At 39.5% G+C, this 121,896-nt stretch overlaps 5 protein-coding genes across 10 annotated transcripts; all 5 read left to right on the top strand.

The window, feature by feature from the left end:
- The first annotated feature begins 3,083 nt into the window (after nucleotides 1-3,083).
- LOC136691777 (membrane-spanning 4-domains subfamily A member 4A-like) lies at nucleotides 3,084-41,493 on the top strand. 4 transcript variants are annotated; one of them, XM_066664553.1, is made up of 8 exons: nucleotides 3,084-3,370; nucleotides 5,558-5,738; nucleotides 6,126-6,239; nucleotides 6,333-6,389; nucleotides 7,901-8,029; nucleotides 8,261-8,374; nucleotides 8,892-8,978; nucleotides 40,876-41,493. In XM_066664553.1, exons 2-8 carry the CDS (start codon nucleotides 5,583-5,585, stop codon nucleotides 40,987-40,989), a joined length of 771 nt encoding a protein of 256 aa, XP_066520650.1. In that variant the 5' UTR covers nucleotides 3,084-3,370; nucleotides 5,558-5,582; the 3' UTR covers nucleotides 40,990-41,493. The 4 variants fall into 4 exon arrangements, with proteins under 4 accessions (XP_066520650.1, XP_066520646.1, XP_066520647.1 ...); XM_066664549.1 differs by lacking the exon at nucleotides 40,876-41,493 and adding an exon at nucleotides 10,289-12,954; XM_066664550.1 differs by lacking the exons at nucleotides 3,084-3,370; nucleotides 40,876-41,493 and adding exons at nucleotides 3,707-3,758; nucleotides 10,289-12,954.
- Nucleotides 41,494-52,359: 10,866 nt separating this feature from the next.
- On the top strand, nucleotides 52,360-63,393 carry LOC136691778 (membrane-spanning 4-domains subfamily A member 12-like). Of its 2 annotated transcripts, XM_066664554.1 has the most exons (9): nucleotides 52,360-52,797; nucleotides 54,177-55,068; nucleotides 55,405-57,127; nucleotides 57,515-57,628; nucleotides 57,723-57,779; nucleotides 59,320-59,448; nucleotides 59,681-59,794; nucleotides 60,358-60,444; nucleotides 61,734-63,393. In XM_066664554.1, exons 3-9 carry the CDS (start codon nucleotides 57,002-57,004, stop codon nucleotides 61,845-61,847), a joined length of 741 nt encoding a protein of 246 aa, XP_066520651.1. In that variant the 5' UTR covers nucleotides 52,360-52,797; nucleotides 54,177-55,068; nucleotides 55,405-57,001; the 3' UTR covers nucleotides 61,848-63,393. The 2 variants fall into 2 exon arrangements, with proteins under 2 accessions (XP_066520651.1, XP_066520652.1); XM_066664555.1 differs by lacking the exon at nucleotides 52,360-52,797 and having other exon boundaries at nucleotides 55,051-55,068; nucleotides 56,967-57,127.
- Nucleotides 63,394-84,139: 20,746 nt separating this feature from the next.
- LOC136692260 (membrane-spanning 4-domains subfamily A member 4A-like) lies at nucleotides 84,140-94,754 on the top strand. Of its 2 annotated transcripts, XM_066665504.1 has the most exons (9): nucleotides 84,189-84,261; nucleotides 84,519-84,572; nucleotides 85,222-85,411; nucleotides 85,979-86,092; nucleotides 86,187-86,243; nucleotides 87,761-87,889; nucleotides 88,122-88,235; nucleotides 89,467-89,553; nucleotides 94,191-94,754. In XM_066665504.1, the coding sequence occupies exons 3-9, from the start codon at nucleotides 85,247-85,249 to the stop codon at nucleotides 94,302-94,304; spliced, it is 780 nt and encodes a 259-aa protein (XP_066521601.1). In that variant the 5' UTR covers nucleotides 84,189-84,261; nucleotides 84,519-84,572; nucleotides 85,222-85,246; the 3' UTR covers nucleotides 94,305-94,754. The 2 variants fall into 2 exon arrangements, with proteins under 2 accessions (XP_066521600.1, XP_066521601.1); XM_066665503.1 differs by lacking the exon at nucleotides 84,519-84,572 and having other exon boundaries at nucleotides 84,140-84,261; nucleotides 94,191-94,753.
- An 824-nt stretch (nucleotides 94,755-95,578) lies between these two features.
- Nucleotides 95,579-101,259, top strand: LOC136692841 (membrane-spanning 4-domains subfamily A member 5-like). Its single transcript, XM_066666546.1, has 8 exons — nucleotides 95,579-95,694; nucleotides 96,689-96,869; nucleotides 97,792-97,905; nucleotides 97,997-98,053; nucleotides 98,617-98,745; nucleotides 98,973-99,086; nucleotides 99,716-99,802; nucleotides 100,640-101,259. The coding sequence occupies exons 2-8, from the start codon at nucleotides 96,714-96,716 to the stop codon at nucleotides 100,751-100,753; spliced, it is 771 nt and encodes a 256-aa protein (XP_066522643.1). The 5' UTR covers nucleotides 95,579-95,694; nucleotides 96,689-96,713; the 3' UTR covers nucleotides 100,754-101,259.
- Nucleotides 101,260-102,304: 1,045 nt separating this feature from the next.
- LOC136692889 (membrane-spanning 4-domains subfamily A member 5-like) lies at nucleotides 102,305-115,975 on the top strand. Its single transcript, XM_066666613.1, has 8 exons — nucleotides 102,305-102,452; nucleotides 103,527-103,718; nucleotides 104,310-104,420; nucleotides 104,511-104,567; nucleotides 113,402-113,530; nucleotides 113,774-113,872; nucleotides 114,415-114,501; nucleotides 115,339-115,975. The coding sequence occupies exons 2-8, from the start codon at nucleotides 103,560-103,562 to the stop codon at nucleotides 115,450-115,452; spliced, it is 756 nt and encodes a 251-aa protein (XP_066522710.1). The 5' UTR covers nucleotides 102,305-102,452; nucleotides 103,527-103,559; the 3' UTR covers nucleotides 115,453-115,975.
- The last annotated feature ends 5,921 nt before the right edge of the window (nucleotides 115,976-121,896 follow it).

Below are 121,896 nucleotides of genomic sequence, written 5' to 3'. Positions count from 1 at the left end.
TATCCCCACGGCAAGCAAGTTCAAGTTGTAGCTCCCTAGAAAGCCCTCAGCGGAACATTGTTTTCAAGGCTTGGTTGCTCCACCCACTCCCGGCGGCAATGGTGCGGAATTCCCTTGCATATGCGGCTACTGTACGTTTACCTTGCTGAATCTCATATAGGCGTGTGCCAGGGTCCTTGCTGTCAGCTGGGTGGTCAAAGCCTTAAACAGAGTGACAAATGCTGAAATCGATTGGAGAGAGGAATCCCCACTGTCCCAGAGTGCCGTTCTCCAAGCCCCGGCTTCTCCATTGAGGAGGGACAGCATGAAATGGACATGCTGTTCCTCGGTGACAAACTGAGAGGTATTGTAATTAAAATACATCGAACATTGCATCAAGAAATTTTTACAACGGTCGGGAGAACCGTCATACCTCTCTGATAAAGCTACCGGAACATGAGGAGAGTTCGCTCCAGAGATGGTGGTTGAAATAGAAGCAGGTTGAGCTTGGGTAGGGTTAACGAGTCCTTGAATGGTTTCCTGGAGCTGAGTGACAGTAGCGTCCTGTCGAGCGAGGCGAGCCGACTGGATCCATTTTTAAAGGTGAAGTATTCTGTAACGTCCCAAAAAACACAGAGAAACTCAAGGATCCAATTGCAGGAGTTTTATTTAAGGTTAGAACTAAGTGAATCGTAGAGACGTGAACGGTCCAGACGGGTTTATTCCAGTAAGCGTAGTCAGGGAAAGCGTGGGTCACACCGGGAAGGCAGAATCCAGAGATTATCCAAAGGGCTAGGCGAGAGACGGGTCCTGAGGGGAAAAACAGAGGTCGAAACACCAGAAGGCAGAGAAGACAAATTGACAGGTTAGCTAATCTCATGATAGGGGCAATACTTCATAAGGAAGAGAGAGGAGAGAGGAAACTTAAATGCTGCAAACGGGGTGTGGCTGATGAGGTGCAGGTGTAACAAATTAATACTCAGGAGAGTTGGAGCGCGAGTGGTTCGTAACATACACTGACAAGCTTTACTTAATATTTTGATGAGTCTGAAATATTTATTTTATAAATAAGTTGAATAGAATAAAGTAAGATTTACTTAATATTTTCAAATGTTACATTTGATGTCAAGTAGATTTTACTAAACATTTGCAAGTAAATTTGATATTACAACAGTAATAGTTAAACTGTTACAAGTTTTCAGTATGTACTGAAAGTAATTTCATAGGACAGTTCTGTTAAACTGATTTTCTCTTGGTTTTATGATGTGTTTATTATTATTTTCTGTATCTTTAAATAAACACACAGAGTACGTAATAATACATTATTGGTTTGTGTTTTTCCACCAATTACTGTTTTTTTACACTGATAACTTTTATATTAACACTTAAAACCCTTAAAAACCTGTACAGTTCTGTTATAAAATAGAGGATTCTAGTACTCTAAAAATAGACTTCCACTGTGATTTTACAGTAAATTTAAAAAGGTGATTTTCCTGTATTTCAACTGTATATTTTCTTTTTACAGAAAAAAACAGAAAAACATCTGTAATTTTTTATGGTTAATGTCTGTAAAAAAAATTCTTTTTTACAGTGCAATACAGGGTCGCGGTGGGTCCAGAGCCTACCCGGAATCATTGGGTGCAAGAATATATTCATAATTTTGTTTCTTCATTTTTTTTGTTTATATTATCTCAATTCTTCTGTGTCCTGGACATATAGCCAATTAATAATAAATAATTCTTTGATCCTTGAATTCACATGAGGTCATTTGTACAGTGTTGAACCTTCTTCGTATGTTTGTTTATTCATTCATTCATCTTCCATAATTGCTTCATGCTGTTCAGCTTCACAGAGGGTCAGAATCCCAGCCAGAGTCACTGGGCACAATGCAGCAACCCACCCTGAAGAAGACCACAGTCCATCACAGAGCAGCATGAACTCACCCAGTCATTCACATACTCTACATTTGGACAGTTTCACTCACACATCCGCAATAGTAGGGTTAATAGCTGAATATACATTTTATGGATGTGAGTTCAGTGGTGGAACTGATGAGAGAGTTCGGTGCTACCTCTGCACAGAGTAAAGACTGTGATCAGTCATGTTGTTTGTCCTGGAAATAAAGTCTGTAAAATATGTGAAGGTATTTGTTTTGCTCTTTCACATTGTTCACTTGACTGAGGATGATAACTGGATGTTAACTTACAGAAATACAGATAAGTTCTATAAAAGCTGCCCTGAAATATGATGTAAACTGTAAACCTGAATTGCTGGAGTCATGGAGGGTGTCCAACATTCACTTTCTTGGCATTAACATCAAGGATGATCTGACATGGAGCATTAATACAACAGCAGCTGTAAAGAAGGCACAGCAGAGACTGTATTTTCTGAGAGTGCTCAGGAACAACCAACTAACACAGAAACTCCTGGTATCCTTCGACCACTGCTCTATTGAAAGCATTCTGACCTACTGTATGTGTGTGTGGTTTTCCAACTGCACAACAGCAGAGAGGAAAATGCTCCAGAGGGTCATCATCATAGCTCAGAAGATCATTGACTGCCCTCTCCCATCCGTGGAGGACTTGTAAATTACTTGTTGCATCAGGAAGGCACAAAATATTCTCAGGGACCCATACCATCCTGGACACTGCCTTTTTGAGCTGCTACCCTCCGGCAGACGTTACAGGGCATTAAGGGCCAGAACAAGCAGACTAAAAAACAGTTTTTATGCTAGAGGCATTATTGCACTTAACAATGCACAATTGCTGAATGTGGATGAGCAGTGCACTGATTTATAAATGTTTTTTTTTTTTTTGTTTAGTGTTATATAAGTGTTTAGTGTTAAATGTCCAGTGTCTGTGTTAATCTTTCTACTTTAAGAAAGCATTGCACTTTTTTTCAGTTTTGTTGTACTGGTGCAATAACACTAAAGACATTCAATCAATATAATAACTGAAGTTTGGGAGTTGGATCATGCCCAAAACTCCTCCCCCCAGGACTTTATATTCCCTTCAACCTCACGTCATTGCCATAATATACAAGTCACTCCTACCTTGGCCCCATCTCCCCGCCCCCCTTCTCTTTTCACAATTCTAACGGGGGGCTCAGTTCCATGCATGCTCAAACCACACAAAACTCCAGCCTAGATTGCCTCCCCGTTCTAATTTTCATGATGAGTTGTACATGAGTTTGAAAACTGGGTGTAGATCAATGTAAGCTGTGAAAAACCTGCTTAACGTCTTGGAGGACATCATTAATCGAGGATTGAAACACAGAGGGAACAATAGCGAGTGTAACCCCTCCTCCCTCTGAAACCCACTCTTCATAACAGACAGCAGGGGTTTTACAGGAGTCCTTTAGACAACAACACAACAACAGCGCTTCATTTCAGGTAAATCCAGAGCCAGCTTTTCTCTTCCTCTCTTTTACACTTCGTTCTTACTTGAACACAGATGTATCTCCACTGTCCCGTCATTTCAGAGCAGCAGCTGTTCTTTACCCTCTCTCAGTCTTTCACCAGAAATGGACCGATAGAAACGCTCAGAATTTACTGAGAACTAAACCCTGTGTTTTTAACTATCCTTCAGTTTTAACCGGGTTTAGTCCTTCTCTTTCTTTGAGATGATTTTGAGTGTTGTTTTAAAGCAGAGGCATTCCTATGTGATCACCACAGTGCTGGTAACAGTCTGTTTATTTATATGATTATGTCTCTTTTCCTCACGGTCAGAAAAAAGATCTCTCTGCTGGTGCCCTCAATGGAACATATTCAGTAACTTTAGGTAAGGAACATAACTGTCCCAACTAGCAAAATTGTATCGGCGGAACAATAACACTCTGTCCGATGTCGGCAAGCGGAGTCGTCATTGTGGCCGATAGCTCTGGCCCGAGTCTGGGAAACTCTCGCCCAGACTCATCGGAATGTTGTGGCTAAGGCGCGGCTCAAATGACTCGGCCCTAGTCCGGCAAACCATCGCGATAACCGGACCACGGCCGAGTCTGAGCCAGAAGCACGCCAATAGTGCCAGACTCGGCCCAGATCTGGCTCATTATCGGTTTAATAAGTTATTTCTATACACCGCACCCCCCAACACACACACACACACACACACACACACACACAAACAACCCAACCCCACCCCACCACTATAGTATTCCCTCCCTTCACTCAGAAAAGGTTAGAATCAGGTTCATTGTGAAATTACTGCTTTATTATTAACTTACACTCTCAAATAAAAGGTGCATTATTGGTCACTGAAGGTACAAGTGTTTAAACGTCCAGTTTTGTTCCTTAAAGGTGCATTGCATTCTCTCCTCCAGAGGGAGAGATACATGTTTGTAGTATTTCATTATAGAAATGTCATATAACCAAAAACATAATAAAAGTCCTGGAGATGAAACAGGGTGTATCAAATCAACACATTTTAAAATCTACAATTTTAATATAACTATGTTCCCTAATTAAATGTACAAATATGTACAATTGAGGGTACCACCACAGTGACAATATATCTGACAATGTAATATCAGTAAGTGTGCTTTTCATACAGCCTTGAAACAATGTAAACATACAGCAATTGCAATGTATACAAACAGTAGATAAAAATCAATAAAGAAAAAATACATTTGTAACTGGCATTGAAGTTTGAAATTGGCAGTGTCATGATTTCCTAAATCCAATTAACATTCAAATACTGTTTTTCAAAAAAAAATTGCTTTTACACCCTAAGAACTGCCATTTACATTTAGACTTTTCTTTAAAATATGTAATGTATGTACTACACTAAGGCCATATAACAAAACGCTTAAAATACAAAAATAATTCACCAATTCACGTGCAGCCAAATTTGGGCCAGACGCAGCATGCCACGTTCACGCAGAGACAGCTGCCAGCCGACAGTGCCGAGCCTGAGCCAGAATTGGCCCAGATCTACCTTGCTAGCTGGGGTGCCTTATTCTATTATAATTGCGATTTTATAGTTGTGTTGATTTCATTTTTTATTTGTTTTTATTACAGTTCTGTAATGAAATGGTACAAATATCCCCCTCTTCTTCCGGAGAACAGAATGTAATGAACCTTTAGGGAACACCACTGGTCATAACACCACTGCTGTACCTTTAAAAATACACTTACATTGTTTTTACCTTTGGTCACAATAATGTATCTCTATTGTACTTTTTCTCTGAGTGACAGTGTGTGAGAAACATGAATGAGAAAAATAAGGCTTTTACTTCATATGTTTACAAGGTCTGATTTACTTGATGACCATCTTCTTGTTTCTACATTCACCATCCACTCTTTCAGCTCCACTGACCACACAGAAACACTCTGCTGTTCAAATATTAAAGACTGTAGTCTATCTGTTACTCTGTTTACATCTTTAGCCCGCTTTCTACCTGATTTTTAATTCTCAGGGCCCCCTCAGAACAGGTGGAGTATTATTTAATTGTTGGATCATCCTCAGCGCTGAAGTGACACTCACGTAGTGGTTATGTGCTGGAGTTTTAAAAATAAATGCTGTAATGTTTTAGCTGCCAGGTGCATTCCCTTGTACTGAGAGTGATTTACACGTTTTCTCAGGTGAGTAAATCAACTGGAGTTAAAGATGTCCGCCCCTGCTCTACCCCTCAACAACACTGGGCCTGGCTACACCGTCGTGACCCATGTATTTCCGCCAGAAACAACAACTCAACCCAGACAGAACACCCCCAGTAACAGCCCCCTGCAGTGGTTCCTCAGAGGAGAACCCAAAGCTTTAGGGGTAAGAGGGGCAACTTCACCTGTTTGTAATTTTCTGATTAACAGACCATACTTTTAAAATAAATATTAAGATCACTGCAGTGGTTTGGTCTTTGGTCTTGACTGTGTAAATAGAACCTCATATCTCATATTATGTCATGCTTGGAAATATTTTAAACTATAAATAACCCAGCTGCCCCTGCCATCACACAGCAGAGGGGTAAAGCAACTGAATTAATTGGCCTTGAGTGCATTGATTAAAAGTAGAAACACAGAGAAAAAACATGTAGCTTCACAACACAGCGACTTTTCGTGTTTTCAGCTATTCATGTTTACATTAAGCAATTTTTGCAAAACATATATTTCCCCATACTGAATCAAATCTAATCTCTACCCGTTTTCTCCACAGACTTTCCAAATAGTGACTGGTTTGATCATACTCTTATTAGGAATCGTACTATCAATCCACTCTTCGTTCTCTTCAACAGTCATAACTGGGATGTTCGTCTGGGCTTCTGTGCTGGTGAGACTTTTACATTCTATCCAAACAGAGACCTACTTATACATATTTTCCAGTTTTTTATTACAGTCCGCTCATGTTTCTTCTCTTCCTCAGTATGTCACCGCTGGTGCTGTGTCTGTTTCAGCAAGCAAGAATTTTAAGAAGGGACTGGTACGTAATACACACAAGTGCTATTATTGTTTTCTTTCTGGGTATTCCCCCAGAACACTAGATAGAACTCCCCCAATCACACAGCGCCACCTACACTCCAAGACAAGCCAGGGATCACCTCTATAAATATAAATATAACTGGACAGCTCAGCAGGTTAGGATGTACTTCATCAGCCAACACACACCAGCACTGGTTCTCACTGTTGTTGTGAGGTGAGAAGGAGACGTGGGGGAATCTATGGCCAAGAGAGGCCAAGAAAACACACTCTTGCTCTCTTGGTCTTACAATATCCCCATCCCAGTCTTGGATGTCTGAGGCGAACACCTAGTACTCAGCCAGTGATCTGCTGATGATAGGGGATAAGACGTACAAGACTAAAGTGTAACACTTTTTTTATTTTATCATTGTCTTACACTCAGTGGTTCTCAACCTCTAAACTCCACCAATGTGTCTAATCACAGAATATATGCCCCACTGGTTCTTCCTCTGTTCTGGGGGAAAGGTGAGGGCATAAAGTCTTGTTGAAATCTTGCTTGCTTTACTTAAAATGTGACGCACAATCTGAGCTGGACCACCCTATACACTCACTACGTACACTGTCTCCTCCTGACGTCAAGTTAAGGAGAGGTAGTGTATCATCAGAAGATGAAGAGAAAATATTGTTCAGGAAATGAAAGGAGGGAAAAAAGTCTCCATGAGACTGAGCTGCGAGAACAGCAGTGAGGTAAACCTGGGACTGTTCTCCATGTTGGATTATTATAAAATAATAATCTACGGGCGTAGCCATGGGAATATATTTAGAGGTGACATGGACTGCGCAGAAAATATAAAATAAACTTAAACCAATGTTTTTATACTGTCTAGTACTCGTTTAAACTTCACCACACAGCACCTTAAACATGACGTACTTGATTCCAAGTGTGAAGTTCGACTTTGAAGTTTCAGTTTCACATTAAATGCTGTTGAGATATTCACACAATCACCAGCATATTTGACGTTTTCGTTAAACACCTTAAGCAGTGAAGCAGTTACAGGCGCATGAAAAAAAATTACTGCCACATTTAAGGAGACACAAAGCTGCAAGCTGGAGATTATACAGCTACGTTTGCTTCTTTTTCTTCCATATTAAAGGCTGTGTATTACTTTAATAGTCTAAAGGTGAAAACAGCACGGCAGCAGCTCTCTGCACTTGTGTCAGTAGGTCAAAGAGGCACGACGTATCTACACTTAAACTGTATTTTAGGACTCTAATGATGAGAAGATTGATCACATTGTTTTTCTTTCAGCTGATTGTTTTCTTCTATTTTGTTTTCACATGTACATAATTCTCACTTTGGTTCTCTTTATTTATGCCTTTGGATTTAGACCTTCTGAGCTCCAGGGCTTGTTTTTGATCATTTCTGAACTAATGAAACATTTGGCAAAATACAAAACTTCACTGAGAACAATGCTGACTGACTGTGGCTTATACTGGCTGTTTATTGAGGTTTTTTTCCTGTTTTCTGTTCAGGTGACGGGCTCTCTGGTGATGAATGTGATCAGCACCATCGCAGCAGGAATAGCCATCATTCTGCTGTGTTTGGATATAGCTGTTTTTGGGAATAATGGATGCAGATACAGCTATAGCTGCAGGAGTGAGGTGACTCTCTTTTATTGTTGTCCTGTTTGTATGAGGATCACCTTATGGTGAATAAACTGGTTCAGTCAGGAACTTTAAAGCAGTTTGATTCTTAATCTTGTCTGAGCTACACTTCATGGTAACAATGTAGAAGTAATAAATGACCACTTTTATAAAGACAGTTTTTTGCTGGTAGAATGTGAGTGCTTGTTCCTGTAAGAGGTTGAATGATGAAACAATGATGTCTTTCAGGGACTGGCTGATGGGATCAAAGGAGTTCTGTTGGTTTTCACTATCGTTCAGTTCATCGTGTGCATCTGCATATCTGTGTTTGCCTGTAAATCCAGCAGTAGCAACGAACCAGTGGTAATAACACACACACACTGGACACTGTATTGGAAACCCAAGCCTCATACTTACACACTGGCCACTTTATTAGGAGCCTCTACTTCACACTTCCAAACAAAGGAACAACATAGAAAATAATAATAAAAAACTAAGAAAAAACACTGAAAGAGAATGTGTTCATACCTTTGATTGGTACTGTACATTCACAACATGTGGGAAATGGCTCAAAACAAAGGAAACCCTCAGAGAGGTGTGTCCAAACATTTGACATGTACTGTAACTCTCACACTACATATTTAACACAATGCATTTACACAATCCTAACCCTACATCATAGTGATAGTAGCAGTATGTGTATTTCCCACTTTAGAGGTCCAAAAATGAGACATTGCTCCAGGTTGGCAGATGTGTGTATTACACATTTTACACCTGAAATAACGATGTCTTTGAGCAGAGCCCTGTATTGTTCATGAAGACGGTTCACATGTGTTTGGTTTCTCCTGCAGTATTCATCACATTCTCTGTTTGTTTGTAGGTGAATGTGACTGTGGTTGCAAACCCTGGAGGATACAACTCAGTGGTCAATCCTTTACCCCAACAACCTGCCCCCAGCAACCAACAGGTCAGAGAAACCTATTTTTATTTATTTATTTATATATTTATTTATTTGACATTGACTGTACAGCAACATTGGAACTGTAACATACAATTATTCATGAAAACCAGGTGCTCTGTATACAGTGTTTGTAGCAGAAATCTAATTTAAAACCTTTGTTCATATAAATGTTTTTTTTTGTTTGTTTGTTTGTTTGGCCTTGTTTGATTAAAAAGGGAGGGATGGAGAAGGAAGAGGAAAGAAGGGGAAGAAAGGGAGAGAAAACAATTATATATGAGAGCAATATTTTTTTTTAACCATAATTTAATACTTCTACTAAAAACAGTTAAATTGGACTGTGTTTTCATCTCAATGGGTAAACAGTTCCAAAGTGTTTCTCCTTTTGAACTGATTGTCCAACAAAGGTTTTGCACAACACAATAGGACAATTACCATCTGTTGAAGCCCGTGTACTAACTCTACTAGTGCACTCTTATAACAAACTCATTAAGCAAAAGCAAGTGTCCCCTACAGGGGTCACTGTGGATACAAAATCATTTTAAGACACTGCTGCCAACTAAGAGAAATAAATGAGACAGATACAGATTAATAGCAGTGGAGCAGTGTTTATTATAAGGGAAAAAACAGAATAAACAATTCAGGGTCGGTAAATACAACAAGGTCAAATCAGGAGAACAGAGAGAGAAAACAAACCCAAAGAGCTAATCCAGAAATAGCACAACCTGACAGAACACCGGGTTATAGTGCCTCTCTCTTTGTTGTAATTTGTAATACACATAAAATATTTGTTTAATATATTCCGTGTCAATATTCCATGGTGGTTGACGAGCTAATTAGTTTGTGAACCACTGCGGATACAGAATGACACGGCTTTAGTAACTTAAACGCCATAACTGAAGCAGCCATGATTTATTGTGATCGACTTGCATGGTCTTGGAGATCTACCTTATTTTTACAGTGTGCTACTTTAATATTCAGTCATTGTGGACAAATTTGTTCAACTGTACATGTGCACATCATTTATAATCCCCACAAACAGCATGAGTTAAAGTGGGATCCATCACTCTCTCTCTTTTTCTCTTCTTAAAAATCCCTCCCTTGATCCTTGGATATGTTGAATTTTTGATGAATCTACTTTGATTTCAGAGTATTAATTTAGATATACTGAGTTACTACCGATTAAAAGCTGTAAAATTACATTAAAGTGTATCACATTATATTTAAAGACATTTCCACCAACTGAGCTGCAAGTAGCTTACACAGATTTCCTAATGTGTGTGTGTGTGTGTGTGTGTTTGTGTGTGTGTGTTTTGCAGTGGATGTACACAGCGAGTGCTGTCTCCTCCAGCAGTCCTCCAATGGAGAATCCTCCGATGTACAGTCCTGCAATGGAGAATCCTCCGATGTACAGTCCTCCAGAGTACAGTGAGGTCAAAGTCCAACAGGGAAACAGCGAGTAAAATAAATCAGTACCACTTTACTGTAGATCACTGTTAATAAGGCTACATTAGATTAAGAATTTGAAGGGAATTCCAGACACTTTTTATAATTTTAGTTCAACTCAGTGTTCAAGTATATACTTAAACGTATTTCTTTGTAGATTTTATAGATATTTACACATCCGATGTAAATACTGTGTAATCATAAGACAAATGTTGCCCAATACCCAAACACCAAAGCACTAACTGACCCAGGGTCTGTTGGGTTAATGTGGTGTGATGTAGCTATATCACACCATAGCACTGTATACATTTCATTTAAAGCTCTGTTCTTCTTTTGTTTTTCAGTGGTTTTTCTTTCTCTGATCGTCCAGCCAATGTTTTATCGTGATGTGTGTGACATCACTGTTTCATTAAATTTAAGATCTTATTTTTTTAAATTCCAAAATTTATATAAAGTTTTAACAGCTGTGGTGATTTTGCTGACTTTTCTGATGCAATATATTTTTCTAAATAAATACATGTATCATATTAAGGTTTTTACCCATTTTCATATTTTCAGTCATTTGTATAATCTGCGTACTCTATTAAAGTTTAATGTATTTAAGTCATAAAATAAGAAAAAAAAATGTTGTTCACTGATGATGAATTGGGCTAATTTACCCCAACTTTGATCTTGTGATCGTCCGTGACTAACACTTCAGAACTCAAAGAAGGCAACTCAAAACAAAGTGGAGGAAATGTGAATTTCACAATTTTTACATGCAATTAATTCTCCAGCAATAGAACCAAAACGTGAAGAATGTGATGAATGTGAGTTTGAAAGTTGGGTGTGTAAGTCAAGAGATTATCAGTGTAAGTTATGAAAAACTTGCCTAACATCTCAGAGGATATCATTAATCAGTGTTTGAGACACTGAAGGGGCATTTCTCAAACTGAACGGCATGACCAACTGTGTCCCTATAATTGCATTACATTTTTATATATAATATAAAAAAAAAGCTGGTAAAGTGAGGTAAACCTGTGACTATTCTTCTCCAGGTTGTATTACTAAAAAAATATAATCTATGGACATAGCCATGGGAATGTATTTAGAGGTGGCATGATCCGTGAAGCTGCTCTCCACAACCTTAAAAGCCTTGCAGCGCCACAGTATCTTGAACCAAACCGAAGCAGAAAAGTGAAAATGAACATATACAGATGTTTCTATATGGTCTAGTACTCGTTTAAACTTCCCCAAACACACCAGCACACTCTAAACGTTCCTTACTATTCATGAAGTAGCTATTTCCAATTGAGAAGCTGATTTCCTCAAAGAAAAAACAATGTTAATAATTTTACCCTGCAATTAGTTTACACTGATTGACATTGTGCACATTTTTTAATCAGTTTAGCATGCATATCATCATAATATAACCCCAAATACACAGTTTTAGGAAGATTCTGGCTTACGAATTCTGATTGATCTTTAGACATGTGGGCCAATTCTGGCATGAATGTTTGTTCAGTTAGAAGAAGTACACATTCACGACTGTAATTTGAAATGCATCACCTGTTTCCACCTTGTCAGTGTTTTTTAGGGAAAGTACAGTGCACCTTTTAGGGAAGGGTGTCTTTAATCATGTCCACGTCATATACTATATACTACTATGCTTCGTCTTTATTTCTTTTTTTGAGACGACTGCATGTATGATGACAAGTCAACATTTTTTGTTTATTGTATTTGGACATGCTACTAAAATACTCATGACAAAGTTGGTACATATTCATGTATTTCTGAATATAATGTTTTACTAAATACTAGACTATTATCTATTAGATTATTAAATACTAAACTATTAACATGTGCCAATAAGTTTGGCCACAACTGTATGAGCTAGATCTCGACCATACCTTATAAATATATGCTCACTTTACAGTGGTTGGGCCATGTATGAAATACAGCTAAGTCTTACTAATTTGACTGAACTTTATCTGAATAGCTGTTTAAACCTTTCTTTCTGACCCCTTTTTCTTGATTTCTATTTGATGTGAGACCTGGTAGTCATGTAGACCCATATGCTAATCAGCTCTGCAAATATATCTAGTAAAACCTTAAGCTGCAGGTTAGCCAACAATCAAGAAAACCAGGTAGATAATTTAGTTTTTCAATTATTTCAGACCAGGTTAGACTGAATCCTACTACATTGGCAGATCACCCTTAAAACACTGCTATATCACATTCCTAAGCCATAATCCATATTCTTATTTGTGTGAACACAACCAAAAACCAACATACCTTGATGACATGCCCTTTCTTGTAAGAATATTTCGAAAGCGTAGGAACAAGGCGAAGTGCATTCCTGATGACTGGGTTAAACAGGGTTTTTCCTTACAAACCAGGGACAGAAATGACAGGAGGGAGGGGTGGTGTTAAAAAAATGTATTTAAGTATGGTTTCCCAAAAGATGTCAAAAAGCTATACACGTTTCACATGGATATCACTGTTACATTGTTACCATATTTCACTTTTACTGTTTACTGCTAACTCATTTTGTTAACGTTACACAATAAATCATCTCAAAACTACAAACTAATTAAGGTTTGATTTTGTCTGCCAACACTAAACATAAAACATGCAGAATTACATTAAAGGGAATTTCCACTGATTTTTATTTTTGCATAATTACATTGTAGTGATATAAAGTAATGTTAAGCCACTGAAGTGGTCTGATATTAAATACATTTTTTCAATTAATATAAAAATAAATTTAGGCCAAAACTATTGTAAAGCAATGTCTCATACATTAGCTTTATGTCAGAATGCTACTAACTCCATACAACATATTTCGTTTTACTCCCAGCAAAACAGCAGTTATCTAGAAAGAAATAAAAGTAGAACATTACTTTTAGTTGATGCTGAGCATTAAAACATGGCATGAGCAGCATCTCAGAGCAAACTTCTGTGCAGTATCCTGTGTTTCAGTAACTGAAACTGAGGTTTCCAGGTGGAACTGGCGCTCAAATTCAAACAAATGATCCTCGGGCATTCATTGGCTGAACTGTGAGTGAATGAACGTGACGTTTCCAGGAGGAACTGTCACTCAAATTCAAACAAATGATTCTCGGGCAGGCATTCTTTGGCTGAACTGTGAGTAAATGAATGTGACGTTTCCAGGAGGAACTGTCGCTCAAATTCAAACAAGTGATTCTCAAGCATTCATTGGCTGAACTGTCTGTGACTCAGTCCAGGCAACCAATTTCCATAATTCAATAAAATAACTGAGCTAATTTAGCAATTTACCACCTATTTCAAAGAAAAGGGTAACACATTACTGAAAAGTTTGACATTATTAAATTATATGATTTTTCTAAACCTACACATTTGAATGAATATATGCAAGGTTTTTTTTTTTTATTAACATTGTATTCCCAGTGGGTATTTATTTGTGTGCATATAAACATCCAGCGCACTGCTATAAAATAAATAAATAAATAAAAATGTTATTTTCAACATAGATATTAAAATCCTGTCCCTTTTGGATTGTTAGATTAACATCTTGAAGTTGTGGAGCATTCTTTCTTTGGGCAGCTGATGAAGTAAAGATGGTGGGTGACTTGTTAGACTTGTTGACTTGTTGACAGCCCAGACCCTGTTTACATTAAAGGACAAAAAGGAGTATAAAACAGCAGAAATAAGCTGTTCATTACGACCTAATCACATAGCATTCTGAAGCTATTTTTAGGTTCAAATCCTGATGTGACATGTTAACCATTTTGCTTCATTTCAGTTTGTGACAGATGTCACCATGGGCATACTCTTATTGGGAACTTTTTGTCACTACTGTCCTGTAAGACCAAAATAATTCATTTACTAAATAGGGGATTTAGCCCCATAAATGCTTCACACTGAAGGGATTTACACATTCCTGAGGGGCACCTGTTGACAAAACAAAAGTAATTAAACCTAATCAACTGACCTTAAAGAGTTACAGTTTAGTCACACTGAAGAATAAATATAACTAGAGGTCTGCATTTCCAGGAGGAAACGCTGGATGTTGCGCCGCTGAAACTCCTGTCCTCCGATCCGCGTCATTCCCGCTCCAAAGAAGGCCGTCGATAAGGTAAACGCAGGGGTCCCTAGGCGACACTATGGTGAAGGAGTTGACTGCTAAGCTGTTGGTAGTGGGATTTTAAGAGAGCACTATCCCACAGCAGTTGACTCTATGGAGCTCCGTAGGCCGTGAATGGAAAACAATACATTTTGAATTCCACCTTAGGAAACCCACAATTGTATTGAGACGTCCAACTTTAAAAATGACCACTGTAAATAAAGGTTAAAATGTTGAAAAGACAGCCTGTATATTTTGAAGGCGTTTTTTTTTTTTAAAAATCCACCTTAAGAAACCCTGGATAATTAAGATGTCCACCTTAAAAATGACCTGTAAAATCTTAGAGACTGCCTATGTATTTTTGTGTCCTTCACATCTCTCCCCCTCCCCCTCCCCCCTCTCTCTTTCTCACACGCACGCTCACAGAACACAACTGACAGACTCGCGATTCAATGAATTTCGATCGGGGGTGGACCCTCCAAAATACCTCCCGTAACTCGAAAATTTTCCAGGTCCAAAAATGAACGAAACATACCATGGCGACAAGGAAAGTCTGACGCTCGAGGTGGTGTAAACATTTTTGCACTTTGAGTGAGAATTGATGGTGTAATGATGAGTTAAAAACAGGCAAAATCTTGAAAATCTGACTGCCGACTCGCTCTTAAAATACATTGAGCTCTATGGGAGCTGAAACCCACCCAACTGTCGGACAAAAATTCATAACTCAAAAACAATATTCTCAAACTTACAAGTGTGAGAAAAGGGACATTTCTCTACCATTTAAAATTGAAATGAAGTCTGTAGCTGAAAGTGCAAGGAAGTTATGATGAAATGTTCGGCAGAAAATTAAAAAAAATTCAAAATGAAAAAAAAATAATTTCAATGCATTCCTATGGGAGCGTACCCACCCTCTGAAGAAATGCTTATAGCTCAGAAAGATTTTCCCAAATAAATTAACTGTATATACCGCTGCGACAATGAGACTCTGGGGATCGATCTGGTATAAAAAATCTGCAGATTGAGTGTGAATTGAGCGTGTTATGATTAGTTAAAACAGGAGAAAAATATAGAAAGCACACTCTGAGCCTCTCTAAAAATACATTGAACTTTATGGGAGCTGAAACCCTCCCTAGTGCCGAACAAAAATTCATAACTCAAAAACCATATTTTCAATAATGTTCAAACTTACAGGTGCTAGAAAGGGCAAGTTTCTCTACAAATTAAATCTACCATTTATCTATAAGGAAGTTATGGCGAATTGTTCGGCTGAAAAGTGAAAAAATGGTTTTCGGGCAGAGAATCTAGAGTGCGGTGACATCACCCACTCTAACTGCCACCCATTGAAATGAAAGGAGGGATTTTGAAGGAGGGATAGAAAGAGAAGGATAAGTGCAAGAGGTCCGAAAATTGAAGTGACGGGTCCTGGTGCACCCGGGTCCGACCGTCTGAAGCGAGCGAACGAGTGCAGGTATTGGAAAGTTGTATACAAGCCCACATCGTCGCTATAAGATGCACAATTTCCAGGTGGAACGTAGTCGATAGCTCGAAAACTGCTGGTCGAGTTAAGCAGACAAGGAAACGCGGAATAATAAGAATACTAAAAAATAGAAGAACAATATATTGTGCCTGCTGCTTTAACATAATTGTTCTGCTTCTGTTTTTATACTTTAATTGTTTTTATTTCTCACTATATTTTTTCATTAAGTGTATTTAATTTGCACGACATCAAATACTTACTACATATAAATACACATAAATGTCAGTGAATCTTTGTGTAATTACGTTTGAGAATACTGATTTTGAGTTATGAATTTTTGTTCGACACTTGGGTGGGTTTCAGCTCCCATAGAGCTCAATGTATTTTAAGAGCAGGTCGGCACACAGATTTTCAAAATTTTGCCTGTATTTAACTCGTCATTACACCATCAATTCTCGCTCAAAGTGCAAAACTTTACACCATCTCGAGCGCCAGACTTCCCTTGTCGCTACGATAATTTTCGTTCATTTTTGGACCTGGACAAGTTTTCGAGCTACGGGAGTTTTTTTGGAGGGTCCCCCCCTGGTTGAAATTCATTGAATCCTGTGTCTGTCAGTTGTGTTCTGTGAGCGTGCGTGTGAGAAAGAGAGTGGGGGGGGGAGAGGTGTGAAGGACACAGAAACACATAGGCAACCTCTAACCTTTAAATGCCATTTTTAAGGGGGACATTTTAATTATCCAGGGTTTCTTAAGGTGGATTTTTTTTTTAGAATACCATCCATCCATCCATTATCTGTAACCGCTTATCCAATTTAGGGTCGCGGGGGGTCCAGAGCCTACCTGGAATCATCGGGCGCAAGGCGGGAATACACCCTGGAGGGGACGCCAGTCCTTCACAGGGCAACACAGACACACACACATTCACTCACACACTCACACCTACGGACACTTTCGAGTCGCCAATCCACCTGCAACGTGTGTTTTTGGACTGTGGGAGGAAACCGGAGCACCCGGAGGAAACCCACGCGGACACGGGGAGAACACACCAACTCCTCACAGACAGTCACCCAGAGCTGGAATCGAACCCACAAGGCCCCTGGAGCTGTGTGACTGCGACACTACCTGCTGCACCACCGTGCCGCCCTTTTAGAATACCTCATTCACAATATACTGACTATCTTTTCAACATTTTAAGCTTTATTTACAGTGATCATTTTTAAAGGTGGACGTCTCAATACAATTGTTGTTTTACCTCTAACTAATTTACTACGTGCCTCTTGTGAATTCGTTTGGTCTAATGACTGCCAACATGCTTTTGAATCTGTGAAAACATTGCTCTGTAATGCTCCTGTGCTCTCTGCTCCAGATTTTACACGACCATTCAAGCTGCATGTGGATGCTAGTGCAACTGGTGCTGGTGCTGTCCTTCTGCAAGAGGATTTAAGTGGTATCGACCATCCAGTGTGCTATTATTCCAAAAAGTTTTTAAAACATCAGCTTAACTACAGCACTATAGAAAAGGAGGCATTGGCATTGTTGTTGGCGTTACAAAATTTTGAGGTCTATGTTGGATCTAATTCATGGCCACTTGTTGTGTACACTGATAATAATCCGTTGATTTTTCTCTCTCGAATGAAAAACTCAAATCAACGAGTTATGAGGTGGGCACTTATTGTTCAGGAATTCAATCTGGAGATTTGTTATAAAAAAGGGTCAGAGAATGTATTAGCTGATGCTCTTTCTCATGTTTAAAATTTTAAAATAACATGGTATGTTAAAGTTTGGTGGTGGGGGTGTTACGTCCCGTGTTATTTTGGAGTGTTTGTTTTTCTTTCTCATTGTTGGAGATTTTAGGTGAATGGAGGCAACCACGAGTTTGTCCAATCACTACACAGAATTGCTTGCCGACAGAATTTTCTATTGTTTATGGGTTTATTCAGTAAAAAATATAATTCAGTGAAATAACTGTGCTAATTTTGCAATTTATCACCTATTTTAAAGAAAAGAGCCCACCGAGTGGCGTCACTACACAGTGAAACATGAGAAATAAAACCACAGTAAATGGCGTTAGGGAAGAGGAGTTGACTCCCCAAAATATCTATTGTAATGAATTCAAAATTCTAATACAAATGAAGATCCCGTCACGACAGCTCCATTAATTCATCTTAACATTTATAAGGCAGCCTGAATATGAATTTTGTAGTCTGTCATAAAGTAACCCAAACAAAGAGTACATTAAATAAGTTATTTATAAGAGTAATTAACTTAAACTCTTTGGATCAACCCTCAGATGCCATTGTGCAGACACAGACTTGCTGTCCTCAGTTTTGTCTCTTCAAAAAGGTTTTAACTGACTATTTGAAAGGCACCATTTCATATGTGATGCTGTAGATTTGTCTTTGATTGAGATAATATTGACACAAAATTATTTACTAACAAAGACATTTGACCTTTGATACAGTATAGTATTTTGGGACAAGAACATTGCATAGGGACGGAAGTGGGTGGGTGAGATACAGACATAGATTTGATGATTTATTTAAGAGACATTGATTGTTAATGATGCTTAAAGTCTAAAATATAGCTAGCCTTGTATACTGCAGTGATATTAACAGTTAAAGTTCATGGTGGCCATTGTTTTACAGAGCTGCAAGCACTTGAGGACCTTCACTCATACTGTTTTCTTTTGTTAAGAGTAAAAATAACAGAAGAATTAGGATCTATATTAGAGAGGGTATGCATGTTTTGTTGGTTAATGCCAGTTTTGCTGCTATTCATTTGTCAACTGAATCTTTTTTTATTTAATTTTATTTATTTATTTTTTGGGCTTCTGTCCCACCACCTTTTGCCCTTGAACCTTGAAGGAAAAATGGTTGAATTGGTGACTGTCTGTGTTGGTGTGTTCTCCCTGTGTCTGCATGGGTTTCTTCTGGGTGCTCCGGTTTCCTCCCACAGTCCAAAAACACACACTAGTAGGAGGATTTGTGACTCAAAAAAGTGTTGGTTTGAGTGAATGTGTGTCATCCTGTGAAGGACTGGTGCCCCCTCCAGGGCGTGTTCTCGCCTTGCACCCAATGATTCCGGTTAAGCTCTGGACTCACTGCCACCCTGAACTAGATAAGGGGTTACAGACGATGAAGGAATGTAGATGGTTAATTAGATCAGAAATATTATTGAATGAACCATTAAATACTTGTTTTCAGACTTTCCCAAGTCATTGTGATTGTGTTTTGTGTGATTTGTGATATGATACGGACAATAATAATTTGGTAACATTTATCAAATGAAAATTATCATAATTTACATCATAAATGTCAGTAATATAACTTGATATAAACTAAAATATCAAATAGAATATAATAAAATCCCAAAAACATTTAAGGTTAGAATTAAGTGAATCGTAGAGGCGTGAACGGTCCAGACGGGTTTATTCCAGTAAGCGTAGTCAGGGAAAGCGTGGGTCACACCGGGGAGGCAGAGTCCAGAGATTATCCGAGGGGCTAGGCGAGAGACGGGTCCTGAGGGGAAAAACAGAGTTCGAAACACCAGAAGGCAGGGAAGACAAATTGACAGTTTAGTTAATCTCATGATAGGGGCAATACTTCGCAAGGAAGAGAGAGGAGAGAGGGAACTTAAAGGCTGCAAACGGGGTGTGGTTGATGAGGTGCAGGTGTAACTAATTAATACTCAGGAGAGTTGGAGCTCAAGTGGTTCGTAACAGTACCCTCGTCCTGATGGGCGGCTCCAGACGCCCTGGAATGCCCTCCCCTTGGTCTACCTCGCCTTCTAGGAGCTGGACGGTCTGGGTGATCTGCATGAAAGTTGTCGATGAGTGCAGGGTCCAGGATATCCCCAGCAGGTACCCAGCATTGCTCCTCTGGGCCATAACCCTCCCAGTCCACAAGGTATTGGAGGTGTCCACTTTGTCTGTGGGAGTCCAGTAATGTCCGCACTATGTATGCGGAGACCGGTTCCAGCTGCAGAAACAGGACAGTAGAAAACAGGTTTCAATAAGGAGACATGGAAGGTAGGATTCATTTTATATTGGGGTGGTAGTTGTAGCCAGTAGGACACCGGGTTGACCTGTCAAAGTACCTTGAAAGGGCCAATGTACAGAGTTTCTTACAAGGTAGTCTGAGATTCATGTGGCGTGTGGATAAACAGACCCGCTGACCGGGGTGGAGTACCAGGGTGGGATTACGGCGACGGTTGGCATAGTCCTGCCGAGTTCGGAATGCTTGTCTTAGGTGGACATGGGCCTTCTCCCATGTCCTGCCACTATTGCGAAACCACTCGTCCAGTGCTGGGATGTCCGTGGGTGTATTATCCCATGGGAACAAGGCTGGTTGGTAACCATATACACACTGGAAAGGAGTAAGGTTAGTTGCTGTGTGAGTGAGTGAATTTCTAGCATATTCTGCCCATGGGAGGTATTTACTCCAGTCACTCTGGGAAGTGCAATATTGGCGGAGAAAGCGGCTTACTTCTTGGTTCATGTGCTCGACTTCTCCATTACATTGTGGGTGATGTCCTGAGAACAACAGATTGTTATCCCTAATTCCTTACAAAACTGTTGCCACACTCGAGATGTAAACTGTGAGCCCCGGTCTGATAGTATTTCTTCAGGCAGACCAAAGATTCTGAAAACTAAGGAAAATATGGCCTCAGCTGTTTCTGTAGATGAGGGAAAGGGATTAGACGGCACATTTTTGAGAAACGGTCAGTGACTACCATGATAATTGTATTACCTTCAGACTCTGGAAGATCTGTGATGAAGTCCATAGCGAGATGTGTCCAGGGTTGACCAGGAATTGGTAATGGGTAAAGCTCTCCTACCGGTAGGGATCGGGGGGTGTGAGATTGGGCGCAAACAGGGCAGGCTAAAATGTAGTGCCGAATATCATCTCTCATGAACTTCCACCAAAACTTCCTAGTGATTAGTTGTGTGGTCTGAGTAACACCTGGGTGACCTGTGCCCAAAGCTGTATGTGCCCATTGCATCATGTTGCCCCGTAGCATGGCAGGAAGGTATTGTTTACCTTGAGGACAGTCTGGAGGGCTGGGGTCTTCTCATAGAGCTTCCTCGATCTCCTCTTGAAAACCCCATCTAATAGGGGCTAAGAAACACCTGGCTGGTAGGATGGTAGCCGGTTCAGGGTTGGGAACTCCCTTGTCATAAATGCGGGAAAGATTCTTCAGATTCTTAGAGCCTGGACGAAAAGATACTGAGGAATTAAAGCATGCAAAAAATAGGGCCCACCTGACTTGTCGGGGTTTCAACCTTTTTGCCGCTTTCAGATACTCCAGATTCTTATGGTCTGTGTAAACAATGAATGGATGTTGGGCTCCCTCTAGCCAATGTCTCCATTGTTCCAAAGCCAATTTTATGGCTAGGAGTTCTCGGTCACCAACATCATAGTTTATCTCTGCAGGCAGTAGTTTCTTAGAAAAGAAAGCAAAGGAATGTAACTTAGGGGGGTTACCTGACTGTTGTAAGAGGATGGCTCCTGTGCCCACCTCAGAAGCATTCACTTCCAGCATGAATGGTAGGTCGGGATCGGGTTGGTGGAGAACAGGGGCAGAGGAGAATGCCTTCTTCAGATGCTCAAATGCTATGTCAGCGCTAGATGTCCAGGTAAGTTTCTGTTTGGAATGTTGCTTGAGTAGATCTGAGAGGGGAGCAGCTAAGGATCCAAAGTTACAAATAAACCGCCTATAGAAATTAGCGAAGCCCAAAAATCATTGTAACTCCTTCTTAGTGGTAGGTATAGGCCAGGAGGTAATAGTGGATACCTTGTCAGTGTTCATAGCTATATAACCTGGAGTTATGGTGTATCCCAGGAAGGTTATGATATTTTTGTGAAACGCACATTTTTCTGCCTTAACATACAGGTGGTGTTCGCGTAACTAGGAGAGAACTGCTTTCACATGTTCGATATGTTCTGGGACGGAATGAGAATAGATTAAAATATCATCAATGTAAGCCAGGACGCTCCTCCCAATCATGTCACGAAAGATCTCATCCATGAAGGCCTGAAAAACAGAAGGACTATTAGTTAAACCATAGGGGATAACCAAGTACTCATAGTGCCCCTTGGAGGTAATAAAGGCAGTTTTCCATTCAGCTCGAATCCAAATGAGATTGTATGCACTCCTTAAATCAAGTTTAGTAAAAATAGTTGCTCCTTTTAACTCTTCATGAGAGACAGACATGAGAGGAAGTGGGTAGGCAAAATTCACTGTGATGTCATTTAAGGCCCTGTAGTCAATACATGGTCAGAGACCGCCATCCTTTTTTTCAACAAAAAAAAAACCTGCTGCTACAGGAGAAGTAGAAGGCCGTATGAAACCATGGTGTAACGCTTCTTCCACATATTTCTCCATAGCACTTTCTTCAGGACGGGATAAGGGTTAGGCTTTAGCATGTCAGGGTAAAGGCGCCCCTGGTAGAAGGTTAACCCTTGTGCGATCTTAACATTCTGTTTACTCCCCTTTTCCTATGGGTCAAAAATGACCCGCCCTACCAAAGCTTATTACACAATACAAGAAGATCACCAGTGAAAAAGATTACACTGTCACAACAGTTTTCTTTTACACAGTAGAGGTTTATTATTGTTATAATATAAATGTGAAGTTATTACTTCTGAATTAATTATATTGAAAGGGAAAAGACAGTCAACAATCTGTTTTTTAGGAAGTGAATTATAAAAATATTTCTCTCATAACACTAACAAAACAGCAAAATGTTGCTTGATTTTGTGAACAATATTCAACATAAACTCTATTTAGCACATGTAGGACAGTAAGTGCGAACATGAGAATGGGCTTTGCAGATGTATTTCTCACATGTGCAGCACACAGCTTTTGTCTTGCAGTCCTTCATCCAGGGGCAGAACTGGCACCTTTTTCTTTTGAGTGACCCAGCTGCAGACTCAGGTGGATCAGGACAAGATGCAACTCCCTGAACAGCTTCCACAATGGCTGCAGAGGCTTCTGTGCGGGGCAGGCGCTCCCTTCTCTCAATACACAGGGTAACAAGAGCCTTTCCCAACTGCTCAAGGAACATCCTTCTCTTGTTTTTCTTCCCTGACATCCAGGTTGTGTTGATCTCCTGCCATCAAAAGCCCTATGTAGCCACGCAGGTGTGATGAACAGGAGAAAGGTGGATAAAATGTCCTGGACATGGGCAGCCGAATACCTTGTTGGCCCTGGAGTCATCCTTATGATGTTTGATGCTGCTGTTCTTCCCTGGTTGCTGTCTGAATTTGATGAGGACCATGCAATTTTGCTGTTCTTTGACAAAAAAGTCTCTCTGTCAGCATGAGGGATTTCCTCTTCTTCTTCATCTGAAGATGCATCATCCTCTGGGATGCATTCCTCCCCATCTTCCTCTTCAGATACATCTTCATCCTCTTGTTCCTCCAGAGCTCCTGAAAATATCTCATCCAGGACCTGTTGGGCACTGAAATGTCTATTCATGGCTTCAGCAAGCAACCAACTGGGGTACTTTGATTCAGGGTCCCATCAAAGAAACTCCGACCTAAGAACTGATCATGTGTTATTAGACCGGAGTTTCTTTTATGTGTGTGTGTGTGTGTGTGTGTATTAGAGATTTTGTGCGTGGCCTTTGAACTTTTTTCTGGTGTTTAAATGCTTTTATAATTCACTGGTCAAAAATGACCCATAAGACAATCTTTGTACCCTAGTGGTGTACAGCTCACATGGAAACATAAACAAAAACAAAGTATCATTTTTTCTAATGAAGGGGTCTCTTTAGGAAAAGTCATAAAATTTCAAGTTGGAAAAAGATAGTTTAAGGTATTTTTTTCTACAGCTAAACATGGTAGTGGGTCACTTTTGACCCACAGACAACACAAGGGTTAAGACTGTTTTGGCCTGCGATGAACGGCGGGGGACGGTTCTTGAGTTATGAAGGTTTGTTCAACACTAGGAGGGTTTTGGCTTCCATAGAGTTCAATGTATTTTCAGAAAGCAGAATTTTACACATTTCTCCTGTATTCATTTTATCATTACTCCATCAATTCTCACTCAAACTTAAAAATATTTTACACCAACTCGATCACCTGACTGTCCTTGTCGCTATGGTATATTTCGTTCAATTTTGAACCCAGGAAAGTTTCCGAGCTACGGGTGACTTTTTGGAGCCCCTGCCCCCCCCCCCAGTCCGCATTCATTGAATCGTGAGTCTGTCAGTTGTGTTCTGTAAGTGTGCATGTGTGTGAGAGAGAGAGAGAGAGAGGGGGGAGGTGGAGGGGGCAGAGACTGAGGGGGAGAGGTGTGAGGGACACAGAAATACATAGGCAGTCTCTAACACTTTGAAAGTCATTTTTAAGGTGGACATCTTAATTGTCCAGGGTTTCTTAAGGTGGAATATTTTAGAATACCGCCTTCAAAATATACAGGCTGTCTTTTCTACATTTATCCTTTATTTACAGTGGTCATTTTTACATGTGGACATCTCAATACAATTGTGGGTTTCTTAAGGTGGAATTGTTTTATAATGTGGAATTCAAAATGTATAATTTTCCATTCACTGCCTACGGAGCTCCATAGAGTCCAATGTAAACTGCTGTGGGAGACTGCTCTCTTAACATCCCACTACCACAGCTTAGCAGTCAACACCTTCACCATATCGTCGCATAGGGACCCACACGTTTAGGGGAGCTTTTCTGGAGCCCCCCCCCGGTCAAAATTCATTGAATCGTGAGTCTGTCAGTTGTGTTGACAGTTGTGTGAGTCTGTGAGCGTGCCTGTGAGAAAGAGAGAGGGGGTGGGGAGGGGGAAAGGTGTGAAGGACACAGAAATACATAGGCAGTCTCTAAGTCTTTACAGGTCATTTTTAAGGTGGACATCTTAATAATCCAGGGTTCCTTAAGGTGGATATTTTTTAAAAAACCACCTTCAAATTATACAGGCTGTCTTTTCAACATTTTAACCTTTATTTACAGTGGTCATTTTTAAAGTCGGATGTCTCAATACAATTGTGGGTTTCTTAAGGTGTAATTGGTTTATAAGGTGGAATTCAAAATGTATCGTTTTCCATTCACGGCCTACGGAGCTCCATAGAGTCCAATGTAAACTGCTGTGGGACAGTACTCTCTTAAAATCCCACTACCAACAGCTTAGCAGTCAACTCCTTCACCATAGCGTCACCTAGGGACCTACGCGTTTACCGTATCGACGGCCTCATTTGGAGCAGGAATGACGCAGATCGGGGGACAGGGGTTTCAGCGGCGCAGCATCTCGCGTTTCCTCCTGGAAATGCAGACCTCTAGTTTATATAGCTCTTTGTTTAGGGGGAATTGACAGTGAAACAAAGCTCTGTTTTAATGACTGCATGAGTAGTTGTGTATTTTATTATTAACATATTAACATATTAACGTATTTTACAGCTGGTTTGTTAACAGATGTACTAATTTGTATTGTATTGAATTTGAGAGAGGAAATGAATGCCATTTATTTGATATGGAAATTAACATTGGCTGTTTCCAAACAGCCCATTTATAATAATAAACATAATAATAATAATACAAAGCTGATTTTACTGAAGTATAGCGAGTTCAAATTCTTGCATGTGCTTTTGGCATGATACAAGACAGGATACCTGCCGTTTTTGATGGAGACGTTAGGAGCAAAGAAGGAGGCAGCGAGGAGACTTTTAGAGCTATTGTGGAAGCACAGCTTGGCCGACCTGTCACCAGAGTAATGTATGTTATTGCCTGTTTTTTTATATTTGTGAAAATATACTGGTCTGTGTGCGCTTTGGTAGCTTGAGTTATTGCTCAAAGTGTTTTCATAAGGAAAAAGTCATCCATGTTAGTTTACATTAAATTAGCTGGCAATGATTAACTTTAATCCCAAGCAGCTTTCTTCAGTGAGTTACTTAATTAAACTTTAAACACTGTCGCTAGGGCAGTATTTTATGCTGCTTGTGATAAACGGTAATTTACTGACAGAGCATGTCTGAATGTATATCCCGCATGTTCTCGATGCTCCGTCTGTCATTTTTTGGGACTGTTGTAGGAACTGAAAGCTAGTCCATTTTTAACGTTACTCTTTTCCACTGCTCTCACCGTTTACCGAGCAGCTACTACACAGGACAACTCTGGAACCACACTCTGAAATCATTTTACATGTGGTAAAGAGTATGGCTCCACATTAAGTCGTACAGGATAGAGAGTACTTTCCTTCCAACGTGTAAGGACATTTTAGTCCAAAATTTCTTGAGTTGAGACTATTTCCAACTCTAAAATTAAAACTTCTTTCTTTTGTCATGCAACATGGGGCAGATATTGGGAAATATTCAAAGTTAGTTTCAGAGCGTGATTAAAAATCTCTTCCACCGAGCGGCGTCACTACACTGTGAAATGTAGAAATAAAACCACAGTAAATGGTGTTAGGGAAGAGGAGTCGACTCCCCAAAATATCTATTGTAATGAATTCAAAATCCTGTCATGACAGCTCCATAAAACACAATTAATTCATCTTAACATTTTTAAGGCAGCCTGAATATGAATTTTGTAGTCTGTCATAAAGTAACCCAAACAAAGAGTATATTAGGGTTAATGTTATTAAAGTGCAGCTATAAGCAATATTTTCATATTTATATATATGAAAATAGGGATTAATCTTAGAGGATTTCTCAAGAAATACATTAAAAAACATGTCAAAAATATTTAAAATTACACATATTTTGCCATTACAAAACTATTGTGTTACTAGGCAAAGTAAAGCTGCATGGGCACACAATGTATGGCTAAGAGCATGTTCCTTAAATGTTTTACTAAGGCCAGCTCACCATAAAATAGGCTTAAAACAGAAAAAAAGGTAATTTGGGCTATGTTTATTCATGGTTGTCTTTAGTGTGTGTTGATTTTTTTTGTCCTAATAATGATGTCATTTAAAATTCAAGCACTTTGATAGTTTCTTTCAATATTATTAACTTGATTTTTCTTTCTGATTGAATGCAGCAGGACAGACGCAGTGACGTAACTCGACACATCAGGATCCTGGTTGTTTCCGAGGATGTATCCATGCTTCTTGAAAGAAAGATGTTGCCAGGATGTGGTAGTGGATGTGGTGTGCTACAGCTTGCTCACTGCTTATGGGGCTAATTTTTTATTTTTTCTTTTCTTGCATACCCCCAACACTGTGCTACACAATATTACTATTCATTTTAATTTTGCAAATAACTACCAACCAATTGCGCAAATATTGTTTGGTTGGATTCTCTTTTAACCCACTAAACCTTTAGCCGTTGATTCAACGTTGAAATAACGTACTTGACTGTCGTCTATTCAACGTTTTCTTAAGGTTGAAAATGAAAGTTGAAAAGACATCCAAACACACACGTTGAAAAGACGACTAAAAGTCACATTAAAGACGTCCTTTTAAAGCCGATATTTCAACGCTGAAATCACGTACCTAAATGTCATTCAATCAGCGTTTTTCTAAGGTTGAAAATGAGAGTTGAAAAGACGACTAACAAAGTCACATTAAAGACATCCTTTAAAAGCCGTTATTTCAACATTGAAATCACGTACCTAAATGTCATTCAATAAACACTGAATTAAAGCTGAAAAGACATCCAAACTTTGAAAAGACGAGTAACAGAGTCACATTACAAATGTACTTTCAAAGTACAGTAGGTTCCATTAAGAATGTAATAGTTCAGACTGGATTTTAATGGTGTCTACATCTAATAGTTTTCATCATGTAACCCATTAGCACTTAATGGCTCCTAATAGTTTATCCATTATTTCTTTTAATAGTTTCCATTATGTAACACTTCTATACGTATTTAATTGTACCCGTCAGTTCACAATCCCGGTTGGAAAAAACATTACACCCATAGGTAAAAGCAAAATATTTATAAACATATTGGCAAATTTTTGTAATTAGCCCAAAATATGTGATATGTGAATACATGGCATTGCATACATATATATATATATATATATATATATATATATATATATATATATATGAATATATATTGAATGCAATTTTTGTTTCATTTACATGTGTAATTGAATACAGAATTACATATATATAATGAAAATATAAAATAAATAATATTATTTATTCAATTACACATGTAAATAAAACAAAAATTTGCATACTAAGATAATGAAGTACAGATTTGAACAAAGTACAAAGTATAGAGTGTACAAAAGCTTGTCACTGGGGCTGTACCTCTTTTAGGTACAATACAGTACCTTTCAGTATTCTTTTATGTAGTCATGTTTTTGTATTTGTTAATGTACTTGGAACAATAAGGGGCTAAAATGTATCATTAACATTAGCTTCATATATACCACCCCAGTGACAAATCATTTTGTACCCTGTGGTGACTAAAGTGTACTAGAATTATTAACACAAATATTCATAATGGGCAGCACGGTGGCGCAGCTGTTAGTGTCGCAGTCACACAGCTCCAGGGACCTGGAGGTTATGGGTTTGATACCCGCTCTGGGTGACTGTCTGTGAGGAGTTGGTGTGTTGTCCACGTGGGTTTCCTCATGGTGCTCCGGTTTCTTCCCACAGTCCAAAAACACACGTTGGTAGGTGGATTTGTGACCTTCCATAATCAACAGTGTACGAAACAATTACTTATGTAAAAAGGCAAAATCAAAAATATAGCAATTTTTAAATTAATAAAAATCTACCTGAAGAGGAAATACGCAAAACTGACATTTTAATATATACATTAAATTTTACCTTTTTTTTAATCTGTTTAACCAAATACATTTAATTAATAAAAATATGACAGTGGAAGGAAAATTATTGCTTGTGTTTTTAGTACACATCTTCTGTTAGAATGAAACTTGAAAGTAGTGTACTGGCAGTCATATACCACTGGTTATACTATACATGTCCATGCACAGGCCAATGTGTTGTTTGAGTTTGGCAAAGGTAAACTTTCTATGCAGAAATTGTGTGCATTGGTTCAGTGGAGGCATGAAAGGTTTAGTACAGGAGGTTGATCACTCGAGTCACACTCTGCAACTCCATGTTTAAAATGCATCTCTGGAGAAATGTCATGATGTTTTGAGGTGTGCAGGGTATTCAATTTTGAAGTCATGATACATACAGGTGTTTGTGAAGAAGGCCTCATCTACTGCACTTTGGCAGCAAACCTCAACTCAGCTTTCACCACACTCTGGCTTCCTCTGGAAACACCAGTTTCCCAGTCCTGATCTTTCAGGTGAATTATCAGATATAATGTTGTAGGTTCACCCTACAGAAAAACAGAAATAGACTTGGCATGACACACTAAGACATAATACTGACTTTCCATTGACTGTGACTATTTCAGTTGGTGTATCAACAGTTTATTTTATCATACTTAATGAGGGGGTTGTAAGTCAAGAAAAACAAGTTTATTCTTGAAGTCGATGCCTATACATCATGAAGAAAAATGATTTAACAATGATCTCATTCCTCTTAACTATTAATTTATATTGGTGCGCCCCTCTGGAGTTTGGTGTTTTCTTACTGTGTCTGTATGGGTTTCCTCTGTGTGCTCCTGGTTTCCTCCCATGATCCAAACACACATTGGTAGGTGGATAGGCTACTCAAAAGTGTCCATTGTGTGAGTGCGTGAGTGAAATTTTGGGTGTGTGGTGCCCTGTGAAGGACTAGTGCCCTGTCTAGGGTGTGTTCCCACCTTGCGCAGAGTGACTCCAGGTAGTATGTAAATATTTTGTACCCACCACAACCTTGAACTGGACAGCTGTAAATCCATTGCTGAACTGGTGAATTTTGTTCACTGTTAGAGTATGGATTCCATCAACCTCATCAGACAACTGTAAAAACAAAGCAGAACACAATAGATGAAAGCTTTATTATAATAATCCAATAAATTATATCAATAAAGACAATAGTGTAGCGCAAATAAGATAGAATAAGGAAACAATATTAGACAAATATTAATATAATAGAATATTAATAATGGTCTTACAGTAAAAAACTAATATAAATCTAGTATTATATTATAGTATTATATTATAAATCTTATAATACTATTATACATATTATATATAATATTTTCAGAATTAAAAAAGATATCATAATACTTATATGATGTTGGTTCACTTGCTACCAGCACTGGGCATTTGGTGACAATGCTGTTGATGCATCTGTTGACTTCCTTGCCTGATAAAATTACCGAAACCTTCAGATCTCTGCAACATTGAAAAGTGGCACATGTTCTAGCATTTGCTTGAGTGACATATGCAAGGTGTGCTGGAGGATGGACAGTATTGACTCAAAACACATATGCTTTCATTAATAATCAGACCACAGCAAATACGTTTTAAAATATTATTACTAATTCTACAACATAATAAAATACATACTTGCATTAGTGTTCCCCACAACATTTATATTTCACAGTTAAACCTTTGGGAACATGAACATACTCCAAGTTAGTTGGATACCTGAGTGGGAAAAATTGTCAGTCTAGCAAAATATTGTATCATATGTAAATGTTTTGGTGCACCTGATAAAATTATATGTATTGGTTTTCTAAGTAAAAGTAATAACAGAGTACAATACATCAATATTTTATACACAACTTCAGATAAAAGTACAGTTCATCTGATGATTTTCACATATTTGGAAAAGCACAAATGTGGCCTGTGCAAATAGTATTGTATGGTTTTACTTTCCAGCCCAACACTCCTTTTGATATTTGGCATTTTTAGCAAGGTGACTTGCATGTAACTGCATCCCAGACCTGCTGAAATAAATGTCAAAAACATTACTGTTAATAATGTAATATTACTTTGATTTTTTTTTATACAGAATGGGTTAACTATTATTCTCATCTACTCCTTCACTTGTCTTCACTGAGATGCTAACCTAGCATAGCTGTTGCTTTGCTAGAGCTCTTTAAATACGTATACTTTACCAGAATGAGTGGAACTAATGTTTTATTAAGATTAAATATCACTTACCTCTGAATATACGAGCCTCCTCCGCTGTTTTAGTAATGCCTGCTTCCACAAACCGTTGAAAAATCATCCACTGAAACTTATTTTGACACTGTATTCAAGCTCTCTCTCTCTCTCTCTCTTAACTGATATAAAACGCATTCCGGACATCCACCGACAATATTAATTTGACCCAAAATAACAGACACATTTTGGACGTCCACTGACGTTAACTGGTCCTGAAGTAACTGACTTGTTTAAAACTGATGTTATCAGTTCATCCCAATGTAACTGACTTGTTTTAAACGCCTTTCGGACGTCCACTGACGTTAGCAATTGGTCCCGAAATAACTGAATTGTTTTCAATGCATTTTGGACGTCCATTGACATTATCAATTGGTCCCGAAATAACTAACCTGTCTTCAATGCCTTTCGGACGTCCACTGACGTTAGCAATTGGTCCCGAAATAACTGACTTGTTTTCAATGCATTTGGGACGTCCATTGACGTTATCAATTGGTCCCGAAATAACTGACCTGTTTTCAATGCATTTCGAACGTCCATTGACGTTATCAGTTGATCAAGAAATAACTAACCTGTTTTCAATGCATTTCGGACGTCCATTGACGTAATCAATTGGTCCCGAAATAACTGACTTGTTTTCAACGCATTTCGGACGTCCATTGACGTTATCAATTGGTCCCGAAATAACGAACTTGTTTTCAACGCATTTCGGACGTCCATTGACGTTATCAATTGGTCCCGAAATAACTGACTTGTTTTCAATTAATTTTGGACGTCCACTGACATTTAAAATATGTCCTTGATGGACCGACTACTTTTAGACCTTTTTTGAACGTCCAGGGACGTCCCTTGTTTACTGGGAATGAACTTCCACTCTTTGGATGAACCTTCAGATGCCATTGGGCAGACACAGACTTGCTGTCCTCAGTTTTGCCTCCTCAAAAGACTGTTGGATATTGTCTGAGGAATGTAACGTTTTAACTGACTACTTGAAAGGCACCATTTCATATGTGATGCTGTAGATTTGTCTTTGAGTGAGATAATATTGATACAAAAATATTTACTAAAAAAGACATTTGACCTTTGATACAGTATAGTATTTTGGGACAAGAACATTGCATAGGGATGGAAGTGGGTGGATGAGATACAGACATAGAATTGATGATTTATTTAAGAGACATTGATTGTTAATGATGCTAAACGTCTAAAATATAGCTAGTCTTGTATACTGCAGTGATATTAACAGTTTAACTTCATGGTGGCCATTGTTTTACAGAGCTGCAAGCACTTGAGGACCTTAACTCATACAGTTTTCTTTTGTTAAGAGTAAAAATAACAGAAGAATTAGGATCTGTATTAGAGAGTATATGCATGTTTTGTTGGTTAATGCCAGTCTTGCTGCTATTCATTTGTCAGCCGATTTTTTTTAATTTAATTTTATTTATATATTTATTTATTTTTTATTTGTTATATGGGCTCCCATCCCACCACCTTCAGCCCTTGAACCTTGAAGGAAATTCCTTGATTAAAATGGTTGAATTGGTGACTGTCTGTGTTGGTGTGTTCTCCCTGTGTCTGCATGGGTTTCTTCCGGTTGCTCAGGTTTCCTCCCAGAGTCCAAAAACACACATTGGTAGGAGGATTTGTGACTCAAAAAAGTGTTGGTTTGAGTGAATGTGTGTCATTCTGTGAAGGACTGGCGCCCCCTCCAGGGCGTGTTCCCGCCTTGCACCCAATGATTTTGATTAAGCTCTGAACTCACTGCCACCCTGAACTAGATGAGGGGTTACAGACAATGAACAATGTAGATGGTTAATTGGATCAGAAAACTTGTTTTCAGACTTTCCCAAGTCATAGTGATTGTTTTTTGTGTGATTTGTGATATGATATGGACAGAGCAGTGTGAACTCACCCAGTCATTCACACACTCTACCTATGGACAGTTTCACTCACACATCCGCAATAGTGGGGTTGATAACTGAACATACATTGGATTGATGTGAGTTGAGTTGTGGAACCGATGAGAGAGCTCGGTGCTACCTCTGCACAGAGTAAATACTGTGATCAGTCATGTTGTTTGTCCTGGAAATAAAGTCTGTAAAATATGTGAAGGTCTTTGTTTTGCTCGTTCACATTGTTCACTTGACTGAGGATGATTACTGGATGTTAACTTACAGAAATACAGATGAGTTCTATAAAAGCTGCCCAGAAATATGATGTCAACTGTAAACCTGAATTGCTGGAGTCATGGAGGGTGTCCAACATTCGCTTCCTGGGCATTAACATCAAGGATGATCTGACATGGAGCATTACTACAACAGCAGCTGTATAGAAGGCAAAGCAGAGACTGTATTTTATTGAGAGTGCTCAGGAACAACCAACTGACACAGAAACTCCTGGTATCCTTCGACCACTGTTCTATTGAGAGAATTCTGACCTACTGTATGTGTGTGTGGTTTTCCAGCTGCACAACAGCAGAGAGGAAAAATGCTCCAGAGGGTCATCTTCATAGCTCAGAAGATCATTGACTGCCCTCTCCCTTCCCTGGAGGACTTGTAAATTACTTGTTGCATCAGGAAGGCACAAAATATTCTCAGGGACCCATCCCATCCTGGACACTGCCTTTTCGAGTTGCTACCCTCTGGCAGACATTACAGGGCCAGAACAAGCAGATTAAAAAACAGTTTTTAGGCTAGAGCCGTTATTGCACTTAACAATGCACAATTGCTGAATGTGGATGAGCAGTGCACTGATTTATAAATGTTTTTTTTTTATTTGTTTAGTGTTATATAATTGTTTCGTGTTAAATGTCCAGTGTCTGTGTTAATATTTCCACTTGAAGAAAGCATTGCACTTTTTTTCAGTTTTGTTGTACTGGTACAATGACACTAAAGACATGCAATCAATTTAATAACTGAATTTATTTGGATCATGCCCAAAACTCCTCCCCCCTGGACTTTATATACCCTTCAATCTCACATCACCTTCATGACATACAAGTCACTCCCACCTCTGCCCCCAACCACCCCCCCCCCCCCCCCCCACACACACACACACTCTTCTCAGTTTGCCTCCCCATTCCAACATTCATGGGTGTGGTGTTCTTACTAACAAAGATACAATATATTCAAGGAAACCAAAAATATGATACACATGCTGGAATAGGGCCTCAGCCATTAGAAGTGCAGTTCATAGCTGGAAAAACGGGATGAACTGTCCACCTTCTGAAAAGGTGCAAAAACCTGACGGACGAATTGTACATGAGTTGAAAACTGGGTGTAGATCAATGTAAGCTGTGAAAAACCTGCTTAAGGTCTTGGAGGATTCAGTCAATCGAGGATCGAAACACAGAGGGGGCATTCATTAAACTGAACGGCATGACCAACTCCTTGTAGAGCCCTATAACGGCATTAATAAATAATGTAACAAAAAGAAAAGCTGGTAAAGACATTTAATGATGGTAATGACAGGTTTGAAATTTCGCCATCAGATGTTTGGAAAATATTAAAAATATAAAATTTAGAAATTAAGGCTAAATATTAAGAATATTTATGAAATTAAGAAAGTGATTTTTACAACATGATTTTAACCTTAATTTGGAAAAAAAGTTCCAATTTGAGGCTTTTCCAGGACCTGCCTATTCATTATTCTTTGGAAGTCCCTCTTCATGCACATGCACACACACACACTTCCTGTTTCCCAGAATCTACGTTTCATGAATGATAGGGAGTGTAACCCCTCCTCCCTCTGAAACCCACTCTTCATAACAGACAGCGCCAGACAGCAGAGGTTTTACAGGAGTCCTTCAGACAACAACACACCAACAGCGCTTCAATTCAGGTAAATCCAGAGCCTGCTTTTCTCTTCCTCTTTTTTACACTTTGTTTTTATTTGAACACAGAAAAATCACCACTTTCCCGCAGCAGCTGTTGTTTACACTCTCTCGGTCTTTCACCAGCAATGGACCGATAGTAATACCTCAGAATTTACTCAGTGTCTTTAAGTACCTTTCAGTTTTAACAGGGTTTATTCCTTCTCTTCTGAAGCTGCTTTCTTTGAGATGATTTTGAGTGTTTTTGCAAAGCAGAGACATGTGCCTACTTGATCACCACAGTACTGGTAACAGTCTGTGTTTATTTATATGATGATCTCTCATTTCCTTACGGTCAGAAAAAATTGTCACTCTAGTGGTGCCCTCAAGGGAACATGTTCAGTAACTTTAGGTAGGTAACATAACTGTGCCTTATTCTATTATAATTTTGATTTTATAGTTGTGTTCATTTAATTTTTTACTCGTTTTTATTACAGTTCTGTAGTGAAATCTTACAAATATCCCCCTCTTTTTCTGGAGAAGAGAATGTAATGAATCTTTAGGGAACACAACTGGTCATAACACCACTGCTGTACCTTTAAAGATACATTTACATTGTTTGTACCTTTAGTCACAATAATGCATTTCAATTGTACCCTTTTTCTGAGATTGTGTGAGAAACATGAATGAGAAAGATAAGGTCTGATTTACTTGATGACCATCTTTTTGTTTCTACATTCACCATCCATTCTTTCAGCTCCACAGCACTTTACTGTTCTAATATTAAAAACTGTAGTCCTACTGTTACTCTCTTTACATCTTTAGTCCCTTTTATCTATGATCTTCAATTCTCAGGGCCCCCTCAGAACAGGTGGAGTGTTAATTAATTGTTGGATCATCCTCAGCGCTGAAGTGACACTCACATGGTGCTACTGCTGGAGTTTTACAAGTAAATGTTTTAATGTTTTAGCTGCCAGGTGCATTCCCTTGTACTGACAGTGTTTTAAATGTATGGTTTTCTCAGGTGAATAAATCAGCTGGAGTTAAAGATGTCTGCCCCTGCTGTACCTCTCACCAACACTGGGCCTGGCTACACCATCGTGACCCATGTATTTCCACCAGAAACAACAACAACAACTCAACCCGGACAGAACACACCCAGTAACAGCCTCCTGCAGCGGTTCCTCAAAGGAGAACCCAAAGCTTTAGGGGTAAGAGGGGCAACTTCACCTGTTTGTAATTTTCTGATTAACAGACCATACTTTTTAAACAAATATTAAGCTTACTGCAGTGGTTTGGTCTTTGGTCTTGACTCTGTAAATAGAACCTTATATCTCATTCATATTATGTCATGCTTAGAAATATTTTGAACTATAAAAGCCCCAGCTGCCCCTGCCATCACACACCAGAGGGTAAAACAGTTGAAATAACTGATTTAATTGGCAGTGAGTGCATTGTTAAAAAGTAGAAACACTTGGAAAAACAACATGAGAAAGTAAAAGCAAAGTTGTGATTTATGGAAAGTCTGGAGGAGGGCCAGGACCTTCCCAGAAATGACCTCCAGGGAGAAGTCACTGCCAGAAACACAGAGAAGGGGCTGAGGGAACCAGCTTCAACATGTTATCTCTGTTTTTAAAGGAAATACAGCAGTAATGTCAGAGAAAAACCTTACAGTTTCACAACACAGCAACTTTTCATGTTTTCAGCTATTCATGCTTACATTAAGCAATTTTTACAAAACATATATTTACCCATACTGAAGTTAATCTAATCTCTACCTGTTTTCTCCACAGACTTTCCAAATAGTGACAGGTTTGATTTTATTCTTATTAGGAATCGTACTATCAATTAACGCTTGGCCCTCTTTAACAGTCATAACTGGGATGTTCGTCTGGGCTTCTTTGCTGGTGAGACTTTTACATTCCATCCAAACAGAGACCTACTTATACATATTTTCCAGTGTTAGTTACAGTATGCTCATGTTTCTTCTCTTCCTCAGTATATCACCGCTGGTGCTGTGTCTGTTTCAGCAAGTAAGAATTTTAAGAAGGGACTGGTACGTAATACACACAAGTGCTATTATTGTTTTCTTTCTGGGTATTCCCCCAGAACACTAGATAGAACTCCCCCAATCACACACAGCGCCATTTACCCTCCAAGACAAGTCAGGGATCACCTCTATAAACACCCAGTACTGAGCCAGCAGTATAAGGGCAGGGCAAAAAGTCTAAAATTTTAAGTAAAGCATGCAAGATTTTCAACAAGTCTTTTTGCCCTGCCCTTATATTGCTGGCACTATGTGCACTGCATAGGGCTCCACAACTTAAAAAAGGCCCCCTTGTCGCCTCCTCGTCTCAAGTTAAGGAGAGGTAGTGTATCATCAGAAGATGAAGAGAAAATATCCTTCAGGAACTTAAAGGAGGGGAAAAAAAGACTCCACAAGACTGAGCTGCAAGAACAGAGGTAACCTGGGACTTCTCCAGGTTGTATTATTAAAAAATAATGATCCATGGGCATAGCCATGGGAATATATTTAGAGGTGACATGAACTGTGCAGAAAAATGAAAATGAACATAAACTGATGTTTTATACTGTCAAGTACTCGTTTAAACTTCACCACACATGACCTTAAACATTGTGTAGTTACTTCCAAGTGTGAAGTTCGACTTTGAAGTTTCAGTTCCACATTAAATGCTGTCACGATATTCACACAATTACACTACCACCAGCATATTTGACGATTTCGTTAACTCCTCAAAGAGTGAAGCAGTGACAGATGCTTGAACAAAACTTCTGCCACATTTAAGGTGACACAAAACTGCAAGCTGGAGATTATACAGTTACATTTGATTCTTTTTCTTCCACCTTAAGGGCTGTGTAGTGCTTTAATAGTCTAAAGGTGAAAACAGCACAGCAGCAGCTCTCATCGCTTGTGTCAGTAGGTCAAAGAGGCACAACGTGTCTACACTTAAGATGTGTTGTAGGACTCTAATGATGAGAAGATTGACAACATTGTTTTTCTTTCAGCTGAGTGTTTTCTTCTACTTTGTCTTCACATGTACATAATTCTCACTTTGGTTCTCTTTATTTACGGCTCTGGATTTAGACATTCTGAGCTTGATTTACCTTATTTCAGAACTAATGAAACATTTGGCAAAGAACAAAACTTCACTGAGAACAATACTGACTGAATGTGGCTTATACTGGCTGTTTATTGAGGGTTTTTCCTGTTTTCTGTCCAGGTGACGGGCTCTCTGGTGATGAATGTGCTCAGCGCCGTCGCAGCAGGAATAGCCATCGTCTTGCTGTCTTTGGATTTATCTGTTTTTTCAGGTCCTAGGTGCAGATACAGCTATAGCTGCAGGAGTGAGGTAACTCTCTTTTATTGTTGTCCTATTTGCATGAGCATCACCCTATGGTGAATAAACTGGTTTAGTCAGGTACTTCAAAGCAGTTTGATTCTTAATCTTGTCTGAGGTACACTTCATGGTAACAATGTAGAAGTAATAAATGATCACTTTTATAGATACAGTTTGTTTTTGGTGGTAGAATGTGAGTGCTTGTTCCTGTAAAAGATTGAATGATGAAACAATGATGTCTTTCAGGGTTTGGTTGATGGGATCAAAGGAGTTCTGTTGGTTTTCACTATCGTTCAGTTCATCGTGTCCATCCGCATCTCTGTGTTTGCCTGTAAATCCAGCTGTAGCAACGAACCAGTGGTATTAACACACACACACACACACACACACCCACACACACACACGTTATTAGATCCAGTACCATACAAACACTCCATGGACATTAGCTGCACGGGTTTCTGTTAATATATCCCATTCATCTTGGATTCAGTGTGCAGTACATGTGCAGTTACAGTGTGTTATATTGTGTACATAATGCCTTATAAAGCTTGGCAACAGTGTATGACATCACAACACCAGGTTCCATCTGTCCATGCATCTCATTGTCAGGGCCAAGCCTGTAATACACCTGAGAGTGTAGCACCGTGTCAGTGTTAATGTTTTGTGTCACTAAAGTGTGGAACATATTTTTCACTACAATAAAACTAACCACAACACAAAGCCTAAACCCCAGCCCTCATTCAACACTAAGAATCAGACCAGGAACACTTTACACTTTGCATCACACTTCCTTCAACTCTAACCTTTACATCAATATACAGTACCAGTCAAAAGTTTGGACACATCTCATTAGTGATTGGTGGAGTAGAGCTAGTCAATGTATAGAACTATGTACCAGCCCCTACTTCTGCACAACCCCAGTTACAGTCTCAAACACATTAAGAAGGGATCAGTTCTACAGATTAACTCTCGACGAGGCGACGGCTGTTCACTGAAAACCATTCCGGGTGATGACCTCATGAAGCTGACTGAGAGAACAGCGAGAGTGTGCAAAGCTGTAATCAAAGCAACAGGGGGCTACTGTGAAGAATCTAAAGTATAAAACATATTCTAGTGTGTTTAACACTTTGTTGTTTACTACATAATTCCATATGTGTTACTTCATAGTTTAAATGTCTTCCACATTCATTTACAATATAGAAAATAATAATAAAAAACAAAGAAAAAACACTGAAAGAGAATGTGTTCAAACCTTTAATTGGTACTGTACATTCACAACATGTGGGAAATGGCTCAAAACAAAGGAAATCCTCCCTGAGAGGCGTGTCCAAACATTTGACATGTACTGTAACTCTCACACCACATAATTAACACAATGCGTTTACACAATCTTAACACTACATCATGGTGATAGTAGCAGTATGTTTATTTCCCACTTTAGAGGTGCAAAAATGAGACATTGCTCCAGGTTGGCAGATGTGTGTATTACATGTTTTACACCTGAAATAACAATGTCTTTGAGCAGAACCCTGTAGTGTTCATGAAGACGGTTCACATGTGTTTGGTTTCTGCTGCAGTATTCATCACATTCTCTGTTTGTTTGTAGGTGAATGTGACTGTGGTTGCAAACCCTGGAGGATACAACTCAGTGGTCAATCCGTTACCTCAGGTACCTGCCCCCAGCAACCAACAGGTCAGAGAAACCTATTTTTATTTATTTATTTATATATTTATTTATTTGACATTGACTGTACAGCAACATTGGGACTGTAACATACAATTATTCATGAAAACCAGGTTCTCTGTATACAGTATTTGTAACAGAAATCTAATTGACAACCTTTGTCCATATAAATGTTTATTTGTTTGTTTGGCCTTGTTTGATTAAAAAGGGAGGGATGGAGAAGGAAGGGGACAGAAAGGGAAGAAAGGGAGAGAAAACAGTTATATTTGAGAGCAATATTTTTTTTAAACCATAATTTAATACTTCTACTAAAAACAGTTAAATTCGACTGTGTTTTCATCTCAATGGGTGAACAGTTCTAAAGTGTTTCTCCTTTTGAACTGATTGTCCAACAAAGGTTTTGCACAACACGACACGACATTTACCATCTGTTGAAGCCCGTGTACTAACTCTACTAGTGCATTCATGTCTTACAACAAACCAATTAAGCCAAAGCAAGTGTCCCCTACAGGGGTCACTGTGGATACAAAATCATTTTAAGACACTGCTGCCAACTAAGAGAAATAAATGAGACAGATACAGATTAATAGCAGTGGAGCAGTGTTTATTATAAGGGAAAAATGGTAAAAACAATCCAGGGTCAGTAAATACAACAAGGGCAAATCAGGAGAATAGAGAGAGAAAACAAACTCAAACAGCAAATCCAGAAAAAGCACAACCTGACAGAACACCGGGTTATAGTGCCTCTCTCTTTGTTGTAATTTGTAATACGCATAAAATATTTGTGTAATATATTCCGTGTCAATATTCCATGGTGGTTGACAAGCTAATTAGTTTGTGAACCACTGCGGATACAGAATGACACGGCTTTATCTACTTTATCTAGTAATCTACTTTGATTTCAGAGTATTAATTAAGATATACTGAGTTACTACCGATTAAAAGCTGTAAAATTACATTAAAGTGTCTCACAGTGTATTTAAAGACATTTCCATCAACTGAGCTGCAAGTAGCTTACACAGATTTCCTAATGTGTGTGTGTGTGTGTGTGTGTTTTGCAGTGGATGTACACAGCGAGTGGTGTGTCCTCCAGCAGTCCTCCAATGGAGAATCCTCCGATGTACAGTCCTCCAGAGTACAGTGAGGTCAAAGGCCAACAGGGAAGCAGCGAGTAAAAGAAATCAGTACCACTTTACTGTAGATCACTGTTAATAAGGCTACATTAGATTAAGAATTTGAAGGGAATTCCAGACACTTTTTAAAATTTTAAACTTTAACGTATTTCTTTATAGATTTTATAGATATTTACACATCTGATGTAAATACTGTGTAATCATAACACAAATGTTACCCAATACCCAAACACCAAAGCACTAACTGACCCAGGGTCTGTTGGGTTAATGTGGTGTGATGTAGCTCTATCACACCATAGCACTGTATACATTTAATTTAAGACTCTGTTCTTCTTTTGTTTTTCAGTGATTTTTGTTTTCTCTGATCTTGCAGCGGATGTTTTATCGTGATGTGTGTGTCATCACTGTTTCATTAAATTTAAGATCTTACTTTTTTAAATTCCAAAATGTATATAAAGCTTTAACGGCTGTGGTGATTTTGCTGACTTTTCTGATGCAATATATTTTTCTAAATGAATAAATGTATCATATTAAGGTTTTTGCCCATTTCCATATTTTCAGTTATTCGTACAATCTGCGTACTCTATTAAAATTTTATTTATTTAAGTTATATGATGAATTGGTCTAATTTACCCCAACTTCGATCTTGTTCTCATTCATGACTAACACTTCAGAACTGAAAGAAGGCAACTCAAAACAAAGTGGAGGAAATGTGAATTTCACAATTTTTACATGCAATTAATTCTTCAGCAATAGAACCAAAACTTGACGAATGTGATGAATGTGAGTTTGGAAGTTGGGTGTGTAAGTCAAGAGATTATCAGTGTAAGTTATGAAAAACTTGCCTAACATCTCATTATCAGGATATCATTAATCAGTGTTTGAAACACTGAAGGGGCATTTCTCAAACCGAACGGCATGACCAACTGTGTCCCTATAATTGCATTAAATTTGTATATATAATATACAAAAAAAGATGGTAAAGTGAGGTAAACCTGTGACTGTTCTTCTCCAGGTTGTATTACTAAAAAATTAATAATCTACGGACATAGTCGTGGGAATGTATTTAGAGGTGGCATGATCTGTGAAGCTACTTTCCACAACCTTAAAAGCCTTGCAGCGCCACAGTATCATGAACCAAACCAAAGCAGAATAGTGAAAATGAACATATACCGATGGTTCAATATGGTCTAGTACTCATTTAAACTTCCCCAAACACACCAGCACACATTAAATGTTCCTTACTATTCATGAAGTAGCTATTTCCAGTTGAGAAGTTGACTTCTTCAAAGTTTCAATTCCACTTTAACTGCAATATTCACACTATCACCAGCATAGTGTGAACCAGACGCCTCAACAAAACTACTGCAACATTTAAGGTGAAAGAAGTAGAAACAGCTATGTTTGCATATTTCCTCCATCTTAAGGGCTCTTTATATATATATATATATATATATATATATATATATATATATATATATTGTTTGTTAACACCTCATTTTGTTTTGTCTTTGGTCAAATAATGTACTAACATTCAGTATTTAGTTATATTATTAAGCCAAAATAGGAGGAAGAAAATTCTAATGTAGAGTCAGGTGCAACTGCCAAAAAATCTTATCAAAATTTAGCTTAGGGCTTCAGGAAGTTCTGGAACAGCTCCACATATAATTATACTAAATCTTTTACTAAAGATCATAGAGAGAATACAAATAACTCACCCTAAATTGAACATTAATTCATTCATTCATTATTTGAAACTGCTTATCCACACTGTAAAAAAGAAACAACATTAAAAAACAGTCAAATGTCTGGCAGCAAAAGTTACCAAACAAGTCCCGTAAAATTACAATAAAATACTATATGTAATTTAACAATTCATCACTGTAAAATCACAATCTTTTGCTGTATATGTTCTTTGTAATTTTACAGCCAAATTGTAGTAAAATTATGAGATTTCATCCTTAAAATACATTATTAAAATGTAATAAAATCAAGGAAATACTGCAAAAATACATTTAAGGTCTGTAATTTGAAAGTTGCCATCTTTAAATAAAAGGGTTAGCTATGTTATTTCAAAGAATCATTCAGTCAATCTACAGCAAGAATCTGTCAAATTACAGGCTTTTTGAATTAAAAGAACAAATATTACTGTCTTTTAAATCTTATGTAGTGGAAATAGTATGCACATGTTGCGGTGGCATTAGCACTACATAGCGGGGTCAATGAAATTGTATTATTATTTTATTAATAATAAATTATTTAATTCATTTTGATAAACTCCATGTTTGGGAGCCATTAACTAATATGTAGTGTCTTTACCTGTCTTAATTTTAGCTTAGAGAAGTAGGTCATCTTCACATATTATACAGCAGAATTTAACTAAAATGAACTATTATTAATGAATTATGCTCATTGACCTGCCGTGGGTTCTTCATTTTGAAATGGAATTTGATGTCACGCCTTCGTCCTGTCATGTCTGTTGTCCCCGGCCATGTGCTTTTAGCACATGGCTATGTTTTGTTTATATCCTTGTCTCCACCCTCGTCCCGCCTCCTCGTCCGTGTCATGTGTTAACCCGTCCTCGTTATCTGTCCAGGTGTGTCTCATTTGTGTCTGTATTTAAGCCCTCTTGTTTCACGTCCTGTTTGTCGTACATTTCACATTTTTCACATTTCACATTTCTCATGTCTCTAGTCGGTCGTGTTTTCTTGTCTGTCCGTCTGTCTCCACAGCTTCTCCCCATCTCTTTTCCTTTGTCGTTGTTTTCGCTTTTTGTCCGTCTGTCACGCTTGCCCTGTCTAGTTACCCGTGTTTAATTTAGCCTGCTTTGCTCCGTTTGTTTTCGTTCTTTTTAAGTCTCGTTGTGTTGTTATAATCCTTTATTAAATATACTGTGTTTTAGCGAGTGCGTCCGCCTCCCTCAATCCGCCCCTCGCTCCTGACATCTGAACTAGAAGTTATAATTCCATACAAGAAAGGTGCACACACAAACAAATAACCAAGGCTTGGTTTTATCACACAACTAGTTTATTAATTGTAATATCAAATAATGAATATTAATTAGACATTCATATAATGAAATGGATTACAGCGATAGATGAGGGAACAGGGAGATTAATATATGAGGGAATTTCTCTATGATAATTATTACCCTAAGAAAGGGTATTGTTTATCCTAGCAAACTTTCAGTACCAACCCATGAGCCATGAGAGACATGAGACCATGTGACCTTACGTATCCAGAGATGGACAGGGAGCATGTTGCTGATGGTGCCTTCTGGCACGACTTCCTGGGGAATTGCCTTGTAGCTTGCAGCCACAGCCATTCCTTTTCTCCTGAGGCTTTCAGATGCAGCCGTCAAAGCTGGTGGCGTTCTGAAGGTCTCTGTGGGTATTCTTGGTCGTCGCTGATCTTCCGCCTTGTGAGAGAGAGACACGTCCATGCAGGTCTCTCCTGGGGCCTCAGAAGATCATTCTGAGGGTGCATGCGGCCGTCCTCTTCATGGCATTGTCGTCATTTTGAGGGTCAGAGGTCTAAGGTTGCCTTCATGCTCTGGGAGTGGCGTTGAAATTTTGCTAAGTTTAAACTATAGCTTTTCTTAATCTATAGTTTCTATCTGGACAACATTAATATAGGCTGTTGAAGAGAGCTATGAGAGGGCTCAGGAGAGCTCTCTGACCACCCTATCTGAGAAGCATTGTCTGCTGGAAGCAGGAGAGAGACGTATTTCAGAAAAACATCTTCCTCTCCAAAATTCTCTAAGAATGTGTCTCAGAGGAGTGTTAAAAAGAGTGAGTGCAAAACTCAGGTCATTTTACTTTTTAGCCTTGAAAAAGGCTAAAAGTGTAAACGCCCCAAGTGTCTGGAGCCTTGAAGTGAAGAGTCGAACAGTGGAGAAAAAGGGAAAGAAGCCTGTGTCGTTTGGCGCCACAGGGTTTTAACCAGAGTTTAGAAAACCCGCCCCGAATACCTGATTCGTCCTCAATGAGGGAGAATTGGAGCATTTCTTGCTCCTGATTGGCTGTTTCCTGTACCTTGGTAGTGGCATCACATAGAATTTATGACACTTGACAAGACAAACACTTGACCATCCCTGGTGAGTAAATATCCCAGGATTCTGGATCATACTTTGCAATATAAAAGATTATATGTTAACACAAAGTAATATCATTAAGAAAACAATGTTCTACATAATTATTAAGCAACTACACACAGTATGTGGCTACCTTGGTTCTACATGAATTCATATAAACAAAAATGACTTTAAACACATGTAAATTAATCCTACCCATTTTGATTGTCCAAATGGAATTAATTTCAAACAGTTGTTTAAAACATCAAATTGTTTTAAACCAATGGGAATTATGTTTTAATTAAAGTTAAACTGATCCACAGGAGTGTCTCTCTGCATCCTGCTTTTGAGAAGAGTTTCATGATCCCCCAAGACCCGGTCATAAACTTTCCTTGAAAGGACCTATAGTGTCAGTTTTATGACTCTCTAACACAGACAGCCAGGCACCAATTTGGGGTCAGTTCTTTTTGAAAAGCTTATCCTTAAATTCCAATCTTGCTTGGTGTGTATCTGAAGCGAGCTAAAGTTTGGGTATATCCAATACTCTCGGAAAGTCACAATTTCTTATTAGAAATTAATACACATTCATCATATCCACATACACTTATTACAAATTTTATTAACAGAACTTTGCCGGTCAATAAATGTCCTTATCCTATAAATGTACAGAGCATAACCATTAAATGTTGGTTAATGTGCCTACTAAATATTATTTTTATTAATACTATATTACTGTTTATCCATGAGGTCTCACTATTATGGTACTGGAGGTTTCTGGTTAAATACAGAAAAAAATATGTAAACGTACACAAATTGAACCCTATATAAAAGTCTGTTGTTTTAGTCTGTTAAGTTTTATTTTTCAATATACTTTCAGAAATGTTCAATTATCTAACAATTATATACCATAAAAAAACAAATTCAAACAAGAGATTTTCAGGCATTCATTGGCTGAACTGTCTGTGACTCCATCCAGGCAAACACGAGTTTGTCCAATCACTACACAGAACTGCTTGCTGACATAATTTTCTATTGTTTATGAGTTTATTCAGTAAAAAAAATAATACAATAAAATAACTGAGCTAATTTTGCAATTTACCACCTATTTTAAAGAAAAGAGTAACAAATTACTGAACAGTTTGTCATTATTAAATTATATGATTTTTCTAAACCTAGACATTTGAATGAATATATGCTAGGGTTTTTTTGTTATTATTGTATTCCCAGTGGGTATTTCTTTGTGTGCATATAAAGATCCAGCACACTGCTATAAAATAAGTAAAAAAAAATAAAAATGTTATGTTCAACATAGATATTAAAATCCTGTCCCTTTTGGATTGTTAGATTAACATCTTGAAGTTGTGGAGCATTCTTTCTTTGGGCAGCTGATGAAGTAAAGATGGTGGGTGACTTGTTAGACTTGTTGACTTGTTGACAGCCCTGTCCCTGTTTACATTAAATGACAAAAAGTAGTATAAAACAGAACAAATGAGTTGTTCATTAGGACCTTTTTTATTGTGTCAAAGGGGTCACATAGCATATTCTGAAGCTATTTTCAGGTTCAAATCCTGATGTGACATGTTAACCACTTTGCTTTATTTCAGTTTGTGACAGATGTCACTGTGGGCATACTCTTATTGGGTAAAGGAACTTTTTATCACTACTGTCCTATAAGGCCAAAGTAATTCATTTACTAAATAGGGGATTTAGCCCCTTAAATGCTTCACACTGAAGGGATTTACACATTTCTGAGGGGCACTTGTTGACAAAAAAAAAGACATTAAACCTAATCAACTGACCATAAAAAGTTACAGTTTAGTCACACTGAAGAATAAATATAATTGTTCTGCTTCTGTATTTATACTTTTATTGTTTGTATTTCTCACAATATTTTTCATTAAGTGTACTTAATTTGCATGCCATCAAATACTTACTACATATAAATACACATAAATGTCAGTGAATCTTTGTGTAATTTATATAGCTCTTTGTCTAGAGGGACTTTATAGTGAAACAAAGCTCTAAAAAAGTTTTAATGAGTGAGTGAGTAGTTGTGTATTTTATTTACCATATTTTACAGCTGGTTTGGTAACAGATGTATTAATTTGTATTGTATTGAATTTAAGAGAGGAAATGTAACAGATTTTTTTACTTAAAAACATAATTCTAGGTTTCATCAAATGCAGAAGCTACTGTTTGTGATTGAATGCCATTTATTTGATATGGAACTTAACATTGGCTATTTCCAAACATCCATCCATCCATCCATTATCTGTAACCGCTTATCCAATTTAGGGTCGCGGGGGGTCCAGAGCCTACCTGGAATCATCGGGCGCAAGGCGGGAATACACCCTGGAGGGGACGCCAGTCCTTCACAGGGCAACACAGACACACACACATTCACTCACACACTCACACCTACGGACACTTTCGAGTCGCCAATCCACCTGCAACGTGTGTTTTTAGCCTGTGGGAGGAAACCGGAGCACCCGGAGGAAACCCACGCGGACACGGGGAGAACACACCAACTCCTCACAGGCAGTCACCCGGAGCGGGAATCGAACCCACAACTTTCAGGTTCCTGGAGCTGTGTGACTGCGACACTACCTGCTGCGCCACCGTGCCGCCCTAGGTGCCATCATCTAATATTTTATTCAGAATAGAACACAAATCACAGATCAAAAGTTTAAACTGAGAAAATGTATCATTTTAAGGGAAAAATATGTTGTTTCAAAATTTCATGGTGTCAACAAATCCCAAAAAGTTGCCACAAGCACTTATGCAATCCCATACCATCAGTGATGCACTGAACGGAGCGTTGATAACAACTTGGGTTATCCTTGTCCTCTCTGGTCCAGATGACATGGCGTCCCTGTGTTCCATAAAGAACTTCATATAGTGACTCATCTGACCACAGAACAGTGTTCCATTTTGCCACACTCCATATTAAAAGACCCCTGGCCCAGTGCAACGTCTGAGCTTGTGGAGCTTGCTTAGAAATGGCTTCCTCTTTGCACTGTAGAATTTCAGCTGGCAACGGCAGATGGCACGGTGGATTGTGTTCACTGACAGTGCTTTCTGGAAGTATTCCTGAGCCCATTCTGTTATTTCCTTGACAGTGGCATTCCTGTTTGAGGTGCAGTCACGTTTAAGGGCCCGGAGATCACAAGCATCCGGTAGAGTTTTACGGCCTTGACCTTTACACACAGCAATTGTTCCAGATTCACTGAATCTTTTGATGATGTTATGCAGGGTTGATGATGATAACTTAAAAGTCTTTGCTATTTTACGCTGGGTAACACCATTCTGGTATTGCTGCACTATCTTTCTGAGCAACAATGGTGGAATTGGTGATCCTCTTACCATCTTGGCTTCAGAGAGACACTGATACTCTGAGAAGCTCTTTTTATACACAATCATGTTGTCAATTGACCTAATTAGTGTTAATTGGTCTTCCAGCTGTTCATTATATGCTCAATTTCCTTTTTTTGGGATTTGTTGACACTGTGAAATTTTGAATCAACATATTTTTCCTTTTAAATTTTACATTTACTCAGATTAAACTTTTGATCTGTCATCTATGTTCTATTATGAATAAAATATTGACACATCATTGCATTTAGTTTTTATTCGCAATTTGTTTAGTGTCCCAACTTTTTTGGAATCCAGTTTGTATAGCCCGCATGTTCTCGGTGCTCCGTCTGTCGTTTTTTGAGTCTGTTGTAGGAACTCAAAGCTAGTCCATTTTTAACGTTACTCTTTCCCACTGCTCTCACCGTTTACCGAGCAGTTTCTACACAGGACAACTCTGGAACATCATTTTACACATGGTAAAAAGAGTATGGCACCACATTATGTCGTACATTATAGAGAGTACTTTCCTTCAAACGTGTAAGGACATTTTCATCCAAAATTGCTTGAGTTGAGACGATTTCCAACTCTGAAATTAAAACTTCTTTCTTTTGTCATGCAACATAGGGCAGATATTGGGAAATATTCAAAGTTATTTTCAGAGCGTGATTCAAAATCTCTTACCACCGAGCGGCGTCACTACACAGTGAAACAGGAGAAATAAAACCACAGTAAATGGCGTTAGGGTAGAGGAGTCGACTCCACAAAATATCTATTGTAATGAATTCAAGAGTCTAATACAAATGAAGATCCCCTGGCGACAGCTCCATAGAACACAATTAATTCATCTTAACATTTTAAAGGCAGCCTGAATACGAATTTTGTAGTCTGCCATAAAGTAACCCAAAAAAACAGTACATTAGGGTTAAGGTTATTAAAGTGCAGCTATAAAGGGAAAGCAACAGGATGAAAATAGAGATTAATCTTAGAGGATTTCTCAAAAAAATTAAAAAACACGTCAAAATTATATAAAATTACACATATTTTGCCATTATAAACTTTAGTGTTACTGAGCAAAGTAAAGCTGCATGGGCACACAATTTATGGCTAAGAGCATGTTCCTTAAATGTTTTACTAATGCCAGCTCACCATAAAATAGGCTTAAAATAGAAAAAAAAGTAATTTGAGCTATGTTTATTGATGGTTGTCTTTAGTGTGTGTCAATTTTTTTTGTCCTAATAATGATGCCATTTATAATTCAAGCACTTTGATAGTTTCTTTCAATATAATTAACTTTTAATTTTTTATTTCTGATTGCATGCAGCAGGACAGACGCAGTGACATAACTCAACACATCAGGATCCTGGTTGTCTGTGGTGCTGATGGAGAGGATTCCGAGGATGTATCCATCCTTCTTGAAAGAAAGATGTTGCCAGGATGTGGTAGTGGATGTGGTGTGCTAAAGCTTGCTCACTGCTTATGGGGCAAATTTTTTTTTCTTGCATACCCCCAACACTGCGCTACACAATATTACTATTCTTTTTAATTTTGCAAATAACTATCAACCATTTGCACAAACATTGTTTGGTTGGATTCTCTTTTAATGAACTTCCACTCTTTGGATGAACCTTCAGATGCCATTGTGCAGACACAGACTTGCTGTCCTCAGTTTTGCCTCTTCAAAAGACAGTTGGATATTGTCTGAGTAATGTAAGGTTTTAACTGACTATTTGAAAGGCACCATTTCATATGTGATTCTGTAGATTTGTCTTTGAGTGAGATAATATTGACACAAAAATATTTACTAACAAAGACATTTGACCTTTGATACAGTATAGTATTTTGGGACAAGAACATTGCATCGGGATGGAAGTGGGTGGGTGAGATACAGACATAGATTTGATGATTTATTTACGAAACATTGATTGTTAATGTTGCTAAAAGTCTAAAATATAACTAGCCTTGTATACTGCAGTGATATTAACAATTTAAGTTCATGGTGGCCATTGTTTTACAGAGCAGCAAGCACTTGAGGACCTTCACTCATACTGTTTTCTTTTGTTAAGAGTAAAAATAACAGAAGAATTAGGTTCTATATTAGAGAGGGTATGCATGTTTTGTTGGTTAATGCCAGTCTTGCTGCTATTCATTTGTCAGCTGAATTTTTTTATTTTTTTTATTTTATTTATTAAAAAAAAAAATTATGTGTTATATGGGCTCCCGTCCCACCGCCTTCTGCCCTTGAACATTGAAGGAAATTCCTTGATTAAAATGGTTGAATTGGTGACTGTCTGTGTTGGTGTGTTCTCCCTGTGTCTGCATGGGTTTCTTCCGGTTGCTCCGGTTTCCTCCCACAGTCCAAAAACACACATTGGTAGGAGGATTTGTGACTCAAAAAAGTGTTGGTTTGAGTGAATGTGTGTCATTCTATGAAAGACTGGCGCCCCCTTCAGGGCGTGTTCCCACCTTGCACCCAATGATTTCGGTTAAGCTCTGGACTTACTGCCACCCTGAACTAGATAAGGGGTTACAGACAATGAATGAACGTAGATGGTTAATTGGATCAGAAATATTATTGAATGAACCATTAAATACTTGTTTTCAGACTTTCCCAATTCATTGTGATTGTGTTTTGTGTGATTTGTGATATGATACGGACAATTATTATTTGGTAACATTTATCAAATGAAAATTATCATAATTTACATTATAATTGTCAGTAATATAACTTGAAATAAACTAAAATATCAAATAGAATATAATAAAATCTACTTAATTCATAAAACACTGACAAGCTTTACTTAATATTTTGATGAGTCTGAAATATTTATTTTATAAATAAGTAGATAAATAGAATAAAGTAAGATTTACTTAATATTTTCAAATGTTACATTTGATGTCAAGTAGATTTTACTTAACATTTGAAAAGTAAATTTGATATTGCAACAGTAATATTTAAAGTGTTACAAGTTTTCAGTATGTACTGAAAGTAATTTCATAGGACAGTTCTGTTAAATTGGTTTACTTTTGGTTTTATGATGTGTTTATTATTATTTTCTGTATCTTTAAATAAACACACAGAGTACGTAATAATACATTATTGCTTTGTGTTTTTCCACCAATTACTGCTTTTTCCACTGATAACTTATAAATTAAAACTCAAAACCCTTAAAACCTGTACAGTTCTGTTATAAAACAGAGGATTCTAGAAATTTAAAAATACAGACTTTCACTGTGCTTTTACAGTAGATTTGTTTAAAATGTATATTTTCTTTTTACAGAAAAAACGGAAAAACATCTGTAATTTTTTACAGTTAATGTTTGTAAAAAAAAAAAATCTTTTTTTACAGTGCAATACAGGGTCACGGTGGGTCCAGAGCCTACCCGGAATCATTGAGCGCAAGAATATATTCATAATTTAGTTTCTTAATTTTTTCTGTTTATATTATCTTAATTCTTCTGTGTCCGGGGTTAATAACTGAACATACATTTTATGGATGTGAGTTGAGTGGTGGAACTGATGAGAGAGTTCGGTGCTACCTCTGCACAGAGTAAATACAGAGTAAAATCAGTCATGTTGTTTGTTCTGGAAATAAAGTCTGTAAAATATGTGAAGGACTTTGTTTTGCTCTTTCACATTGTTCACTTGACTGAGGATGATAACTGGATGTTAACTTACAGAAATACAGATAAGTTCTATAAAAGCTGCCCAGAAATATGATGTCAATTGTAAACCTGAGTTGCTGGAGTCATGGAGGGTGTCCAACATTCACTTCCTGGGCATTCAGATCAAGGATGATCTGACACGGAGCATTAATACAACAGCAGCTGTAAAGAAGGCACAGCAGAGACTGTATTTTCTGAGAGTGCTCAGGAACAACCAGCTAACACAGAAACTCCTGGTATCCTTCGACCACTGCTCTATTGGAATCCAAAATGGCGCCGACGACAGTGGCAGCATCTTGAGGTAGCTCCGTCTATATCTCCATCTCTTTGTGTTTTTTCTAAGTCTTTGTTTAATTTTTTATCTTGCAACTTTTTGGTTACACACCTTGAGGAGTGTTTTATTCTATCCTATGGATATGGACCGATCGCAATGACCAAGTGACAGCAAACTTGTGTACACAAGGAATCACCTGGTCGCACTACGGAAGAATGCTGGCAGAGTTATGGTCAACATCCCGGGGGAGATATGGCACTTTAGAGGGTGCCGTGCGGGGATTAAAGTGAAGACAAGCTATGCTTTACGGAGACATGGCTAACTAGCCAAATCCCCACTGCTAACGCTGAGCTGCCTGGCTTCAGTGTGGCTCGCTTGGACAGAGACTGTAAACTTTCTGGCAAGAAGAAGGGAGGTGGACTGGTGATGTACGTTAACAACAGATGGTGCAATCCCGGACATGTTACAGTGAAGGAGACTGTATGCTGTAAGTATGTGGAGTTATTGGCAGTCAGCCTCCGACCGTACTACATGCTGAGAGAATTCTCGCACGCCATTGTGGTGTGTGTTTTTGTTCCGTTTATGACATCATCCACTCAATAATCACTAGGCTGCAAACTCAACACACTGATGCCTTTTTTGCAATCTCGGGCGTCTTCAATCACATAACATTGGATTCCAATCTCACAAATTTCTACCAGTTTGTCAACTGCCCTACTAGAAAAAAAGAGAACATTAGACCTCATGTACGCAAATTTGAGGGATGCATACAATGCCACGCCCCTCCCCCTGCTGGGGAAGTCAGTCAGTACCTAACTGGACAATAGACAAGTCAACCAACTCATCTACCTCATGTGTACTTTAATCTGATACAGGAACATTGCACTGTACTGCCTTGCCTTGCACTATTTATTTTACTATATTTATTTCTAATTCTGATACTGCACTGATATTGCACATGGGCAGCACGGTGGCGCAGCAGGTAGTGTCACAGTCACACAGCTCCAGGGACCTGGAGGTTGTGTGTTCGATTCCAGCTTCGGGTGACTGTCTGTGAGGAGTTGGTGTGTTCTCCCCGTGTCTGCGTGGGTTTCCTCCGGGTGACTGTCTGTGAGGAGTGTGGTGTGTTCTCTCTGTGTCTGCGTGGGTTTCCTCCGGGTGACTGTCTGTGAGAAGTGTGGTGTGTTCTCCCTGTGTCTGCGTGGGTTTCCTCCGGGTGCTCCGGTTTCCTCCCACGGTCCAAAAACACACGTTGGTAGGTGGATTGGTGACTCCGAAGTGTCTGTAGGTGTGAGTGAATGTGTGTGTGTGTGTGTCTGTGTTTCCCTGTGAAGGACTGGCGCCCCCTCCAGGGTGTATTCCCCACCTTGCGCCCAATGATTCCAGGTAGGCTCTGGACTCACCGTGGTATAAGCGGTTACAGATAATGAATGAATGAATGATATTGCACATTCCATACCCTTTGCACTGTCCACACTTTTTCAACTTTTAAACTATATACTGCACTCAAGAGACCATCCTCAGCTGCTCACAGTATCACAGATTCTTGCCAGGCTATTTTTTTATATTTGATACATGACTTGATATTTGATACAGTACTTTGTCGATTTTGATATATGTTTTAGGGTTTTTTTTTTTTTTTTTTAATTAGTCCATTGCTGTAAGTGATTGTTTTATTTGATGTCTGTAAGCTACTGAGACCTTGAATTTCCCCTGGGGATCAATAAAGTATCTATCTATCTATCTATCTATCTCTGTCTCTCTCTCTCTCTCTCTCTCTCTCTCTCTCTCTCTCTCTCTCTATCTATCTATCTATCTATCTATTGAGAACATTCTGACCTACTGTATGTGTGTGTGGTTTTCCAGCTGCACAACAGAAGAGAGGAAAATGCTCCAGAGGGTCATCATCATAGCTCAGAAGATCATTGACTGCCCTCTCCCTTCCTGGAGGACTTGTAAATTACTTATTGCATGAGGAAGGCACAAAATATTCTTAGGGACCCATCCCATCCTGGACACTGCCTTTTTGAGCTGCTACCCTCCGGCAGACGTTACAGGGCATTAAGGGCCAGAACAAGCAGACTAAAAACAGTTTTATGCTAGAGCCCTTATTTCACTTAACAATGCACAATTGCTGAATGTGGATGAGCAGTGGACTGATTTATACATGTTTTTTTTTATTTGTTCAGTGTTATATAAGTGTTTAGTGTTAAATGTCCAGTGTCTGTGTTAATCTTTCTACTTTAAGAAAGCATTACACTTTTTTTCAGTTTTGTTGTACTGGTACAATGACACTAAAGACATACAATCAATATAATAACTGAAGTTTGGGAGTTGGATCATGCCCAAAACTCCTCCCCCCGGGACTTTATATACCATTCAATTTCACGTCATTGCCGTAATATACAAGTCACTCCTACCTTGGCCCCATCTCCCCGCCCCCTTCTCTTTTCACAATTCTAACGGGGGGCTCAGTTCCATGCATGCTCAAACCACACAAAACTCCAGCCTAGATTGCCTCCCCGTTCTAATTTTCATGATGAGTTGTACATGAGTTTGAAAACTGGGTGTAGATCAATGTAAGCTGTGAAAAACCTGCTTAACGTCTTGGAGGACATCATTAATCGAGGATTGAAACACAGAGGGAACAATAGCGAGTGTAACCCCTCCTCCCTCTGAAACCCACTCTTCATAACAGACAGCAGAGGTTTTACAGGAGTCCTTTAGACAACAACACAACAACAGCGCTTCATTTCAGGTAAATCCAGAGCCAGCTTTTCTCTTCCTCTCTTTTACACTTCGTTCTTACTTGAACACAGATGTATCTCCACTGTCCCGTCATTTCAGAGCAGCAGCTGTTCTTTACCCTCTCTCAGTCTTTCACCAGAAATGGACCGATAGAAACGCTCAGAATTTACTGAGAACTAAACCCTGTGTTTTTAACTATCCTTCAGTTTTAACCGGGTTTAGTCCTTCTCTTTCTTTGAGATGATTTTGAGTGTTGTTTTAAAGCAGAGGCATTCCTATGTGATCACCACAGTGCTGGTAACAGTCTGTTTATTTATATGATGATCTCTCTTTTCCTCACGGTCAGAAAAAAGATCTCTCTGCTGGTGCCCTCAAGGGAACATATTCAGTAACTTTAGGTAAGGAACATAACTGTCCCAACTAGTAAAATTGTATCGGCGGAACAATAACACTCTGTCCGATGTCGGCAAGCGGAGTCGTCATTGTGGCCGATAGCTCTGGCCCGAGTCTGGGAAACTCTCGCCCAGACTCATCCGAGTGTTACTGCTTTATTTTTAACTTACACTCTCAAATAAAAGGTGCATTATTGGTCACTGAAGGTACAAATGTTTAAACGTCCTGTTTTGTTCCTTAAAGGTGCATTGCATTCTCTCCTCCAGAGGGAGAGATACATGTTTGTAGTATTTCATTATAGAAATGCCATATAACCAAAAACATAATAAAAGTCCTGGAGATGAAACAGGGTGTATCAAATCAACACATTTTAAAATCTACAATTATAATATAACTATGTTCCCTAATTAAATGTACAAATATGTACAACTGAGGGTACCACCACAGTGACAATATATCTGACAATGTAATATCAGTAAGTGTGCTTTTCATACAGCCTTGAAACAATGTAAACATACAGCAATTGCAATGTATACAAACAGTAGATAAAAATCAATAAAGAAAAAATACATTTGTAACTGGCATTGAAGTTTGAAATTGGCAGTGTCATGATTTCCTAAATCCAATTAACATTCAAATACTGTTTTTAAAAAAAAAATGGTTTACACCCTAAGAACTGCCATTTACATTTAGACTTTTCTTTAAAATATGTAATGTATGTACTACACTAAGGCCATATAACAAAACGCTTAAAATACAAAAATAATTCACCAATTCACGTGCAGCCAGATTTGGGCCAGACGCAGCATGCCACGTTCACGCAGAGACAGCTGCCAGCCGACAGTGCCGAGCCTGAGCCAGAATTGGCCCAGATCTACCTTGCTAGCTGGGGTGCCTTATTCTATTATAATTGCGATTTTATAGTTGTGTTGATTTCATTTTTTATTTGTTTTTATTACAGTTCTGTAATGAAATGGTACAAATATCCCCCTCTTCTTCCGGAGAACAGAATGTAATGAACCTTTAGGGAACACCACTGGTCATAACACCACTGCTGTACCTTTAAAAATACACTTACATTGTTTTTACCTTTGGTCACAATAATGTATCTCTATTGTACTTTTTCTCTGAGTGACAGTGTGTGAGAAACATGAATGAGAAAAATAAGGCTTTTACTTCATATGTTTACAAGGTCTGATTTACGTGATGACCATCTTCTTGTGTCTACATTCACCATCCATTCTTTCAGCTCCACTGACCACACAGAAACACTCTGCTGTTCAAATATTAAAAACTGTAGTCTATCTGTTACTCTGTTTACATCTTTAGCCCGCTTTCTACCTGATTTTTAATTCTCAGGGCCCCCTCAGAACAGGTGGAGTGTTATTTAATTGTTGGATCATCCTCAGCGCTGAAGTGACACTCATGTGGTGGTTATGTGCTGGAGTTTTAAAAATAAATGCTGTAATGTGTTAGCTGCCAGGTGCATTCCCTTGTACTGACAGTGATTTACAGGGTCTCTGAGGTGAGTAAATCAGCTGGAGTTAAAGATGTCCGCCCCTGCTGTACCCCTCACCAACACTGGGCCTGGCTATACCGCCGTGACCCATGTACAGAACAACCCCAGTAACAGCCCCCTGCAGCAGTTCCTCAAAGGAGAACTCAAAGCTTTAGGGGTAAGAGGGGTAACTTCACCTGTTTGTAATTTTCTAATTAACAGACCATACTTTTTAAAGAAATATTAAGATTACTGCAGTGGTTTGGTCTTTGGTCTTGACTGTGTAAATAGAACCTCATATCTGATATTATGTCATGCTTGGAAATATTTTAAACTATAAATAACCCAGCTGCCCCTGCCATCACACACCAGAGGGGTAAAGCAACTGAATTAATTGGCCTTGAGTGCATTGATTAAAAGTAGAAACACAGAGAAAAAACATGCAGTTTCACAACACAGCGACTTTTCATGTTTTCAGCTATTCATGTTTACATTAAGCAATTTTTGCAAAACATATATTTCCCCATACTGAATCAAATCTAATCTCTACCCATTTTCTCCACAGACTTTCCAAATAGTGACTGGTTTGATCATACTCTTATTAGGAATAATACTATCAATCCACGTTTCATTGTCTTTCACATTCATAACTGGGATGTTCATCTGGGCTTCTTTGCTGGTGAGACTTTTACATTACATCCAAACAGAAACATACTTATACATATTTTCCAGTTTTTTCTTTACAGTCCGCTCATGCTTCTTCTCTTCCTCAGTATGTCACCGCTGGTGCTCTGTCTGTTTCAGCAAGCAAGAATTTTAAGAAGGGACTGGTACGTAATACACACAAGTGCTATTATTGTTTTCTTTCTGGGTATTCCCCCAGAACACTAGATAAAACTCCCCCAGTCATACACAGCGCCACCTACCCTCCAAGACAAGCCAGGGATCACCTCTATAAATATAAATATAACTAGGCAGCTCAGCAGGTTAGGATCTACTTCATCAGCCAACACACGCCAGCACTGGTTCTCACTGTTGTTGTGAGGTGAGGAGGAGACGTGGGGAAATCTATGGCCAAGAGAGGCCAAGAAAACACTCTCTTGCTCTCTTGGTCTTACAATATCCCCATCCCAGTCTTGGATGTCTGAGGCGAACACCAAGTACTCACCCAGTGATCTGCTGATGATAGGGGACAAGACTTACAAGACTAAAGTGTAACACTTTTTTATTTTATCATTGTCTTGCACTCAGTGGTTCTCAACCTTTTAGATAAAGTACCACACATTATCAAACCTCCAAACTCCACCAATGTGTCTAATCACAGAATTTGTGCCCCACTGGTTCTTCCTCTGTTCCGGGGGAAAGATGAGGGCATAAAGTCTTGTTGAAATCGTGCTTGCTTTACTTAAAATTTGACGCATAATTTGAGCTGGACCACCCTATACACTTACTACGTACACTGTCTCCCCCTCACGTCAAGTTAAGGAGAGGTAGTGTATCATCAGAAGATGAAGGGAAAATATTCTTCAGGAAATGAAAGGAGGGAAAAAAGTCTCCATGAGACTGAGCTGCGAGAACAGCAGTGAAGTAAACCTGGGACTGTTCTTCTCCATGTTGTATTATTATAAAATAATAATCTATGGGCGTAGCCATGGGAATATATTATGAGGTGACATGGACTGTGCAGAAAAAAGAAAATAAACATAAACCGATGTTTTTATACTGTCTAGTACTCGTTTAAACTTCACCACACAGCACCTTAAACATGACGTACTTGATTCCAAGTGTGAAGTTCGACTTTGAAGTTTCAGTTTCACATTAAATGCTGTTGAGATATTCACACTATCACCAGCATATTTGACGTTTTCGTTAAACACCTTAAGCAGTGAAGCAGTTACAGACGCCTGAACAAAACTACTGCCACATTTAAGGAGACACAAAGCTGCAAGCTGGAGATTATACAGCTACGTTTGCTTCTTTTTCTTCCATATTAAAGGCTGTGTAGTGCTTTAATAGTCTAAAGGTGAAAACAGCACGGCAGCAGCTCTCTGCGCTTGTGTCAGTAGGTCAAAGAGGCACGACGTGTCTACACTTATACTGTATTTTAGGACTCTAATGATGAGAAGATTTATCACATTGTTTTACTTTCAACTGAGTGTTTTTGTTTATTTTGTTTTCACATGTACATAATTGTCACTTTGGTTCTCTTTATTTATGCCTCTGGATTTAGACCTTCTGAGCTCCATTTTTTTTGCTCATTTCTGAACTAATGAAACATTTGGCAAAGTACAAAACTTCACTGAGGACAGTGCTGACTAACTGTGGATTATACTGGCTGTTTATTGAGATTTCTTCCGGTTTTCTGTCCAGGTGATGGGCTCTCTGGTGATGAATGTGATAAGCACCGTCGCAGCAGGAATAGCCATCGTCCTGCTGTCTTTGGATTTACCTGTTTTGGGGAGTAATGGATGCAGATACGACTATAGCTGCAGGAGTGAGGTGACTCTCTTTTATTGTTGTCCTGTTTGTATGAGCATCACCTTATGGTGAATAAACTGGTTCAGTCAAGAACTTCAAAGCAGTTTGATTCTTAATCCTGTCTGAGCTACACTTCATGGTAACAATGTATAAGTAATAAATGATCACTTTTATAAAGACAGTTTTTTTGCTGGTACAATGTGTGTCCTTGTTCCTGAAAGAGGTTGAATGATGAAACAATGATGTCTTTCAGGGTCTGGCTGATGGGATCAAAGGAGTTCTGTTGGTTTTCACTATCGTTCAGTTCATTGTGTGCATCTGCATCTCTGTGTTTGCCTGTAAATCCAGCTGTACCAACGAACCAGTGGTAATAACACACACACACACACACACACACACACACACACACACACACACACACACACACACTGGACACTGTATTGGAAACCCAAGCCTCATATTTACACACTGGCCACTTTATTAGAAGCCTCTACTTCACACTTCCAAACAAAGGAACAATATAGAAAATAATAATAAAAAACTAAGAAAAAACAATGAAAGAGAATGTGTTCATACCTTTGATTGGTACTGTACATTCACAAAATGTGGGAAATGGCTCAAAACAAAGGAAACTCTCCCTGAGAGGCGTGTCCAAACATTTGACATGTACTGTAACTCTCACACTACATATTTAACACAATGCATTTACACAAACTTAACCCTACATCATGGTGATAGTAGCAGTATGTGTATTTCCCACTTTAGAGGTGCAAAAATGAGACATTGCTCCAGGTTGGCAGATGTGTGTATTACATGTTTTACACCTGATATAATGATGTCTTTGAGCAGAACCCTGTATTGTTCATGAAGACGGTTCACATGTGTTTGGTTTCTGCTGCAGTATTCATCACATTCTCTGTTTGTTTGTAGGTGAATGTAACTGTGGTTGCAAGCCCTGGAGGATACAACTCAGTGGTCAATCCTTTACCCCAACAACCTGCCCCCAGCAACCAACAGGTCAGGGAAACCTATTTTTATATATTTATTTATATATTTATTTATTTGACATTGACTGTACAGCAACATTGGAACTGTAACATACAATTATTCATGAAAACCAGGCGCTTTGTATACAGTGTTTGTAGCAGAAATCTAATTTAAAACCTTTGTTCATATAAATGTTTTGTTTGTTTGTTTGTTTGGCCTTGTTTGATTAAAACGGGAGGGATGGAGAAGGAAGGGGAAAGAAAGGGAGAGAAAACAATTATATTTGAGAGCAATATTTTTTTTAAACCATAATTTAATACTTCTACTAAAAACTGTAAAATTGATCTGCATTATCATCTCAATAGGTAAACAGTTCCAAAGTGTTTCTCCTTTTGAACTGATTGTCCAACAAAGGTTTTGCACAACACAATACGACAATTACCATCTGTTGAAGCCCGTGTACTAACTCTACTAGTGCACTCTTGTCTTATAACAAACTCATTAAGCAAAAGCAAGTGTCCCCTACAGGGGTCACTGTGGATACAAAATCATTTTAAGACACTGCTGCCAACTAAGAGAAATAAATGACACAGATACAGATTAATAGCAGTGGAGCAGTTTTTATTATAAGGGAAAAAATGGTAAAAACAATTCAGGGTCGGTAAACACAACAAGGTCAAATCAGGAGAATAGAGAGAAAACAAACCCAAAGAGCTAATCCAGAAATAGCACAACCTGACAGAACACCGGGTTATAGTGTCTCTCTCTTTGTTGTAATTTGTAATACGCATAATATATTTGTGTAATATATTCCGTGTCAATATTCCATGGTGGTTGACAAGCTAATTAGTTCCTGAACCACTGCGGATTCAGAATGACACAGCTTTAGTAACTTAATCACCATAACTGAAGCAGCCATGATTTATTGTGATCGACTTGCATGGTCTTGGAAATCTACCTTATTTTTACAGTGTGCTACTTTAATATTCAGTCATTGTGGACAAATTTGTTCAACTGTACATGTGCACATCATTTATAATCCCCACAAACAGCATGAGTTAAAGTGGGATCCATCACTCTCTCTCTTTTTCTCTTCTTAAAAAACCCTCCCTTGATCCTTGGATATGTTGAACTTTTGATGAATCTACTTTGATTTCAGAGTATTACTTTAGATATACTAAGTTACTACCGATTAAAAGCTGTAAAATTACATTAAAGTGTCTCATAGTATATTTAAAGACATTTCCACTAACTGAGCTGCAAGTAGCTTACACAGATTTCCTAATGTGTGTGTGTGTGTGTGTGTGTGTGTTTTGCAGTGGATGTACACAGCGAGTGATGTCTCCTCCAGCAGTCCTCCAATGGAGAATCCTCCGATGTACAGTCCTCCAGAGTACAGTGAGGTCAAAGGCCAACAGGGAAACAGCGAGTAAAATAAATCAGTACAACTTTACTGTAGATCACTGTTAATAAGGCTACATTAGATTAAGAATTTGAAGGGAATTCCAGACACTTTTTATAATTTTAGTTCAACTCAGTGTTCAAGTGAGAAACTTAAATGTATTTCTTCATAGATGTTATAGATATTTACACATCTGATGTAAATACTGTGTAATCATAACACAAATGTTGCCCAATACCCAAACACCAAAGCACTAACTGTTCCAGGGTCTGTTGGGTTAATGTGGTGTGATGTAGCTCTATCACACCATAGCACTGTATACATTTAATTTAAGACTCTGTTCTTCTTTTGTTTTTCAGTGGTGTTTGTTTTCTCTGATCTTCCAGCAGATGTTAATCCAGTCAATATCGCATTGACTATAAAATACTCCTCTTAGCTTATAAATCTCTAAATGGTTTAGGCCCGCAGTATCTTACTGAACTTCTCATACCTTATCGCCCGTCACGTACACTTCGTTCACAGGATGCCCATCTACTCTTTGTTCCTCGCATTAAGAAAAACACTGCAGGAGGAAGAGCCTTTTCTCACAAAGCTCCTCAACTCTGGAATAGCCTCCGGTTACTGTTCGGGGCTCAGACACACTCTCAATCTTTAAATCTAGATTAAAAACCTACCTTTTCAAACAAGCTTTTGGTTAATCACTCACTTTCAGGTTACTCCTTCTATATTGGTGTTCGGGCTGGTTTTCATATTATCACTGTTCTGTATTAACCCTGTCATATCACCATAGCTACAGCATTCTTAGTTAGCTTTGTAGTAACCGCTAACACGCTGTCTGTCGCTGGGTTCTCCGCCTGACCCGTGGAAGCTTTTTTCGCAGGACAAATTTGCCCGTTCTTTACCATGACCCTACTAACCACTGTATTTTTATTTGTTCCCTTTGTCTGGTTTTCTTTCTCCTGTCTCTCTCATGCTTTGAGATGTCCTGCTGCTCTCCAGGTGTTGCCCTGATCCAGCCTGTGTCCTGTACAAGATCCTGGCCTTGTCTCATCTACATTATCATGCTTGGCCATGCTGTTTTATCTCAGATTAACTCTGCACCTAATTTTAACTCACACAGAATCCCTGATCACATCCTCCTTCCTCAGACTCATACATCACTAATATCATCATCCTCATCATTTTCATTTCTGCTTCTCCATCATCACTAATATACTACATTTATATTACTACAACCCCTTCATCGGTCATCATTTCACTTTTACTTCTGTTCTCTGTTGTGTCTCCGGTGTCGACCTGAGGAGGATGGGTTCCCCGTATGAGTCTTGGTTCCTTCCAAGGTTTCTTCCTCGTGTGCTGAGGGAGTTTTTCCTTGCCACTGTTGCCCCTGGCTCGCTCATAGGAGGCTTGGACCCGGATCTCTGTAAAGCTGCTTTGTGATGACTTTTTGTTGTGAAAAGCGCTATATAAATAAAATTTGATTGATTGATTGATGGTTATCGTGCTGTGTGTGACATCACTGTTTCATTAAATTTAAGATTTAATTTTTTTTATTTCCAAAATGTATATAAAATTTTAACGGCTGTGGTGATTTTGCTGACTTTTCTGATGCAATATATATTTCTAAATAAATAAATGTATCATATTAAGGTTTTTACCCATTTCCATATTTTCAGTCATTTGTACAATCTGCATACTCTATTAAAGTTTAATGTATTTAAGTCATAAAATAAGAAAAAACAACTGTTTGATCATTGATGATGAATTGGGCTAATTTACCCCAACTTCGATCTTGTGATCGTCCGTGACTAACACTTCAGAACTCAAAGAAGGCAACTCAAAACAAAGTGGAGGGAATGTGAAATTCAAAATTTTTACATGCAATTAATTCTTCAGCAATAGAACCAAAACTTGACGAATGTGTTGAATGTGAGTTTGAACGTTGGGTGTGTAAGTCAAGAGATTATCAGTGTAAGTTATGAAAAACTTGCCTAACATCTCAGAGGATATCATTAATCAGTGTTTGAAACACTGAAGGGGCATTTCTCAAATGCATTACCAACTGTGTCCCTATAATTGCATTAAATTTGTATATATAATATACAAAAAAGCTGGTAAAGTGAGGTAAACCTGTGAGTGTTCTTCTCCAGGTTGTATTACTAAAAAATTAATAATCTACGGACATAGCCGTGGGAATGTATTTAGAGGTGGCATGATCTGTGAAGCTGCTCTCCACAACCTTAAAAGCCTTGCAGCGTCACAGTATCATGAACCAAACCGAAGCAGAAAAGAGAAAATGAACATATACCGATGTTTCTATATGGTCTAGTACTCGTTTAAACTTCCCCAAACACACCAGCACACTCTAAAAGTTCCTTGAAAAATATATGAATCCATTTATTCATAAATCAGGTATGGGACATTTCCCCAGAGGTAAGAATATAGAGACGTGACTGTATATAAACAAATAATATAGAGACAAGGGTTATTTTAAACAAATGAGTTTTATGGCAAAAAATATTAAAATGGTTAAAGGGATACTTGAGAACTCAGGCCTGAACTCTGTAGAAAAAATGGTGTAGCATGAGATTGTCTGGTACAGTGTGAAATACGACTTCCTTAGAAGACAAGGATATTTTTTAATTGAGCTCCTATGATATATTGAGTCCTTGGGGAGATAAGGGTACCATTTTGTGTCCTATGGAATGCAACCTAATAGGAGGGGCGAGATTACCTTACCCCAAAATGTGTATGTAAACTGTGGTTTTCCGTGTGTCTTTGTGAGTGAGTCTTTGGGAGGCCTTCTGAGACTGCTCCCCAATGTTTTAAGAAATTAAAGAGCCTGCTAATCTTCCAAGAAAGTTGTCTTCATCTTTTAAATATTTTTAAAAGAACTAGAAACTTTTATTTGAACTTATTCTTTCAAGTATTATAGTTAGACTAGATATAAGATTAACACGTTGTGAGAATGACATTTTGGTGGCCCGTCCTAAGGGGACTCTGAGAGACCCCGACCGGTGGCAAAAGATCGTTATCAACACCAGAACTTGTGCATTTCGTTTTGGGGGTGAGAGAACCAACCTCATCGTAGCATGCACATTAAAATGGGTAAGCAGAGCCTTTTTTCACATAAATTCTGGATATTGATGAGCTTGTGTCTCTCTGCCACAAAAAGTTGTAATGCAGTTTGATATGTAAAGAAGGCTTGTTGGAAGAGAGGTATGATTAAAAAACTTTTGGAAAAAAGGAGTAACAGAAAAAAAACAGCCATAAAAAGTCCAAAAGAAATTAAAAAAAAAAAAAAAAAATACAGTTGTTGGTCCTTTAAAAAATGGGCGGCACGGTGGTGCAGCAGGTAGTGTCGCAGTCACACAGCTCCAGGGGCCTGGAGGTTGTGGGTTCGATTCCCGCTCCGGGTGACTGTCTGTGAGGAGTTGGTGTGTTCTCCCCGTGTCCGCGTGGGTTTCCTCCGGGTGCTCCGGTTTCCTCCCACAGTCCAAAAACACACGTTGCAGGTGGATTGGCGACTCAAAAGTGTCCGTAGGTGTGAGTGAACGTGTCTGTGTTGCCCTGTGAAGGACTGGCGTCCCCTCCAGGGTGTATTCCCGCCTTGCGCCCAATGCTTCCAGGTAGGCTCTGGACCCCCCGCGACCCTAAATTGGATAAGCGGTTACAGATAATGGATGGATGGATATTTACCCGTACTGAAGTAAATCTAATCTCTACTTGTTTTCTCCACAGACTTTCCAAATAGTGACTGGTTTGATCATACTCTTATTAGGAATCATACTATCAATCCACACTTTGATCTCTTTAACAGTCATAACTGGGATGTTCATCTGGGCTTCTTTGCTGGTGAGACTTTTACATTACATCCAAACAGAGACCTACCTATACATATTTTCCAGTGTTTTCACTGCAGTCCGCTCATGTTTCTTCTCTTCCTCAGTATGTCACCGCTGGTGCTCTGTCTGTTTCAGCAAGCAAGAATTTTAAGAAGGGACTGGTACGTAATACACACAAGTGCAATTATTGTTTTCTTTCTGGGTATTCCCCCAGAACACTAGATAAAACTCCAGTCATACACAGCTCCACCTACCCTCCAAGACAAGCCAAGGATCACCTCTATAAATATAAATATAACTGGACATCTCAGCAGGTTAGGATCTACTTAATCAGTCAACACACACCAGCACTGGTTCTCACTGTTGTTGTGAGGTGAGGAGGAGACGTGGGGGAATCTATGGCCAGGAGAGGCCAAGAAAACACTCTCTTGCTCTCTTGGTCTTACAATATCCTCATCCCAGTCTTGGATGTCTGAGGCAAACACCAAGTATTCAGCCAATGATCTGCTGATGATAGGGGATAAGACTTACAAGACTAAAGTGTAACACTTTTTTATTTTATCATTGTCTTACACTCAGTGGTTTTCAACCTCCAAACTCCACCAATGTGTCTAATCACAGAATTTGTGCCCCACTGGTTCTTCCTCTCTTCCGGGGGAAAGATGAGAGCTTAAAGTCTTGATGAAATCTTGCTTGCTTTACTTAAAATTTGACGCATAATCTGAGCTGGACCACCCTATACACTTACTACGTACACTGTCTACCCCTCACGTCAAGTTAAGGAGAGGTAGTGTATCATCAGAAGATGAAGGGAAAATATTCTTCAGGAAATGAAAGGAGGGAAAAAAGTCTCCATGAGACTGAGCTGCGAGAACAGCATTGAGGTAAACCTGGGACTGTTCTTCTCCATGTTGTATTATTATAAAATAATAATCTATGGGCGTAGCCATGGGAATATATTATGAGGTGACATGGACTGTGCAGAAAAAAGAAAATAAACATAAACCGATGTTTTTATACTGTCTAGTACTCGTTTAAACTTCACCACACACCACCTTAAACATGACGTACTTGATTCCAAGTGTGAAGTTCGACTTTGAAGTTTCAGTTTCGCATTAAATGCTGTTGAGATATTCACACTATCACCAGCATATATGACGTTTTTGTTAAACACCTTAAGCAGTGAAGCAGTTACAGACGCCTGAACAAAACTACTGCCACATTTAAGGGGAAACAAAGCTGCAAGCTGGAAATTATACAGCTACGTTTGCTTCTTTTCCTTCCATATTAAAGGCTGTGTAGTGCTTTAATAGTCTAAAGGTGAAAACAGCACGGCAGCAGCTCTCTGCGCTTGTGTCAGTAGGTCAAAGAGGCACGACGTGTCTACACTTATACTGTATTTTAGGACTCTAATGATGAGAAGATTGACCACATTGTTTTTCTTTCAGCTGATTGTTTTCTTCTACTTTGTCTTCACATGTACATAATTCTCACTTTGATTCTCTTTATTTATGCCTTTGGATTTAGACCTTCTGAGCTGCATTGGTTTTGCTCGTTTCTGAACTAATGAAACATTTGGCAAAGTACAAAACTTCACTGAGAACAATGCTGACTAACTGTGGCTTATACTGGCTGTTTATTGAGGTTTCTTCATGTTTTCTGTCCAGGTGACGGGCTCTCTGGTGATGAATGTGCTTAGCACTGTCGCAGCAGGAATAGCCATAGTCATGCTGTCTTTGGATTTAGCTGTTTTGGGGAGTAATGGATGCAGATACGACTATAGCTGCAGGAGTGAGGTGACTCTTTTATTGTTGTCCTGTTTGTATGAGCATCACCTTATGGTGAATAAACTGGTTCAGTCAGGAACTTCAAAGCAGTTTGATTCTTAATCCTGTCTGAGCTACACTTCATGGTAACAATGTATAAGTAATAAATGATCACTTTTATAGATACAGTTTTTTTGCTGGTAGAATGTGAGTGCTTGTTCCTGAAAGAGGTTGAATGATAAAACAATGATGTCTTTCAGGGACTGGCTGATGGGATCAAAGGAGTTCTGTTGGTTTTCACTATCGTTCAGTTCATTGTGTGCATCTGCATCTCCGTGTTTGCCTGTAAATCCAGCTGTAGCAACGAACCAGTGGTAATAACACACACACACACACACACACTGGACACTGCATTGGAAACCCAAGCCTCATATTTACACACTGGCCACTTTATTAGAAGCCGCTACTTCACACTTCCAAACAAAGGAACAACATAGAAAATAATAATAAAAAGCTAAGAAAAAACACTGAAAGTGAATGTGTTCAAACCTTTGATTGGTACTGTACATTCACAACATGTGGGAAATGGCTCAAAACAAAGAAAACTCTCCCTGAGAGGCGTGTCCAAACATTTGACATGTACTGTAACTCTCACACTACATATTTAACACAATGCGTTTACACAAACTTAACCCTACATCATGGTGATAGTAGCAGTATGTGTATTTCCCACTTTAGAGGTGCAAAAATGAGACATTGCTCCAGGTTGGCAGATGTGTGTATTACATGTTTTACACCTGATATAATTATGTCTTTGAGCAGAACCCTGTAGTGTTCATGAAGACGGTTCACATGTGTTTGGTTTCTGCTGCAGTATTCATCACATTCTCTGTTTGTTTGTAGGTGAATGTGACTGTGGTTGCAAACCCTGGAGGATACAACTCAGTGGTCAATCCTTTACCCCAACAACTTGCCCCCAGCAACCAACAGGTCAGAGAAACCTATTTTTATATATTTATTTATATATTTATTTATTTGACATTGACTGTACAGCAACATTTGAACTGTAACATACAATTATTCATGAAAACCAGGTTCTCTGTATACAGTGTTTGTAGCAGAAATCTAATTTAAAACCTTTGTTCATATAAATGTTTTGTTTGTTTGTTTGTTTGGCCTTGTTTGATTAAAACGGGAGGGATGGAGAAGGAAGGGCAAATAAAGGGAAGAAAGGGAGTGAAAACAATTATATTTGAGAGCAATATTTTTTTTAAACCATAATTTAATACTTCTACTAAAAACAGTTAAATTCGACTGTGTTTTCATCTCATTGGGTAAACAGTTCCAAAGTGTTTCTCCTTTTGAACTGATTGTCCAACAAAGGTTTTGCACAACACAATATCACAATTACCATCTGTTGAAGCCCGTGTACTAACTCTACTAGTGCACTCTTGTCTTATAACAAACTCATTAAGCAAATGCAAGTGTCCCCTACAGGGGTCACTGTGGATACAAAATCATTTTAAGACACTGCTGCCAACTAAGAGAAATAAATGACACAGATACAGATTAATAGCAGTGGAGCAGTGTTTATTATAAGGGAAAAAAACGGTAAAAACAATTTAGGGTTGGTAAATACAACAAACAAGGTCAAGTCAGGAGAACAGAGAGAGAAAACAAACCCAAAGAGCTAATCCAGAAATAGCACAACCTGACAGAACACCGGGTTATAATGCCTCTCTCTTTGTTGTAATTTGTAATACGCATAAAATATTTGTGTAATATATTCCGTGTCAATATTCCATGGTGGTTGACGAGCTAATTAGTTCGTGAACCACTGCGGATACAGAATGACACAGATTTAGTAACTTAATCGCCATAACCAGCCTGTCTAGTCGCCCAGCATCCCTCTTCTTTATGCTTCCTCCCCAGCATACCACAGCATAAAAGAGGACACTGGCAACAACAGTCTGGTAAAACATACTTAGGAGCTTACTGCAGACATTGAAGGACCCCAACCTCCTCAGGAAGTACAGCCTGCTCTGCCCTTTCTTGTAGAGTGCTTCAGTATTGGCTGACCGTTCCAGTTTATTTTCTAGGTGTAAGCCCAGATACTTATAGGTGTCCAACACCTCCACATCGACCCCATCAATGGTGACTGGTAGCAGGACAGGCTTTGACCTGCGGAAGTCCACCACCATCTCCTTGGTCTTTGAAGTGTTCAGTTGGAGGTGGTTCAGTTTGCACCATTTCACAAAGACCTCCTCCAGGCTCCTGTACTCCTCCTCCTGCTCGTTCCTGATTCACCCCACAATCACCATATCATCAGAGAACTTCTGCATGTGGCACAACTCAGTGTTGTAGCAAAAGTCAGATGTGTACAGGGTGAACAGGACCGGTGAGAGCACACTTCCCTGTGGAGCTCCTGTGCTGCAGATCACAGTGTCGGAGAGACAGTTCTTCAGTCTCACGTACTGTGGCTGCTCTAACAGATAATCTGTAATCCAGGTTATCAAGTGAGCGTCCACACCCATCTGTTGGAACTTGTCTCCCAGTCTGGAGGTTGGATGGTGTTGAAAGTGCTTGAGAAATCAAAGAACATGATTCTGAGGTGATTGTCTCAGGGGGTAGTTGGATGGCTGGAGACTGATGGCTATTGACTGCAACCATTAACACCATGTGGGGGAGGGGTGTGATTGCCTGTGATGGGGGTCAGGCACACACACAAGAGCAGTGTCTGAGTCAGCAAGGGGTGGCTGGCATACAACTGTCTTCGGAGCTGGATCAGGAACAGGACAGTCAAACCTGCAGTAAAACTGGTTCAGCTGATTCATCATGTCCAGATCCCCCTCAACAGAACTGCTGCTCTTCTTGAGACCAGTGATGGTCTTCAAACCATCCCAAACCTCCCTCATGTTGTTCTCCTGCAGCTTCTGTTCCACCTTCCTTCTATAGTCCTCCTTAGCCTTTTTCAGCTTGACTTTGAGAAGGGCCTTGACATTGCTGGTTATCCAAGGCTTGTTGTTGGGAAAGCAGCATACAGTTCTCGTGGGAACAACAATGTCCATACAGAAGTTCAGGTAGTCAGCAGTGCAATGTGTGACCTCCTCTAGGTCCTCACCACTCTGTAACATGCTCCAGTCTGTGAATCGGAAGCAGTCTTTCAGAGCCTCACCTGCTTCAGGTGTTCATTTCTTGAAGGTGCATGTGGTGGCTGGTAGCCTCTGTACTTTGGGCTTGTACACTGGCTGTAGATGAATGAGGCTGTGGTCTGACTTCCCCAGCGGGGGGAGGGGCATGGCACTGTATGCATCCCTCAAGTTTGCATACATGAGGTCTATTGTTCTGTTTTTTCTAGTAGGGCAGTTGACAAACTGGTAGAAATTCATGAGAGTGGAGTCCAATGTTATGTGATTGAAGTCACCCAAGATCGCAAAAAAGGCATCAGTGTGTTGAGTTTGCAGCCTTGCAATTGTTGAATAGATGACGTCACACACTCTGTCCGGAAGTGTACGCAGTGGAACCTAAACACACATCACAATGGCGTGCGAGAATTCTCTCAGCATGTAGTACGGTCGGAGGCTGACTGCCAATAACTCCACATACTTACAGCATACAGTCTCCTTCACTGTAACATGTCCGGGATTGCACCATCTGTTGTTAACGTACATCACCAGTCCACCTCCCTTCTTCTTGCCAGAAAGTTTACAGTCTCTGTCCAAGCGAGCCACACTGAAGCCAGGCAGCTCAACGTTAGCAGTGGGGATTTGGCTGGTTAGCCATGTCTCCGTAAAGCATATCAGGCTACACTCTCTGTATAACTTCTGGTTTCTTACCAAGGCAGCCAGTTCGTCAGACTTGTTAGCCAGAAAGTTCACGTTTCCCATCACCATCGAAGGAACTGCAGGCTTGTATCTCCACTTCTTCTCACGCCGCCTTGATTTCACTTTTATCCCCGTACAGCACCCTTTAAAGCACGATAGCCCCTCCGGAATGTTGACGTTAACTCTGCCAGCATTCTTCCGTAGTGCGATCAGCTGATTCCTCGTGTACCCAAGTTTGCTGTCACTGGGTTGTTGCGATTGGTCCATATCCATAGGATAGAATAAAACACTCCTCAAGGTGTGTTCCTAAAAATTTGCAAGATAAAAAGTAAACAAAAACTTAATTAACAAAGAGGAGCAACCTCAAGATGTTGCCACTGTCGTCTGTGCCATTTTTTGTGCCATTTTTTTTGTGTATACAGTGTTTGTAGCAGAGATCTAATTTACAACCCATGTCCATATAAATGTTTTGTTTGTTTGTTTGTTTGGCCTTGTTTGATTAAAAAGGGGGTGGCACAGTGGCACAGCAGGTAGTGTCGCAGTCACACAGCTCCAGGGGCCTGGAGGTTGTAGGTTCGATTCCTGCTCCGGGTGACTGTCTGTGAGGAGTTGGTGTGTTCTCCCCGTGTCCGTGTGGGTTTCCTCCGGGTGCTCCGGTTTCCTCCCACAGTCCAAAAACACACGTTGGTAGGTGGATTGGCCACTCAAAAGGAGTCCGTAGGTGTGTGTGTGAGTGAATGTGTGTGTGTGTGTGTGACTGTGTTGCCCTGTGAAGGACTGGCGCCCCCTCCAGGGTGTATTCCCACCTTGCGCCCAATGATTCCAGGTAGGTTCTGGACCCACCGCAACCCTGAACTGGATAAGGGTTACAGATAATGAATGAAAGATGATTAAAAAGGAAGGCATGGAGAAGGAACAATATTTTTTTTTAACCATAATTTAATACTTCTACTAAAAACTGTAAAATTGGACTGCATTATCATCTCAATAGGTAAACACTTCCAAAGTGTTTCTCCTTTTGAACTGATTGTCCAAAAAGGTTTTGCACAACACAATACGACAATTACCATCTGTTGAAGCCCGTGTACTAACTCTACTAGTGCACTCTTGTCTTATAACAAACTCATTAAGCAAAAGCAAGTGTCCCCTACAGGGGTCACTGTGGATACAAAATAATTTTAAGACACTGCTGCCAACTAAAAGAAATAAATGACACAGATACAGATTAATAGCAGTGGAGCAGTGTTTATTATAAGGGAAAAAACGGTAAAAACAATTCAGGATTGGTAAATACAACAAGGTCAAATCAGGAGAACAGAGAGAGAAAACAAACCCAAAGAGCTAACCCAGAAATAGCACAACCTGACAGAACACCGGGTTATAGTGCCTCTCTCTTTGTTGTAATTTGTAATACGCATGAAATATTTGTGTAATATATTCCGTGTCAATATTCCATGGTGGTTGACGAGCTAATTAGTTTGTGAACCACTGCGGATACAGAATGACACAGCTTTAGTAACTTAAACGCCATAACTGAAGCAGCCATGATTTATTGTGATCGACTTGCATGGTCTTGGAAATCTACCTTATTTTTACAGTGTGCTACTTTAATATTCAGTCATTGTGGACAAATTTGTTCAACTGTACATGTGCACATCATTTATAATCCCCACAAACAGCATGAGTTAAAGTGGGATCCATCACTCTCTCTCTTTTTCTCTTCTTAAAAAACCCTCCCTTGATCCTTGGATATGTTGAATTTTGATGAATCTATTTTAATTTCAGAGTATTACTTTAGATATACTAAGTTACTACCGATTGAAATGTAAAATTACATTAAAATGTCTCACATTATATTTAAAGACATTTCCAACAACTGAGCTGCAAGTAGCTTACACAGATTTCCTAATGTGTGTGTGTGTGTTTTGCAGTGGATGTGCACAGCGAGTGGTTTGTCCTCCAGCAGTCCTCCAATGGAGAATCCTCCGATGTACAGTCCTCCAGAGTACAGTGAGGTCAAAGGCCAACATGGAAACAGCGAGTAAAATAAATCAGTACAACTTTACTGTAGATCACTGTTAATAAGGCTACATTAGATTAAGAATTTGAAGGGAATTCCAGACACTTTTTAAAATTTTAATTCAACTCAGTGTTCAAGTGAGAAACGTAAATGTATTTCTTTATAGATTTTATAGATATTTACACATCTGATGTAAATACCGTGTAATCATAAGACAAATGTTGCCTTATACTCAAACACCAAAGCACTATCTGACCCAGGTTCTGTTGGGTTGATGTGGTGTGATGTAGCTCACATGATAGCTCTGTATACATTTAATTTAAGACTCTGTTCTTTTGTTTTTCAGTGGTTTTTGTTTTCTCTGATCTTGCAGCGGATGTTTTATCGTGATGTGTGTGACATCACTGTTTCATTAAATTTAAGATCTTATTTTTTTTTATTCCAAAATTTATATAAAACTTTAACAATATATATTTCTAAATAAATAAATGTATCATATTAAGGTTTTTACCCATTTCCATATTTTCAGTCATTTGTACAATCTGCGTACTCTATTAAAGTTTAATGTATTTAAGTCATAAAATAAGAAAAAACTGTTTGATCACTGATGATGAATTGGGCTTATTTACCCCAACTTCAATCTCGTGATCGTCTGTGACTAACACTTCAGAACTCAAAGAAGGCAACTCAAAACAAAGTGGAGGAAATGTGAAATTCACAACATTTACATACAATTAATTATCCAGCAATGAAACCAAGACTTGACGAATGTGATGTATGTGAGTTTGAAAGTTGGGTGTGTAAGTCAAGAGATTATCAGTGTAAGTTATGAAACACTTGCCTAACATCTCAGAGGATATCGTTAATCAGTGTTTGAAACACTGAAGGGGCATTTCTCAAACCGAACGGCATGACCAACTGTGTCCCTATAATTACTGTAAAACCATAATCTTTCGCTGTATATATTCTTTGTAATTTTACAGCCAAATTGTAGTGAAATTATGAGATTTCATCCATAGAATACATTATAATACAAGGGTTAGCTATGTTATTTCAAAGAATCATTCAGTCAATCTACAGCAAGAATCTGTCAAATTACAGGCTTTTTTAATTAAAAGAACAAACATTACTGCCTTTTAAATCTAATTACAAATTTTATTAACAGAACTTTACCGGTCAATAAATGTCCTTATCTTATAAATGTACAGAACATAACCGTTAAATGTTGGTTAATGTGCCTACTAAATATTATTATTAATACTATATTACTGTTTATCCATGAGGTCTCACTATTATAGTACTAGAGGTTCCTGGTTAAATACAGAAAAAATATGTAAACTTACACAAATTGAACCCTATATAAAAGTCTGTTGTTAGGGTGTTTACAGATCCAAGTTTTATTTTTTAATATACTTTCAGAAATGTTCAATTATCTAACAATTATATACCATGAAAAAAAAAAAACTAGTTTCATGTAAAAATAACAGTAATCTTACAATACATTACTTGTCAGGTTATATTGTTCTATAAATTCCAATGGTATACTTTAATTTTACATACATACACAGGAAATAATACACTAGTGCTTTCTTATTATTTTTAGTGAAGCCATTAACCAATACAAATGCTCAATACAGTCATTTATTTTGACATTTGAATTTCAACCATTATGACAACTGAGGAATTTTATATGAGTTAATACAAAGCACAAGGGCCAGTCACATCAGCTTATACATAAACAGTCCTTAAAAAAAGGCCTCCATACAGTTCTTTTACACAGTTATTCTCAAACTCTTGGAGGCACCCTGCCCTTCACATTTTAGTGGATTTCCTTCATTCGAATCTGCGTTTGCAGCCAGGACCAGAGAGTAACAATTGGCCGTACTCTCTCTAGTTGGGTAGATGGCACTTTCCCCACAGCACCCCTGAGCAGTTGGTTGGCACAGGCGTCTCTTGATAGCACTTTCCTTCTAGTGATTTTATCTGCTTGGGGATTTTGGACCAGTAGCCATTCATAAAGACACAGTAGCAGAGTTGTATATGAGGAGGCATACATCGATATTCACCCACATGTCAACAGCAACGTGTGTGATAGGGGACTCCTAGCAGATGGGTTGGACAAATAGCCAGTCTAATTTGGGGCAAAAAGAAGGGAAGACAATTCCATAACTCCAGGCTTTAAACACTGTGGACAGTTTCTCCCAGTCTTGTTAGCCATCATTAAACCAGTGGCCACTGCTTCATCTGTAAGGAGAAAAACAAATGTTAATACTTTTACCCTGCAATTAGTTTACACTAATTGACATTGTGCATATATTTAAATCAGTTTAGTATGCATATCATCATAATATTAAATCCAAAAATCTGAAACCCCAAATACACAGTTTTAGGAAGATTCTGGCTTACAAATGCTGATTGATCTTTAGACATGTGGGCCAATTCTGGCATGAATGTTTGTTCAGTTAGAAGAAGTACACATTCATCACTGTAATTTGAAATGCATCACCTGTTTCCACCTTGTCAGTGTTTTTAGGGAAAGTACAGTGCACCTTTTAGGGAAGGGTGTCTTTAATCCTGTCCATGTCATATACTATATACAAAACGGATTCCGAAAAAGTTGAGACACTGAACAAATTGTGAATAAAAACTGAATGCAATGATGTGGAGATGGCAAATGTCAACATTTTATTTGTAATAGAACATAGATGACAGATCAATAGTTTAATCTGAGTAAATGTAACATTTTAAAGGAAAAATATGTTGATTCAAAATTTCAGTGTCAACAAATCCCAAAAAAGTTGGGACAAGTAGCGATAAGAGGCTGGAAAAAGGAAATTGAGCATATAACTTACAGCTGGAAGACCAATTAACACTAATTAGGACAATTGACAACATGATTGGGTATAAAAAGAGCTTCTCAGAGAGCCAGTGTCTCTCTGAAGCCAAGATGGTAAGAGGATCACCAATTCCACCATTGTTACACAGAAAGATAGTGCAGCAATACCAGAATGGTGTTACCCAGCGTAAAATAGAAAAGACTTTTATGTTATTATCATCAACCATGCATAACAGCAAAACATTCAGAGAATCTGGAACAATTGCTGTGCGTAAGGGCCAAGGCCGTAAATCTCTTCTAGATGCTTGTGATCTCCGGGCCCTTAAATGTCACTGCACCTCAAACAGGAATGCCACTGTCAAGGAAATAACAGAATGATCTCAGGAATACTTCCAGAAAGCATTGTCAGTGAACACAATCCACCGTGCCATCCGCCGTTGCCAGCTTAAACTCTACAGTGCAAAGAGGAAGCCATTTCTAATCAAGCTCCACAAGCTCAGATGTTTGCACTGGGCCAGGGGTCTTTTAAAATGGAGTGTGGCAAAATGGAAGACTGTTCTGTGGTCAGATGAGTCACGATTTGAAGTTCTTTATGGAACACAGAGACACCATGTCATCCGGACCAGAGAGGACAAGGATAACCCAAGTTGTTATCAATGCTCCGTCCAGAAGCCTGCATCACTGATGGTATGGGGTTGCATGAGTGCTTGTGGCATGGGCAGCTTGCATGTCTGGAAAGGCACCATTAATGCAGATAACTATGTTCAGGTTCTAGAACAACATATGCTCCCACCTAGACGTCATCTCTTTCAGGTAAGACCCTGCATTTTTCAACAAGATAATGCCACACCACATTCTGCAGCAATCACAACATCATGGCTACGTAGGAGAATAATCTGGATACTGAAATGGCCAGCCTGCAGTCCAGATCTTTCACCTATAGAGAACATTTGGCGCATCATAAAGAGGAAGGTGCGACAAAGACGGCCCAACATGTTTGAACAGTTACAGGCCTGTATTAGACATGAATGGGAGAGCATTCCTATTTCTACACTTGAGAAATTGGTCTCCTCTGTCCCCAGACGTCTGTTGAGAGTTGTAAGAAGAAGGGGGGATGCCACACAGTGGTAAAAAATGGCCTTCTTCCCAACTTTTTTGGGATTTGTTGAACTTTTTTCCCTTAAAATGATACATTCTCTCAGTTTAAACTTTTGATCTGTGATTTGTGTTCTATTCTGAATAAAATATTACATGTTGGCACCTCCACATCATTGCATTCAGTTTTTATTCACAATTTGTTTAGTCTCCCAACTTTTTTGGAATCCGGTTTGTACTACTATGCTTCATCTTTATTTCTTTTTTTGAGATGACTGCATGAATGATGACAAGTGAACATTTTTTGTTTATTGTATTTGGACATGCTACTAAAATACTTCTGACAAAGTTGGTACATTTTCACGTATTTCTGAATATAATGTTTCTTTTTAAATACTAAACTATTAAAATGTGCCAATAAGTTTGACCACAACTGTATGAGCTAGATCTGGACCATACCTTTTAAATATATGCTCACTTTACAGTGCGTGGGCCATGTATGAAATAGTCTTACTGATTTTACTGAGCTTCAGCTGAATAGCTGTTTAAACCTTTCTTTCTGACCCATTTTTCTTGATTTCTATTTACTATGTGACGTGGTAGTCATGTAGACCCATATGCTAATCATTCATTCATTCATTATCTGTAACCGCTTATCCAATTCAGGGTCGCGGTGGGTCCAGAGCCTACCTGGAATCATTGGGCGCAAGGCGGGAATACACCCTGGAGGGGGCGCCAGTCCTTCACAGGGCAAAACAGACACACACATTCACTCACACACTCACACATACGGACACTTTTTGACATATGCTAATCAGCTCTGCAAACATATCTAGTAAAACCTTAAGCTGCAGGTTAGCCAAAAATCAAGAAAAGCAGGTAGATAATTTTGTTTTTCAATTATTTCAGACCAGGTTAGACTGAATCCTACTACATTGGCAGATCACCATTAAAACACTGCTATATCACATTCCTAAGCCATCTTATTTGTGTGAACACAACCAAAAACCAACATATCTTGATTACATCCTCTTGCTTGTAAGAATATTTCGAAAGCGTGGGAACAAGGCGAAGTGCATTCCTGATGACTGGGTTAAAAAGGGGTTTTCCTTACAAACCAGGGACAGAAATGACAGGAGGGAGGGGTGGTGTTAAAAATGTATTCAAGTATGGTTCCACAAAAGATGTCAAAAAGCTATACAAATTTCACAAGGATATCACTGTTACACTGTTACCATATTTCACTTTTACTGTTTACTGCTAACTCATTTTGTTAACGTTACACAATAAATCATCTCAAAACTACAAACTAATTGCTTTTAAGCAGCGACGCAATATATTTTTATGTTGCACCTGCTGCTTTAAGCAGTGGCACAATATATTGTTCTTCTAATTTTCAGTATTTCAGTATTCTTATTATTCCGCGTTTCCTTGTCCGCTTAACTCGTCCCGCAGTTTTCGATCTATCAACTCCGTTCCAGCTGGAAATTGTGCATCTTATAGCGACAATGTGGGCTTGTATACAGCTTTCCGATACCCGCACTCGTTCACCCAATACACGCATTTTCCACTCCGTTTTTCCCCAGTCATTTTTATGGAAATAATTTTCAAAGTGCTCGAACTCTGTCAATTTTTAAGCTATGGACACGAGATTTCAGACATTCGGACCCGGGCGCACCGGGACCTGTCACATCCATTTTTTGATCTCTTCTTCCCTTTCTATCCCTCCTTCAAAATCCCTCCCTTCATTTCATTGGTGGCAGTTAGAGTGGGTGATGTCACTGCACTCCGTTTTTTCACTTTTCAGCTGAACAATAGTTTCACCTAGAAACTATTCATTTACATTTTAAATGGTAGAGAAACTTGTCCTTTCTAGCACTGGTAAATTTGAACATTATTGAAAATACGGTTTTTGAGTTATGAATTTTTGTTTGGCACTAGGGAAGGTTTCGGCTCCCATATAGTTCAATGTATTTTTAGAGCTGCTCAGAGTGCAGTTTCTAAATTTTTCTCCTGTTTTTAACTTATCATAACACGCTCAATTCACACTCAATCTGCAGATTTTTTATACCAGATAGATCCCCAGAGTCTCCTTGTTGCAACTGTAAGTTATTTGGGAATATCTTCCGAGCTATTAGCATTTGTTCGGAGGGTGGGTACTCCCATAGAAATACATGGGCAGTCTCTAACATTTTAAAGGTCATTTTTAAGGGGGACGTTTTAATTATCCAGGGTTTTTTAGAATCCCTCATTCACAATATACTGGCTGTCTTTTCAACATTTTAACCTTTATTTCAAGTGGTAATTTTTAAAGGTGTACGTCTCAATACAATTGTGGGTTTCTTAAGGTGGAATTTTTCTTAAGGTGCTATTTAAAATTTATTGGCCATCTTTTTATGCTTTTAAGACTCTTTTGGCCTGCGATGAACGACGGGGGATGGTTCTTGAGTTATGAAGGTTTATTCAGCACTTGGAGGGTTTTGGTTCCCATAGAGTTCAATGTATTTTCAGAAAGCAGAATTTTACAAATCTCTCCTGTTTTCAACTCATCATTACACCATCAATTCTGGATCAAACTTAATTTTTTTTTACACCAACTCGATCGCCTGACTGTCTTTGTCGCTATTGTATGTTTCGTTCAATTTTGGACTTTGGAAAGTTTTCGAGCTACGGGTGATTTTTAGTGGGTTCCTCCCCCCTAAATTCATTGAATCATGAGTCTGTCAGTTGTGTTCTGTGTTCTGTGAGCGTGCATGTGAGAGAGAGAGAGAGGCGGGAGGGGAAGGCGGCAGAGGGAGAGACGGAGGAGGAGAGGTGTGAACACCGAAATACATAGGCAGTCTCTAAGACATTAAAGGTCATTTTTAAGGTGGACGTCTTAATTATCCAAGGTTTCTTAAGGGTTTCGGACCTCCATAGAGTCGAATGTAAATTGCCTGTGGGAGACTGCTCTCTTAACATCCCACTACCAACAGCTTAGCAGTCAACTCCTTCACCATAGCGTCACCTATGGACCCACGCGTTTACCGTATAGACGACCTCGCTTGAAACGGGAAAGACGCGGATCGGGGGACAGGATTTTCAGCGGCACATCATCTCGCATTTCCTTCTGGAAATGCAGACCTCTAGGTATTTTCTGTATCTTTAAATAAACTAACAGAGTACGTAATAATACATTATTGGTTTGTGTTTTTCCACCAATTACTGTTTTTTTCACATGGATAATTTATAAATTAACACTCAAAACCCTTAAAAAACCTTGTTTAAAACAGTGATTTCCTTCTGTTTCAATGGTATATTTTCTTTTTACAGAAAAAAACAGAAAAAATATCTGTAATTTTTAACAGTTAACCCCATGGACCCTATATATATAGCTATTTTGCTATTCCGTTTTTTTTGTCAGTGTCTCTTTCAGTTGCATTTAAACAGTAATTATGTGACATATTGAATATGGCTATGTTGTTTTATTTTCTAAAGAACCTTAGCTACTCAAATATGTAATCACTTGAGGTTTTCATGCTGACCGATAAATCAATTTTTCTATAAATTTGTCATGTTTCGACCAAAAATTTTACCTAGCGCCTGCTTTTTTTTCATATTTCTCAATGTACAGCCTTGAAATCATATTCCCACATCGGATATCTTGACACAGATTGTTAGTGTGAGGTGTCTGTTAGTTGAAAACATAAGCATTTTTTATTCTAATTTATTACGTGTCATATTACTGTGATAAAATAAATTTGTAGCATCAGAGGGACATATTTTTCTTGATATTCTAAGCTCTGGGATGTATGACTGATAAAGTTCTGACAGTCACAGCAGGCCCAGACTTTCAGGAATTTAGTTCAGGGCAAATATGGACAATATCCCAACAAATAAAAAACATTTTGGTACTTTGGCAGTTTTCTCAGATGCTGATAATGTTTACAGTTATTATTATTATTATAATCTTTTTAAAAAATGATGAAATAATACTTGTTAATTTAGAAAACACACAATAAATAATTATTTAAACTTTTTAGTTTATATTTGTTGATCTAATGCAGTGTTATTTGATGTGAAACCTAAAAAAAACCTTGAAAAACTATAAATCAATAATAGGAATATGTTTTTGCTGATGACTCATATTTTTCTGCGCAGAGACAGCGTGGGTTGACGTTATGTGAGTCAAAACGAAACTGAAAGTAAACAGCGTCTTTCTTGTCGCTTTGCAGCGGTTTTTTTCTGATTTTAGCGCCTATCATTACAGTCTTTCATGACAAGGACATAAGACATACATTTTGAAGGAGCGCCTTGATTTTTAGGTGGTTTTTCACACTGGATTACTCCCAGAGGCTTCACAGCACCGCAATGAGAGCGCTATTTTTAGAAACGGTAGGATCTGCACTTTCTAACGGTATACGGAGCTCACAGACGCGTTCAGACATTCAAGACTTACAAAGCTGATTATATAAGGTGTGTTTCTACCCCGCTCATTGTGGGGTTCGAGTTGAAAGGGTTAATGTCTGTTAAAAAAAATCTTTTTTTACATTGCAATACAGGGTCCAGAGCCTACCCGGAATCATTGGGCGCAAGACTATATTTATAATTTTGTTTCTTAATTTTTTGTGTTTATATTATCTCAATTCATCTGTGTCCTGGACATATAGCCAATTAACTGTAAAGAATTCCTTGATCCTTGATTTCACATGAGGTCATTTGTACAGTGTTGAACCTTCTTCGTATGTTAGTTTATTCATTCATTCATTCATCTTGTTTGTCCTGGAAATAAAGTCTGTAAAATATGTGAAGGTCTTTGCTTTGCTCTTTCACATTGTTCACTTGACTGAGGATGATAACTGGATGTTAACTTACAGAAATACAGATAAGTTCTATAAAAGCTGCCCAGAAATATGATGTAAACTGTAAACCTGAATTGCTGGAGTCATGGAGGGTGTCCAACTTTCGCTTCCTGGGCATTAACATCAAGGATGATCTGACATGGGGCATTAATACCACAGCAGCTGTAAAGAAGGCACAGCAGAGACTGTACCAACTAACACAGAAACTGCCCTCTCCCATCCGTGGAGGACTTGTAAATTACTTGTTGCATCAGGACGGCACAAAATATTCTCAGGGACCCATACCATCCTGGACACTGCCTTTTTGAGCTGCTACCCTCTGGCAGACATTACAGGGCATTAAGGGCCATAACAAGCAGACTAAATAACTGTTTTTATGCTAGAGCCGTTATTGCACTTAACAATGCATACCTGCTGAATGAGGATGAGCAGTGCACTTATTTATATTTTTTTGTTTTTTATTTGTTTAGTGTTTAGTGTTATATAAGTAGGTAATATAAGTGTTTAGTGTTAAATGTCCAGTGTCTGTGTTAATCTTTCTACTTTAAGAAAGCATTGTACTTTTTTCAGTTTTGTTGTACCGGTGCATTAACAATAAAGACATTCAATCAATATAATAACTGAAGTTTGGGAGTTGGATCATGCCCAAACTCCTCCCCCCAGGACTTTATATACCATTCAATTTCACATCATCTCCATAATATACAAGTCACTCCTACCTTGGCCCCATCTCCCCGCCCCCCTTCTCTTTTCACATTTCTAATGGGAGGGGGGCTCAGTTCCATGCATGTTCAAACCACACAAAACTCCAGCCTAGATACGCAAACTGTAGAGGGTCCAGTGTGGGGGGAAGTAGGGTTTTGATGTGCCTCCTGACAAGCCTCTTGAAGCACTTTGTGATGACAGGTGTGAGTGCAACGGGACGATAGTAATTGAGGCAGGACACAGAAGAATTCTTAGGCACAGGGATGATGGTGGTGTTACTGAAGCATGTTGGAAAAACGGTGCTGCTCAGAGAGATGTTGGAGATATCAGTGAAGACATCATCAAGCTGGTCTGCACATTCTCTGAGCACTCTGCCAGGAATGTTGTCTGGTCCAGCAGCTTTCCGCGGGTCGACTCTGCATAGAGTTTTCCTCACGTTGGTTGCAGTAAAAGACAGCACATGGTCGCTGAAAGAAGGGGTGGACTTTCTCGCCGTTACGTTGTTCTGTGCCTCAAACCGTGCGTAGAAATGATTCAGCACGTCTGGTAGGGAAGCATCTCCGTCACAAGCAGGTGGTGTAGTCTTGTAGTTGGTGATGCTCTGGATGCCCTGCCACATGCGCCGAGTGTCTCTACTGCTCTGGAAGTGGCTGTGGATGATCTGGCCGTGTGCACGCTTTGCATCTCTGATAGATTGCCTCCCTGTTCTAGTTTTCATGTGTGTGGTGTTCATACTAACAAAGATACAGTATATTCAGTGAAACCAAAAATATGATACACATGCTGGAATAGGGCCTCAGCCATTAGAAGTGCAGTTCATAACTGGAAAAATGAGATGAACTGTACACCTTCTGAAAAGGTGCCAAAACCTGACAGATGAGTTGTACATGAGTTTGAAAACTGGGTGTAGATCAATGTAAGCTGTGAAAAACCTGCTTAACGTCTTGGAGGACATCATTAATCAAGGATTGAAACACAGAGGGGACATTCATTAAACTAAACGGCATGACCAACTCTTTGTAGAACCCTATAGTGGCATCAACAAATAATGCAACAAAAAGAAAAGCTGGTAAAGACATTTGATGATGGTAATGACAGGTTTGAAATTTCACCATCAGATTTTTGGAACAAATTCAAAATATAATATTTAGAAATTAAAGCTAAATATTAAGAATATTTAAGAAATTAAGAAAGTGATTTTTACAACATGATTTTAACCTTAATTTGGAAAACAAAAGATCCAATCTGAGGCTTTTGCAGGACCTGCCTATTCATTATTCTTTGGAAGTCCCTCCGCATGCACTTACACACACACACACACACACACACACACACACACACACACACACAGACACACTTCCTGTTTCCTAGACTCTACATTTCATGAACTATAACGAGTGTAACCCCTCCTCCCTCTGAAACCCACTCTTCATAACAGACAGCGCCAGACAGCAGAGGTTTTACAAAACACGAGTCCTTCAGACAACAACACACCAACAGCGCTTCATTTAAGGTAAATCCAGATCCTGCTTTTCTCTTCCTCTCTTTTACACTTTGTTCTTATTTGAACACAGATGTATCTCCACTGTCCCGTCATTTCAGAGCAGCAGCTGTTGTTTACACTCTCTCAGTTTTTTACCAGAAATGGACCGATAGGAATGTTCAGAATTTCCTGAAAACTAAACCCTGTGTCTTTAACTACCTTTTAGTTTTAACAGGGTTTAGTCCTTCTCTTTTTTCATTGATGATCTCTCTTTTCCTCACGGTCAGAAAAAAAAGATCTCTCTGCTGGTGCCCTCAAGGGAACATATTCAGTAACTTTAGGTAAGGAACATAACTGTCCCAACTAGCAAAATTGTATCGCCACACACTCGGGCCGAATCACGCACAGTGAAACAAAAACATATACGGCCGTAGAGTGGGCCGATAGCTCTGGCCCGAGTCTGGGAAACGCAAGTGTTGTGGCTGAGGTGCGGCTCAAATGACTTGGCCCTAGTTCAGCAAGCCATAACTAAATCGCGATAACCGGACCATGGCCGAGTTTGAGCCAGAAGCACGCCATTAGTGCCAGACTCAGCCCAGATCTGGCTCATTATCGGTTTAATAAGTTATTTCTATACACCGCATCCCCCCCACCCACACACACAACCCACCCCCACCACTATAGTATTCCCTCCATTAGTTCATGTTCATAGTTAATTTTGAAAAATGTTACTAACTTCACAGCTCTAAAAATAAACAACTTCATATGCTTTTGTTTATTTTTTTCTCTCTGTAAATAGGTTTCTATCGCTTTCAATATAACCTCCTTCAACTCATTAATCACTAGCCCAAAATCACTGCTACTCCCTAACAAATGATTACTGTATGTGGAAAAATAAAATAAAAATAAAAATTAAAAAAATAAATGCTGTAATGTGTTAGCTGCCAGGTGCATTCCCTTGTACTGACAGTGATTTACACGGTTTCTCAGGTGAGTAAATCAACTGGAGTTAAAGATGTCCGCCCCTGCTGTACCCCTCACCAACACTGGGCCTGGCTACACCATCGTGACCCATGTATTTCCACCAGAAACAACAACAACAACAACTCAACCCGGACAGAACAACCCCAGTAACAGCCTCCTGCAGCAATTCCTCAAAGGAGAACCCAAAGCTTTAGGGGTAAGAGGGGCAAATCCACCTGTTTGTAATTTTCTGATTAACAGATCATACTTTTTAAATAAATATTAAGCTTACTGCAGTGGTTTTGTCTTTGGTCTTGACTCTGTAAATATAACCTCATATCTCATATTATGTCATGTTTGGAAATGTTTTAAACTATAAATCACCCAGCTGTCCCTGCCACCACACACCAGAGGGGTAAAGCAGTTGAATTAATTGGCTTTGAGTGCATTGTTAAAAAGTAGAAACACTTGGAAACAACATGAGAAAGTAAAAGCAAAGTTGTGATTGGTTGAAAAGTCTGGAGGAGGGCCAGGACCTTCCCAGAAATGACCTCCAGGGAGAAGTCACTGCCAGAAACACAGAGAAGAAGCTGAGGGGATGAGTTTACATGTTCTCTCTGTTTATAAAGGAAGTACAGCAGTAACGTCAGAGAAGAAACATGGAGTTTCACAACACAACGACTTTTCATGTTTTCAGCTATTCATGCTTACATTAAGCAATTTTTGCAAAACATATATTTACCCGTACTGAAGTAAATCTAATCTCTACCTGTTTTCTCCACAGACTTTCCAAATAGTGACTGGTTTGATCATACTCTTATTAGGAATCGTGCTATCAACCGACCTTTGGACCCCTTTAACAGTCATAACTGGAATGTTCGTCTGGGCTTCTGTGCTGGTGAGACTTTTACATTACATCCAAACAGAGACCAACGGATACATATTTTCCAGTATTTTCACTACAGTTCTCTCATGTTTCTTCTCTTCCTCAGTATGTCACCGCTGGTGCTCTGTCTGTTTCAGCAAGCAAGAATTTTAAGAAGGGACTGGTACGTGATAAACACAAGTGCTATTATTGTTTTCTTTTGGGTTTACCCCCAGAACACTAGACAGGACTCCCCCAATCACACACAACGCCACCTACCCTCCAAGACAAGCCATGGATCACCTCTATAAATATTTCAGCTAATATAACACAACTGGACAGCTCAGCAGGTTACGATCTACTTCATCAGCAAACATACACCAGCACTGGTTCTCACTGTTGTTGTGAGGTGAGGAGGAGACGTGGGGGGAATCTATGGCCAAGAGAGGCCAAGAAAACACTCTCTTGGTCTTACAATATCCTCATCCCTGTCTTGGATGTCTGAGGCGAACAACAAGTACTCAGCCAGTGATCTGTTGAGGATATAGGATAAGACTTACAAGACTAAAGTATAACACTTTTTTTATTTTATCATTGTTTTACACTCAGTGGTTCTCAACCTCCAAACTCCACCAATATGTCTAATCACAGAATATGTGCGCCACTGGTTCTTCCTCTGTTCCGGGGGAAAGGTGAGGGCATAAAGTCTTGTTGAAATCTTGCTTGCTTTACTTAAAATTTGACACATAATCTGAGTTAATCACTCACTACGTACAATGCATAGGGCTCCACAACTTAATAACGGCCTCCTTGTATCCCCCTCACATCAAGTTAAGGAGAGGTAGTGTATCAACAGAAGATGAAGAGAAAATATTGTTCAGGAAATGAAAGGAGGGAAAAAAAGTCTCCATGAGACTGAGCTGCGAGAACAGCAGTGAAGTAAACCTGGGACTGTTCTTCTCCATGTTTTATTATTATAAAATAATAATCTATGGGTATAGACATGGGAATATATTTAGAGGTGACATGGACTGCGCAGAAAAAAGAAAATAAACATAAACTGATGTTTTTATACTGTCTAGTACTCGTTTAAACTTCACTACACGCCACCTTAAACATGACGTACTTGATTCCAAGTGCGAAGTTCGACTTTGAAGTTACAGTTTCGCATTAAATGCTGTTGAAATATTCACACAATCACCAGCATATTTGACGTTTTCGTTAAACACCTTAAGCAGTGAAGCAGTTACAGGCGCATGAAAAAAATTACTGCCACATTTAAGGAGATTATACAGCTACGTTTGCTTCTTTTTCTTCCACCTTAAGGGCTGTGTAGTGCTTTAATAGTCTAAAGGTGAAAACAGCATGGCAGCAGCTCTCTGCGCTTGTGTCAGTAGGTCAAAGAGGCACGACGTGTCTACACTTATACTGTATTTTAGGACTCTAATGATGAGAAGATTGACCACACTGTTTTTCTTTCAACTGAGTGTTTTTGTTTATTTTGTCTTCACATGTACATAATTCTCACTTTGGTTCTCTTTATTTATGCCTCTGGATTTAGACCTTCTGAGCTCCATTGTTTTTGCTCATTTCTGAACTAATGAAACATTTGACAAATTACAAAACTTCACTGAGGACAATGCTGACTAACTGTGGATTATACTGGCTGTTTATTGAGATTTCTTTCTGTTTTCTGTCCAGGTGACGGGCTCTCTGGTGATGAATGTGATAAGCACCGTCGCAGCAGGAATAGCCATCGTCCTGCTGTCTTTGGATTTATCTGTTTTTGGGAGTAATGGATGCAGATACGACTATAGCTGCAGGAGTGAGGTGACTCTCTGTTATTGTTGTTTTGTTTGTATGAGCATCACCTTATGGTGAATAAACTGGTTCAGTCAGGAACTTCAAAGCAGTTTGATTCTTAATCCTGTCTGAGCTACACTTCATGGTAACAATGTAGAAGTAATAAATGATCACTTTTATAGATACAGTTTTTTTGCTGGTAGAATGTGAGTGCTTGTTCCTGTAAGAGGTTGAATGATGAAACAATGATGTCTTTCAGGGTCTGGCTGATGGGATTAAAGGAGTTCTGTTGGTTTTCACTATCGTTCAGTTCATCGTGTGCATCCGCATGTCCGTGTTTGCCTGTAAATCCAGCTGTAGCAATGAACCAGTGGTAATAACACACACACACACACACACACACACACACACACACATACACACAAACACACACACACACAGATGTTATTAGATCCAGTACCATACAAACACTCCATAGACATTAGCTGCACAGGTTTCTGTTAATATATCCCATTCATCTTGGATTAACTGTGCAGTCCATGTGTAGTTACAGTGTGTTATATCGTGTACAAAGTGCCTTATGATGCCTGGCAACAGTGTATCTGTCCATGCATCTCATTGTCAGGTCCAAGCCTGTAATACACATGACAGTGTAGCACCGTGTCAGTGTTAATGTTTTGTGACCATATTCTTCACTACAATAAAACTAACCACAACACAAAGCCTAAACCCCAGCCCTCATTTAACACTTAGAATCAGACGAGGAACACTTTACACTTTGCATCACATTCCTTCAACTCTAACCTCTACATTAATATACAGTACGAGTCAAAAGTTTGGACACATATCATTAGTGATTGGTGGAGTTGAGCTAGTCACCTTATAGAACTATGTACCAGCCCCTACCTCTGCACAACCCCAGTTACAGTCTCAAACACATTAAGAAGGGAGCAGTTCTACAGATTAACTCTCTATGAGGCCACAGCTGTTCACTGAAAACCATTTCAGGTGACGACCTCATGAAGCCGACTGAAAGAACGAAGAGAGTGTGCAAAGCTGTCATCAAAGCAACAGGGGGCTACTGTGAAGAATCTAAAGTATAAAACATATTCTGGTTTGTTTAACATTTTGTTGTTTACTATATAATTCCATACATTTTCCCTCATAGTTTTAATGTATTCCACATTCATTTACAACGTAGAAAACAATAAAAAACAAAGAAAAAACACTGAAAGAGAATGTGTTCAAATTTTTGATTGGTACTGTACATTCACAACATGTGGGAAATGGCTCAAAACAAAGAAAACTCTCCCTGAGAGGTGTGTCCAAACATTTGACATGTACTGTAACTCTCACACTACATATTTAACACAATGCATTTACACAATCTTAACACTACATCATGGTAATAGTAGCAGTATGTGTATTTCCCACTTTAGAGGTGCAAAAATGAGACATTGCTCCAGGTTGGCAGATGTGTGTATTACATGTTGTACACCTGAAATAACGATGTCTTTGAGCAGAGCCCTGTATTGTTCATGAAGATGGTTCACATGTGTTTGGTTTCTGCTGCAGTATTCATCACATTCTCTGTTTGTTTGTAGGTGAATGTAACTGTGGTTGCAAACCCTGGAGGATACAACTCAGTGGTCAACCCTTTACCCCAACAATCTGCCCCCAGCAACCAACAGGTCAGGGAAACCTATTTTTATTGATTTATTTATATATTTATTTATTTGACATTGACTGTACAGCAACATTGGAACTGTAACATACAATTATTCATGAAAACCAGATGCTCTGTAGATAGATACATACATACATACATACTTACTTTCTTACTTACTTGCTTACTTTATTGATCCCCAGGGGAAATTCAAAATCTCAGTAGCTTACAGACATCACATACAACAAGCACTAACAGCAATGGACTAATATAAAGAAAAAAAATCTACTGTACATAAGAGACAGTAGATGGTAGAACATGATACTAAAAAACTAAATGCTAAAAATAATTTAGAACCTAAAACAAATATCAAAATTGACAGTACTTAAATATACTATATAGGCTGAGCCATATATCAAAATATCAAACAAACAAATACCAAAAAATTAACATAGTATGCTTAAGAATAATCAAACATAGCCTGGCAGGAATCTATGATACACTGAGCAGCTGAGGATGATCTTTTGAGTACAGTATATAGTTTAAAAGTTGAAAAAAGTGTGGATAGTGCAAAGGGTATGGAATGTGCAATATCAGTATAGACTGAGGTTTGGAATTAGAAATAAATATAGTAAAATAAATAGGGCAAGGCAATGCAGTTCAGTGCAATGATCCTGTATTAAGTATAAAACTACTATTGTAGCTGTCAGGTTAAAGTATACATGAGGTAGAGTCCATATACTTTTCTAATATGGAAGTGATGCACTCCAGTTCAGCCCCCACTACAGAGCCAGCTTTCTTAACCAGCCTGTCTAGTCGCCCAGCATCCCTCTTCTTTATGCTTCCTCCCCAGCATACCACAGCATAAAAGAGGACACTGGCAACAACAGTCTGGTAAAACATACTGAGGAGCTTACTGCAGACATTGAAGGACCCCAACCTCCTCAGGAAGTACAGCCTGCTCTGCCCTTTCTTGTAGAGTGCTTCAGTATTGGCTGACCGTTCCAGTTTATTGTCTAGGTGTAAGCCCAGATACTTATAGGTGTCCACCACCTCCACATCGACCCCATCAATGGTGACTGGTAGCAGGACAGGCTTTGACCTGCGGAAGTCCACCACCATCTCCTTGGTCTTTGAAGTGTTCAGTTGGAGGTGGTTCAGTTTGCACCATTTCACAAAGACCTCCTCCAGGCTCCTGTACTCCTCCTCCTGCTCGTTCCTGATTCACCCCACAATCACCGTATCATCAGAGAACTTCTGCATGTGGCACAACTCAGTTTTGTAGCAAAAGTCAGATGTGTACAGGGTGAACAGGACCGGTGAGAGCACACTTCCCTGTGGAGCTCCTGTGCTGCAGATCACAGTGTCGGAGAGACAGTTCTTCAGTCTCACGTACTGTGGCTGCTCTAACAGATAATCTGTAATCCAGGTTATCAAGTGAGCGTCCACACCCATCTGTTGGAACTTGTCTCCCAGTCTGAGAGGTTAGATGGTGTTGAAAGTGCTTGAGAAATCAAAGAACATGATTCTGAGGTGATTGTCTCAGGGGGTAGTTGGATGGCTGGAGACTGATGGCTATTGACTGCAACCATTAACACCATGTGGGGGAGGGGTGTGATTGCCTGTGATGGGGGTCAGGCACACACACAAGAGCAGTGTCTGAGTCAGCAAGGGGTGGCTGGCATACAACTGTCTTCTGAGCTGGATCAGGAACAGGACAGTCAAACCTGCAGTAAAACTGGTTCAGCTGATTCATCATGTTCAGATCCCCCTCAACAGAACTGCTGCTCTTCTTGAGGCCAGTGATGGTCTTCCTCCTTAGCCTTTTTCAGCTTGACTTTGAGAAGGGCCTTGACATTGCTGGTTATCCAAGGCTTGTTGTTGGGAAAGCAGCATACAGTTCTCGTGGGAACAACAATGTCCATACAGAAGTTCAGGTAGTCAGCAGTGCAATGTGTGATACTCCTCTAGGTCCTCACCACTCTGTAACATGCTCCAGTCTGTGAATCGGAAGCAGTCTTTCAGAGCCTCACCTGCTTCAGGTGTTCATTTCTTGAAGGTGCATGTGGTGGCTGGTAGCCTCTGTACTTTGGGCTTGTACACTGGCTGTAGATGAATGAGGCTGTGGTCTGACTTCCCCAGCGGGGGGAGGGGCATGGCACTGTATGCATCCCTCAAGTTTGCATACATGAGGTCTATTGTTCTGTTTTTTCTAGTAGGGCAGTTGACAAACTGGTAGAAATTCATGAGAGTGGAGTCCAATGTTATGTGATTGAAGTCACCCAAGATCGCAAAAAAGGCATCAGTGTGTTGAGTTTGCAGCCTTGCAATTGTTGAATAGATGACGTCACACACTCTGTCCGGAAGTGTACGCAGTGGAACCTAAACACACATCACAATGGCGTGCGAGAATTCTCTCAGCATGTAGTACGGTCGGAGGCTGACTGCCAATAACTCCACATACTTACAGCATACAGTCTCCTTCACTGTAACATGTCCGGGATTGCACCATCTGTTGTTAACGTACATCACCAGTCCACCTCCCTTCTTCTTGCCAGAAAGTTTACAGTCTCTGTCCAAGCGAGCAACACTGAAGCCAGGCAGCTCAACGTTAGCAGTGGGGATTTGGCTGGTTAGCCATGTCTCCGTAAAGCATATCAGGCTACACTCTCTGTATAACTTCTGGTTTCTTACCAAGGCAGCCAGTTCGTCAGACTTGTTAGCCAGAAAGTTCACGTTTCCCATCACCATCGAAGGAACTGCAGGCTTGTATCTCCACTTCTTCTCACGCCGCCTTGATTTCACTTTTATCCCCGTACAGCACCCTTTAAAGCACGATAGCTCCTCCGGAATGTTGACATTAACTCTGCCAGCATTCTTCCGTAGTGCAATCAGCTGATTCCTCGTGTACACAAGTTTGCTGTCACTGGGTTGTTGCGATTGGTCCATATCCATAGGATAGAATAAAACACTCCTCAAGGTGTGTAACTAAAAATTTGCAAGATAAAAAAGTAAACAAAAACTTAATTAACAAAGAGGAGCAACCTCAAGATGTTGCCACTGTCGTCTGTGCCATTTTTTGTGCCATTTTTTTTTTGTGTATACAGTGTTTGTAGCAGAGATCTAATTTACAACCCATGTCCATATAAATGTTTTGTTTGTTTGTTTGTTTGGCCTTGTTTGATTAAAAAGGGGGTGGCACAGTGGCGCAGCAGGTAGTGTCGCAGTCACACAGCTCCAGGGGCCTGGAGGTTGTGGGTTCGATTCCTGCTCCGGGTGACTGTCTGTGAGGAGTTGGTGTGTTCTCCCCGTGTCCGCGTGGGTTTCCTCCGGGTGCACCGGTTTCCTCCCACAGTCCAAAAACACACGTTGGTAGGTGGATTGGCGACTCAAAAGGAGTCCGTAGGTGTGTGTGTGTGTGTGTGTGAGAGTGAATGTGTGTGTGTGTGTGTGACTGTGTTGCCCTGTGAAGGACTGGCGCCCCCTCCAGGGTGTATTCCCGCCTTGCGCCCAATGATTCCAGGTAGGCTCTGGACCCACCGCAACCCTGAACTGGATAAGGGTTACAGATAATGAATGAAAGATGATTATAAAGGAAGGCATGGAGAAGGAACAATATTTTTTTTAACCATAATTTAATACTTCTTCTACTAAAAACTGTAAAATTGGACTGCATTATCATCTCAATAGGTAAACAGTTCCAAAGTGTTTCTCCTTTTGAACTGATTGTCCAAAAAGGTTTTGCACAACACAATACGACAATTACCATCTGTTGAAGCCCGTGTACTAACTCTACTAGTGCACTCTTGTCTTATAACAAACTCATTAAGCAAAAGCAAGTGTCCCCTACAGGGGTCACTGTGGATACAAAATCATTTTAAGACACTGCTGCCAACTAAAAGAAATAAATGACACAGATACAGATTAATAGCAGTGGAGCAGTGTTTATTATAAGGGAAAAAACGGTAAAAACAATTCAGGATTGGTAAATACAACAAGGTCAAATCAGGAGAACAGAGAGAGAAAACAAACCCAAAGAGCTAACCCAGAAATAGCACAACCTGAGAGAACACCGGGTTATAGTGCCTCTCTCTTTGTTGTAATTTGTAATACGCATGAAATATTTGTGTAATATATTCCGTGTCAATATTCCATGGTGGTTGACGAGCTAATTAGTTTGTGAACCACTGCGGATACAGAATGACATGGCTTTAGTAACTTAAACGCCATAACTGAAGCAGCCATGATTTATTGTGATCGACTTGCATGGTCTTGGAGATCTACCTTATTTTTACAGCGTGCTTTAATATTCAGTCATTGTGGACAAATTTGTTCAACTGTACATGTGCACATCATTTATAATACCCACAAACAATGGGAACAGAGTTAAAGTGGGATCCATCACTCTCTCTCTTTTTCTCTTCTTAAAAAACCCTCCTTCGATCCTTGGATATGTTGAATTTTGATGAATCTATTTTAATTTCAGAGTATTACTTTAGATATACTGAGTTACTACCGATTAAAAGCTGTAAAATTACATTAAAATGTCTCACAGTATATTTAAAGACATTTCCACTAACTGAGCTGCAAGTAGCTTACACAGATTTCCTAATGTGTGTGTCTGTGTGTGTGCATTTGTGTGTGTGTGTGTGTGTTTTGCAGTGGATGTACACAGCGAGTGGTGTCTCTTCCAGCAGTCCTCCAATGGAGAATCCTCCGATGTACAGTCCTCCAGAGTACAGTGAGGTCAAAGGCCAACAGGGAAACAGCGAGTAAAATAAATCAATATCACTTTACTGTAGATCACTGTTAATAAGGCTACATTAAATTAAGAATTTGAAGGGAATTCCAGACACTTTTAAAAATGTTAGTTCAACTCAGTGTTCTACTGTGAATACTGTGTAATCATAACACAAATGTTGCCCAATACCCAAACACCAAAGCACTAACTGACCCAGAGTCTGTTGAGTTAATGTGGTGTGATGTAGCTCAATATTGTGCTGTGTGTGACATCACTATTTCATTAAATTTAAGATTTTATTTTTCAATTTTTGATTTATATAAAGCTTTAACTCTGTCGTGATTTTGCTGACTTTTTTGATGCAATATATGTTTCTAAATAAATAAATGCATGATATTAAGGTCTGTACCAATTATATTGTCATATGTCCAGTTATTTGTACAATCTGCATACTCTATTTAAAGGTTAATGTATTTAAGAAATACAATAAAAAAAAACCCTTACAGTTTGATCACTGATGATGAATTGGTCTAATTTACCAATTTTGTTCTTTTGATCGTCCGTGACACTTCAGAACTATAGACAACTCAAATCAAAGTGGAAAGGTGAAATTCACAATTCATTCATTCATTCATTCATTGTCTGTAACCCTTATCCAGTTCAGGGTCGCGGTGGGTCCAGAGCCTACCTGGAATCACTGGGCGCAAGGCGGGAATACACCCTGGAGGGGGGCGCCAGTCCTTCTGCGACACTACATGCTGCGCCACCGTGCCGCCCCTGAAATTCACAATTGTGACATGTAATTAATTATCCAGCAATGGAGTCAAAACTTGATGAGTGTGATGAATGTGAGTTTGAAAGTTGGGTGTGTAAGTCAAGAGATTATCACTGTAAGTAATGAAAAACTTGCCTAAAATCTCAGAGGATATGATTAATCACTGTCTGTAACCGTTAACTAGTTCAGGGCCATGGTGTGTCCAGAGCCTAGCTGGAACACACCCTGGAGGGGGTGCCAGTCCTTCACAGGGCAATGCACACACTCACACATTCACTCACACTTTTATGAAGAGATTTAAATTTTAATTTGGTAAAAAAATACAGAAAACAAGAATATGAGGTTTTAACATGTCACTCAAAAAGGCATAGCATGGAATGCCTGCCTTTCCCTTTTTTCTATGGAAACCCCTCCTCATGATGACACATGCAACACAAAAATAACCCTGCTCTTATTTCTGTAACATATAAACATACACACACCTACAAAAACTCTTCCTGCTTCCCAGATTCTACCTTTCATGAACAATAGCAAGTGTAACCCCTCCTCCCTCTGAAACCCACCCTTCATTACAGACAGCACAGGTCAGCAGAGGTTTTAATGAACACGAGTCCTTCAGACAACAACACACCAACAGCGCTTCATTTCAGGTAAATCCAGAGCCTGCTTTTCTCTTTCTTTTACACTATGTTTTTATTTAAATGCAGATGTGTCTCCACTGTCCTGTCATTTCAGAGCAGCAGCTGTTGTTTACACTCTCTCAGTTTAGTGCTCAGAATTTACTGAAAAATAAACAGTGTGTCTTTAACTACGCTTCAGTTTTAAGAGGGTTTGTTGCTTCACTTCTGAAGCTGCTTTCTTGGAGATGATTTTGAGTGTTGTTTCACAGCAGAGATAATGATCTGTTCATCACTGTGCTGGTACCTTCAGGTGAACATTTTCAGTAACTTTGGTTAGGGAACACAAATGTGCCTTATTCTATTTTAATTGTAGATTTTAAAGTTGTATTGATTTTATATGCCCCAGGAAATAATATTTTTTTTTAATTTTACACAGTTCTGTAATGAAATATTACAAATATCTCCCTCTCCTTCCAGAGAAGATAATGTAATCTACTTTTAGGGAATGCAATGGGAGATTAATGCCACTGTTGTACCTTTAATGGCGCATTACACAGTTTGTACCTTTAGTCACAATAAAATAAAATTAATTTTATTATAAAATTTCTGAGATTATGTGAGAAACTTGACTGAGAAAAATAAGATTTTTACTTCATATCTTTACAAGGTCTGATTTACTTGATGACCATCTACTTGTTCGTACACACACCGTACAATCTTTCAGCTCCACTGACCACACAGGAGCACTTTGTTCTAAAATGAACGCCTGTAGTCCATCTTTCTCTGCATACAACTTTAGCCCCTTTCTCCCTGATCTTCAGTGCTCAGGAGAGCAGGTGTGATGAGGTGGTGGATCATTCTCAGCGCTGCAGTGACACTGACATGGTGGTGGTGTGTTAGTGTGTGTTCTAATAAAAGTGGATCAGACACAGCAGTGCAGTTCTAGTTTTTATCCCTATAATATTTTGGCTAATAGGCACATTTCCCATGTACTAACAGTCTTTTAAATGCATGGCTTTCTCAGGTGAGTAAATCAGTTGAAGTTAAAGATGTCCATCCCTGCTGTACCCTTCACCAACATTGGCTCTGGCCACGCCATGGTGACCCATGTCATCTGCCCTCAAACAACAACTCAACCTGGGCTGAACATGTCCAGTAACAGCCCCCTGCAGCGGTTCCTCAAAGGAGAACCCAAGGCTTTAGGGGTAAGAGTGGCACCTTCACTTGTTCATAATTTTCTGCTTAACAGACCATACTTTTAAATAAATATTAAATTTACAGCAGTACATGAAACAGTGTTCCGGTCTTTGCTCTTAACTCTTTAATAGAATCTCATATCTCATTCACATTATGGCATGCTTGGAAATATTTTAAACAATAAAAGCCCCAGCTGGCCCTGCCATCAGGCACCGAAGGGGTACAGCAGAGGATAATCAGAATTAATTGGCTTTGAGTGCATCTTTAACAATTAAAGTAAGTACATAAGTAAAATTCATTTATACAACACTTATCACAGACAATGATCACAAAGTGCTTTACACATCCTACACAATCTAAAATGAACAAAGAACAAACCATAAAATACAAGACAATGTGCTTGATGCATTATCCACACACTTGCTTGAATAGATAAGTCTTTAAATGCTTTTTAAAAGGCTTCATAGAATAAGCATCTCTTAAAATGTTTGGTAGTGTGTTCCATAATTTAGGAGCAACAACCTAAAATGCTTGATCCCCACAGGTCTTCAGTCGGGAATGTGGAACAGAGAGCAGATTTAAGTTATATGCATTAAGAGAAAGTGTTGGTACTTGTGAAATGAAGTAGATCAGCTGTATACATGGGAGCCTGACCATGCAATGCACTATAAGTAAGAGTAAACAGTGAAAACTCTAGAAGAGGGCCAGGACATTCCCAGAACTGACCGCCACAGAGACATCTCTGTCAGAAACACAGAGATGGTCTGTAACCCTTCTGTTTATGAAGGAAGTACATCAAAAATGTCATAAAGAAAACCTGTGGTTTCACAACACAGCAACTTTCAGTATTCATGCTTACATAAACAACGTTTGCAAAACATAAATTTGCCAGTACAGATACAAATCAAATCTCTACATCTTTTTCCACAGACTTTCCAAATAGTGACTGGTTTGATCACATTCTTGTCAGGAATCGTACTATTAACCCAAGATCATCCTCCATTAACTGTTCTCACTGGGCTGTTCATCTGGGCTTCTTTGATGGTGAGCCTGTTACATTTCACCCAAAAGAGAGGCCTACACACATATTTTCCAGTGCCAATTCAAGTTTGCTCATTTTTCTCCTCTTCCTCAGTACATTGCCACTGGTGCACTGGCTGTTTCAGCAAGTAACAGACTTAATAAATCCAAGGTACGTAATACACACAAGTGCTATTATTGTGTTCTCTAGAAGGCATTCCCTGGAAGGCTAGATAGGACTCCCCCCAATCTCACACAGTGTTACGAACCCTCCAAAACAAGCCAAGGGCCACTTCTTTATATGTATTGTTAATGTAACCCCACTGGACAGCTCGACAGAGTAGGATCTAGTTCATCAGCCAACATACACCAGCACTAGTTCTCACTGTGTTTGTATGATGAGGAGGACATTTGGGGGAATCTAAGACCAAGAGAGTTCAAAGAAACACAACTGGCCTCACTTTCTTGGTCTTAAAATACCCCCATCTCAGTCTCAAATGTCTGAAGCAACACTGGGTACTGAGCCAGAGTTTTATATTTTATAATTGTCTTACATTATATTATATCGTAATGATAAAGTAATTACAGATCACTAGTCCATTCCTCAACAATTTGTTAGGTATTAGTTACTTCACAGCAATAATTAAGCATTTAGCCAAGAGGAAAAATTTACAGATAACATCACTGTATCTTATACTGATAGTTTATTGAAGTTGTTTCCTGTTCTCCGTCCAGGTGAATGGCTCTCTGGTGATGAATGTGCTCAGCGCCATCGCAGCAGGAGTAGCCATCATTCTGCTGTGTTTTGATACACTTATTGATTGGGATGCAATGTGCATGAGCAAATATGGATGCAGGAAAAAGGTGACACTACTTTATTGTTGTCCTATTTGCATGAGCATCACCCTATGGTGAATAAACTGGTTTAGTCAGGAAATTCAAAGCAGTTTAATTTTTTATTTTGGCTGAGCTACACTTCATAGAAACAAGGAAGAAGTAATGAATTATCACTTCTATAAAGACTTTGTTTTTGCTGGTGTGAGTGACTGCTCCTGTAAAAGTTTGAATGATGAAACAATGATGTTTTTCAGAACCTGATTAACGGCATTGCAGGAGTTCTGTTGGTTTTCACTGTCGTTCAGTTCATTGTCTCCCTCTGCATCTCTGTGTTTGCCTGTAAAGCCAGCTGTAGCAATGAACCAGTGGTATTAACACACACACACACACACACACACACACAGAAGCTATGAGATCCAGTACCATACAAACTCTCCATGGATATTAGCTGCACGGGTTTCTGTTAATATATCCCATTCATCTTGGATTCACTGTGCAGTACATGTGCAGTTACAGTGTGGTATATTGTGTACATAGTGCCTTATGATGCCTGGCAACAGTGTATGACATCACAACACCAGGTTCCATCTGTCCATGCAGCTCAGTGTCAGGGCCAAGCCTGTAATACACATGACATTGTAGCACCGTGTCAGTGTTAATGTTTTGTGCCACTAAAGTGTGGAACATATTCTTCACTACAATAAAACTAACCACAACACAAAGCCTAAACCCCAGCCCTCATTCAACACTAAGAATCAGACCAGGAACACTTTACACTTTGCATCACACTTCCTTCATTGGTGTACAGCAATAAAACTGTCACAGTACATATTTAACACTGCATTTACCCAACCTTAACCCTACATCATAGAGGTAGTGGTAGTAGCAGTGTGTGTGACCCTGTTGTTTTGAATAGAGCCTTGTATTAATCATGAAGACGGTTCACATGTGTTTGGTTTCTGCTGCAGTATTCATCACATTCTCTGTTTGTTTGTAGGTGAATGTGACTGTGGTTTCAAACCCTGGAGGATTCAGCTCAGTGGTCAATCCCTTACCCCAACAACCTGCCCCCAGCAACCAGCAGGTCAGAGAAACCTACAGGGGTCACTGTGGACACAAAATAATTTTAAGACACTGCTGTGGACTAAGAGAAATAAATGAGACAGATACAGATTGATAGCAGTGGAGCAGTGTTTATTATAAGGGAAAAAACTGTGTAAAAAACAATTCAGGGTCGGTAAATACAATAAGGTCACATCATGAGGACAGAGAGAGAACACAATCCCAAAGAGCTAATCCAGAAATAAGGTCAAAGAACAAAGTAAGGTCAATGCACAAAACTAAATGACGAGAGGAACACTGTATGCACACGAACATCACAAGGCAATACAAGGCCGTGAGAGACATGAATAGTTCCAAACAGATGTAAAAAGTCACTAACAGTCTGTTTGGATTTGTCTGTTAGAGCCATATGTGTGCTTACAGAGTCCCAATGTAAAAAAAGTATAAACTGTAAAATTACAGTTCTTAAACAGCAGCAGGGGTGGCATGGTGGTGCAGTAGGTAGTGTCGTAGTCACTCAGCTCCAGGGACCTGTAGGTAGTGGGTTCAGGTCCCACTCTGAATGACTGTTGAGTTTGGTGTGTTCTCTCTGTGTATGTATAGATTTCCTCCAGGTGCTCTGATTTTCTCTCTCTTCTTAAATAACTGTCCCTTGATCCCTGATATATTGATCCTTTGATAAATCTACTTTGATTTCAGAGTATTAATTTAGATATACTGAGTTACTACCAATTAAAAGCTGTAAAATTACATTAAAGTGTCTCACAGTATATTTAAAGACATTTCCACCAACCAAGCTGCAAGTAACTGACACAAATTTCCTAATGTGTGTGTGTGTGTATATGTGTGTGTTTTGCAGTTGATGAACATAGTGAGTGGTGTCTCCTTGAGCAGTCCTCCAATGGAAAATCCTCCGATGTACAGTCCTCCACAGCACACTGAGGTCAAAGACCAACAGGGAAACAAAGAGTAAAATTAATCAACACCACTTTATTGTAGATCACTGTTAATACGGCTACATTTAATAATCAAGAATTTAAAGGGAATCTCAGTGAAATTCCATGGAATTTCAGTTTATCTCAATCATCAAGTAATACATTAAAAATTGTATTTTATTGATATTTACACATCTGATGTAAATACTTTGTAATCATAACAAATGTGGCCAAATACCCCAACACCAAAGTGCTAATTGACCCAGGGTCTGTTGGGTTAATGTGATGTGATGTAGCTCTATCACACCATAGCACTGTATACATTTCATTTAAGAATCTGTTCTTCTTTTGTTATGGTTTTTGTTTTCTCTGATCTTCCAGCAGATGTTTTAATGTGATGTGTGTGACATCACTGTTTCTTTAAATATAAGAACATATTTTTTCATTTTTTTGAAGTATATAAAACATTAAAGGCTATGGTGATTTTGCTGAATTTTCTGATGCAATATATTTTTCTAAATAAATAAAAACATGATATTAAGGTTTGTAAAGACACTCAATGATAATGACAGGTTTCAAATTTCACCACCAAATGTTTTGAAGATAAAATAAATAAAATGTTTAGAAATGAAATCTAAATATTAGAGTGATTTTACAACAGTATTTTTATTATTTGAAAATTAATTGAATTCATTTCAATTTTAATTTGGTAAAGAAAATAATAATAATGTGAGGTTTTAACAGTATAATTACACAGCAAAGTAGGGAAATTCTCTGCCTCAACTCCCCCTCATTCATTTTCATAGTATCAGCCATACTTGTTTAACTGTTTGTGGTCATCCACACAATCCAATTGCCCACTCCTATAGCAGACTCAAAAGCTTGAATGAATCCAAATATAATCAACTCGTATAGCAGATTTTCTTTATAAATGAATCTTCAGCTCACAGTATCAAGCACTGCTTATGAGATACAAAGGGGAGTACATACATGCTCTCAAACAAACAAACTTTAATTTCAGCAGCACCCATCCAGTTCTTATTTTGTTGTTCAAGCTCAACTTTTGCTAATGACGTTGGATGGAGTCCTTGTCCTAATAGGAAGAGTTTGGCAGTTTGGAAGAAGACTTCGCCTTGATGGAAACAGTCTTTGACTTGCTGTAGTGGTTATTTCAACCAAAAATGTCTGACACTCCACATCCATGAAAAATAATCCAGGGAAGACAAAGATGTCAGTGCAAAAATGGAGAGGTATTTATTTCAAACAACAAAAGAATAAAATGCTATGGAATGTAAATGTAAATAAATTTTGGAAAGATAAATTAAGGATTAGCTGAAACCAATGAGCAACAGTCTCTGAGGAAGCCTGGACTTGTGGAAGTGAGGTCATAGACTTTATGACTTTATATGGTTTATGAGCTCTCCATTCCTCAACTAGATGACGACAACTCAGAAACAAGAGTGTTATCAGACACCAAATTAAAAACAACCATTTTGGCTCATACAGCCCTTTTTCCATGGAAGCCCCACTTCATGAGAACACTGCCCACATTTCTGTAATACACGAACACACACGCATACACTTACATACACAGTTCCTACTTCCCACATTCCACGTTTCATGAACGATAGCGAGTGTAACCCCTCCTCCCTTTGAAACCCACTCTTCATTACAGACAGCGCCAGACAGCAGAGATTTTACAGAAGTCCTTCAGACAACAACAGCACTTTATTTCAGGTAAATCCAGAGCCTGCTTTTCTCTTCATATATTTTACAAACACAGATATATCTCCACTTTCCCATCATTTCAGATCAGCAGCTAAACTTTACACTCTCTCAGTCTTTCACCAGAAATGGACCGATAGGCACGCTCAGAATTTACTGAAAACTAAACCCTGCGTCTTTAACTACCCTTTAGTTTTAACAGGGTTTAATCCTTCTCTTCTGACACTGATTTCTTGGAGATATTTTTGAGTGTTGTTCTCACAACAGAGACACGTTCCTACCCCACAACCACAGTGCTGATAACTGTGTGTTTATTTAAATGTCGATCTCTCATTTCCTCATTCTAAAGGAAAATTGTCACTCTACTGGTGCCCACAAGAAAACAAATTCTGTAACTTTAGGGAACACAACTCTGCCTTATTCTATTAAATTATAGATTTTAAAATTGTGTTGATTTCATATGCCCCATTTCATTCCCAGGACTTATATTGTGTTCTTTATTCTACTCAGTTTTATAATGAAATTTTACAAATGTCACCTCTCCTCCTGGAGAAGAGATTGTAATGTGACTTTAGGGAACACAGTTGGACTTTAACATCACTGTTGTATCTTTTAAAGGTACGTTTACATTGTTTGTACCTTTAGTCACAATAATGTATCTGTACTATACCTTTATTTTCTGAGATTGTGTGAGATAGTTGACTGAGAAAATGTAAGTTTTATTTAATTTTAAGTTTATCTTTACAAAGTCTGATTTACTTGATGACCATCTACTTGATCATACATACAACGTCCAGTCCCTCAGCTCAATTGACCACACAGGAGCACTTTGTTCTAGAATGAAAGATCTTTTTCTCTGCATTCATGTTAAGACCCCTCTTCAACACTCAGGAGCAGGAAGAGTATTTTTTAATTGTTAGATCATTCTCAGTGCTGCAGTGAAACTGACGTGTTGGTGGTGTGTTAGTGTGCGTTGTGCTGGTGCGAGTGGATCAGACACAGCAGTGCTGCTGCAGTTTTTAAATAACTGTTTTAATGTTTTAGCTGTCAGGTGCATTTCCCTTTAATTGACAGTGATTTACACAGTTTCTCAGGTGAGTAAATCAACTGGAGTTAAAGATGTCCGCCCCTGCTGTACCCCTCACCAACACCGGGCCTGGGTACACCATCGTGACCCATGTATTTCCACCAGAAACAACAACAACTCAACCTGGACAGAACAATCCCAGTAACAGGCCCCTGCAGCGGTTCCTCAGAAGAGAATCCAAAGTTTTAGGGGTAAGAGGGGCAACTTCACCTGTTTGTAATTTTCTGATTAACGGACCATACTTTTTAAATAAATATTAAGCTTACTGCAGTGGTTTGGTCTTTGGTCTTAACTCTGTAAACAGATCCTCATTTCTCATTCATATTATGTCATGCTTGGAAATATTTTAAACTATAAATAACCCAGCTGCCCCTGCCACCACACAGCAGAGGGGTAAAGCAGAAGATAATCAGAATATAGATTCTATATGATTCTATAGCAGACAGATAATATCCCAGAAACACTGGGAAAATCAATGTGAGAAAATAAAAGCAAAGATGGGACTGGTTGAAGTCTGGAGGAGGGCCAGGACCTTCCCAGAAATGACCTCCAGGGAGAAGTCACTGCCAGAAACACAGAGAAGCAGCTGAGGGGACGAGCTTCAACATGTTCTCTCTGTTTATAAAGGAAGTACAGCAGTAACGTCAGAGAAGAAACATGGAGTTTCACAACACAACGACTTTTCATGTTTTCAGCTATTCATGCTTACATTAAGCAATTTTTGCAAAACATATATTTACCCGTACTGAAGTAAATCTAATCTCTACCTGTTTTCTCCACAGACTTTCCAAATAGTGACTGGTTTGATCACACTTATATTAGCAATCATTTTCTTCCATCCTTGGAACCTTTTAGGTTTCATACCTCAGGTGTTCTTCTGGGCTTCTTTGCTGGTGAGACTTTTACATTCCAAAAACAGAAACATACTTATACATATTTTCCAGTGCCAGTTACAGTCTGCTCATGTTTCTTCTCTTCCTCAGTATATCACCGCTGGTGCTCTGTCTGTTTCAGCAAGCAAGAATTTTAAGAAGGGACTGGTACGTAATACACACAAGTGCTATTATTGTTTTATTTCTGGGTATTCCCCCAGAACACTAGATAGGACTCCCCCAATCACACATAGTGCCACCTACCCTCCAAGACAAGCCAGGGATCACCTCTATAAACATTTCAACTAATATAACACAACTGGAGAGCTCAGGAGGTTACGATCTACTTCATCAGCCAACACACGCCAGCACTGGTTCTCACTATTTTTGTGAGATCTTGGGGAGACGTTGGGGAATCTATGGCCAAGGGAGGCCAAGAAAACACTCTCTTGCTCTCTTGGTTTTACAATATCCCCATCCCAGTGTAATGAACCGCGTGGATGGTCGGATGCTCTCGTGGAGGGAGCTACAACCGGTCGACACCCAGCCGCCCAGCTCCAGAAAACACAGGAAACCTTCAGTGTGATGCGAGAGAGACCATTTATTGGGCTTAGGAGCACCCACACAGTCAGTACAATCCAGAATAGCTGCAGAAGATAAAGCAAAAAGGCTACAACCCAGTGCTAACCAAAAAAAGCTTGCTTCAGTTGTTCGCGTTTTCTCTCAACTTCCCCTCCCCCAACATTGCAGTGCGCAAGCAATTAACCCAAAGTCTCTTAAAGTGACCGTTACATATTCCCCCCAACCAAAAAAAAGGCTGACCCCAGCCGTCTACAAACAACTTTGAAGGGATCAACAAGGTGTAATACCATACATACATGACATGGCATAGGGAATAGAAAACAGTATGAGACAGTTATAAATTACAGCAATAAGCAAATGAAAAAAAAAAAAAAAAAAAAAAAAAAAAAAAAAAAAAAAAAATGAATAAATAACTAAAAATAAAAGTACAGTTCCCAACACATCACTTTTGTTTTTGTGTAAAAAAAAAAAAATATTTCCAAAGCCCAACAATAACATAAAACAACAGTTGTTGGATTTTTCCCAGGTTGTCTCTTTTTTTTTTTTTTTTTTAATGAATTATGAAACATGTACACATAACAGAATAACAGTAGACATACGTACTCAACACAACAAACAATCTACTGTCTGAAAACAACAAAGTCCAGTCTGGCTAGAAAAGTTAGTCTATGTCCAAGCGTTCAGCGTGGAACTTATTAGTCCATCTATTTGTACTCCAGTCAGATGTCACCCTAGGATACCGGCGTGGTCTAAGGTCATACGAACGAGTAACAGAAAACTTGAAGTCTGTCACCTGCAACTGCCTAGGGCTGTCACTATCAATAATACTACCAGTGTCATGACCAGGCTTAGAGTTATAGTAAGTCTTGACCCTGTCTGAGTGATCGTCTCAGATTAGCAACAGCATCGGAACGTGGATGATTTTTCACACGAACCAGATCCCCAGGTTCAAAAGTGACTAAACGGCGCTTCTTGTCATAGTGACTTTTCTGTCGCTCATGACTCGACTGCAAAGCAACTCGGGCATGATCATGAATCTTCTGTATGGCCCCCTCAGGGGTCTCGGGTTGACTTGACAGAGGGTCATTCAATCCATCCGTAGACGGCTTTGTCAGGAGATCCAAGGGAGTACTCAACTCTCTGCCATAAAGCATTTTAGCAGGACTAAACCCGGTACTCTCATGTGGCGAAGTACGCAGAGCAAAACAAATTTGTGGGATATATTTATCCCAGGTGTTATGTTTATCGCCAACATAAGCTCTGATTGCAGTTTTCAGCGTTCGATTAACTCGTTCAGTGGCATTTGTTTGCGGGTGATATGCTGTTGTAAGGCGGTGTTTTGTTCCCAAACCTTCCACCACATGATTGAAGAATTCACCCATGAAATGTCTTCCTCGATCAGAAATCAAGTACTTCGGGGCCCCATGTCTAGCAAAAATATCACTTTGGAACTTACTAGCTGCAACTTGAGCTGTTGCCTCTTTCACAGCAGCGACTTCCACCCACTTGCTAAAATAGTCAACAAAGACCAACAAGTAAGCATTTCCTGCTTGAGTACGTGGCAGTGGCCCAACAAAATCAACTCCCGCCACTTCCCAAGGCTCATTGGCACACACTGGAACAAGCATTCCAGCAGGTTTCTGTTGGGAAGGCTTTGTGAGTGGGCAAACTAGATATGACAGGACATAAGACTTAACGTCTTTCCTCATCTTCGGCCAGAAGAACTGCAATTTTAACCTGGCTAGAGTCTTGGTGAGTCCAAGATGGCCAGCTGTTGGGTGGTCATGGTAATAATTAAGAAGTGACCCCCTCAAAGACTGTGGAGCGAACAGCTTTAAATCGCTCAATGGATGCAGACTACAAGACTGTCTCGTATCCTGGAAATACACAAGCCCATCATGGACAACAAACTTGTTTTCCCATTCATCATCTGAGCCAGTGTCTTGCAACTCCTCCAGTTTTTTCAGAATCTCAGCCACCACTGGGTCCTCCCTCTGTAGGTGGCGAAGCTGCTCTTTGTCAGTGAGTACAACCAAAGATTGAGAACGCAAATCTAGGCCCGCTACAACAGCATACCTAGGGAGTACGTCTGTAGGGTCAGCATCCCCTTGCTGTGGGTTCCTGGACAAACTATCTGGAACGGTGTTCTGAGGTCCAGGTTTATGAACTACCTGTATGTCGAAATCCTGGATTCTGAGACACCACCGGGCCAAACGTCCAGAGGGATTGGGACGGGACATGAGCCATTTGAGGCTGCTGTGGTCAGTATATACTGTAATTGGGAGCCCCTCAATGTATGGTCTAAAGTGTTCGAGGGCCCAAATTACACTCAGACACTCTTTCTCAGTAGTAGAGTAAGCCCTTTCAGATTTGTGCAAAGTTCGGCTAGCATAAGCTATAGCAACTTCTCTACCAACATCGCCACGCTGCATGAGAGCTGCTCCCAGCCCCAGCTCACAAGCATCCGTGTGGAGACTAAATGGCCGGTTGAAATCTGGAAAACTCAAAATTGGAGCGGAGGTAAGGCATTTTTTTAGGTAATCCATTGCTGCCTGGCAATCTTTGTCCCAAATGAATGGCGTGTCATGTCTGGTGAGGACAAATAAGGGCTCTGCATGTTGGGCATAATTGAGAATGAACCTACGGTAATAGCCTGTGAGTCCCAGAAACTGTCTTACTTGCTTAACATCAGAGGGCATTGGAAAGTTTAGCACAGAATGCACTTTGTCAGTGTCTGGGAGGATCCCATCAGGTGAAACCTTGTACCCCAAGAATTTCAGCTCATGCCGGCAAAACTGACATTTTCCCAATTTCAATGTAAGTCCAGCATTCTCAAGCCGAGAGAAGACTTCCCTTAGGTCCAAAAGATGTTGCTCAAATGTCGGTGAAGCAATCACAACATCATCAAGGTACACCGCACAACACTTATAGACAAGGCCTGCCAGAACTGTATTCATGACCCTCTGGAAGGTCGCAGGGGCATTGCAAAGTCCAAATGGTAGGACCCTGAACTGGAATAGGCCACAGTGGGATGTGAAAGCAGTTTTAGGTCTGGAGCATTCATCTACCCCAACCTGCCAATACCCTCGGGCTAAATCAAGTGTTGAAATGAACTTCCCACGAGCAAGAAAATCAAGGGACTCATCCACTCTAGGTAGAGGATATCTGTCTTTCACAGTGACTTGATTAAGACCTCTGTAATCCACACAGAATCTAGCCTCCCCAGAGGACTTAGGAACAATAACAATAGGTGCAGCCCAAGGACCAGAAGCAGGCTCAATGATGCCATCATCAAGCATTGACTGGATTTGCTCCTCAATCAGTTTCTTTTTAAGTGGAGAGGTGCGATAAGGAGGAAGATTTATGGGTCTCGCATCCCCTGTCTCAATGTGATGAACAGCCACAGTGGTATGACCAAGACGTGCTGCAAACAGGTCATGGAAATCTGTGAGAAGACTTTGCAGGTTGTCTTTCTGTAGGGAATCGAGAACAGAGTCATCAAGATTAATTGAAAAGTCACTAGGCTGGGAGCAAGATAAGCATTGCCCTTCTAGTGAACTTATAACATCAGTAGTTGAGGGTTCTTCAGCTTGACCTCCCCTACAAGGCATTTCTCGCGTCCCTATGGTGACTGTTCTGCTTGGGACATGGATAGAGATTGATGCCCTAATCATGAAGTCCATCCCAAGAATAAGAGAAGAGGACATTTTATCCAAGACCACAAAACGATGGAAAAAACGATGGCCCTGGAACCAAATGGGTAACCAAGTAACCCCAAGTGGGTCGCAGAGAGCTGAATCAGCTAATCTCAATGGAGGGGCTGTCCACGGCTCACATTTTAACTTCCCGGCAACATCTTTGTCAATAAAATCAGATAACACAGCAGACAATGAAGCACCAGTGTCGAGTGTGGCTGACACAACCTTGTTCCTTAATTTAACGTTAACACAGAAGGGCGTGTTCCACGAAACATCAGAAGATGTGTCTACTATATGCCCTAAATGGTGATTTTCTGCAGTAATGGTCACCTGATCAGAAGACCCATTAGAACCCCTAGAGGACTTCTGGGCACCACGATGCTGACTCGCACCTTTAGCATCCCGTTGCGGCAGATTTTTATTTTTTGACTGCTCACGGCCCATGAACTGGGTGCTCGGACCACTATGGCATGGAGGTGAAACGTCAGTTACACTTTCCTTGTCACCTCTGTCCCCCTGGAAAGACAGAGGGTTACACTGAGGACAGGTGCGAGAAGTGTAACCCGGCAGAGAGCACCTAAATCAGACCACAACTTTAGCTGGCTTAGCAGAAACCATAGGAGAGACATTTGATTCTCTGTGGCCCAGCGCAGCATGTAACTCGTGTGCGCGCAGCAAGAGATCTGCCACTGAGGAAATGCGAGAGCCATACAAAGCAATTGTGTATTTTTCTTGAACATGTTTACAGATCAGCTCCACTCTATCTGGTTCAGGTGGAGGATGTCTGAGCTTATTGAATTCACTTAACATGTGCGCAACAAACGTTGGGAGGGGTTCATCAGGAGCTTGAAAACAACCAAGAATACCCTTCCAGATTCTCTCTTGATTGTCAGATGGAAGGAAAGCACTTTGGAAGAGCTCAGAAAACTGCTCCCAACTTGTCACGTATGGTTTAAGAACTTGGAACCAACGACTTGGTTCACCAGATAGAAAACGTGGCAATTCTGTCAGAACCTGCATATCAGACAAACTCATGTCATGCCTGAAGACTTCCACGGCCTGCAGCCATTCCATCGGTGGAATGCCAGTGGAACCATTAAATTTAGGCGGCTCCCTTTTTGAGTGCTGTAGCAAAGTAGTTAGTACCCGAGAAGTGCTGTTAAGCATGGCAGAATCAGACACAAGACAACCCCCAGAGCATTGGTTCTCTCTACCAGAAGCATTAGACTTAACCCTCACACAAGGAGAAACATTTGGGTGAAGCGCAGCAGCAGAAGAATCAGCCTGAGCACCGAACAAGTGGGAACTTGCACGACCGCAAGGCCGGCAAGAGTCAGGAGAGACAAGAGTGTGAGCAGGTACATGAGGCGTAGAGGTACTCACTGGAACAGACCATGTCACCCCCTGACAAGGAGACTGAGCCTTAGAATCAGACTTCAACTGTTTAAGAATTTCAGTCTGAACTTGCAATGAGGAAGAAAAACAATCCCTTAACACTTTCATTTCTTGCTGCATTAAGTCAATTTGACTTTCTAAAGTATTATAAAGAGGAACAGGCCTAGTACCCCGAGGCATAGAGTCATCAATGTCCGACACAAAACCATCAAAATCATCCATTTCACATGACATTCAGAACACTACCAGCAGTTTCACAATCACAGCAAAATAGTAAACAAGCATAAACCTTATTTAACCCCCATGAAAATTTCCTGATCCCCAATTACAATATATACGTAATATTAAACTAACAAAGATTCAATAAACAATGCACTACCAAATTAACAATAAGTAATTACAAAGAGGGAGAAAAACAACAGTAATTAAAATAATAATAATAAAAAAAATAATAATAATAATAAACCACAAAGTTGACTATAGCAGGAACAGCCTTACTTGTCGGTCTCCAATGAAGGCAGTTCAGACCACCATACGCTGCAAGCTGAACGAACCCACCTGCAGTCAGCACAGTAATGTCCTTATTTGGATGTGGTTAGCGTCCATTCGTGTCCCACAACGCGAAGTCCAAGGGCACGAAGTGAAACAAGGCAACGGTAGTCCGTGACGAATAGAATGAGGCTAAGAGCCAGCACCCTTAGCTCAGCAGAAGCGCACCACGCGGACATCCACAAAGAGCAAAACAGCCGAGGTGTCCGTCGAAAAACAGTAATCCCCAACAAAGGCAAACCAGAGTCTGCAAAAACTCCAAACCCCCAAAGACAAACCTCCAAATCCCCAAAGACACAAACCGTCATCCAAGGCCCAGTCCAACAACCGAGCTAAAGCTCACGACAGCGTAAAGTGCCAAAAATCAAGGGAAAAACAAAAACAAAGAAAAAAAAAATACACTCCATACCACAAAAATAAAATAGAATAAAACGGAGGCTCCAGGTAACAAAGAGTTCGGGCGCCAATTTGTAATGAACCGCGTGGATGGTCGGATGCTCTCGTGGAGGGAGCTACAACCGGTCGACACCCAGCCGCCCAGCTCCAGAAAACACAGGAAACCTTCAGTGTGATGCGAGAGAGACCATTTATTGGGCTTAGGAGCACCCACACAGTCAGTACAATCCAGAATAGCTGCAGAAGATAAAGCAAAAAGGCTACAACCCAGTGCTAACCAAAAAAAGCTTGCTTCAGTTGTTCGCGTTTTCTCTCAACTTCCCCTCCCCCAACATTGCAGTGTGCAAGCAATTAACCCAAAGTCTCTTAAAGTGACCGTTACACCAGTCTTGGATGTCTGAGGCAACACCAAGTACTCAGCCAGTGATCTGCTGATGATAGGGGATAAGACTTACAAGACTAAAGTGTAACACTTTTTTATTTTATCATTGTCTTACACTCAGTGGTTCTCAATTTTTTAGATCAAGTACCACACATTATCAAACCTCCAAACTCCACCAATGTGTCTAATCACAGAATATGTGCCCCACTGGTTCTTCCTCTGTTCCGGGGGTCAGAGGGATGACATCATAAGGTCATGCTTGAAAATTTTGTTTGCTTTATTTAAAATTTGCATTCTTGACACATAATCTGAACCGGACCGCCCTGTACACTCACTCTGTGCACTGCATAGGTCTCCACGAATTAATAAAGGCCCCATTGTTATTATGTATTGTTATGTAGTGAAACTATAATACAGGAAATGAAAATAGGGAAAAAGATTCCACAAGACTGAGCTGTGGGAACAGCAATGAGGTAAACCTGTGACTGTTCTTCTCCAGGTTGCATTGTTTAAAAAATTATAATCTACGTGCATAGCCATGGGAATGTATTTAGAGTTGTCATGAACTGTGCAGCTGCTCTTCACAACCTTAAAAACCTTGCAGCGCCACAGTATCATGAACTAAACCGAAGCAAAATAAGTGAAAATTAACATTTACCTATGTTTCTATATGGTCTAGTACTCATTTAAACTTCACTAAACACACCAGCACGCTCTAAAATTTCCTTACTCTTCATGACGTAGTTACTTTCAATTCCACCTTAATGAAAATTGAAAAATGAAAATTATCATACACCAATGATTTATACTGTCTAGTACTCTTCACCACACACTACCTTAAACATGACATAGTTACTTCTAGTTACGTCTAGGTTACTTCTATGTGTTGACTTTGAAGTTTGACTTTGAGGTTTCAGTTCCACATTAAATGCTGTTGCGATATTCACACAATCACACTACCACCAGCATTTTTTTTTCTGTATATGCACAAAATATGTACTATTGTTTAGTATTTAGTATTATTGTTCTAATGGAGAGTCAGGTGCAACTGTCAAAAAATGGTCACATTTTGGCTCAGAAAGTTCAGGTAGGAGGCCCTCTTATCAACATTTTGCTTAGGGCTCCAGGAAAGTCTGGACCAGCTCTGCACGTAATTATGCTAAATCTTTAACTAAAAATCATAGAGAGAATACAAATAACTCGCCCTAAACTGAACATTATGATCACAGTGATACATATATGAGAAGTTATGGGGAGATAGTGTTGGGAAAAAAACAGAATGAAGTCAGTTTAATATCAGTGTAGTGCTTTAATAGTCTAAAGGTGAAAACAGCACGGCACTCTCTGCGCTTGTGTCAGTAGGTCAAAAAGGCACAACGTGTCTATATTTAAGCTGTGTTGTAGGACTCTAATGATGAGAAGATTGACCACATTGTTTTTCTTTCAGCTGATTCATTCATTCATTCATTCATTCATTATCTGTAACCGCTTATCCAATGCAGGGTCGCGGTGGGTCCAGAGCCCACCTGGAATCACTGGGCGCAAGGCGGGAATACACCCTGGAGGGGGTGCCAGTCCTTCACAGGGCAACCAACACACACACACTTTTCAGTCGCCAATCTACCTGCAACGTGTGTTTTTGGACTGTGGGAGGAAACCGGAGCACCCGGAGGAAACCCACGTGGACACGGGGAGAACACACCAACTCCTCACAGACAGTCACCCAGAGCGTGAATCAAACCCACAACCTCCAGGCCCCTGGAGCTGTGTCTTTCAGCTGATTGTTTTCTTCTATTTTGTCATCACATGTACATAATTCTCACTTTGATTCTCTTTATTTATGCCTCTGGATTTAGACCTTCTGAACTCCAGAGCTTGTTTTTGCTCATTTCTGAACTAATGAAACATTTGGCAAAGAACAAAACTTCACTGAGAACAATGCTGACTGACTGTGGCTTATACTGGCTGTTTATTGAGGTTTCTTTCTGTTTTCTGTCCAGGTGACGAGTACTCTGGTGATGAATGTGCTCAGCGCCGTCGCAGCAGGAATAGCCATTGTCCTGCTGTCTTTGCAATTAGCTCTTTTTTCGGATGCTATGTGCAGATACAGCTATTACTGCAGGAATGGGGTGACTCTCTTATATTGTTGTCCTGTTTGTATGAGCATCACCTTATGGTGAATAAACTGGTTCAGTCAGGAACTTCAAAACAGTTTGATTCTTAATCTTGTCTGAGCTACACTTCATGGTAACAATGTAGAAGTAATAAATGATCACTTTTATAAAGACAGTTTGTTTTTGCTGGTAGAATGTGAGTGCTTGTTCCTGAATGATGAAACAATGATGTCTTTCATCTCTTTCCTGGCTTTTTAGATTGAAGGAGTTCTGCTGGTTTTCACTATCATTCATTTCTTTGTGTCCATCCGCATTTCCGTATTCTCCTGTAAAGCCAGATGTCGCAAAGAACCAGTGGTAATAACACACACACAGTCAGATTCTGATGCAGTACCATCCAGTACATTACAAACACTCAAAGAACATTAGGTGCATGAGTTTCTGTTAACACATCCCATTCATCTTGGATTCACTGTGCAGTACATGTGCAGTTATTGTGTAGATAGTGCCTTATGATGCTTGGCAACAATGTATGACATCATAAAATAGGGCTGCATAGACAGAGGGAACCTTATTTTATCTTGTTTCCTGGTCTGATTCTTAGTGTTGAAGTGAGGGTTGGGGTCTAGGCTTTGTGTTGTGGTTTTGTTTTATTGTAGAGACAAATTCATTTCACATTTTAGAGGCACAAAAACTTAACTCGAAACAGTGCTGCAAAATTACGTTTTCGTGCCAAAGCATTTCCCTTCCCTATTGCTCCATGTTGGCACAAGTGTGTATTACACGTTTTACATTTGATATAATGTTGTTTTGATAAGAGCCTTGTATTAATCATGAAGACAGTTCACATGTGCTTGGTTGCTGCTGCAGTATTCATTACATTCTCTGTTTGTTTGTAGGTGAATGTGACTGTGATTGCAAACCCTGGAGGATTCAACTCAGTGGTCAATCCTTTACCCCAACAACATGCCCCCAGCAACCAACAGGTCAGAGAAACCTACAGGGGTCACTGTGGACACAAAATAATTTTAAGACACTGCTGTTAACTAAGAGAAATAAATGAGACAGATACAGATTGATAGCAGTGGAGCAGTGTTTATTATAAGGGAAAAAACAGTGTAAAAACAAATCAGGGTCCGTAAATACAATAAGGTCACATCATGGGAACAGAGAGAGAAAACAAACCCAAAGAGCTAATTCAGAAATAAGGTCAAAGAACAAAGTAAGGTCAATGCACAAATTTAAATGACGAGAGGAACACTGTATGTGCACGAACACCACAAGGCAATACAAGGCAGTGAGAGACATGAATAGTTCCAAACAGATGTAAAAGGTCACTAACAGCCTGTTTGGATTTGTCTATTAGAGCCATATGTGTGCTTACAGAGTCCCAATGTAAAACAAAGGAAGAAAAAACTGTAAAATTACTGTTCTTAAGCAGCAGCCAGGGTGGCATTGTGGTGCAGCAGGTAGTGTCGTAGTCACTCAGCTCCAGGGACCTGTAGGTAGTGGGTTCAAGTCCCGCTCCGGGTGACTGTCTGTGAGGAGTTTGGTCTGTCCTCTCTGTGTCTTCGTGGGTTTCCTCCAGGGTGCTCAAGTTTCCCCCCTTTCTCTTCTTCAACAACCCTCCCTTGATCCCTGCATATGTTGATACTTTGATTTCAGAGTATTAATTTAGATATATTGAGTTACTACCAATTAAAAGCTGTAAAATTACATTAAAGTATCTTACAGTATATTTAAAGACATTTCCATCAACTGAGCTGCAAGTAACTGACACAAATTTCCTAATAGGTGTGTGTGTGTGTGTGTGTGTTTTGCAGTGCATGTACACAGGGAGTGGTGTCTCCTTGAGCAGTCCTCCAATGGAGAATCCTCCGATGTACAGTCCTCCAGAGTACAGTGAGGTTAAAGGCCAACAGGGAAACAAAGAGTAAAATAAATCAGCACCATTTTACTGTTGATCATGGTTTATAATGCTACATTTAATAATCAAGAATTTAAAGAGAATTCCCGTGAAAGTCCATGGAATTTCAGTTTAACTCAATAATCAAGTAATAAATTAAAAATTGTATTTTGTTATAGATTTTTATAGATATCTAACATCTGATGTAAATACTGTGTAATCCTAACACAAATGTTGCCCAATACCCAGGGTCTGTTGGGTTAATGTGGTGTGATGTAGCTCTATCACACCATAGCACTGTATACATTTCATTTAAGATTAAGACTTCTTTTGTTATTCAGTAATTTTAGTTTTCTCTGATCTTCCAGCAGATGTTTTACCATGATGGGTGTTACATCACTGTTTCATTAAATTTAAGATCTTATTTTTGCAATTTTTGAAGTATATAAAGCTTTAACAACTGTGGTGATTTTGCTGACTTTTCTGATGCAATACATTTTTCTAAATAAATAAAAGCATGACATTAAACACAAAACAATCTGAGTAATCTATTTAAAGGTTAATGTATTTATATTGTAATATAATAAAATATAAATTGTAATAAAATAAAAAATAAAAAACCTTTCAGTTTGTTCACTGATGATGAATTGGTCTAATTTACCCCAACTTTGTTCTTTTGATCAGGAAAGGAAAGGTGAAATTCACAATTGTGACATGTAATTATTTCTCCACCAATGGAGCCAAAACTTGACAAATGTGATGAATGTGAGTTTGAAAGATGGGTGTGTAAGTCAAAAGATTATTAGTGTAAGTTATGAAAAACTTGCCTAACATGTCAGAGGATATCAGTAATCAGTGTTTGAAACATTGAAGGGGCATTTCTCAAACCGAACGGCATGACCAACGGTTTCCCTATAATTGCATTATATTTGTATATATAATTTACAAAAAAAGCTGGTAAAGACACTCAATGATAATGACAGATTTCAAATTTTACAATCAAATGTTTTGAAGATAAAATAAAATGTTTAGAAATGAAATCTAAATATTACATTCATTTTACAACAGGAGTTTTATTAATTGATTTTAATTTTAATTTGGGAAAAATAATAATGTGAGGTTTTAACAGTTCACTTACTCAGCAAAGTATTGAAATTCTCTGCCTCAACTCCCCCTCATTCATTTTCATAGTTTCAGCCATACTTGTTTAACTGTTTGTGGTCATCCACAAAATCCCATTGCACACTCCTATAGCAGACTCCTAAGCTCCAAACTATAATCAACTTGTATAGCAGGTTTCCTTTACATCAGAAGCTTCAGCTCACAATATCAAGCACTTCTTGTGAGATGCAAAGGGAAGTACAAACCCTGCTCTGAAACAACCAAATTTTAATTTTAACGAGTACCCATCCAGCTCTTCTTTTGTTGTTCAAGCACAACTTTTGCTAATGACGTTTGGATAGAGTCGCTGTCCTAATAGGAAGAGTTTGGCTGTTTGGAAAAAGACTTCACCTTGATGCTGTAGTGGTTATTTCAGCCTTTACAACAGTGGCTGAGCAAAAATTAATGTGGCGTGATATAGCTCTATCACACCATAGCGCTGTATACATTTCATTTAAGACTCTGTTCTTCTTTTGTTATTCAGTGTTTTTTGTTTTCTCTGATCTTCCAGCTGTGTATGACATCACTGTTCCATTAAATTGAAGATATTATTTTTTTTTTTTTTAATTTATATGAAGCTTTAAAGGCTGTGGTGATTTTTCTGATGCAATATATTTTTCTAAATAAATAAATGCATCATATTAATGTTTGTACCCATTATATTGACATATTTTCAGTCACTTGTACAATCTTAATTTGTACTCTATTTAATCACAACAACAATGAGTCTAAAAGTTAACATGCCTAATACCAAGTGTCGGTCATAACAGAAGCTGCTACGAGTGGATCAGACACAGCAGTGCTGTTGGTGTTTTTAAACCTTGTTTCCACTCTCTGTCCACTCTGTGAGACACTCCTCCCTCATTGGTCCACCTTGTAGATGTAAAGTCAGAGACAGTAGCTCATCTGTTGCTGCACAGTGTGTGTCGCTCGTCTAGAGGACACTGCCCACATGATACCTGCTCTGTGGGGGTCATGTAGAGGTCCTGACCATTGAAGAACAGGGTGAAAGTGGGCTAATAAACAGAACAGCAGATGGTCTACAGTCTGTAGGTGCAGAACTGCGCAGGGAGTGCAGAGAGCATAATTTCCGCCCACACTCTTTCAAAACAACCCCCCCCCCCCCAGTGAGGGGTTCTAGAGAGGAACTGGTTCTGTGAAAACTTCCGCTCTCTTCTTGGGTCTTGTTTTTCATTATGTAAAGCCCAGAGGACGCATGACATAAAAGTCCCAGGAGAACTGCTCATGTGTTGTTTACCAGCAGTGAGCAGTTACATCACAGCTGAAGTAGCAGAGTAAAGGACAGGGCCACGGGACTTTTTGGTTTTAACGTTTAGACTAATGACAACTCTGAGAAGCAGAGGAGCGGTCAGAGGCTCTTACCAAAAGAAACAATCATTTCTCTTTATTACTAAGTGTTTGTATTATTTTTTTATACTATGCAATGATCATGTTGCTTTTCCATCCCTGACTGAACCAGTTTATGCTCCACAGAGTGGGTCTCCCACATGGGGTTGGTAGAGTTTAAATACAGAGACTCTGATCCAACCAGGCCACTAGGTGTTAGTATTGCGGCTGTGTTATGACATGAAAAGTAATCAGTGGTGAAAAAGACGGGTATATTATCTTTAATAAAAATTATATTATGTCTGTTAATGCCTTGTATATTATAAGATTCAGCCTGTGACACTGGTAACAAGCAGGGGGCCTAATCAGCATCACGGGAGAGCAGGTGCTGTGGGCTTTGGGAACTACATTTCCCAGAATCCTTCAAGCCAATCAGCACTTACTGTGCACACCTACAGTTTCAGCTCTTTGTAGAGGGGTGGCTGGGATGGTAGCTCTGGAAAGAGAAGGTACAACAGGAAAGCAGAAGAGAGAAAAAAAACCACAGGAGAGGCCAAACGGGGCCTGAAAAGAGAACACAGTGGAATGACAAGAAAATGAAACACCAGAAACTAAAAAAAAGGGAAGAAATGAGCTTGACAAATAGGTTGAAACTAAACAGCTAATCAAAATCGGATCCTGTTTTGAAAGAAAGGAAGATGTTTCTTTCTTACATTGATATAAATCTGCACTTCTTTTGACCACGCCTTTTTTTCAGTCTGTGTTTGATTTTCCCACTTTTTCTAACTCCTGCTGCTAAGGGCAGCTGTTTCCTTTGATACTTGTTCCCCCTGGTGGTGCAATGGGAAAGTGCAGGTCTGCTGTCTCTGAATGCCCAGGCTCAAAACTCCACTGACGGCGAGTCAAATAAATACACAAGCACTTTCCTGTTCCTGTTTCAATTTATTCCAACATCAATTCATATTTATTTTCAATTCCATTCTCTGTGAACTTTGGCCAAACCCTCTTCCCATAACAGCCATGTTGTGTTCAGCATCAGCTCCACGGTTACATGTGATTTAACTCTGGATCATTCCTACACAGGTATGTTTTAAGAAAATACAGACATGAATACAAGTCAGTTGTCGCTAACACGCCTTTTACCAGCAAAATAATGACGTTACAAGAGAGAGAATCAGCTAATAAAGATAAAGCACTGAACTCTTGTCTCGCTTCATAAACCCCCACGGAGACAGACAGCAGACTGTTGAAGGGTAAAGGTGATGTTTGCCTCTGTTTTTAAAGGATCCTCCAGTTAAGACACACCCGAGGAATGTGTTTATGATTAACCCTCTGTTTACTCTCACTTCTGATCGGATCTTTACTGGAAACACTTTAATTCAATGATCTGCTATTAGCAGGAGGTCAGTTTGAGACCTGGAGGGTGGTCCATGAAGGTGAACAAAGATATGATTAAAAAAGAAGCTTTAAAATGTCCATATTTCTCTCCGTTTTTAATCCTATTCATTCACACATGACCATTTTCCTCTTATATTTACACAAACCTACAAACATATTGTCAAAATAGCCCCAGCAGTGTGTACAACACGGAGCCGGATTTCCACAGCTGGTGCTGGAGTCTGGAGTTCGGTTCCAGCTGTAGCAGATGTGTCATCAGTGGATGTGTTTATGGAGCCGGAGGCTGGATCTCACTGTACGCAGGAGGAGGAGGGGTCAGCAGCGAGGGGTTACTGATCACAAACACGGCCTGGAGGAGGGAGAAAGATCTTAACTAAGAGAATAACTGAGGCACGAAAGGAATTTCATTACCGTCCTAAACATGTTTGTTCAAACCTGTCTTTTACGAGGGGTGTTCTATAACTAGCTTCATTTTTATTGATTTACAGCTTACTACACTTTAACACAGTAGCTGTCCTTCACCGTGTGAAATTTCATGATAAACGGACCAAGAGAAATGCTCCAAAATGACTTTTTAATCCGTCAAACACCTTATAAATTCTCTCACCTCATCATTCCCAAACAAGTTGCTCCATCCTGGGCTTGGACACTGGATCCTATCGGGAATCTTTTAACAAAAAACAAACAAACAAACAAAACTTTGGGACCTTCATTCACAGCTGTGGTGTGACAACATCAATTATACTGACACCTAGAGGCCTGGAGGAGTCAGATTCAGCTCACTGCTGCTCTCATGTGGAGAGATTTCAGAGGGTTCAGAAAATGAATTAATGGCACTTTTCCATGGCCACCTACACACTCGACTTGACTCCGCTCTCGATCGTTACATTCCTCCGAGGGGTTTTGTAGAGGTTCAACCGCTCCTTGGGCCAATGGCAAACAAAAATCTTCAGCGAACGTCGAATGTACAACAAGGAAAACTGGTCTGTGAGAACTGGGGGTGGAGCCATGTTCAGTCCATAAAACAACAACAACACACGAGTAAACAGTGCCTGACCATTGTTGTGGTTTTCAAAGCCTGTGGTTCCCGTTAGAGACGGGGCTTTGTGACATCACTGGCTCCACCAGCTAAAAGCGAGTCGAGCCGAGTCGAGCCAGTCCTACTCAGTGGAAAAGCACCTTTAGAGACAGTGTAGCAGCTGGATTCATCACGTCAAGAGCTGTGCTTTACAGATAACATAAATACTCTGCTACAATTTTTTGGTAAAATGACACACTGCTCCTTTTAATAAACCAATGTTTGAGGTGGATGTTTACCATTTGCTCAATGTAGTTGCCGCAGGTGACGTTGTACAGACAGACGCAGATGGAGACGATGAACTGAAGCAGACAGAAAACCAGCAGAACTCCACTAATCCCATTCGTCTGGCTCTGAAACAGAGCACAGTGTGAGTGATCACGAAGCGGGTGCTGCCTGAGTGGTCACTTTTTAAAGTGTCCAGATCTTTAAAGTTTAAATCGGATACAAACCAGTAACATGTCACAGTATACTGAATCACAGTCGGAGATTAAGCCGTAAGCCAAATCCACAGCCAACAGAGTAGTGGCAGCTCCAGCTGTTACTGCACTGACTGTGTTTATCACCAGCAACGTGATCACCTGAGAGGGAAACAGAGACGATTCTCATACACAGGCTTGATTCATTCATTCATCTGTAAGTGCTTTACTCAAATCAGGGTTGTGGTGGGTCCCTGGGTGCAGGAACACACCCTGGACAGGTCACCATACACTCACCCAGTCACTCACTCACACACACATTCACAACTGTGGACAGTCTCTATCTCTCACACACACACACTAACACACACACACACACACTAAAACACACACACACACACACCAGGGGACAGTTTCACACTCACCCGGTCACTCCCTCACTCATTTACACTTGTGGAAAGTCTCTCACCCAGTCACTCACTCACACACATTCACAGAGGACAGTCTCTCTCTCTCTCTCTCTCTCTCTCTCTCTCTCACTCTCTCTCTCTCTCTCTCTCTTTCACACACACACTCACACACACACACTCACACACACACCAGGGGACAGTTTCACACTCACCCAGTCACTCCCTCACTCATTTACACCTGTGGACAGTCTCTCTTTCACACAGTCACTCACTAATTCACCCTTGGGGAAAGACTCTCACACTCACCCAGTCACACACACACACACACACACACACACACACTGAGAGTATAATAATAATAATAAGAGTTTTAATGGCATACCAAACAGGGACGAAAGTCCTTTTCAACGTAAATTGTCAGAGCACCTGCGAAAATGTACTGAGGGGTGGAGGGTAGAGTTTGAGGAACACACACACACACACACACACAATCTCAATATATACAAGAGGTCCTATTATAACTCATGTGTAGAAACAAAAAGGAAAAAGAGAAGTGGGTGTAGCTCACAATGGCTCCTCCCCAGTATCCAAAGAAAGTGGGCGTGGTGAGGTGCGTTCCTCTGCCCTGCGTCAGGACGACTCCCAACAAGAACGACGTCACA

The sequence above is a fragment of the Hoplias malabaricus genome, chromosome 3 (assembly GCF_029633855.1).
Source record: "Hoplias malabaricus isolate fHopMal1 chromosome 3, fHopMal1.hap1, whole genome shotgun sequence".
NCBI lineage: Eukaryota > Metazoa > Chordata > Actinopteri > Characiformes > Erythrinidae > Hoplias > Hoplias malabaricus.
Note: the sequence above shows the minus strand (reverse complement) of the source record. Positions and strands in the feature narration are given on the sequence as shown.

Excerpts from the sequence above, each read along its gene's own strand:
- LOC136691777 (XM_066664549.1), top strand. The coding sequence starts at position 5,583 with ATGTCCGCCCCTGCTCTACCCCTCAACAACACTGGGCCTGGCTACACC. Across the intron at positions 6,240-6,332 it reads TCGTCTGGGCTTCTGTGCTG|TATGTCACCGCTGGTGCTGT; the intron begins GTGAGACTTTTA and ends TCTCTTCCTCAG. Across the intron at positions 8,030-8,260 it reads GCTATAGCTGCAGGAGTGAG|GGACTGGCTGATGGGATCAA; the intron begins GTGACTCTCTTT and ends GATGTCTTTCAG.
- LOC136691778 (XM_066664554.1), top strand. The coding sequence starts at position 57,002 with ATGTCCGCCCCTGCTGTACCCCTCACCAACACTGGGCCTGGCTATACC. Across the intron at positions 59,449-59,680 it reads ACTATAGCTGCAGGAGTGAG|GGTCTGGCTGATGGGATCAA; the intron begins GTGACTCTCTTT and ends GATGTCTTTCAG. Across the intron at positions 59,795-60,357 it reads GCTGTACCAACGAACCAGTG|GTGAATGTAACTGTGGTTGC; the intron begins GTAATAACACAC and ends GTTTGTTTGTAG.
- LOC136692260 (XM_066665504.1), top strand. The coding sequence starts at position 85,247 with ATGTCCGCCCCTGCTGTACCCCTCACCAACACTGGGCCTGGCTACACC. Across the intron at positions 86,244-87,760 it reads AGAATTTTAAGAAGGGACTG|GTGACGGGCTCTCTGGTGAT; the intron begins GTACGTGATAAA and ends TTTTCTGTCCAG. Across the intron at positions 89,554-94,190 it reads CTGCCCCCAGCAACCAACAG|TGGATGTACACAGCGAGTGG; the intron begins GTCAGGGAAACC and ends TGTGTTTTGCAG.
- LOC136692841 (XM_066666546.1), top strand. The coding sequence starts at position 96,714 with ATGTCCATCCCTGCTGTACCCTTCACCAACATTGGCTCTGGCCACGCC. Across the intron at positions 97,906-97,996 it reads TCATCTGGGCTTCTTTGATG|TACATTGCCACTGGTGCACT; the intron begins GTGAGCCTGTTA and ends CCTCTTCCTCAG. Across the intron at positions 99,803-100,639 it reads CTGCCCCCAGCAACCAGCAG|TTGATGAACATAGTGAGTGG; the intron begins GTCAGAGAAACC and ends TGTGTTTTGCAG.
- LOC136692889 (XM_066666613.1), top strand. The coding sequence starts at position 103,560 with ATGTCCGCCCCTGCTGTACCCCTCACCAACACCGGGCCTGGGTACACC. Across the intron at positions 104,421-104,510 it reads TCTTCTGGGCTTCTTTGCTG|TATATCACCGCTGGTGCTCT; the intron begins GTGAGACTTTTA and ends TCTCTTCCTCAG. Across the intron at positions 104,568-113,401 it reads AGAATTTTAAGAAGGGACTG|GTGACGAGTACTCTGGTGAT; the intron begins GTACGTAATACA and ends TTTTCTGTCCAG.